The sequence below is a fragment of the Balaenoptera physalus genome (genome assembly GCF_965194825.1).
Source record: "Balaenoptera physalus genome assembly, chromosome: 2".
In the NCBI taxonomy this organism is placed as follows: Eukaryota; Metazoa; Chordata; class Mammalia; order Artiodactyla; family Balaenopteridae; genus Balaenoptera; species Balaenoptera physalus.
In genome coordinates, this window is record NC_138883.1 from 116,568,824 (window position 1) to 116,675,836 (window position 107,013).

Consider the following 107,013-nt stretch of genomic DNA (forward strand, 5'->3'; position numbering starts at 1 on the left):
CCTGCTCGCCATGGCAACCGGACCCTCGGTTACCCTGTGTGTGTCGAGTGTGTGCAGGCGTGGCCGTGGATCGCGCGTGTGCGCCTTGGACTGCGTGAGGGGAAGTAGCTTCGTCATGCGTGGTGATGTCTGCAGGAGTCAGAGCTAACCCCTTCCTCACACACCGGCACACACAAGCACACACAGCTCCAATCACTGGAGCGTTTCCTGCGGGGGCGGATGGGGATTCCTCTTCTCCATTCCCACTACCAAAGCCAGTTCCTCGGAGCCGATCCCACCCCGCCCTATCACACAACTCTCCCTTCGGTGTTTTCAACCACTTCCTTACCCACGAGACTCCCGTGCATAAACACATTCGTCTCCCGTGCATACTCCAAAAAATAAAAATAAAATTTTAAAGAAAGAAAAACAAAAACTCCAAAACACTCCTAGAACATGAATCCCTCCTCAGGAGAGTGAGGGAACTTATATTAGCCACATATGCTCAGATGCCTAGTTCATCCGAATTCGTGAGCTCAGGAGTGTTATCCTCCTTTTCCGGAAAAGGAAGCTGAGGGTCTGAGGGTCAAGGAGGTTAGGACCAGGCCCACCCCTAACATCTGCTGGGCCCAGGGCAAGAGAAGAAATGAAAAACAGACATACTGTGTGTCTAAATATTTAAAAGATATAAATCAAGTTACAGTTTGTTAAATAAAATATGTTCACTTCTTATTTCCACAAATACACCTTCATAATAAAAATGAAAAATATGTGTAAAGCTGTTTTTATATGACTGAAAGTTGGCAAAATATCAGAGCTGATAGAATTTTATTACTCTTGCTCATGTCTGAGTATTCTCTTGATGGGTCAGTGATGTTCGGGCAGAGAAGTAATACAATAAATTATATGTTTATTTCATTAATTTTTTCTTGCCTTCTTTCAGTAAAATTGCTAACCTGTCAATTCCATTGACTATTCCAAGAAACTGCTCAAGAGCAGCAGTAGCAACTGGAATCAATAAAATGTTCTTACAACAATATTCAAATTCAGAAATAAACTGTGATTTTTAAAAATTCTTTTTTGACTTTTAATAAAAGTTACTCCTTGTAATTACCTGATTATGGAATGGGTTGCCAGAACATCTCATTTTCACTGAGCTTGATGTAGTTTTAAAAATTTCTTTGAAACGTCCTCTTTTTATTTATAAGTGTATTGTTTAGTTTCCAAGTGTTTGGAGATTTTCCCGTTATCTTTCTGTTACTGATTTCTAGTTTGAGTCCATTGTGGTCAGAGAACATACTCTGTATGATTTCAATTTTTTTTACATTTGTTGAGGTTTTGTGATCCTCAGAATATGATCTATCTTGGTAAATGTGGTTTTTCTGGTGATTGAAAAGAATGTATATTCTGCTGTTGCTGGGTGGATTGTTCTATAAATGCTGATTAGATCCTGTTGGTTGATGGTGTTGTTGAGTTCTGTATCTTTGCTGACTTTATGGCTACTTGTTTTATCACCTGTTGAGAGATGGGTATTGAAGTCTACAACTGTAATTATTAATTTATCTATTTCTCCTTTCAGTTCTATTAGTTTTTGCTTCACATATTTTGCAACTCTGTTGGTTGGTGCATACACATTTAGGATTGACTCTTTTATCATTATGTAATATCATTCTCTGTTCTTGACAAATTTCTTGCTCTGAGATCTACTTTATCTGATATTAATATAGCCACTCCTGATTTCTTTTGGTTAATGTTTGCATAGTATATCTTTTTCCATCCTTTTATTTCAACCTAACTATATTGTTATATTTGAAGTGACAAGATATAGTTGGGTCACTTTTTAAATTCAAGCCATCAATCTTTGTCTTTTAATTGTTGTATTTAGACCATTTACATTTAATGTAATTATCAATAATGTTAGGGCTTAAATCTGCCACTTAATTTTCTGTCTTCTTTTTGTTCCCTCTGTCCTTCATTTCTCTGTTTTTTTTTTTTTTCTATCTTCCTAAGTATTACTTGTTCCTTATTCTAGGTACATTATACATACACATCAAAGTTTACTGGTGTTGACATTTTACCAGTTCACGTGAAGTAAAGAAAATGTACCTACCTTAAGTCCCTTTATCTTCCCTCATTTATAATTGTCTTAACTATGTCTTCTACATACTTTGAGAACCACATCAATATTATTCAAAAACAACTTGGAAAACACAAGAAGAGCCATAAAACCTATTATATTTACCCATATTTTCATCTTTTTTTAAAATCTTATTTTATTTAAAAAAAATTTTTTGGCTGCGCTGTGCAGCATGCAGGATCTTAGTTCCCTGATCAGGGATTGAACCCGTGCCCCCTGCATTGGGAGCATGGAATCTTAACCACTGGACCACCAAGGAAGTCCCCCCATATTTTCATCTTTCCATTGTTTTTTCCTCCTTCCAGATAGTCTAAAATTCCTTCTTTTATCATTTCCTTTAGATTTTAATAACTTCTTTAGCCATCCTTTTAACGTAGTTGTTCTGGCGACAAATTCCCTAAGTTTTCCTTCATCTGAAAATATTGATATCTTGATATCCCCTTCATTCCTGAAGGTTATTTTTGCTGAATATAGGATTCCAGCTTTTTTAAAAAAATATTTACTTATTTGGCTGTGCTGGGTCTTAGTTGCGACACACAGAACCTTCATTGCAGCATGCAGGATCTTTAGATGCAGCATGCGGGCTCTTTTAGTTGTGGTATGCGAGTTCTTTTTTTAAAAAATTATTTATTTATTTATTTATGGCTGCGTTGGGTCTTTGCTGTTGAACGTGGGCTTTCTCTAGTTGTGGAGAGCAGGGGCTACTCTTCATTGTGGTGCATGGGCTTCTCATTGTGGTGGCTTCTCTTGTTGCAGACCATGGGCTCTAGGCGTGTGGGCTTCAGTAGTTGTGGCACACGGGCACAGTAGTTGTGGCTCGCGGGCTCTAGAGCACAGGCTCAGTAGTTGTGGTGCATGGGCTTAGTTGCTCCATGGCATGTGGAATCTTCCTTGACCAGGGCTCGAACCCGTGCCCCCTGCATTGGCACGCAGATTCTTAACCACTGCACCGCCAGGGAAGTCCCGCAGGCTCTTTTAATTGCTCATGTGGGCTCTTTTAGTTGCAGCATGTGAACTTTTAGTTGCGGCATGTGGGATCTAGTTCCCTGACCAGGGATCAAAACCGGCCCCCCTGCATTGGGAGAGTGGCACCTTAGCCACTGGACCACCAGGGAAGTCCCAGGATTCTGGCTTGACAGTTATTTTCTTTCAGCACATAAAAAAATGTGCCACTTCTTTATGGCTTCCACAGTTTCTGATGAGAAATCTATTATCATTCGAATTGTTTTTCTCTGATAGGTAAGGTGTCATTTCTTTCTCACTGCTTTTGCAATTCTACTCTTTGTCTTTAGTTTTCAGAAGTTTGATTATGAGGTGTCTTGAAGTGGATTTCTTTGGCTTTATCCTGTTCGGGGTTTGCTAAATTTGGGTAGTGTTCAGCCATTCAAGTACTTTTTCATCTCTTTTACCTTTTTCTCCAGGACTATGATGACAAGAATGTTAGATCTTTTGTTATAATCCCATAGGTCCCTGGGGCTCTGTTAAAATTTTTTTTTTAGATTTTTATTCATTTATTTATTTTTTGGATGAATTGGGTCTTCGTTGCTGTGTGCAGGCTTTCTCTAGTTGCGGAGAGTGGGGGCTACTCTTCGTTGCGGTGCACAGGCTTCTCATTGCAGTGGCTTCTCTTGTTGCGGAGCATGGGCTCTAGGAACGTGGCCTTCAGTAGTCATGGCGTGGGCTCAGTAGTTGTGGCTCATGGGCTGTAGAGCGCAGGTTCAGTAGTTGTGGCACAAGGGCTTAGTTGTTCCACAGCATGTGGGATCTTCCTGGACCAGGGATCAAACCCATGTCCCCTGCATTGACAGGTGGATACCTAACCACTGTACCACAATGGAAGCCCCCATTCTAGTTTACTTTTCATTCAGAAATAACTTTTAGTTTATTCTTTTTCCTGAGTTTTGTAAGCTTACTTTTTAAAACCTTAATTTTTTCCAATTATCACATTTCTGAATTTTTCTAATTCTTACTTATACTGATTTTTTAAATATTTATTTATTTATTTATGGCTGTGTTGGGTCTTTGTTTCTGTGTGAGGGCTTTCTCTAGTTGTGGCAAGCGGGGGCCACTCTTCATCGCGGTGCGCAGGCCTCTCACTGTCGCGGCCTCTCTTGTTGCAGAGCACAGGCTCCAGACACGCAGGCTCAGTAATTGTGGCTCACGGGCCCAGTTGCTCCGTGGCATGTGGGATCTTCCCAGACCAGGGCTCGAACCCATGTCCCCTGCATTGGCAGGCAGACTCTCAACCACTGCGCCACCAGGGAAGCCCCTATACTGATTTTTTAATAGCTTCTTTTATTTTCTTAATGGTTTTCTTCGTTTTTTTTATTTTATATAATTTTTAAAAAATTTTTGTCTGTGCTGGGTCTTCATTGCTGTGCCCAGGTTTTCTCTAGTTGTGGAGAGCAGGGGCTACTCTTTGTTGTGGTGCACGGGCTTCTCATTGTTGTGGCTTCTCTTGTTGCGGAGGACGGGCTCTAGGTTCGTGGGCTTCAGAAGTTGTGGCACACAGGCTCAGTAGTTGTGGCTTGCGGGCTCTAGAGCACAGGCTCAGTAATTGTGGCTCACGGGCCCAGTTGCTCCGCGGCATGTGGGATCTTCCCAGACCAGGGCTCAAACCCGTGTCCCCTGCATCGGCAGGCAGATTCTCAACCACTGCACCACCAGGGAAGCCCGACCATATGGTTTTTATTCTTCAATTTGTTAATATGGTGTATCACATTGATTGATTTGCGTATATTGACGAATCCTTGCATCCCTGGGTAAATCGCACTTGATCATGGTGTATGATCCTTTTAATGTGTTGTTGGATTCTCTTTGCTAGTATTTTGTTGAGGATTTCTGCATCTATATTCATCAGTGATATTGGTCTGTAATTTTCTTTTTTTGTAGTATCTTTGTCTGGTTTTGCTATCAGGGTGATAGTGGCCTCAAAGAATGAGTTTGGGAGTGTTCCTTCCTCTGCAATTTTTTGGAAGAGTTTGAGAAGGATGGGTGTTAGCTCTTCTCTAAATGTTTGTTAGAATTCATCTGTGAAGTCATCTTGTCCTGGACTTTTCTTTGTTGAAAGATTTTTAATCACAGTTTCAATTTCATTATTTGTGATTGGTCTGTTCATATTTTCTATTTCTTCCTGGTTCAGTCTTGGAAGGTTATACCTTTCTAAGAATTTGTCCATTTCTTTCAGGTTGCCCATTTTATTGGCATAGAGTTGCTTGTAGTAGTCTCTTAGGATGCTTTGTATTTCTGCGGTGTCCATTGTAACTTCTCCTTTTTCATTTCTAATTCTATTGATTTGAGTCTTCTCCCTCGTTTTCTTGATGAGTCTGGCTAAAGGTTTATCAATTTCGTTTATCTTGTCAAAGAACCAGCTTTTAGATTCATTGATCTTTGCTATTGTTTTCTTTGCTTCTATTTCATTTATTTCTGCTCTGATATTTATGACTTCTTTCCTTCTACTAACTTTGGGTTTTGTTGGTTCTTCTTTCTCTAGTTCCTTTAGGTGTAAGCTTGGATTGTTTATTTGAGATTTTTCTTGTTTCTTGAGGTAGGCTTGTATTGCTATAAAATACTCTCTTAGAAGTGCTTTTGCTGTATCCCATAGGTTTTAGATCGTCATGTTTTCATTGTAATTTGTCTCTAGGTATTTTCAATTTCCTCTTTGATTCCTTCAATGATCTCTTCGTTGTTTAGTAATGTATTGTTTAGCCTCCATGTGTTTATGTTTTTTACGTGTTTTTCTCTGTAGTCGATTTCTAATCTCATAGCGTTGTGGTCAGAAAAGATGCTTGATATGATTTCAATTTTCTTAAATTTACTGAGGATTGATTTGTTACCCAAGATGTGATCTATCCCAGAGAATGTTCTGTGTGCACTTGAGAAGTAAGTGTAATCTGCTGTTTTTGGATGGAATGTCCTATAAATATCAATTAAATCTATCTGGTCTAGTGTGTCATTTAAAGCTTGTGTGTCCTTATTAATTTTCTGTCTGGATGATCTGTCCATTGGTGTAAGTGAGGTGTTAAAGTCCCCCACTATTATTTTGTTACTGTCGATTTCCTCTTTTATAGCTGTTAGCATTTGCCTTATGTATTGAGGTGCTCCTGTGTTGGGTGCATATATATTTATGATTGTTATATCTTCTTCTCGGATTGATCCCTTGATCATTACGTAGTGTCCTTCCTTGTCTCTTGTAACATTCTTTATTTAAAAGTCTATTTTATCTGATATGAGTATTGCTACTCCAGCTTTCTTTTGATTTCCATTTGCATGGAATATCTTTTTCCATCCCCTCACTTTCAGTCTGTATGTATCCCTAGGTCTGAAGTGGGTCTCTTGTAGACAGCATATATATGGGTCTTGTTTTTGTATCCATTCAGCAAGCTTGTGTCTTTTGGTTGGAGCATTTAATCCATTCACGTTTAAGGTAATTATTGATATGTATGTTCCTATTACCATTTTCTTAATTGTTATGGGTTTGTTTTTGTAGGTCCTTTTCTTCTCTTGTGTTTCCCACTTAGAGAAGTCCCTTTAGCATTTGTTGTAGAGCTGGTTTGGTGGTGCTGAATTCTCTTAGCTTTTGCTTGTCTGTAAGGCTTTTGATTTCTCCATCGAATGTGAATGGGATCCTTGCCGGGTAGAGTAATCTTGGTTGTAGGTTCTTCTCTTTCATCACTTTAAATATATCATGCCACTCCCTTCTGGCTTGTAGAGTTTCTGCTGAGAAATCACCTGTTAACCTTATGGTAGTTCCTTTGTATGTTATTTGTTGTTTTTCCCTTGCTGCTTTCAATAATTTTTCTTTGCCTTTAATGTTTGTCAATTTGATTACTATGTGTCTCGGCGTGTTTCTCCTTGGGTTTTTCCTGCCTGGGACTCTGCACTTCCTGGACTTGGGTGGTTATTTCCTTTCCCATGTTAGGGAAATTTTTGACTATAATCTCTTCAAATATTTTCTCAGGTCCTTTCTCTCTCTCTTCTCCTTCTGGGACCCCTATAATGTGAATGTTGTTGCGTTTAATGTTGTCCCAGACGTCTCTTAGGCTGTCTTCATTTCTTTTCATTCTTTTTTCTTTATTCTGTTCCATGGTAGTGAATTCCACCATTCTGTCTTCCAGGTTACTTATCCGTTCTTGTGCCTCACTTATCCTGCTACTGATTCCTTCTAGTGATTTTTCATTTCAGTTATTGTATGGTTCATCTCTGTTTATTCTTTAATTCTTCTAGGTGTTTTTTTTTAAATTCCTCTAGGTCTTTGTTAAACATTTCTTGCATCTTCTCAATCTTTGCCTCCATTCTTTTCCCGAGGTCCTGGATCATCTTCACTATCATTATTCTGAATTCTTTTTCTGGAAGGTTGCCTATCTCCACTTCATTTAGTTGTTTTTCTGGGGTTTTATCTTGTTCTTTCATCTGGTACAAAGTCCTCTGACTTTTCATTTTGTCTGTCTTTCTGTGAATGTGGTTTTGCTTCCACAGGCTGCAGAATTGTAGTTCTTCTAGTTTCTGCTGTCTGCCCTCTGTTGGATGAGGCTATCCCATTTCTTTATTTTTATGCCAATATCACACTGCCTTGGTTACTATAGCTTTACCATAATTCTTGAAATCAGTTAGTGTTGGACCTCCAAGTTTTGTTCTTTTTCAGTGTTGTTTTGGCTATCCTAGGACCTCTGCATTTCCATATAAATTTTAGAATCAATTTGTCAATTTCTTAAAAAAAAAAAAAAGCCTGCTGAGATTTTTCCTGGGATTGTATTGAGTCTGTAGATCAATTTGGAAGAGAACTGACATCTTAACAAAACTGAGATTTCTGCCCCTTGAACAAAGTATATGTTTACATTTATTTAGACTTTTACTTTCTCTCAAAATATTTTTTGTTTATGTCTTTCACATCTTTTGTCAAGGTTCAAAATTTTGATATTATTATAAATTGTATCCTTTTTTTTTTTTGCTGCACAATGCGGCTTGTGGGTTCTTAGTTCCCTGACCAAGGATTGAGCCTGGGCCCTTGGCAGTGAGAATGCAGAGTCCTAACCATTGGACTGCCAGGGAATTCCCACATATGCTGTATTATTAATTTATGCAAATGTCTAAAGTACACAACCTCAGTAAGCAGTACCAAAGTTAAATTCATAAAACTCAGAAAACTAGGACATGTGATTCTCCTCCAGTACAATCTGAATATGAGGTGAAAATGGAAATCCTTGCTTTGTTCCCACTATGGCAACTCTATTTTCAGTTTTTTAAGGGACTTCTGTACTGTTTTCTGTAGTGACTGTACCAATTTACATTCCCACCAACAGTGTAGGAGGGTTCCCTTTTCTCTACACCCTCTCCAGCATTTGTTATTTGTAGACATTTTAATGATGGCCATTGTGACTGGTGTGAGGTGATACCTGATTTTAGTTTTGATTTGCATTTCTCTAATAATTAGTGATGTTGAGCAGCTTTTCATGTGCCTACTGGCCATCTGTATGTCTTCTTTAGAGAAATGTCTATTTAGGTCTTTTGCCCATTTTTTGATTGGGTTGTCTTTTTAAATTTTATTTATTTATTTTTGGCTGTGTTGAGTCTTCGTTGCTGTGCGCAGGCTTTCTCTAGTTGTGGAGAGCAGGGGCTACTCTTCGTTGCAGTGCACGGGCTTCTCATTGTCGTGGCTTCTCTTGTCGCGGAGCACGGGCTCTAGGCGCGCAGGCTTCAGTAGTTGTGGCATGTGGGCTCAGTAGTTGTGGCTTGCAGGCTCTAGAGCTCAGGTTCAGTAGTTGTGGCGCATGGGCTTAGTTGCTCCAAAGCAAGTAGGATCTTCCCGGGCCAGGGCTCGAACCCGTGTCCCTTGCATTGGCAGGCAGATTCTTAATGACTGCGCCACCAGGGAAGCCCGGGTTGTTTGTCTTTTTTGTTATTGAGTTGTATGAGCTGTTTGTACAATATATTTTGGAAATAAGCCTTTGCTGGTCACATCATTTGCAAATATTTTCTCCCATTTCGTAGGTTGTGTTTTCATTTTGTTTATGGTTTTCTTTGCTGTGCAAAAGCTTCTAAGTTTGATTAGGTCCCATTTGTTTATTTTTGCTTTTATATCTATTGCTTTAGGAGACTGACCTAAGGAAACATTGCTACGATTTATGTCAGAGAATGTTTTGCCTATTTTCTCTTCTAGTTTTATGGTGTCATGTCTTTTATTTACATCTTTAAGCCATTTTGAGTTTATTTTTGTGTATGGTGTGAGGGAGTGTTCTAACTTCATTTATTTACATGTGGCTTTCCAGCTTTCCCAACACCACTTGCTAAAGAGACTGTCTTTTCTGCATTGTATATTCTTGCCTACTCTGTCAAAGATTAATTGACCATAGGTGTGTGGGTTTATTTCTGGGCTCTCTATTCAGTTCCATTGATCTATATGTCTGTTTTTGTGCCAATACCACGTTGTTTTGATTGGTATTGTCTTTGTAGTATTGTCTGAAGTCTGGGAGGGTTATGCCTCCAGCTTTGTCCTTTTTCCTCAGGATTGCTTTGGCAATTCTGGATCTTTTATGGGCCATATCAATTTTAGGATTATTTGTTCTAGTCATGCATAATTTGATGGGGATTACGTTAAATCTGTAGATTGCTTTGGGTAGTATGTGTAATGTCCCTTTTTTTCCCCTTGACAATTTTCCTTGAAGTTGGCTCTATCTGAAATATAGCTATGCCAGCTTTCTTTTGATTAGTGTAACATGAAACATCTTTCTCCATCCCTTTACTTGTAATCCCTCTGTGTCTTTATGTTTAAAGTGAGTTTCTTGTAGACATGTAGTTGGGTCTTGCTTTTTTATCCACTCTGACAATCTCTGTCTTTCAGTTGTTTTATTGAGACCATTCATGTTTAAAGTGATTATTGATAAAGTTGGATTATTATCTAACATATTTGTTACTCTTTTCCACTTGTTGCCCTTGTTTGTTGTTTCCATTTTTGTCTTCTACTCTTTCTCTGCCTTTTATGGTTTTAATTGAGCATTTTTAATGATTCCATCTTCTTTCCTTTCTTACCATATCAGTTATACTTCTTTTTTCACTTTAGTGGTTGCCCTAAGGTTTGTAAAATACATTTACAACTTATCCAAGTCCACTTTCAAATAACACTGTACTGCTTCATGAGTAGTACAAGAGCCTTATAATAGAGTATTCCCAATTTCCCCCTCCCATCCTTCACAACATTGTTGTCATTTATTTCACTTATCCATAAGGTATCATAATCAATAACATTGTTGTTACTATTTTGAACAAACTGTTATTCATTAGATTAAGAATAAAAATAAAATTTGGTTTTAATTGGAATCCCAATGAATCTACAGATCATTTTAAAATCTTTACAATATTGGGTGATCTCATTTTTGAACATGTTACATATCTATATTTGGGTCTTCTTTCCAAAGACATCTGGGTGTTTTTGAAAATTTTAATAATTTACTCTATAAAGTTCTTATATGTCTTTCATTAGATTTATTCCTAGGATCATATAATTGTTGACTCTTGTTACATGAGGCATGAAGTTACATGAGGCAATGTTATTTTTTATTTGTTCATTTATTTTTGCTTAAGCCAATTTGAGTTGTTTCCCTGCAACTAAAGGAGTCTTGACTAATACAGGTAGCGTCAGGAAATGATGATGGAGAGCTCAAGAGACACATCATCTTGAAGTTGGAGACTAACATACCCTGCTAAGTGAATTAGACAAGGGGGCAATGTGGAAAAATTAAAAGCAGGAAATTGACATAACCTGACTTGCAGCTTAAAAAGATGACTTGAGGCAGGTGCATCAGGATCCTCTTCCAAGTTCAGGGTAGATGTTATGTGCCTATAAAAAGATGGTGGCAGTGCAGATGGAGGGGAGTAAATGGCTCTAAGATTTACTGATACAGAGTGGGCGTGACTTGGTGACAGATTAGAAGGCAATTGTGACAGATAGGGAGCAATTAAAGATGATTCCCAGATTTTGGCTCAAATGAGTGGCAGAATAGTGGTAAAGGAGTAGAGTAGGGAGCTATGAAGAAAGGTGATGAATTCTGTCTGGCACATGAGCTTCGGGTGAAATGAAGTGGATGAGTTTGGGGCTCAGAGGATATAGATATAGATATAGATATATACATATAGTTAAAGATTTGGTTGTATGTAAACGAGATCACTGAGAAGAAAGTATAGAAGAGGAAAGAGGGTTTTAAGAGACCCTTAAAAACATGATTGGTCATGGGATGGGAGTTTGCTGGAAGAGTCAGTGATGCAGGTTGAGAAACAATCATGAAAGATGTAGGAGAAAACTCAGGGAAGGATGGTGTCAAAGAAGTCTGGGAAGAAAGAATATCAAAGGAGTGATCAAAATCTCAAAACACAAGGAAAGGTCAAGTAATGTTTTCATTATTATTGAGAAATGTCCCTTGACTCGGCAACATGTACGTTATTGTTGGCCTCAGTGAGAGCAACCTTCATGAGGACTGAATGAGAAGTGGAGAAATGGAGCCAAACTTGCAGTTGGTTCAGGAAACCTGACAGAGAAAAAGCAGGCTGGACAGTTTTTGTTTAAAGACAAGGGAGATGGGGCTTCCCTGGTGGCGCAGTGGTTAAGAACCTGCCTGCCAATACAGGGGGACACGGGTTCGATCCCTGGTCCGGGAAGATCCCACATGCCGCGGAGCAACTAAGCCCGTGCGCCACAACTACTGAGCCTGTGCTCTAGAGCCTGCAAGCCACAACTACTGAGCCTGTGTGCCGCAACTACTGACGCCCACGTGCCTAGAGCCTGTGCTCTGCAACAAGAGAAGCCACCACAATGAGAAGCCTGCGCACCGCAACCAAGAGTAGCCCCCTCTTGCCACAACTAGAGAAAGCCTGTGCGCAGCAACGAAGACCCAACGCAGCCAAAAAAAATTAAAATTAAAATTAAAAAAATAAAATAAAATAAAAATAAAGACAAGGGAGATTGTGCACGTGTGTGTGCTGAAAGGAACCATTTGTAAGGAAGAGTTTGAAAAGTGGGAGGAAATTGAGTCCAGACATAGTTGAGTACCCAGCTTTATCTGTGTGTCTGTCTGTCTGAACGTGGAGCTCAAGAGCAGGAAGATGTCTGGTTCAGTTTGGGGCTGTGGCTGATGGCGGGGCGCAGGACAGGCTAGAATTAACTAGGTGAGCTCGGATCCATAGTCCCTGAGCACAAATCCCGACTCTGCCTAGCTATCTAACCATGAACAAATCATTTAAACTGTCCATGTCTGTTTCCTTATCTGTCAGGTGAGGATAATATTGATACCTACCTCACTGGTTGGGATGAGGATTAAATAAACTAACATCCAATCGAGTGCTTATAACAGCACCTGACACAGCAAGCACATAAAAATGACAAAGCAGGGACCTCCCTGGTGGTCCAGTGGGTAAGACTCCCAATGCGCTCCCAATGCAGGGGGCCCGGGTTCGATCCCTGGTCCGGGAACTAGATCCCGCATGCATGCCACAACTAAGAGTCGGCATGCCACAACTAAAAGATCCCGCGTGCCACAACGAAGACCGGGCATAGCCTAAATAAATAAATAAATAAATAAATATATATATATATATATATATTTTTAAATGACAAAGCATTTTTGTTCCCCTGGATGGATTTCCCCAAATATCTTCACTCAAATTTCTGATTTATGTGAGTATAGACAAACATTTGCATAGTTTTCTCTGAATATTTTCTTCTTAATATCTTCTTTCATAATAAATAATTATCCAGATGCCCCCAACATCCTCTCTTAAGTCCAGCAGCACATCAGCACAGCACAGATGTCCCTCTTCCCATGTCTGCCTGCCAGCTGCTCTGTCTATACACACACACACACACACCCCTTTTCTGAGTGGCTTCCCAAAACATCCCTTCCTAATTTGCTATGAAGTGAGCCATAAAGAACTTATTAACAATGAAGAAAAATCATAGCTAAGTATCAGATATTCCAGAGGAAGTAAGATTTGAAATAAAAGCTAGAAAGTGGTTATTTTGAGAAGCAAGAGAATGGAACTGGGAAGGGGGACATATATAATGTTTCATCTCTTAAAAAGAAAACAAATCTGAAGCAAATACAACTACTGAGATGTGATAAAGCTGAGTGGTGGTTACACTGTGTGTATTATTTTATTCTCTACAGTCTTCTGTTTGAAACATTTGAAATCATTAAATCAAAGTTTTTACTTTGGCAGGGAAGACCTAACATGGATGTGGTTAGAATATGGTTATGACTGTGAAGATAAGCAAGGTTCATGGACATTTCCATTTTTTAAAACCTCACTGAAAAATGCAGGAAAATACACACACACACACACACACACACACACACACACACACACAAACACAGGGCTACTTCAAAAAGGATTTTAAAAAACAACTGTGAAGATTTATATATAGTTAGAGTGAACAGTATCAAAAAAAAATCAACAAGTAAATGTTTCACTGAAGGTAGTTAATATGTATTTATATTATTTATATATTTATTAACGGTATAAAGGGACACTGATTTTCAAACTTTCAGTGTTTATTTATAAAGGAAAAAATACAGAATGATTTTAAGACAAAGACAATTCCTACTTATTTTCTTTCTTAGTGGAAAAAAAAAGCACATGATACACAATTGTCACAGCCTGCACTGATTAATCTTATAAATGATATTGACAAAAACTATAAAAATCTAAGCTTTAGAGTGCTAGCAATGTTGCCACTAGGCATGTACATCTACATTGATATCAGTTAAATTCAATCTATATCATAGAATCCTTTTTTCACCTTTCCCTTGGAGAGCCAAGTATCATTTGGCTTTCCTCACCCCTTGCTGTGTCCCCCATCACTAGTGCTATGGAGCACCTGTGCTCCCAAGTCCTCTGCTATCCTATCCCTATGCTAATCCACGGAGGTGCACCTCAAAACATCAGGTTTCCAAGAAGGGAGGGGTACCTGGCTCACTGCCTCAACTCCTACCAAGGAGGTGAATGTCCTCCCGGCCTCCATTCACTCCTTTACTTATATTCCCATTAGGGCTGCTTTGCATCCTTAGGAGATTCAGAGGAGAGCAGGGGCAAACCCTTTGTGCCCAAAGATAACTAGAGCCAGGAAATCAGTCCAGGCACTTCCCCGCCCCCTGGTGGTGAACAGAGAACACAAGCAGGCCAGAGGAGCCCGGCCCAGCGCAGGGTGGGACAGGTTAAGGGAGATGAGGTGGGGAAGCAGTGATTCTGTGCATTGGAACCGGCTGGGCGGTTGCTACGGGCACTGTCTCTGACCTGTCAGCAGTTCAAGGTCTGATGATGACCTTCAGGTAAATGCTGTCATGATCAGTGGGCCCAGAGATGCAGTGGTGGAGGCTGGGGATCAGCATATCCCACCACTTGATCAGGCCACACTGATTTTTTTAATTGTAAAAATAACAACATTAAAGAAAATGTTTACGAGACGAGTAAGAAATCATAGACCTTTACTGCTTTAATACAAGTGTTTTCATGGTCTCTTCCTTCATTGACTTGAGACTTACAATTTAGTGTCTGATCTTTTTATTTAACATTATCCCAAACAATAGCATTATTCCAGTTATGATCAGGAAGGAAGCAGGGGCACTTGAAGTATAGCAGCATTTCTGCAGGGTCCTTGCCTGGGACTACCCCAAAGGCTTCTCCGGGTAATAGAGAGTAAGGGTGCTGCTTTGGTGGGGACAGATAGTAGAGCCTTAACTCGTGTCTCTCCAGGCCAGAGCCCTGGGCTCGGCTTATCTGGGCTGTGTGAATACCCTTTCCCTAGAGGATTCTGCAGGTAGAAGGTGCCCAACCTGCCCCTATGGTAACAGTGCAAGAAGGCCAGGCTGGTGTACGTCCAACCAAGTCCCCAAAGGGGACTTGATCAAGGGACTGAAGGATGCTATTTAAGGACCAAATTTTACTGAGATCCCTTCTCAGGCCTACCTTCCCCAAGTTTCTGTATCCACTAGATTGGAAACTTTCTGAAAGAAATGCCTGGGACCTCTCCTTTGTCCTTCCAGACTAGGACCAGGTAAAAGAAAAAAAATGGTCAAAGAAATCCTCATCTAAAACAGCTGCTGTCCACTACTGCCCAGCCTCTGGGCTGCACTGTCACTTGTGAACATGAAACCACTAGGGGGCAGTATGGATCCACGATGAGCCATTTCCTCCTAAGGAAAACTGGTCAACTTACGCAGACACTCTTCCAGAGCCACATGCCCACCTCTTGGTCCTCCAGAGGCTTCCCTCTCATGGTCTCAGCTGTGCCATCAATTCTCTGAGAAGATGCTATTGGACTGAAAATGGGTGGGAGGAGGGGTGGAAGTTGCTGCCATTTTGGGGAGTTGAGCAGGGCCTCTGGGGACTAAGTTCTTCAAATTCTTGGCACCTACCACAGTGCCAAGACCATAGTATGTGTTCAATATTTAATAATGTTTGCATGCAATTGAAGTAACAAGAAACCCAAAGCAGAAGAAAAGCTCTAGGGGAGGGAAGTTTGTGAGTATGCATGGGGGAGGGGCTATTCTGTGACCAGGTTGGGGCTGGAGCCCCTGCGGCTTCCCAGAACTTCTTTGGTCCCCTATGGTGTCTTCTGTATACAGAAGCCTTGGAGGGCTAAGTGATGAGTCTAAGGATGGGGTATGTGTCTGGACTATGTGTGGGGTTGGAGAGGCATCATAACTCAGGCAGAGCAGGACAGCACAAAGGCTACGGGTTTCATTCCCAGCCCTCAACTTATAAGATCCCTCCAGGGGCAGATACTGAGCCCAACCTGGCTGGGCCCTGCTGAGCCCTATCACCCTCAGGGGCAGAAGGCCAGTTCTGGCAGCTCCCTTACCCTAGGGCCACTCACATTTTTTTTCACACAGGTAATCCACATTCATTATAGAAAAACGCCACATCACTCTTTATTGGACACCAGTACCAACACCAGCCCCCTTGTCTCCAGGCACACAGGAACGTGGGCAAGGGGCCCCGTCCCCCGGGTGGGGTACAGTGGAAGCCTGGCCCCGCTACCGCTCTCCTAGGGCCAGCACCCTCTTCGGTGCCTGGGGTACTTGCTCAGGTTTGTTCAAACTCCACGTCACAGTAGCCTACGCTGAGGGGCTGGGCCTGGACACCCCGCCTGCGAGAGGATGTAAAGAAACAGGGCGAGATGAGCCCCTCGGAAGTGGGTCGGTCTTGGGCCCCAGCAACATCTTCTTCACCACAACCAATGGTGTCCCCTTCCCCCAGTTCAGTGGATTTCAAACTGCCACTAGACACCAAAATTCCTTGGGGGGGGGGTCTCACTTCCAGAGATTCTTGCTTGTGGTGGGGAAGTGTGTTGGCAAGAATCTGCAATCTGAACAGGTGCCCAGGTGATTTTGATACAGGGACATCCCAGAACCTTGAGTAATACCTCCGTATTTCTAACTTGCCTGTTTCTGTGCCCCAGCCCCAAATAACTCAGTCCCTTTAGAAAACAGGTGGATGCCTAAGGGGTGCCCAGTGCTCCTGGCCCACTGAGCCCCCATTAATGGCCCTAAAACTCTGTAAATGTGGCGGGTGGGTGGGGGGAACCGAGGCACTGTCCAGCCCATGCACAGGGTGTGGACATGAAATCCCATCCTTAGGTCTCAGCCTCACAAGTTCCAGGACCGGACCAATCTCCTTAGGGTACCTCTAGGCATGCCTCCTTTATTACCCAAATAAGTTATGTGCTCAGAGATGGTAATGAACTAGCTCAAAGTCGCCCGGTAGATTACAGACAGTTGAGGCTTAGTCCCCACCGTGCTTGGCTCTCAGCCTGGGACTCCCCTCTCTACTAGGCTGTTTCCCCTAGGGCCTCAAGACCTAGTAAGTGAATGAATCAGGGAAATGACCATCTTACGCAGGCCCATCCTAACAGGGGCACGGGTGTCATGAGAATCCATAAAAGCATGGCCATGGCTACGAGCGCAGACTCTGAAGTCAGCCTGGTTCATATCCTGGTTCTGGGCAACTTTGGGCAAGTTACTTAACTGCTCTGTGCCTCAGCTGCCTACCTCTGAAATGGGGATAAAACTACATCCCCCTTACAGGGTTATGGTAAAGATTCAATGAAGCAATGCTGGCAGAGGGCCGAGCGCAGGGCTTGCCACACACAGTACGCCCCTGCAAGTGTTAGCTATTATCAGTATTCCTCTCCTGTCAGTCGGGGTCCTCAGCCCCCAACCTGCCCATGGCCTGCGTACCTCAGCAGCTCGCAGCGGAAGTGTGCCAAACGTTTATAGGCAAAGTCCAGGTCGGTCACCGTCTTGTTGCTCCACAGCCTCTCGGCAACAGCCCCTGCTCTAGGCCTGCAGGAAAGGGGACACGCACCAGGCTGGGCCCTGGATTCCTGCCAAGGGTGCTGGACACCCACAGCCTCTTGTTTAGGCACCCTGGACTAGCTCGGGGCCAAGGGACGTGATCGACACCTTAATCAGAGTGACAGCCGGCTGGAGGGCTCACAGGGACTTCTAGGGCCCAGCTTCATCTTCAGTAAAACGGGGATCGTGATCCCGTCTCCTCCTCCCCCAAACACATGGGAACCAGAGTACGTCTCAAAGGCATCGTGAACAGTCACTGACAGTGGCCGCAGCAGCTGTTCTCAAAATGTAAACTCTACACACCCAACCAGACCTGGTGAGGGGCTGCAGCCTCTGAGGAGACAGCATAGAGGAGGAGTCTTATCACAGGGCCATGCACTTCAGGGTTGGATCCTGAGCAGGCCATCCCGAAAGCAACATTCTTTCAACGTGCTCTCCAGGACTCCTTATCTCTAGCTGTGACATGGGGACAACAGTCTCCATCCGACACACCTAATGGGCTGGAGGAGCAAATATGCAAGTCAGGCGGGAGGTGACTTACATACAAACAGGGGCAACACTGCGATGCCCCTTCTCTCCCAGGCCTGAAAGGAGGGTGCTTGGCTCGGGGAGGCTGGACGGGATTGAGCCTGTGAGGGAGAACCCACGCCCACAGGCCCAACCCTCCACGTCCCCAGGAAGCCCTTACCAGAGCCTGGGGACCAGGTTGGTGCTGTCCACATACTCTCCCCACATACAGGCCTCTCCGCCGATCACCAGAGCCTTCTGTTCAGGGCTACCTGAGGGAAAACAAGCAACCACAGGCCTCTACCACCTTCCCAACGTGGCCCTCTCCTCAGATAGGTCGTTTCGTCTCTTGACCTGCAATGTCCAGCCCAGACTCTCCTGCCTCCCGCCCTGTACCCCACTCAGCCGCCTTTGGCAGCAAGGAGAGCGCCCTGTTTACCTTCAAATGCCAGTGGCTCCACCATGTAGATCTTCTTCCAGTCAGGGCCATAAGTTATGTGGTTCAGGTACCAGGGGGCAGAGAGCAGGGCCCGGAAGCCGGCACTGGTGACCAGTTCCATCTCCTTCATGTACCTTACAGGCATCTCTTCTCGCCATACCTGGATGACTGTGTCTGGCTGAACCTGTCACGAAAGGTCAAAGGGCAGTAGGAGATTCCCGGGCCACATTGTTATGCAAGCAACCCAGGCCAAGGGGTGTGTTCTCCCTCTGCTCCCCAGCAGCAAAGCATTTCTCTGTGACTGCTAACCACTGAGCTTCTAGCCCAGTGCAGAGGCCGATGGCCCCACAGGCCCTAGGAGAGCTCCCTGCTGCCTCTCCCCCAGTCCTTCTGCAGCTTCCTGTCTACACTGAGATAGTAACACCAGCTGTGAGCTAAGGGAGACAAGCAGTGGGGACCAGGAGACTCATCAGGAGCTACCATGTCCAAGCATCTCCAGATGCTTCTGAGGACGGGACGAGGTTCCTGCAGAGCCCCTGACGTGGCAGGAAGCTGGGATCTTACTGCTCAACAATGAAGGAGGAGGTAGCCCTGCTCGCAGACCTGGAAGATCCTAGTCTATGACACAGGCAGGAAAACCCAACCCATCATGCCAGTCTCAGGAAGCCCAAGTGACCTAGCAGCAGAAATAACTCATCAGTTCATAGGGAGGGAAGACAGATGGAGGCTCTGACACCCACACCCAGGGCTCAGACCTCTGTACCCACCCAGGAGCAGGGAAGGGATGGGAGACCAGGGGGAGGCACCGAGGGTGGCCCCTTCTCTCTGCCCCTGGCTCACCTTTACTTTATTATCAAACACCTCCTGCCACACCACGTAGCCCTTGCCGTAGGCAGAGACGATGTCCAGCAGCCTAGAGAGTAAAGAGAATGTCTGCTCGGTTCAGACAGGCTCTGTGCTACAGGTGCCAATGCCCTGCGGACTGAGCCTGGTTAGGGGCCCATTCCTGACTGACCAGTTGGGAATCGACCACTCCAACGAAAGGACATGACAAAGGACCCCTTCAGGGGCCCAGAGAGTGGTCCAGCAGGTCCTGGTCCTGCTATGGAAAGAGAGGCCTCCACAGGAGTTGACCCCCAGGGACCCTGCCCACCCTCCTTCTTTCCTCACGTCTGGATGTAGAAGGACTCCAGCTTCTTGAAGTCCTCACCAAAGCCTTTCTTCTTCATAAAGGCCTGGATATCTGGGTTGGACTTCCTGAATCCCAAAAGAAAATGAAGATTAATTCTTTTGACATCCTCAAAGCCCAGAGCTTGGGGATGTGTCACCTGGCCTCCCACAACTCCTTCTTTTCACCTGAAAAAACAATCGACTGAGGATCTCAAGAGGCCGCAAATTTGGGAGGTGCGGCTAAACAAAGCTAAATGAAGAGGGCCACTGACATAGGCTGAGAAAGGCCGAGTCTGGATCTGAAGAGCTTCAAGTTCACCCTCAAAGAGAACACATATCAATCTCTCCGGGCTATGACACGTGGCTCTGAGGTCTTGGCTTGGGGCTCTGGCACACTGGATTCTGGCTTCTGTCTCTTACCTCCCACACCCTGGGCATAGTCTGCTTTTCCCTTAATATTTATTCTTTATTCCAGTTGGATACAAGCATTGCTGTCTGTCACCCACTGCAGCTCCCTTACCCAACAAGGTCTACATTTTGTTTTTTCCCTCCTCCACTCTTTCCTCAGATCCAGCGCTAGTGCCCACTTCGCCAAGAAGCCCCTGAGCCTCTTTTGAGCTAAGCAGATCTGAGGGTTGGAAGCTTACAATATAATACTAACTAGACACTGTCATATATTAGCCTCGAATTCATATGTGTCCTGCCTCTTCAACCAGACTATTTTAAGCTGTCAAAAGCAGGGATTGTTTTTCTCTATCCTGATTTTCCCAAGACAATTCTGTGCCCAGAGCTGGTTTTTCTGTAAATATCTCAAGGCTATGACAAGAGGAAAGGAGAGTGTCACATTCACAGCCTTGCCAAAATCAGGCAGGGCCTCTCTGTAGGTGGAGAGAGAAAAGGCCGAAGACCTGAGCCATCAGGATGGAGACAGATGAGGAACACCTGAGACAGGTAGCTTCTCACGGGCTAACCTCTACTCTGAGTAGGCAGTTCATCAGGCCAGGATGGGAAGGTCACAGGGCTCATACCAGCAGGTGAAATCAACCTCATCTCCTCCAAGGTGAAGATAAAAATCTGGGAAGACAGAGCTGATCTCCAAGAAGAAGGTGCTCATGAACTCATAGGTATTGTTGAGAGCGGGATTCACTGGCCCAAAGGTGCCAGAAGGGTGAGACCCAGAGTAGCAAGGAGTTAATAATCCAGGGACACCTAAGGCAATAGAGAACCTCACACTAGTGTCACAAATACACAGACCCCACATACAGTCATATACATGGTGATAATCATGTTCACAGACATTACATGCACCCAGATAGGAACACTCAGGCATTCACAGATACTGGTAATTGTGAGCATTTAGTGACAATCAAAGAAATACAAATATGTCCACAATCATACACAGACAACTGTCACACACACACTCCTGCCTTGACACACTCTTCCAGCAGCGGTCACCCTTGCTCCCAAAGTCTGCCCTCACGTAGCCTATGGGCAGAAAAGCAGAGAGCTTGATCCAGCAAAACTGGCAAAATCTTTCTTCCACTCTAGGGCACAACAGCCTACAAGGGCATCATGAGGCAAGGACGCCTGAGAAGAATTTGCCCTTTTTTTTTTTGGCTGCATTGGGTCTTTGTTGCTGTGCACAGGCTTTCCTTAGTTGCAGAGAGCAGGGGCTACTCTTCGTTGCGGTGCATGGGCCTCTCATTACGGTGGCTTCTCTTGCTGCAGAGCACAGGCTCTAGGTGCACGGGCTTCAGTAGTTGTGGCTCACAGGCTCAGTAGTTGTGGCTCACGGGCTCTAGGGCACAGGCTCAGTAGTTGTGGCGCACAGGCTTAGTTGCTCCGCGGCATGTGGGATCTTCCTGGACCAGGGCTCGAACCCGTGTCCCCTGCATTGGCAGGTGGATTCTTAACCACTGCGCCACCAGGGAAGTCCCTGCCCATATTTTAACAGTAAGAAGCGGCCTCCTTCGCCCAAAGTAAATTCTGCCTATCTAAATTCCCAGTGGAAAAAGTTGATGGAAAACATTCTTCCAGAGACCAAGGCTGAGGCATGCTACATCCAAGAGCCAATATCCTAAAGTCCCACTGAGGGGAATCAGTAGACTCCCTCCAACTCCAGACATTATTCTTACCTGGTCCCCATGACAGAGTGTGGCCAGGAGTGTCGAACTCTGCCAACACACGGATACCCCGAAGCCGCGCATATTCAATCACCTCTTTCACATCCTGTGCTGTGTAAATGTGGGTGGCAGGGTTGTAGGACCCCTGAAAGGCACAAAACACCATTCAGGATCTCATTTCCTGAAGGCTAGCAGAGGAAAGGATACTCAAAATGCCTTCTGGACCCCCTGGATATCAGAAAATCTACCAACAGCCCTTTGGTATCAGGGGTTGTCTTCAAGGAACTTTATCATAATTTTCCACAAGCTATCACATCTACTGTCTTTTCTCAGTGACGTGATGCCAGTGAGATGAATAAGGTAGTTATTATGCCCAGCTAACCAAATACAGATAAATAAAAAGAAGATGGGACCAGGAGAGATTCTCTCCTGAAGGTCACAGAGCAAATTAATGGTGTAGCTTGGACTTGAACTCAGGTCTCCTGACTCCAAATCCAGTGCCCGCCCCCTATATGTCAGTGTGTCCCTAAAACTGGCTGGTTAGGAGGAGAGCTGGTGTCCTTGCCAGCAGGGCGCCACAGCCAGGTTCAGACTTCAAGCCATCAACTTGGTCTGGGCGAAATCAAGGCATACCTTTTTGGTGAGGTCTGGAAAAGTGAAGCTCTCATATGGGAAGGAAGAGTCATCGACCAGATGCCAGTGGAACACGTTGAATTTATTGTACGCCATGACATCCTGTAGGTCAGAGCACGCACTGTTAACTCAGCACAACTTCTCCAGCTTCAGCCCCAAGCTGGCAGGCTGCTCCACACACTTTAACAGGCTCGACCTGCCCAGCTTCCTGCTAAGTGTTCACAGGTTCTCCCTATCAAACCTTCCCATCGGGTTGTGCCTGGCGTGGAGGGAAGAGGGAAGACCCTGCACACCCAAAGAGGGCTGACAGAAGTCGTATCTCCTCTTTGGGGGATGAGTTACGGTCACATCGAGAGGAGGGCTGCAGCTCTGTGGTACCCTGGGGTCTTCAGAAAGCCCCACAATACCCTGAAAACTAATATTTCCTCCTGCCATTTGTTTTGGGTTGTCTGACTAGTGTTTATCCAAACTGTGAGGTCTGTTGTGAATTTAGTAGCTCCATAATCCATAAATCTCAGATGCCAAAACTGGTGCATGTGTCCACTTCTTTGGTTCCATCAGGAGAGCAAAGGAAAAGTTAGACACGTGAGCTAGATCGGCAACTGTCAGGTAAGACTGCCCATCAAATTCGAGACAGTTAGGAACATCCCCAGCTAAGGATTTTGAACATCTCTTTCCTATGACTTTGTACTAACTAAAGTTAGCTCTGCTCAGTCAAAGAAGTCAATTCCCCAAACCACTTCCTGCATCGCTGGAGATAGCCTGGACATTGGTCCTCAGTAGTGGGGTAGGTTTAAATCACTCTTGTTATTTTTTTGAATCTTGGAGCAGGTCATCTTTTACATTTTTCCTGGGAGCTCATAAAGTTATGCACATTCTCTCTGTAACTCTTTAAGAATATGGCACCTGATCTCTCTGTTGTCCCATTACCCCAGAACCCTGAGGGAAAAGAAGGTCTTAAGGCCAGGGTACCAGAGTGTCCAGGATGCTAGCCAGTGGCAGGTAATGGCGAGACGTATCCAACAACAAGCCCCGGTGAGGGAAGCGGGGGAAGTCCTCAATCTCCGTCTTGTTGATATAGAACTGTGTGGACCAAACACTGAACATGTTAAGATTCAAAGGAAATTCACCAGTGGGGTGGAGGGGGATGAGAAAAGTCTTCCAAGATCCCTGAAAAGCCAACCTGTGACTGTTCTGCAGGGTAACTGTCTCCACAAACACCGCACACCTCTACCTCAATGACCATAAGCAGGTACTTGTCCAGAGAGCAACTGTCCCGTGCCCGCCAAATACAGCTGTCCCACGTACCACTCAGCCCACACATTCCAGAATTTCACTGACTGTTAATATTTTCTTCAAAGCAGTGTGGTCTCAAGGTCATTACTAAACAATGACCCAGGGGAACTAAATTATACCCCAACTGGCAAAATCTACCAAACCAGTTTCCACCCATATCTCCTTGAATACTCTTTTTTGGGGACATCTCAAGCCACCAGGACTCTGTTTAAGGCAAAATAAGATATTTCCAGGACTCTCAACATTGGGAGCAAACCCCAGAGATTTAAAAGGAGCCCTTTTTGAGGGCCCACACTCACCGTGCCCTCAGGAGATCTCTGAACAAGCTGGCTAAAAGTCTCCAGACCTGCAGGGAAGTAGAGAGGCAGATGTAAAGACTTAGGGAGGTGGGTAAAGAGTTGGAACCATTTGGAAGGTTCCCATGTGGCACAGCACAGTGCTTGGGCACACAGTGAGAGGGGATCTAGTGTAGGCTTGATGGTTCTCAACAGTTACAAAAAGGGGATAGTAGGAAGCCAGTATCTATTTTTACTCTGTATTTTATTTTGGGAGATGGCAGCGTAAGGGGTTTTTGTGCCCCTCCTAGCAATACACTGACCCACATGCCTCTTATCTATACTTCCTAAACCTTGAATTTACAAAGATATTAAGAGAGGCCAAGATGTGTGCCCATGAGGACAGACGCAGGGACAAGCCAGCTCACAAGGAGTTAAAGCTTTCCATGGATAATACCCATCATGAGCTAAGGGAGCTGAGAAAAAGGGGCCCCCAATCTGCTGCCCCTTCACTTCTTCCAGACTGAATTGTGAGAATGTGATCATTGACTTGAGTTTCATAAACTCAACGAGATCATAAACTTGTGGGTCCACAGCTGGACTTAGAAGACAAAGAAGCCTCTACTTTTCCTCTTCAGAGCCTGAGAAGAGAACCAGCTATAGGGAGCTGAGGTGTGGCAGGCAGCAACTGCCCCAGAAGACTGGACACAGACTCCTAGATTCCAGCAAAGCCCAAGGGCAGGCATGCTCAGTCCAGAGCACTAGATGTTCTCAACAGCTGGGGCCTCACTTCTGAAAATCCAGCAGAAGCCCTGTGAAGGATTCCCAGAATCCTAAATTTTCAGAATTTAAGAATCTGTGAGACTTTCATGGTCACTCAGTAGCTCATTTGAGGCAGACTTCCAGTGTACCATCTGGGCTTCTCTCCAGTCTGACTCTGACGCCTAGCACTCGGGGTCCCAGATCTCCTCTACCTTAACCTGCATAGTTGTTAACACCCACACAACAGCTACAAGAGGTAGAAAGGGGAGTTGGCATGCTGTTTCTCCAAAACACAGGGGAGGGGAGGAGGAGCTAGAGAACAAAGACAAACCAAAACAAGGTTTGGAGTTCAGTGAGAATTTCTCCCTTCATTCACCAGCAGACCTTTTACCAAAAGTGGTAGAGTTGTTTGGCTAAGTCTGTATCCAGGGACCGAGTACCTTTTCAGTAAGCCAAGAAGAAGGGCAGGGGGGCCTATCACCCGTTAGCTAGCAAAGTCCTCATTTTCTCCCCAAATAATAGAGTTCTACATATTTTACCACTCTTTACCTCTTTTTTGACATTTATCTATTCCTTTTGATCTAGTTTTAAAAGAATCTTTCCAATCATGTGTCTGAAACGAGAGCTGAACAAGCAGTGCTTGTGGCAGAGTGGGCCCCTCTCCCCAGCTGCCTGCCCCCTGCTTCCCCAGAGCACCTGCCCAGGGTAGTGGCTGCCCCTGCACAGGCTGGCACCTGTCAACTTCTGGAGACAGCTGTAAGGAGAATACTCCCTTCAGGGAGCTGGGGAAATACTCCAACTGGTCCATAACGCAAGCTTCCTAAGGTGGGGGTGTTCGCTGGGCCCCCAGTCCTGCCCCCTACCCCACCAGTGCCGACCTTCCCACATCATCCTTCTCCCTCTCCCAGCGTCAGCCCCATCTTGTTACCTCGGAGGGCGCCCCAGACAGTCTCTGAAAGGAGGAAACACTGCTCATCATTTACGGTCAGGGTGTCTGAAATAACAGAAATGACCCCATTTGGTTAAGGATTTCTACCCTCAGATTACAATCACATGTTCTGTGCAAATCCTTGGATTAGAAAATAACAACAACAGTATGGAGGTTCCTTAAAAAACTAAAAATAGGGCTTCCCTGGTGGCGCAGTGGTTGAGAGTCTGCCTGCCAATGCAGGGGACACGGGTTCGAGCCCTGGTCTGGGAAGATCCCACATGCCACGTAGCAACTGGGCCCGTGAGCCACAATTACTGAGCCTGCGTGTCTGGAGCCTGTGCTCCGCAATAAGAGAGGCCACGATAGTGAGAGGCCCGCGCACTGCGATGAAGAGTGGCCCCCGCTTGCCGCAACTAGAGAAAGCCCTTGCACAGAAACGAAGACCCAACACAGCCATAAATAAATAGCATTCCCTTTAAAAAAAAAAAAAAAACAACCAAAAAAAACCCAATATAAATTTATTAAAAAAAAAAAAAAAAACTAAAAATAGAATTACCATATGACCCAGCAATCCCACTACTGGCCATATACCTAGAGAAAACCATAATTCAAAAAGACCCATGCACCCCAATGTTCATTGCAGCACTATTTACAATGGCCAGGACATGGAAGCAACATAAATGTCCACTGACAGACGAATGGATAAAGAAGATGTGGTATATATATACTATGGAATATTACTCAGCCATAAAAAGAACGAAATTGGGTCATTTGTAGAGACATGAATGGACCTAGAGACTGTCATACAGAGTGAAGTAAGTCAGAAAGAGAAGAACAGATATCGTATATTAACGCATATATGTGGAACTAGAAAAATGGTACAGATGAACCGGTTTGCAAGGCAGAAACAGAGACACAGATGTAGAGAACAAACGTATGGACACCAAGGGGGAAAGCAGGGAGGGGGGGTGGTGGTGGTGGGATGAATTGGGAGATTGGGATTGACATATATACACTAATATGTATAAAATAGATGAATAAGAACCTGCTGTATAAAAAAATAAAATAAAATTCAAAAAAAGAAAAAAAGAGGGCTTCCCTGGTGGCGCACTGGTTGGGAGTCTGCCTGCCAGTGCAGGGGACACGGGTTTGAGCCCTGGTCTGGGAGGATCCCACATGCCGCGGAGCAGCTAGGCCCGTGAGCCACAATTACTGAGCCTGCGTGTCTGGAGCTGGTGCTCCGCAACAAGAGAGGCCGCGATAGTGTGAGGCCTGTGCACCGCAATGAAGAGTGGCCCCCGCTTGCTGCAACTGGAGAAAGCCCTTGCACAGAAACGAAGACCCAACACAGCCATAAATAAATAAATAAATAAATAAATAAATAAACAAAAAAAAGAAAAAAGAAAAAAAGATAAGCTGTCACCCATGTGGATTTTTCCCTGTTATATATGGATAGTTCTCTTTCATTTAGGAATAAAAATGCAATATATTATAAAACAAAAAATAACAACAAGGGACTTCCCTGGTGGTCCAGTGGTTAAGATTCCACACTTCCACTGCAGGGGGTGCAGGTCTGATCCCTGGTTGGGGAACTAAGATCCCATATGCCGCATGGCGTGGCCAAAAAAAAAAAGACAACAAAAGATAACATTTTTTTTTTCTTTCAAAGAGGAGGCGTTCCCTGAGCAAGCAAGGCTGCACTCAGGCCTGGGGCCAGAGCGGGAGGGTGGTCACCCAGTGGCTCCGAGCCCCTGGAAGACAGTGTGTGAGGAGAGGCAGACTGGTACAGATTCCTCTACAAAGCACCACCCACCCTGTGGGTCAGTTTCCCCACCGGAAACATAATTCCTGCCAGGCTTTAGCTCCAAGTATGAAGGGGAGAGGGATGCTTGGAGGGGTAAGTCCAGGTTACGACGTTCCCAGAGCCTTTGAAATCACCCTCCTGTCCCTTTGTCACCAAGCTTCAGCTACTCCATCAGGAATGTAAGGAAGGAGCCAAGACCTGAATGTTCACTTTGCAGACTGAGACGTCCCCAAATGCCGCTGCTCAGGGAAGACGGGTGGCAGCCACAGAACCAACGCCTTGACTTCATCTCGGTTCAAATGGCCAAAAACTCCTTGTCTTCCCAGGGTAGGGTCTCTTAGAGAAAATCAGCAAAGTGTACAAGTTCCTAAAATGCCAGTGGGATTATATGCAGTCCAGAAGACACGTGTCCTGTGGGACTCAGTGAATAGCCAGTGTGATGTTCACAGCCAACTGTCAGATGCTGGTTAGACTGCACAGGAAAAATTCACCTTTGACGGCTCTGGGCACTTGGTGAGCCCTGGTGCCCACACTCATGAAGGGCTCCAGGCGTAGCAGCCGCAACTTAGGCCAGGCCTTCCGGAGTTACAGCTCCAGACAAGTGCTTTCTCTTCTCGAACAGGGAACAAGGTGGTACTTACAATTCTCCACAGACTCCAAAGAAGGAAACTGGTCACATCCAGGAGTGACGACAAGGATAACCAACGAATTCTTCTCTGACGTATGCTGTTTTCCTGCAACGACAGGATGAACTCAGTGAGGCTGACCTGCCACAAGAAACAACAGGCAAAACTAAGGCCCTACAGAAGGGTTGCTGGCTCTGGTCCCTTCGGCTTGTGTGCTTGTGGTAAGGGAGAGGGGATGGATCTGCCCTTGGCATTGCCTAGTCATCTGTTCAACTTGGTCACTTCGGTCGTGCTCCACTCTCCCCAGTAACCCGCCTGGTTTGTGTATGACTGACCTGGCAGCAGCTCTCGGTAACCGGGCTCTCTGTTTCTGACTTGTAGAGGCCAAGCACATGACTCCAAGACCTCAACAACTGCTTCTGAACTAAAGGTGGCTCTAGAGTACTGCTAGTCAAAGCGTGGTCTACAGATTAGCTGCTGATGTGCAAACGGTGTTACTGGCGGGTCACCAGATAGGAAGCTTATATGACTCCAGAATGTGAGGCAACTATGTCAGAGCAAACACACTGTTTAGGTCTAACAATTTTTCATAACAAGGTTTTCTTGTTGAAGGGAACAGTTTTATGTTCTGGTGCGTATGCTTCTCATCTCATTGCAGACTGGCACTTGAAGTAGCACTGCTCTGGAAGGCTCTAGATGAAAGCTTCCAACTTTGTAAAAGCTCAGGAGCTAAAGTGACCAGATGAAGCAGATGATAGGAGGATCGTCTATGCAAAGGAGGCCTGAGATGACCTAGTGGGCGCTCCAGCAAAGGTACGTGGCCACCAGCCCATCCCGCTTCCTTCCTTCCTCTTCCCAAACAGGTTCTCTGTCCAAGGCAGACTTCTTCCCAACAGTGGAAAGCCACCCAGTAGGAGACAACATACTATCTAATATAGTTCAACAGATCCCAGTCTACGCAGAAAACAAAAAAAAAAGCCAAAATCAAAACACTAATGTACTGTCTCTTCCCACCCTCCCACTGGTTCTTCTCCATGACCTTCAGGGTGGTTCTGATTGTACCGCTCCAAGCCTGAACCTCAGTGAACTCCCACTCTCTATTCTTTTTCTGAAGCCACATTCATCCCCACTGGCACCACAACATCCATAACTTCCTATGGAACTATAAAGTCAGGGGTAGGATGGTCAGGCAAAAAGCAGGGAGAGAGGATTCAGAACCAAATTGGAATCCCAAATGTTATCTAACTCTAGGCAGAAGGAACCCAGGAGCCTTGAACCATCTCAAGGAAGCCTGCTCAGATCTCCTGATCACTACACCACATGGCCGCATCTTGGCTTTCAGGCCGGCCAAGAAGCAAGCCAATCAGGGGCCCTTTCCCACCATAATGAGCAAACATATTCTTTCCCCTGCCTGTAAATACCCTGTTGCCCCACACTAGTACCTGCTTAAACCCTGGAGGCAGAAGAGAATTTGAGGCTATTCTGGAACAGGCCAACTCACAACTCCATTCTAAACCCTGAAGACTCATCCCCACAACACAGAAGGACAACCAGACTTTCAGGGCAGAGAGCATGCTCAAAGCAGAATGTGTAGGGCCATCCCAAGCTCTCTAAGCAGACAGGCCATCTCTACAGATCCCAAAGACCAAGGAGGACTTCACTGAGAGGCAGGCGTGAAGAAAACTATAAAAGAATATCCCTCCTTAAACCACGGCCTCATCCCTTGTCTCCTTATCCCCACCTGACCCCACACATCGTGGAGCCCCAATATCATCGTGTGGAGAGCTCATGTGCACATCTACCCAGGCGGGCATGCAAAAGAGGACAAAAGTCCTGAGCTGTAGTCTTAATCCTCTGGACCTCAGTCTACCAAACTGAGGAGAAATCACAGCTATTCATATGCAGCTGCCACGGTCACTGTCCTGATGACGAGAGAGGTTGCACAAACACCAGGTTTATCTGAACTTACTTAGAAGACAAGAAAACATCTAACTGCTGTTGTTATTATGTTTTTGTTTTTCTAAAACACACCTATACTCCATTCTCTATATCCATGGTCTTTTAGTGGGGAAGGTCCCAGACTCCTTTGAAGATCTGACAAAAATGAAAGGATTTTTCCCCTAGAACAATGCCCTTAATTTAAGGGCTCATCCCTCCACCCCTGACCACCAACCTCATGGTGAAGAAGCCCCGTCCTAAGTGCTCTCAGTGACTCATGTGGGTTTGGGCTGATAAAGAAGACCCAGAGTCATGGCTGCTGCTTAAACAAGCTCTGAGGAGGAAGGACCAGGGGAGGCAGTGATGTGAGAGCTGGCAAAACAGGAGGGACACTGGGTCATTTAAAAGGATGTAAATAGAGACCATCATTGTGGTTTTCCGCCTCCAAGTTGCCACTCTGAAGAGAACAGGAAATAGGCAGGGGACAAGCCAGCCGCCTCTACAAACACCCACACACCCCGCGCTGGGAAGAACTGAGGTGTGGGAAGCAGGGTCTGGCAAAGAGCCTGCTCACCAGCAATCGCACGGGAACACTCGCAATGAGCTCGGGCGGGACAGCAGGAAATTCTGAAGCCTCAAGTGCTCAGGAAGCAGCATGGAAAACAGAGCACTGAGCTGGGAGATCAGGAAGGGTTAGTTCTGGTTCTGGTCCTGCTGCTGCCAAGCAGAGAGAGCCTCGGGGCTCCCACTTCCTCCCCAGTGAACAATGGCAGGGTGGGACCAGGTCCCAGCTGCTCCTCCTCAGAGCCAGAAATTCGTGATGCCACAGACAGATCACATACTCCGGGGGCCCATTCTAGACCACTGCTCCCATCTCCGCAGCTCCCTCATCCCCCTGCTTTCATGGAAGCCTGCTCTTTTCTTTGGGTTCACTGAAAAGTTTGTATTTTTTTAAATTTAAGAAGTTAAAAAAATTCAAACAGCCCAGAAGTGTGGACAGCAAAAAGAAAAAAACAGGTTATCTTTGGCACCCCTCTTCTTCTCTGAAGAGATAACCACGGTTAGTCTTCTACCCTTGTGCCCCCTTTTTAGCACAATTTAGCCTTATTCATCACAGGTCAGCTCTGGATGTGGAACTCGAGAACAAGGGAACCCTGGACCCTTTTACTACCAAAATCCCGCTGTTGAACTTTGTCCAGATGCCAGTACTATGATCCTTCCACTTCCTTTCTGTTCTCAATCCTCTCCCATCCTCACTTCCTTCACTGCTGCCCTAGATGTGGTGACCCATCACCTCAAACACAATCTAGCCAATACTCTCAACAGCCTGTCCCTGTCTTCGGTTGCACACAGTGGGCAAAACCCTCAACCTGGATCAATCTAACATCTGCCTTCCATGCACCTAATCCTGGTCTCTCATCTTGGCTTGGCCCTTGATGCCAATCGTGAAAATCTGCTTCTCCACCACTGCTTTTTATCTATTCTCCGCAACAGCTATTTCAGACTGGTACCACTTTCTTCAAGTCCATAACTGGATCACAACCTCCTTTACTCTCAGCTGACAATCAGCAGACAATCATCCACCTCTACCTTCCCTGCTCCTCCCTGACAAAAATACCTGCAACACACACCTGGTCTTTACCTTCTCCTTTTCCTACCTTGGTGGAAGGGGCTTCCCTTCACCTGTGCTCTGCAACTGTCCTCAGGCTCCTCTTGTATAAGTTATCTCCCTTTCCCCCCGAATCTTCAAATTATTTCTTTTCGCTGATTCTCTCCCATCAGCATTAAAATATTTGCAAGACTTCCTAGTCTTGACTCTGGGTCATCTCAAACAGTCACTCTTTATCTCTCCTTCCAGTTACAAAAGAAACTCTAGAGGAAATGTAGCCTGAGCAGTTCAGTGCTGAATTTCAAAGTCAGACAGATCTGGGTTCAAATCTGGGCTCTAACACTTCCTAGCTGTGGGACCCTGAGCAAGTTATTTTCCCTCTGAGCTGGAGGTTCCTCATCTGGTGATCATGACAGTACCTACCCCACTGGGCTGTTGAGAAGATTAAATGAGTTAAAGCGTGTCAAGTGCTTAGCTCAGTGCCCAGCACACGAGAGGTGCTCATGGAGTTGGCCATCCTTAGTCCTCTCTTTGTAGCCACTTCCTGACCTCCTTTCTACTCCTCAGTCCACTATAATCTGGCTTCCTTCACCATCACTCCTTTGAAAATGCCTTCACCAAGGGCCTGTGGTTCTGCAACTAAATTCAAGGGATCCTTTTCAACAAATTCATTCATTCATTCAACAGTTATTTATTGAGCGCTTACTATGAGCCAGGCTATTCTGTGCTGGGGATACAGCAGTGATCAAAACAGACAAAAATCCCTGCCGTATAGAGGCAGCATGCTACTAACACTTCCAGGACCTCTTGGCAGCATCAGACAGCAGAGAGCCCTGACCTTCTTGAAACTAAACTCCCTCAGCTTAAGGGACACTGCTCTGTCTTGGTTTTCCTTCTAACTCCTTGAACATGCTTCCTCATTCTCCTTTTCCTTCACCCACCCCTACGTGCTGGTATCCCCAGGGTTCCGGACTTCTCTTTTTCTCCTCACTTTATACTCTCTCCGGACAATGTGACCCACTCCCACGGTAGACTCATGATTCTCAGATCTACCTTTCCGTGCCAACTCTTCTGGAGCTCTAGAGTCATACAGTACCTCCACTCAAATGTCTCAAAAGCACTTCAAATCTTAAATACGAAATTGAACTAACTCTTCATTCCGCTTCCTGGCTGACCTTCTCTCTCAGTTTGATAACAGCACCATCTACTGATAACAGAACCATCTACTGATTTACCCAGACCAGAAACCTTCTCCTTCTCCCATCCTTCTGAGCAGAGCGCAAGTTTATTCACTCATACTTGTTGACTGCCTATGTGCCAAACCCTGTGCTAGGCACTGAGATTACAGCAGTTAAAAAGAAAGACCCAACTAAGTGTTTATAACTACAAAATCCTTCCTGGCTCTTGACATCACCACCATCTTCCCACCCCCATTGGGTCAATGCCTTAATTTAGCCTCTTGCGAGTTTTCACCTGGACTGTAAAAAAATCTCCCAGTTGCTCTCCCTGCCTCCACATAGATCCCATTTCAATCTCTTATCCTTTGTGATCTTTTAATATGAAAATCAGATTATGAAAATCTCTGCTCAAAATCCTATAATGGGGCTTCCCTGGTGGCGCAGTGGTTAAGAATCTGCCTGCGAATGCAGGGGACACAGGTTTGAGCCCTGGTCTGGGAAGATCCTACATGCCACGGAGCAACTAAGCCCATGAGGCACAACTACTGAGCCTGCGTGTCTAGAGCCTGTGCTCCGCAACAAGAGAAGCCACGACAATGAGAAGCCCGCGCACCGCAATGAAGAGTAGCCCCCACTCGCCACACCTAGAGAAAGCCCGTGCACAGAAACGAAAACCCAACACAGCCAAAAATAAATAAATAAATTTATTTATTTAAAAAAAAAAAAGTCTACAATGGTTCCCCACAGCTCTCAGGATAAAGTGCAGAATCCGCTGGATGACTATACGAACTCGAGCCTCATCTTTCTCTGCTCCTGTGGGGGAACTCTCACAGGAGCACGATGAACTCTTTACAGAACCCTGAAAATGCCACATTTTCTGCCTCTTTTTCTCTGCATATATTGCTTCCTCCAGTTGAAACGAACTTTTCATTGCCTCCACATCTCACCTGATTAAGAAACAGCCCTGGTTTTCCTTTTCCAAAACTTTCTATCAGTCCCCCACCCTTTCCTAAGAGACCTTCCTATGTGATCATGAAGCAACATATACATGCATTTTTCATAACAGGGATCTTAATATAGGCTGCTTATTTGTCTGTCTCCTCACCAAGGCTGCGAGTTCCTCAACAGCAGGGACCAATCTCAGTGTCTTTGTATTCCCAGTGCCTGACACACGGTAGTCATTCAATAAATGTTTGCTGGAAAAAAAAAATGAATGACGCTAGAATTTTTTAAATGCATATTTAACGCTACATATGCATAATGACTGTGCTACACAATAATCAGGTAAAAATGGCAAACAGTTAATGTAGAGATTACTTTTAAACACCCAAACCTCGTATTTCTGAAGTTCTGGGACTGGGGTGGGGAAGAGTAAAAAGACATCCAGACATCCAGAAAGAGCCTTTTCAGACACTGCTCTGAAGACTCCTAGGTCCACAAATTCGAAGATTCAGGTCTTTCTACTTCTCTGGAAGGGAGAACTCATTCCTGCAACAGGGTATCCAGAAGCCACGTCTTTACCTCAGTGCATAATAGCCTGTCCCTCGACCCACCCTGCTCCTCTGTGAATCAAAACATTTCCACCATATCAATGTGTTTAATTCATAGAATCTCAGCAGCATGAAGAAAACACCACTCGCTTTGGTTATAAAGTGGCATGTGGTTTGGCTTCTGGAGTGGAAACTAGGGAAGTCAACCCAGCCTTTGGCACATCCCACTCTTTCAGGTCTATCCTGCCCCGCAGTCCTGGCACTCTCCTCACTGGGGCCAACGCTGGTTCTCCACGCCCACTTTGCCCCCACCCCCGGCCCCCCCTCCCCGCCCCCCCTCCCCGCCGCTCCCAGCTTCATATGCATGGCCTCCAGGCTTCCTCTCCCTGTACTTGGCCTAATGAGAGCCCTTGGAATCATTCATTTCCCACTCATTCCAACCACGATACATGGAGCACTTACTGTGCATCAGGACCTGTGCTAGGTGCTGGGGCAGTTAAAAGGAAAAACAAGCCGTGGTCCCTGCCCTTGAGGAGCTCACAGTCTAGTGGGAGAGACGAATATAAACAACAATTACAAAACAGTGTGATAAAGGCTACAGTAGATATTATAGCTGCCTCTTTCCAGAGGCAGAGAGGGAGGCTTAACCTTGGAAGGGGACCTACGAGCAGGATCTTGAACCTCGAGTTGGTGTTTGCCAGCTACCAAGAGGGGAAAAGGTATGCCAAGCCTGGGAAGCAGCTGATACACAAGAGCATTGGTGTGTCTAGGGGAAGAGGCAAGACCACCCCTGCCAGACTTCTTCTCCCGGTAGAGTGGGAATCTGAGAATCCAACTGCCCTGAGCCTGGAGCCCCTCCATAGTGCTGCTGGATTCAGTCTGGACCATGGTGCCTCCTTCCACAACTCCTAAGATACTTCACCCTCCAGAGACTACTAATACCTACTCAGAAACATTGATACAATCCATCTAGCCCACAGGTGAATCCTGAATATTCTTCCTTCTGTCTTCTTTTGTAAAAGTTGTAGTTAAAAATTTTCTTTTCTCCTCTACTTTTAAAACTTAATCTGGGGGACTTCACTGGTGGCACAGCGGTTAAGAATCTGCCTGCCAATGCAGGGAACACGGGTTCGAGCCCTGGTCTGGGAAGATCCCACAAGCTGAGGAGCAACTAAGCCCGTGCGCCACAACTACTGAGCCTGCGCTCTAGAGCCCACATGCCACAACTACTGAAGCCCGCATGCCTAGAGCCCATGCTCCGCAACAAGAGAAGCTGCGACAATGAGGAGCCCGTGCACCGCAACGAAGAGTAGCCCCAGCTCGCCGCAACTAGAGAAAGCCCGCGCGTAGCAATGAAGACCCAAGGCAGCCAAAAAATAAATAAATAAATAAATTAACTAATTAAAAAACAATAACCTTAATCTGTCCTCCTCCACCCCCTCCCCCACTCGAAGGAGAACATCCCCCTATAATTCTAGGTCCTAAGAGATAACTTTGGTTAACACTTCACCCACTTTCAAGTGTTTGTAACTATGCAGATTTATTTATTTTTAAAACAAAAATGAGATCCTAATAAATATTAGTTTGTAACTTTTGTCCACTTACCAAAATGATCTGCAGATCTTTTAATGTCAGTATATACAGATCTACATCATTATTTGTAAGTGTTGAATAGAATTCCATTTTGGAGATATACTTTCACTTTTTTTTTTCCTTTGCCCGCACCGTGCAGCTTGTGGGATCTCAGTTCCCCGACCAGGGGCCACGGCAGTGAAAGCCCAGAATCCTAACCGCTAGGCCACCAGGGTACTCCCAGATATACTTTAATTTTAAAAAGTTGGTACTTCCCTGGTGGTGCAGTGGTTAAAAATCTGCTTGCCAATGCAGGGGACCCGGGTTCGATCCTTGGTCTGGGAAGATCCCACATGCCACGAAGCAACAAAGCCCATGTGCCACAACTACTGAGCCTGCGCTCTAGAGCCCGGGAGCCACAACTACTGAGCCTGCGCTCTAGAGCCCGGGAGCCACAACTACTGAAGCCCACATGCCCTAGAGCCCGCGTGCCACAACTACTGAGACCACGCGCTGCTACTGCTGAAGCCCACGTGCCTAGAGCCTGTGCTCCGCAACAAGAGAAGCCACCACAATGAAAGCCCGCGAACTGCAAGGAAGAGTAGCCCCCCCTCGCCGCAACTAGAGAAATCCCGTGTGCAGCAACGAAGACCCAATGCAGCCAAAAATAAAAATAAATAAATAAATTTATTTTTTAAAAAAAGGTGAAACTCCTAACTTCTCTCCTCTTTGTGGACATTTGGGAATGCTTCTAAATTTTCAATATTATAAACAATGCTCTAGTAAATATTCATATATATATTCTTTGTTAAAGCAGTTGTGAGAGATTTTGGTAGGAAAATTACTAGAGGTGGAAATGCTAGGCCAAAAATATTAAAGTTTTTAGTTTTGATGCTGCCAATTACTCTTCCAATTTACTGTACTGGTTTATCTGAGCCAAAATATATGGGCCCATCTTTTCGTCCTTCCAAAACTAGACTACGTCACTTCTTTTTCATCTGTGCCAACCTGATTGATAAAGAAATACAGCATTGTTTTAATTTGTATTTCTTTAATAATGATTGAATTTGAGCATTGCTTTGTATTTACTGGTCATATTCTTTGCACTTTTTTTTCCAACAAAAACATTTTTTTAATTGAAGTACAGTTGATTTACGATGTGCTAATTTCTGCTGTACATCAAAATGACTCAGTTATACACATATATATACTTTCTTTTTTTTACATTCTTTCCCATTATGGTTTATCCCAAGAGATTGGATATAGTTCCCTGTGCTATACAGTAGGACCTTGTTTATCCATTCCATATGTAATATCCAAACATATGTAATAGTTTGCATCTACCAATCCCAAACTCCCAGTCCATCCCTCTCTCCAACCACCCCACTCGGCAACCACAAGTCTGTTCTCTATGTCTATGAGTCTGTTTCTGTTTTGTAGATAAGTTCATTTGTCTTTGCACTTTTTTTAAAGGTAATTTTCTTTTATTGATTTGCAGAGCTCTTTCTAGATTTTAACCTTGTCTTTTAAGGTTGCAAATATTTGCCTCATTTTGTCCTTTAACCTATGGGTTCTTTTGCTTTAATTTGTATGTAGTCAAATCTGTTAGTCTTCTCCTTTATGGTTTCCTTTATTGGCTTGCTTAGAAAGACCTCCTCTACCCTGGGACTACGTGAATCATTCCTTTGATTCCTTCTAATAGTTTTACGGCATATCCTTAGATCTTTAATACACCTGGAATTTACTTTTGTGCTTGACATGAGGTAAAGATTTAAAATTTTTCCAAATGGATAACCAGTCATCCCTACATATTTATTGACTAATACATCTTTTCACTTTTGATTGGAAATGCTTCGTCATATAGTAAATTTTCACGTATATATATACACATACATACACATACATACGTGAACTTTTGCTTGCCTCTGGAACTTGTTTCCTTGGCGTGGTCTTATAGTCATGGAAGTCTACTGTGTCATACTGCTATCATCCTTTGTCACTCTGCCCAATACATAAACACCTCTGCTCATTTCTGGGCCCACACTCCCATCTCTCTAAGGGTTGTTTCCTCTTCCCCACCAAGCCACCTGTACTACACATCACCCATCCCTGCCAACCCTCTGGAGCCTTACTCCATGGTTATTCAATTACCAACACCCACAGCCTTTCCTACTTCCTCCTTCACTGAAGCCTGGCTCTCCCCAGGGTACTGCTGCCCCTACCACTTGCTCTGAGAGGCAGCTCCTCCTCACATTCTGGGGCTGAGCTATGGGGCTGCTTCCAGGCCATCCACCCTCCACCATCGAGTGCAGCAACAACAACAACAACCTCTCTTCTGTGGCTCATGACATTCAGCTGTAAAATCTTGAGCCTCTCCTTGTCACGACACTCTGCAACTTCCTGTCACTTCTTTATTTACCCAAGACTTTGGATTCCGGTCTCTAGTCTTTCTCTCCATCCGGAGGCTAGCTATCATCCTAGGTGACTTTAGGACTCGGAAATGTCCCAACTCATTCTCTCAAGCTTCAGTACCATATAGCTAACTGTCTGCTAGAAAACAGACACCTCACACTCAACAGGTCCAAAATCAAACTGACTTTTAATCATTCCTATCCGCCTCTAAAGCTCTTAATCAATCTGTCTCTCTCTCTTTTCACTCCTTCCCTCCTTCCTTTGCTCTCCTACTGTTTTCCCTATCCTTGTGAATGGCAGCTGAACACATTCAAATTACTAAATCACAAATCTAGAGCCATGCTCACACGCCCCTCTCCATCATAACCCCCACCTTCAAGCATTCCACTTCCTAAAATTTTTTCTTTTTAAAAATTTTTAAATTTTATATTGGAGTATAGTTGATTTACAATGTTGTGTTAGTTTCAGGTGTACAACAAAGCGATTCAGTTATACATATACATGTATCTATTCTTTTTCAGATTCTTTTCCTTTATAGGTTATTACAGAGTATCAAATAGAGTTCCCTGTGCTATATAGCAGGTCCATGTTGATTATCAATTTTATATATAGTAGTGTGTATATGTTAATCCCAACCTCCTAATTTATCCCTCCCCCCACCTTTCCCCTTTAGTAACCATAAGTTTGTTTTCTATGTCTGTGAGTCTGTTTCTGTTTTATAAATAAGTTCATTTGTATCATTTCTTAAGATTCCACATATAAGTGATATCATATATGATATTTGTCTTTCTCTGTCTGATTTACTTCACTTAGGATGATAATCTCTAGGTCTATCCATGTTGCTGCAAATGGCATTATTTCATTCTTTTTTGTGCCTGAGTAATATTCCATTGTGTATATATACCACATCTTCTTTATCCATTTATCTGTCAATGGACATCCACTTGCTAAGTTTTTCTTCAATCTTTCCAGTTTTCTTTGTCCGTACAGCCGTCAACCCCCTTCAGCCACTCTTACCTCTTATCTAGACCACTGTAAGAGCCTTTTAACTGGGTTTCCTGCCTCTAGTCCCATTCCCCACCAATCCCCAATGCAGCCAGAGTTTTGTCACATCACTTATGCTGTTTAATGGCTTTTATTGGGCTTCCTTGACCTTAGGATAAAGTTCATGTTCTTTATCAGGGCTCACCAGGCCATTTCATGACCTTGCATCTACCACCGCCACTAGCTTCAGAACTTGCTGATCCACCATACAGCTGCGTGCTTCACACTGACCACACTGACCTTGAGTTTCTTGAATATCTCATGGAAGCTTCTTTCCTAAAGGCCTTTCCTACATGCATTTCTTTCTGTGTGGATTACTAACTCCACCTCCACTAACTCCTTTCAGATCTCACTGTACAGCTCTTACTGGAAGTCTTCTCAAAATGTACCCCCTGCACGCACACACGTCAGGTGTTCCCAAAGCACCTGTACCTAAGTTATCAGCAAAAATCACACTTTAACATATGTCTGTATTTCCACTTCCAGAAATTGTAAATTCTTTTAAGTCTTTTAAAAAATTAATTTAAAAAATTTTATACAACTTTTAAAGGTTACTTTCCATCTAAGGTTATTACAAAATAATAATGTAACTTGGCTACATTCCCTGTGTTGTACAATATACCCTTGAGCCTATCTTACACCCAACAGTTTGTACCTCCCACTCTCCAACCCCTATACTGCCCCTCACCCTTCCCCACTGCTAATCACTAGTTTGTTCTCTATATCTGTGAGTCTGCTTCTTTTTTGTTGTATTCACTAGTTCGGTGTATTTTTAGATTCTGCATATAAGTGATATCATACAGTACTTGTCTTTCTCTGTCTGACTTACTTCACTTAGCATAATGCCCTCCAAGTCCATCTATGTTGCTACAAATCACAAAATTTCATTCTTTTGTATGGCTGAGTAGTATTCCACTGTGTGAGTGTGTGTGTGTGTGTGCACACACACACACACCCCGTCTTCTTTAGCCATTCATCTGTTGATGGACACTTAGGTTGCCTTCATATCTTGACAATTGCAAATGATGCCGCTATGAACACTGGGTTGCATGTATCTTTTCTAATTAGTGTTTTTGTTTTTTTCAGATGTATACCCAGGAGTGGAACCGCTGGGTCATACGGTAGCTCTATTTTTAGTTTTTTGAGAAACCTCCACACTGTTTTCCACAGTGGCTGCACCAATTTACATTCCAACCAACAGTGTAGAAGGGTTCCCTTTTCTCCACATCCTCGCCAACATTTGTTATTTGTGTTCTTTTTGATAATAGCCATCCTGACAGGTGTGAGGTAATACTTCATTATGGTTTTGATTTGCATTTCCCTGATGACTAGCAATATTGAGCATCTTTTCACGTGTCTGTTGGCTATCTGCATTTCCTCTTTGGAAAAATGTCTATTCATTTCTTCTGCCCATTTTTTAATTGGGTTGTTTTTTGATGTTGAGTTGTATGAGCTGTTTACATATGTTGGATATTAATCCCTTATCAGTCATTATCATTTGCAAATATTTTCTCCCATTCAATAGTATCCAGTGTTACATTTAGGTCTTTAATTCCTTTCTGAGTTTATTTTTGTGTATGGTGTTAGAGAATGTTGTTAATTTCATTCTTTTACATGGAGCTGTCCAGTTTTCCCAGCACCACTTATTGAAAAGACTATCTTTTCTCCGCTGTATATTCTTGCCTCCTCTGTCATAGATTAATTGACCATAAGTGCGCCTGTTTATTTCTGGGCTCTCTATCCTGTTCCATTGAAATATGTTTTTTTTTTGTACCAGTACCATACTGTTTTGATTACTGTAGCTTTCTGGTATGAGACTGTAAATTCTTTAAGGACAGGGGCAGCTCATTAATATTCCTTGGACCAGTGTTACCGACAAATTATTGTTGCTTAATAAAAACTGCTTGTACTAAGGATAAATGCAAGGGAGGAAGCCAGCTAGAAATACTACTGGAATCTGAAAACAATGGGCCAGGGATCAAAATATTTACAATTTGAGTGCTAATGATTAAAGCAATTAGATGTCAGAAGTTACTGATCAGGGCTTAATCCTACCAGAGGCCAGTAGTTTTCCAAATCGCTAATTGGTATAACGCTTGGTAAAGGTATTTATGAGTAGACTACCCTAAAATTGCACAGCGAAAAGAGCAAAATCTTGGTAGACAAAGAGACCAGACTGGAATTTCTGCTCTGCCACTACTAGCTGTGTAACCCTGGACATGTTACTTAACCTCTGAGTCTCAGTTCTGAAAGATGAGTATAACACCAATCTCACAGAGCTGTTATGAAGATTAGATGGCATAACATACAGCAAGTGCCAGATACTCAATAAATGCTAGTTTCCTTCCGTTTTCTACTTCCCTTTTCTTTTTCTTTTTTAAAAATAAATTTATTTATTTATTTATTTTTTGGCTGTGTTGGGTCTTCATTGCTGCGTGCGGGCTTTCTCTAGTTGTGGCAAGTGGGGGCTACTCTTTGTTGCAGTGCGCGGGCTTCTCATTGCGGTGGCTTCTCTTGTTGCGGAGCACGGGCTCTAGGCACGCGGGTTTCAGTAGATGTGACTTGTGGACTAGAGCACAGGCTCAGTAGTTGTGGCACGTGGACTTAGTTGCTCCGTGGCATGTGGGATCTTCCCGGACCAGGGCTCGAACCTGTGTCCCCTGCATTGGCAGGCGGATTCTTAACCACCGCGCCACCAGGGAAGTCCTACTTCCCTTTTCTTAAAAAGTCACTTTTGCCACTTGGCTGGAGGAGCCCAGGGGCAGGGTGCCTTGTGGGATAACCACACCATAAAAGCAGCTTCCCTGAGGGCTTTTCATGAGCTTCTTACAGAAGCCTGAGGGCTCCACTACTGTGTGGTGCCACCCTGTATGGCAAACAGGCTGACACGCCAACATATAAAAGGGACATGGGCTTGGAACTCTGAATCTTCCTCAAACTAGGATTGTGGCCCTAGTCAAAAGACCAAAGCCACAAATATGGGTTCCTAGTTACTACTTACTACCAGGACAAGGTTGAATAGGACAGCAGTTAAGCTTTTCATCCAGGACACAGTGTACCTGGTGAGCCATCTCCCTTACTCCCAACCCAAAGCTTTACAAAGGAAAGGGAGGCTACTTACTGACACCTGAGCTGACAAGCACCCAAACTTCCTGCATCTGAGCATACACTTCCAGAGGAGAGAGTTCCACACCAGACCCAAGCCGCAGCCAACCTCAAGATGTGGACACAGCGATAGCACCCCACTGCTGGCTAGAGATCAGGGTTGAGTGCATGGCCAGAGAGCTTAAGCAATAACAGCAGCTTAAAACGGATGCAGGGGAAATAAAAGAGAAGTTCCTGACCCAGTAATAGGTCTTACTCACTACAACCAGGGATAGAGAAGAAAAGCAAACCCATTTCTCTATTACAACAGATAACAGAACCATAAGCCTTGAGGCAGATCATAGAAAATCCTTCACATATACACCTCTTACCTCTACAGACCCAACCTCCTCTTTTTCCCAGAGCACAGAATGCCTCATTCCACATCTATGCTCTGAACTCCTATCATGGTGTGTTGAGAAGGTCAGCGACTGCAGTGGCTAATCACCCAATCCTTGCAGAGCTGGATGGCAAGTGACATTCTTTAGGTAACAATTATACAGCTGACCTTGTGTCCAGTGGCCCCACAAAGGTGGGAGAAAGCTTCTCATCCAGTTGGTTAAACCTCTTGGTGATGCACATTGACTCTAATCTTGTCACTTGTTTCTAGGGCCAGCAGAAGAAATTTTGGAAAATGCAGAAACATAAGAGCAACCTCTGTCATTTCTGAAAGAAGTATTGGTTGGGCAGCAAAACTCTTTTCCTTCTGTATAACTGTTACCTGAAGAATGTCACTCACCATCCAGCTCTACAAGAACTGGGTGATTAGCCAATGCAGTTGCTGACCTTCAACACACCCTGACAGGAGTTCAGAGCAGAGATTCGGAATGAGGCACTCTGGGCTCTGGGAAAACTGGCAGAACAGGCCTTCAGATAGTTAGATATTTTCAGGAGAAAATTTTATTAATCTAATTTCTTGCATCTTTCCATACTTAGAAAAACACTAAAATCATTAAGATATCTGTTCCTCATGACCAACAGCAACCTTCTACCGAGATGTGTGCTTGATTGCATGTACCCCTTTCTCCAAAATCACATATATGCTTGCTGACCTACCCGGCTACCTCTTTGGAGGAGTTCCTCAGACCTATCAGAGAGGCTGCCTCCTGGGCTGCAGTCCTCAGTAAGTCCCCAAATAAAACTGTAACTCACAGCTCTCACGTTGTGCATTTTTATTTCAGTTGACAAATCATCAGGAAAAGGACTGAGGTTTATGCCTTCAACAGGCTAAGAAATCGACAACATGCCCCAGAAAGACTGAGTAGCTATAAGGAAAAACAAAAAACAAAATCCTACACCTGCTGTTAAAAACAAAAAAAAATCAAAAAAGAAGGTATCAACTGGAAAAAAACCTCCAATGCCCTGCTTCACTCTTCTGTGTGGAGATGAGGAAGTGGAGTGGAAGGAGATGGGAGGAAGGGCAGCTCTGTGGCTTAGACGTTTTATTTGTATTTTGTTTCATTTTTTAAATCACCAAGTTCTTCCTTTTGCTGTGTATCCTCCTCCAAAGTTTGTAAAAACACTCATCATTATCTCCCTGTTATCCTCAGAAATGCTTGGAATGTAGGCACATAAAAAAAAAAAAAAACAGGGCTTCCCTGGTGGCGCAGTGGTTGAGAATCTGCCTGCCAATGCAGGGGACGCGGGTTCGAGCCCTGGTCTGGGAAGATCCCACATGCCGCGGAGCAACTCGGCCCGTGAGCCACAATTACTGAGCCTGCGCGTCTGGAGCCTGTGTTCCGCAACAAGAGAGGCCATGATAGCGAGAGGCCCGCGCACCGCGATGCAGAGTGGCTCCCGCACCGTGATGAAGAGTGGCCCCCACTTGCCACAACTAGAGAAAGCCCTCGCACAGAAACGAAGACCCAACACAGCCATACATACATACATACATACATACATACATACATACATAAATAAAAAGAATGTAAGCAGACCAGAATAGCATTAAAAAAATAAAAAATAGAGAGAGGGAAAAAAAATAAAAAATAAAAAAAAAATAAAAAATTTAAAAAAAATTTAAAATAAGCAGCAGTAGGTGCTTGCAAGTTAGGCGATTTGCCAAGGGCACATAGTTAAAGAAGTGATTAATAAACATTCTCTGGCTGACTCCTGAATAAATCATGTTTCAGATCCTGAGTCCTCTACTGAGATAGGTCTTCAAGCAGGGTGAGGGGTAAGCAACGATAGCTCAAGGAAGTAAGACTGGAATTTTTCATAAACCAGGCCCAGACTACCCACACACATCTTGACCAAGCTGAGCTTCTTGGGTTCAGCAGTGAGAAGACAGGCTGGTTGAGGACCGCAGGCCAAGATAATCTAGGCCCAGGAATTCAAAATGGAACACAATTATTTTGCCCCTCACTAAAAACGATGCTTCTGCAACCTATTCTTCCCCAATCACTGTATTTTTCCTCCTTATGTATCCCTCCGTCCTCCGCATACCCCTTCACAAGAAAAATAATTCTACTACAAAACTCTCTTCCTGCATTGTATTCTTCCTCTTTGCTTTTAAGACAATATATGTAAGTCTTCTGCAGGACTATGCCTTGTCCTTGTCATGGGAAAGGTTAAAGTGTACACAGCCACTAGTCCAATCAGAGTGGAGAAAACTAATCAGCATTACTCTTCTCCCCAGCCAGGCTGCCCCTTATCAGTTTTCTTCCTACACTCTCTAGATGCATTTCCAATGCATCTCCAATTTTGTGATGGGTTAAGGGCAGCTTGAGTTAGGACCACAGCATAATGTGATCCTCCTTTCCGTGGAATCACATGCTAATATTCCAAATCTGAAACTTGAAAGGAAAGACAATCAATTCTAAATGAAACCTGCAAATCATCTCCTTTTTGATGATCTTAGAAATAAACAAAAACCATGCCGCATTTTTACAAACTTTTATACAAAGAAGCCCTTTCAAGTTAATTTTAAAATATCCAACAAATAATTAAGTATCTACTATGTTCCGGGCGTAAGTATAGAAGGAATGGCCAAAGGAGGCATTTTAGGAGATTCAGATTATAATGAATTATGCTACTTATTAACTTGGTCACTTAATATCTGAGGATGAGCAAATCAAATATTGATAATGGCTGCAGAAGGATGCAGATACTCATACAGTAATCTTCTTTCCATTCTAGAATAAAAGCGCTGGGGAAGGGTGGTGGGAATTATTTTGTTCAGGGACAATGGCATCCTAAGTAACTCATAGGGATGTGCGTGTGAACATCAGAACAGGATTGGAACTTTATAATAACCATTAAGGACTATGGATTCAATCAACTAGTTTCAGGAAAAGCAAAGAAGAATGCAGTCATATGACATAATCAGATTTAGTCACTTTACCTGGGCTTTATCAACTCCATCAAGCACCCCAAAAAGTATATGGAGCAACATTAGTTGGGTGCAATCCCAAATAAGCAGATCTTTGATTTGCAAACACGATGTGGCTTAATAATCAAAACAGAGAACTAGGCTTATTCAAATATCTAAAATAATTCCATTTAACAGGTTTAACAACATGCAACACACACACTCCAGTTGGCAGAAACACCTGTCAATTACAAAATAGGTAGCAAATACTAAACACTTCCACAAATCATTTACAATTAATGACTACAGCTAACCCTTGGAGGAAAATTCAGAATAGAGTTGAACCTCAACACTAGACTTGTTCTTTAGAAAATGTAAGTATGAACTTCACTGAATTCCAGGATCAGATCAAAACCAGAAGTTGTGCTGGATTAAGAAAGACACTGGCCCATGGGACTTCCCTGGTGGCGCACTGGTTAAGAATCAGCCTGCCAATGCAGAGGACACAGCTTTGAGCCTTGGTCCGGGAAGATCCCACATGTCGCGGAGCAACTAAGCCCATGCACCACAACTACAGTGCCTGCGCTCTAGAGCCTGTGAGCCACAACTACTGAGCCCATGTGCCACAACTACTGAACCCCACGTGCCTACAGCCCGTGCTCTGCAACAAGAGAAGCCACTGCAATGAGAAGCCCGCACACCACGATGAAGAGTAGCCCCCGCTCGCTGCAACTAGAGAAAGCCCGCATGCCACAATGAAGACCCAATGCAGCCAAAAATTTAAAAAAATTAAAAAAAAAAGAAAAGAAAGACACTGGCCCATGGGACTTCCCTGGTGGCACAGTGGTTAAGAATCCACCTGCCAATGCAGGGGACACGGGTTCGAGCCCTGGTCTGGGAAGATCCCACATGCTGCGGAGCAACTAGGCCCATGCACCACAACTACTGAGCCTGAGCTCTAGAGCCCGCGAGCCACAACTACTGAGCCCACGCGCCACAACTACTGAAGTCCACGCGCCTAGAGCCCATGCTCCGCAACAAGAGAAGCCACTGCAATGAGAAGCCCACGCACCACAACAAAGAGTAGCCCCTGCTCACAGCAACTACAGAAAGCCCATGTGCAGCAACGAAGACCCAACACAGCCAAAAAATAAATTAAATTAAAAAAAAAAAGACACTGGAGGAGAGATTGGTTCAACATGGCAGAGTAGAAGGACGTGCACTCACTCCCTCTTGTGAGAGCACCAGAATCACAACTAACTGCTGAACAATCATCAACAGGATGACACTGGAACTCACCAAAAAAGATACCCCACATCCAAAGACAAAGGAGAAGCCACAATGAGATGGTAGGAGGGGCACAATCACAATAAAATCAAATCCCGTAACTGCTGGGTAGATGACTCACAAACTGGAGAACACTTATACCACAGAAGTCCATCCACTGGAGTGAAGGTTCTGAGCCCGACGTCAGCCTGCCCAATCTGCGGGTCTGGCAACGGGAGGAGGAATTCCTAGAGAATCAGACTTTGAAGGCTAGCAGGACTTGACTGCAGGACTTCAACAGGTCTGGAGGAAATAGAGACTCCATTCTTGGAGGGCACACACAAAGTAGTGTGCACATCGGGATCCAGGGGAAGGAGCAGTGACCCCATAGGAGACTGAACCAGACCTACCTGCTAGTGTTGGAGGGTCTCCTGCAGAGGCAGGGGGTGGCTGTGGCTCACCATGGGGACAAGAACACTGGCAGCAGAAGTTCTGGGAAGTACTCCTTGGTGTGAGCCCTCCCAGAGTCCACCATTAGCCCCACCAAAGAGCTGGGCAGGCTCCAGTGTTGGGTTGCCTCAGGCCAAACAACCAACAGGGAGGGAACCCAGCCCCACCCATCAGCAGACAAGCAGATTAAAGTTTTACTGAGCTCTACCCACCACCAGTCCCTCCCATCAGGAAGCTTGCACAAGCCTCTTAGATAGCCTCATCCACCAGAGGGCAGACAGCAAAAGCAGGAAGAACTACAATTCTGAAGCCTGTGAAAGGAAAACCACATTCACAGAAAAATAGACAAAATGAAAAGGCAGAGGACTTTGTACCAGATGAAGGAACAAGATAAAACCCCAGAAAACAACTAAATGAAGTGCAGATAGGCAACCTTCCAGAAAAAGAATTCAGAATAATGATAGTGAAGATGATCCAGGACCTCAGAAAAAGAATGGAGGCAAAGATCGAGAAGATGAAAGAAATGTTTAACAAAGACCTAGAAGAATTAAAGAACAAACAAACAGAGATGAGCAATACAATAACTGAAATGGAAAATACACTAGAAGGAATCAGTAGCAGAATAAGTGAGGCACAAGAACGGATAAGTGACCTGGAAAACAGAATGGTGGAATTCACTGCCATGGAACAGAATAAAGAAAAAAGAATGAAAAGAAATGAAGACAGCCTAAGAGACCTCTGGGACAACATTAAACGCAACAACATTTGCATTATAGAGGTCCCAGAAGGAGAAGAGAGAGAGAAAGGACTGGAGAAAATATTTGAACAGATTATACTCAAAAACTTCCCTAACATGGGAAAGGAAATAGCCATCCAAGTCCAGGAAGTGCAGAGTCCCAGACAGGATAAACCCAAGGAGAAACACGCCGAGACACATAGTAATCAAATTGACAAACATTAAAGGCAAAGAAAAATTATCGAAAGCAACAAGGGAAAAACGACAAATAACATACAAAGGAACTACCATAAGGTTAACAGGTGATTTCTCAGCAGAAACTCTACAAGCCAGAAGGGAGTGGCATGATATATTTAAAGTGATGAAAGGGAAGAACCTACAACCAAGATTACTCTACCCGGCAAGGATCCCATTCACATTCGATGGAGAAATCAAAAGCCTTACAGACAAGCAAAAGCTAAGAGAATTCAGCACCACCAAACCAGCTCTACAACAAATGCTAAAGGAACTTCTCTAAGTGGGAAACACAAGAAAAGAAAAGGACCTACAAAAACAAACCCAAAACACTTAAGAAAATGGTAATAGGAACATACATATCGATAATTACCTTAAACGTGAATGGATTAAATGCTCCAACCAAAAGACACAAGCTTGCTGAATGGATACAAAAACAAGACCCATATATATGCTGTCTACAAGAGATCCACTTCAGACCTAGGGATACATACAGACTGAAAGTGAGGGGATGGAAAAAGATATTCCATGCAAATGGAAATCAAAAGAAAGCTGGAGTAGCACTACTCTTATCAGATAAAATAGACTTTAAAATAAAGAATGTTACAAGAGACAAGGAAGGACACTACGTAATGACCAAGGGATCAATCCAAGAAGAAGATATAACAATTATAAATATATATGCACCCAACATAGGAGCACCTCAATACATAAGGCAACTGCTAACAGCTATAAAAGAGGTAATCGACAGTAACACAATAATACTGGGGGACTTTAACACCTCACTTACACCAATGGACAGATCATCCAAACAAAATTATTAAGGAAACACAAGCTTTAAATGACAGAATAGACCAGACAGATTTAATTGATATTTATAGGACATTCCATCCAAAAACAGCAGATTACACTTTCTTCTCAAGTGCACACGGAACATTCTCCAGGATAGATCACATCTTGGTTCACAAATCAATCCTCAGTAAATTTAAGAAAATTTAAATCATATCAAGCATCTCTTCTGACCACAATGCTATGAGATAAGAAATCAATTACAGGGGAAAAAAAGTAAAAAACACAAACACATGGAGGCTAAAGAATACGTTACTAAACAACCAAGACATCACTGAAGAAATCAAAGAGGAAATCAAAAAATACCTCGAGACAAATGACAGTGAAAACACGACGATCCAAAACCTATGGGATGCAGCAAAAGCAGTTCTAAGAGGCAAGTTTATAGCTATACAAGCCTACCTCAAGAAACAAGAACAATCTCAAATAAACAATCTAACCTTACACCTAAAGGAACTAGAGAAAGAAAAACAAAGAAAACCCAAAGGTAGCAGAAGGAAAGAAATCATAAAGATCAGAGCAGAAATAAATGAAATAGAAACAAAGAAAACAATAGCGAAGATCAATAAAACTACAAGCTGGGTCTTTGAGAAGATAAACAAAATTGATAAACCATTAGCCAGACTCATCAAGAGGGAGAGGACTCAAATCAATAAAATGAAAAATGAAAAAGGAGAAATTACAACAGACACCGCAGAAATACAAAGCATCCTAAGGGACTACTACAAGCAACTCTATGCCAATAAAATGGACAACCTGTTAGAAATGGACAAATTCTTAGAAAGGTATAACCTTCCAAAACTGAACCAGGAAGAAATAGAAAATATGAACAGACCAATCACAAGTAATGAAATTGAAACTGGGATTTAAAATCTTCCAACAAAGAAAAGTCCAGGACAAGATGGCTTCACAGGTGAATTCTACCAAACATTTAGAGAAGAGCTAACACCCATCCTTCTCAAACTCTTCCAAAAAATTGCAGAGGAAGGAACACTCCCAAACTCATTCTATGAGGCCACCATCACCCTGATACCAAAACCAGACAAAGATACTACAAAAAAAGAAAATTACAGACCAATAACACTGATGAATACAGATGTAGAAATCCTCAACAAAGTACTAGCAAACAGAATCCAACAACACACTAAAAGGATCATACACCATGATCAAATGGTATTTATCCCAGGGATGCAAGGATTCTTCAGTATAGGCAAATCAATCAATGTGATACACCATATTAACAAATTGAAGAATAAAAACCATATGATCATCTCAATAGATGCAGAAAAAGCTTTTGACAAAATTCAACACCCATTTATGATAAAAACTTTTCAGAAAGTGGGCATAGAGGCAACCTACCTCAACACAATAAAGGCCATATACGACAAACCCACAGCAAACATCATTGTCAATGGTGAAAAACTGAAAGCATTTCCTCAAAGATCAGGAACAAGACAAGGATGTCCACGCTCGCCACTATTATTCAACATAGTTTTGGAAGCCCCAGCCATGGCAATCAGAGAAGAAATAGAAATAAAAGGAATACAAATTGGAAAAGAAGAAGTAAAACTGTCACTGTTTGCAGATGACATGATACTATACATAGAGAATCCTAAAGATGCCACCAGAAAACTACTAGAGCTAATCAATGAATTTGGTAAAGTTGCAGGATACCAAATAAATGCACAGAAATCTCTTGCAGTCCTATACACTAACAATAAAAGATCAGAAAGAGAAATTAAGGAAATAATCCCATTCACCACTGCAATAAAAAGAATAAAATACCTAGGAATAAACCTACCTAAGGAGGTAAAAGACCTGTACTCAGAAAACTATAAGACACTGATGAAAGAAGTCAAAGATGACAGAAACAGATGGAGAGATATACCATGTTCTTGGATTGGAAGAATCAACATTGTGAAAATGACTATTCTACGCAAAGCAATCTACAGATTCAACGCAATCCCTATTAAATTACCAATGGCATTTTTTACAGAACTAGAATAAAAAAATCTTAAAATCTGTATGGAGACACAGAAGACCCCAAATAGCCAAAGCAGTCTTGAGGGAAAAAAACAGAGCTGGAGGAATCAGACTCCCTGACTTCAGACTATACTACAAAGCTACAGTCATCAAAACAATATGGTACTGGCACAAAAACAGAAATATAGATCAATGGAACAGGATAGAAAGCCCAGAGATAAACCGACGCACCTATGGTCAACTAATCTATGACAAAGGAGGCAAGGATATATAATGGAGAAAAGACAGTCTCTTCAATAAGTGGTGCTGGGAAAACTGGACAGCTACATGTAAAAGAATGAAATTAGAACACTCCCTAACCCCATGCACAAAAATAAACTCAAAATGGATTAGAGACCTAAAAGAAAGACTGGACACTATAAAAGTCTTAGAGGAAAACACAGAAAGAACACTCTTTGACATAAATCACAGCAAGATCATATATAAACAGCTCATGCAGCTCAATATTAAAAAAACAAACAACCCAATCCAAAAATGGGCAGAAGACCTAAACAGACATTTCTCCAAAGAAGACATACAGATGGCCAAGAAGCACATGAAAAGCTGCTCAACATCACTAATTATTAGAGAAATGCAAATCAAAACTACAATAAGGAATCACATCACACCAGTCAGAACGGACATCATCAGAAAATCTACAAACAACAAATGCTGGAGAGGGTGTGGAGAAAAGGGAACCCTCTTGCACTGTTGGTGGGAATGTAAATTGATACAGCCACTATGGAGATCAGTATGGAGATCAGTATGGAGGTTCCTTAAAAAACTAAAAATAGAATTACCATATGACCCAGCAATCCCACTACTGAGCATATACCAGAGAAAACCATAATTCAAAAAGACACATGCACCCCAATGTTCACTGCAGCACTATTTACAATAGCCAGGTCATGGAAGCAACCGAAATGCCCATCGACAGATGAATGGATAAAGAAGATGTGATGTGCTACATATAGACTATGGAATATTACTCAGCCATAAAAAGGAACGAAATTGGGTCATTTGTAGAGATGTGGATGGATTTAGAGACTGTCATAGAGAGTGAAGTAAGTCAGAAAGAGAAAAACAAATATCGTATATTAACGCATATATGTGGAACCTAGAAAAATGGTACAGATGAACTGGTTTGCAGGGCAGAAAAAGAGACACAGATGTAGAGAACAAACATATGGACACCAAAGGGGGAAAGTGGGGGGTGGTGGTGGTGGGATGAATTGGGAGATTGGGATTGACATATATACACTAATATGTATAAAATAGATAACTAATAAGAACCTGCTGTATAAAAAAATAAATAAAATTCCAATATTAAAAAAAAAAAAGAAAGAAAGACACTGGCCCAAAGCCTACAAGGAAGGAAGTTATCTGGAGAAGCTTTAGCTAAGTTTTAACTTGCATATGTTGTTTTCTTTACTAAAATCAACCCCATAGGGAAATATACTACAGTTTGGGCTTTGTTGATGTTGTTTTCCTCCATAGATTCTTCCTTCTTTTTGCAGAAACAGGATTATGGCTCAAGTCATTTGAAAGCCTATCCAGGAACCTGTATTCCAAAGAGAAGACTCCATAGGAGGAACATCAGAGAAGGAAGTTACTTGTCTATCTTTGGCAATGTTCATCCAAAACACCTTTCATTATGTCAGTGGATAAGACCCCTCAACTAATAGAGCAAATTCATTTACAGGGAGGTAATAAATTGAAATAAACATTTTATTTAGTTTCTTATCTGTCTCTAAATCTGTTTCATTAGGGAATTTACAGCACACCATTGTCACATAACCTCCCTATTTCTCTTTTCTTGATTCAACTCTAGTCCTATAGCAATGCAGGTAAAGGCTTAATTTTTAGAATTACAGGAATTATCCTAATTTATATAATACTAGTAAACATTCTAAGTACCTTTTAAGCCTTTTATTTTATTAAAGTATAGTTGATTTATAATGTTGTTAGTTTCTGGTGTATAGCAAAGTGATTCAGTTATATATATATATCGATACATATATTCTTTTTCATATTCTTTTCCATTAGGGTTTATTACAGGATATTGAATGTAGTTCCCTGTGTCTGTTAAGCATTTTAAGCACACTGTATCCTTTTGCTTCATATTCCCCAGTTGGACTGCAAAGCTTGGGACTGGGTCATATATTTTTCCTGTAACCACCAAGTGCCCAGCCCTGGAATAGGCACATACCAAACCACCAATTAGGTGACAGATTTAAGTCAGTCTCTAACTTTTCTATACCAAAATAAACATATTCTGAGTGCCAGTTTTATGTGAAGCATTCTATTACTTGTCATGAAGGATTCAGAGAAGTATGTGATCGACCATGGACACAAAGAGCATACCTTTTATCCTCCTTGGCCTAATGCATCTTACCAGTGAAGAACTACCTTTAATGCTATTTCTTTCCCTAAATCATCTGTCACACTCTAAGTGCCATTTTTTTGATTAAATACTTTTAATGCTACATATCAAATGACAACACTTTTTAAACATCTTTTTAAAAATTAATTAATTAATTATATATATATATTTTTTGGCTGCATTGGGTCTTCATTGCTGCGTGCGGCCTTTCTCTAGTGGTGGTGAGCACGGGCTAATCTTTGTTGTGATGCGTGGGCTTCTCGTTGAGGTGGATTCTCTTGTTGCGGAGCACAGGCTCTAGGCACGCGGGCTTCAGCAGTCGTGGCATGCGGGCTCAGTAGTTGTGGCTCGCGGGCTCTGGAGCACAGGCTCAATAGTTGTGGCGCACGGGCTTAGTTGCTCCACGGCATGTGGGATCTTCCCGGACCAGGGCTCGAACCCATATTCCCTGCATTGGCAGGTGGACTCTTAACCACTGCACCACCAGGGAAGTCCCTCATATGAGAACTTCTGAAAGTAATTTAAGCATACTTGAAACGCTAGAAAAAATGACACTACCGTATGGCTCAACCATAAATATGGCTTCCCTCCATAAACACCTATACCTCATAACCAGAGAACTAGATTCCAGGAAAGTTTCGAGAAAATTCTAAATTTTGAGCCCATAAGGTAGAATTTTATTTCTTTGCATTGCTGACTCTATTCATGACTCTACTCTTCTATTTGCTGTGAAATAATCACCCTCAAACACAATTTTCAGCAGCTGCCTTAAAGAAAACTGCCAGCCCCTGCAATTTCAGATGAAACCCATATCCAAAGCACTCCCGACTCATCATTTCAATCCCACACTCTCCCCAACCTCACCCCTCCCCAGCCCCCCCCCCCACCCTCATTGCACACACCAGCCAAGCACTTTGAGCTCAATCATAACCCTTTGTGCTTCTGCCTAAGCCTGCCTTCCTTCCTCGAATACCGTCCTTTCCGTCCTGGCCAATTTCTGTCCATCCACCACCTCACTTTAAGTGGCTGCTCAAAACACATTTCCTTATGCAAGTGTTCTATGATTTTTCTCACAGTTTAAGCATTTACCTAATATGTTATGTGTCAGATACTTTTATGTAATTTTGCATCTCTCTCTTGTCTTACCAATTTTGAGTGTCAGCTCTGGTCTCCTCTCCCCAACCCTGGTCACAGCCTCACTAGGACCCTGGACACCTGAACACAGTAAGATATCTACTGGCACCGTATTTTCAGTAATTTGCTATCCTGAATGAACTGTAGTCCTAAAGCAGACATTTTTGGTGAAATACATAGCCCGAGGGCAGGATTCCGGATAAGCCCTGGCCGCAGAAGTCAGCTCGGTGAAGAAGTGAATGGAGGTGGGGGACTAATCCTTGGGGAGGCTGAGAGGACAGCTGGAGAAAAAGGGCAGGTGGAAGTGGAGGCTAGAGGACTGGGATAGACTAGAGGGTTGGTCAACAGCCAAAGGAAGGGCGTTTCAGGAGGTTTGGGGGAGCTGTCCCAAGGCAGGCCCTCTCGGAGCCCGGGAACGAGACGGGGCAGGTCCGACTCACCCATGGGTTGGGGAAAGTGGAAGGACACGGAACCGAAGAGCAGGTCACGGTAGCGTTGGAAGGCCTCGTCGAGGACGGAGCAGCCCACCTGCGCGGCCGAACTGACGTGGTACTGGAATTGGAAGCTGTGCGGGAAGATGGTGTAGCGCCGCTCGGAGGTTTGAATGTACTGGGGCCATGGCCACAGGGCCGTCGCCCGCCCGGCGAACGCTGCCGCCAGCAGCAGCGAAAACCAGAGCGTGGAGCCTACCATGGCCCGCCGGTCTCCTCTCTCCCAGCGGGCCGAGCCACGTGACACCCTGGTCAGGTGAGCCGCCCCCGCGTGACAACCGGCGCGTCACGTGACCGGAGGCAGCTCTTAAGCAGCGAGCCCGGAGGACCGATTCCCCGTCGCTCCAGTCCCGGCGTGAGCCCGGAGCTCCTGTGGCGCGCAGTGGATGGTGCGGGACATCGGCGATGGTTCAGGTGCAGGCGGTTCACGGGCCTGGTGGAGCAGTAGCTAAATGCACCACCGCAGGTGCCAGGCCTGCGATCACAGAACTATAAGCGCACCAGAGGGTAGAAGCCCCACGTGGGGAGGCCGAGTGGGCGAGCGAGAAAGGGAAGTTTCCCGAATCGTGAACACGGAATAAGAGATCGCGAGGCCTGCTGGGAGGTAAAGGACGTCCCAGGCCCAGGGAACTTAAGAAACAAAAAAATGGAGGCTTAAAAGCACAACTCCTTTTGATGCTGTGGGTCAGAAAGGGACTGGAATTAGGTGGTAAGAATGGCTCAGCTAGAGAGGGCATCATAAGATCACAAAAATGGGATATACCCACGACTGGGGAAAAAATGTGTACTTTCACAGCAAGCTTGAGGCGTCCCATTTCCAGCCTCTGGTGTAGGCTCTTCCTTTAATGGTTGATAATATCCTAGTAACCGCCCCCAAATCCTCTCCTCACAGACAAAACTCCGCGAACAGGGAGGTCCTGTACTTACTGCAAGCAGTAAGACATTGCTTGAACTTTGGGTGCAAGCTGGAGAATACCCAGAGATAAGACAGGTCTTACACCCAGAGAGAAGTTCCGCAGGGGTTTACATAGGAAGTCCCAGAGTCAGGACTTAATTTTGTGGGCAATTGAAAATCAGCCCAAAGATTTGCATTTTAGAAATCTCATGTTGAATAGTCGGATGATAAGAAACCAGTTAGGGAGGCCTTCTTTTTTTTTTTTTTTTTTTTAATTGGAGGTGGAAGATAATAAGATCTTGAACTATAGCAGTGGGAAAGGAAGAGAGCTGTAGATCCAGGAAATAGTGGATCTGCTCAGAAGCAGAGGGGTTAATACATGAGAGGCTTGAGGGCTGATCAGTGAGAACACAGTTATTTACTGAGTCAGGGACCCTGTCTTCCTTGCTCACCACTATATTATCAGAGCACAGTACCAGGAGACAGAAGTAATTTACATAGAAGAGTCACAAAATGAAGGAACTGGACCCAAATAAGGAGACTGTAAAAATTACTAATGAAAATACTTAGAGATTATTGTTGAGAGAATATTCCAAACATATTATTCCAGTTATCCTCTCTCTGACAGTATATCAGACAATCAGAAAAGTAATGCACAACCATTAAAAGTTAAAAAAAATCATCATAATACAAGTAAATGTTCAGAGCCTAGCATAGAAATAGTAGCAAAAATTAAAATTAACAGTTATTTAACATTTTAAACTCTTTAGATTTGTATATACACAACATTGCCATCAATTTTGACAGTAGATGAATAACAAAAATAATGACACAGATAATATATAGTATATAATATCTGGTTGTTTTCTCTATTTTTCTGTTTACTAAAGACAACTTGTTAAATGAATAAAACATGATTTAATTTCTATATCTATAGCATCTAATAAAATTACATATCAGAAAAAGAATTCACTGTCAGACAATGTGTCCAGATTTTTGGTTCATAAAGTAGAGTCATCAGTGTAGAAGGAGAGAGGAGGGAATGACTAATTTTGCCTGGGGAAGTCTTTCAAAGAGGAAGTGGCTTGAGCTGGCTTCCAGAACATGAGTTGGCAGGGAAGGGGAGCATGGAGGTGTGGAAGAAGATGGCATATTGAGCATAGGGTTTTTGGGGATAGCAAGGCGAAAATGTGCCGTGATTATCTCACTTCTACCATATTCCCTTCTCCTTGGAATGCCTTTCCCACCTCCCACTCCCACCACTTACTTGAAGGTCTAAAGTTATATTTTACCACCCTGTAAATCTCTGACTTCTCACACCTGAGTAAGATCCCATAGCCCTCTGAGCTTATCTCCATCAGAGCACTTACCTCAATATTGTAATTGCCTGTCCATTTGTGTGTATCCCTTAAGTAAAAGTTCCTTAAGGGCAGGTTCTGTGTTCACTGTTGTATTCCTAGCCCTGGGCACAGTGTCTGGCACATAGTAGATTCTTAATAAAGACTTGTTAAATAAGTGAAAGGCCCGGAATATCTCTTCTCCTATTTAGCATCTACTTATCCTTCAGGTCTTAGCCTAGACCAGACCAACAAGTATGTTGTGAATGGAGTACCAGTGTGCTGAGACAGTGACCACACCCTCCCCTCAATCCTTGGGGTGGCCAGGCAGAGCCTGGGGTAGCTAGGCATCCTGGTCAGTCATCTCCAGCCAAGAACAATCATCTGTATGTGCTCTGATGTGAGAAACTTTGGGAAGCACTTAGACATCTCCTCTAGGATGTTTCTTTATGGCACCCTCATTATAGCCTCTTTACTTGTCTATGTTCTCCACAGACCACATGCTGAATGAGTGGTATCTTTTCCACAGTTGTATCCTTACTGCCTGAGCCAGGAATCTGCACATAGTAAGTGTTCAGCAAGTATTTGTTGAATGAATGCATGAACGAGGAAGCATTTGTATTAAATTTTGAAAGACAGAATTTCATTGTGTAGAGGAAAGAGCAATCCATGGAGAAGGACTGCAGTCTAGAAGGAAAACTCCATGTAACTTGTTCACTTTAGGATCCCCAGGTTCTGGAACAGCACCTGGCACATCATAGTCATTTAATGGATATTTTTGAATGAATAGAATGAAATGGCAAATGAACCTAGGCAGAGATCTCTGAAGAATCTGGTGTGATACCAGGGATGTGAGCAATTCTGTTTTACTAGAACCAATAGTGCATAAAGAGAAATACGGATAAAAGTAATTTTAGAAAAAGTAAATTGAAGCTGGTTAATGAAGTAAGGAAAGGAGGAAATTATTGATCAAGGTCCTGTGTACTAGATACATGTTATCTTCTTTATCTCTCACAACAACTGTGTGAAATTGAGTATCATCTACATTTTACAGATGAGGAAGCAGGCTCTGACAATTAAAATAACTTGACCAAGGCCCCATGGATAGTTGTCAGAACCAGTATTTGGACCCAGGCCTTCCATGCCAAAATCTATTGCTTTTACATCTATTGTACTTCCTGGAAAGCTAGGCTGAAGATTGTATTGGGATTTTACTCTTGAGTCTATGGGAAGCTAGCGAAATTTCTTTAGCTGAAGAGTGACAAGACCAGAGCTGAAATTTGCTAAGATTAATCCGTTAACGTATATAGGAGTAATCAAATGGGGAAAGCCATGTGCAGGTAGATTGGGGCTGAGGCTGAGGTTGAGGCTGAGGCTGAGCCTGTTGGCTCAGAGCTCTCTAAAACAACCTGACCATTCTCACATGCTATGGGGCTCAGGAAATGCAGACCCCAATTCACCTGAGATCGATGGCTTCATTTTTCCTCTTCCACATTGGCTAGCCAGACCAGTGAGACTTAAGCTTTGTTTAATTTGTCAAAGTTTACAGAAGTGGAGAGGGCCCAAATTATCTATGCTCCCTGACTCTCTTTAGACCCATCCCAGTTCGCATGGAGCCCTCCCTGCCTCTGCTGTACCCTGTTACCTCCAGCTCCTCCCATGCTGTTTCCAGAATTACAGAATGCTATCCAATTTACCACTACTAAACATGTACAGCATTCCTTGGGGATACTAAAAATATTTCTGTGTCCAGTTTGTCTTTTTTTTGAGCCTTATCCCCTCTTCTCTCCTATTTAGTCATATAACTATTCTAGTTATCTTTTCAGGCTTACTCCCTAATTCTTTTTTTTGTTGTTGTTTGCGCCAGGTCTTAGTTGCAGCAGGCAGGCTCCTTAGTTGCAACTTGTGGACTCCTTAGTTGTGGCATGCAAACTCTTAGTTGCGGCATGCATGTGGGATCTAGTTACCTGACTAGGGATCGAATCCAGACCCCCTACTTTGAGAGTGTGGAGTCTTAACCACTGCGCCACCAGGGAAGTCCCTCCCTAACTAATTCTTAACAACTTTCCCTAACTCTAGACATACATTTCTTGCAATAACTGGCCTCATCCTATATCTATCCAATCCTAGCCTACACATAGACTTAAAAAAAAAAATTGCCTGGATATTTACACAGGTGGTTTTCTGTGGGCAGAAAATTAGAAAAACTAAAGCCCTGAGGGAACTTTCAATAGATCTGATGGGACTTCCCTGGTGGTCCAGTGGTTAAGACTCCGTGCTTCCAATGCAGGGGGCTCAGGTTCAATCCCTGGTCAGGGAACTAAGATCCTGCATGCCATGCAGCATGGCCAAAAGATTTTTAAAAACAAAACAGATCTGAGCAAAAGGAGTGACAGTGGGAAAGAGGGATATGGGTCAAATGCAGTAATGTTTCAGATACAAAATGACAGAACTCAGCAACTAACTGGGTGAAGTAGGGATGGGGACAAGGGAAAGAGGAGAGAAAAAGGTGTACCAGTCTGGTTTCCTGAGGGAATCATGGTGCCATTAACTGAATACAAAAGGAAGAGCCAGTTTTGGAAAAAAGATAATGAGCTCTGAGACATGCTGCTTTGGAGGAGACGGAAGGACAGCAGAGTTGGAATGTCCAGCAGGGCCAAGGAAATACAGGCTGGGAGCTCAAAAGAGAGCTCTGGGCATCATCTGCTCAAAGATGACAGTTGAGATCATATGAAATAGTCAAGGGAAAAAGGAAGGAAGGCTAAAAATTAGGGAGAAAGAGGACTTTGGTGAGAGAGAAGTTTGTGAGGGACAAAAGGAGCACAGAGGAGGGATGGCAGCTAGTAGAGTAGGCTGAGCTCAGAGATGTAGATGAGGATAAAGGGCTTACCAGATAATTTGACTTGCCTCTTATCTTTAAATACAGGTCTGTCATGAGAAGCCCTCACACTGTCACAATATGCTGATTTTATCTCCATGACATGGCTTTTGCTTGCAAGGAATAGGGACTCATGTTATTTCAGGGAAAAGAAGGTCTACTGAAGTGATATACGTAACAACCCAAAAAAGCAGAAAACCAAACTTCAGAAAGAGCAGAAATCAAGGGCCTGACTACTCTCATGACTTTTCTGTTCCTCTCTGAATATCTGCTCCTCTGGTCAGTTTTCCTCTTTGCTTGTCAGTTACTTGAACTTCCTTATAATATCTATTCCCTCATGACTTGACATTCATTGCACAAGACTCAAAATTTTCCATGACTTTCTAGCCCCAGGGTCTTCTTATTCTCCTATCTATGCCTCTGGAGACCCCACTATCTTCCAAAGCTCTGTGCAAATCAAGATTCTATTATTTTTGGCCGCGCCGTGAGGCATACGGGTTCTTAGTTCCCCGACCAGTGATCAAACCCGGGAACCTGGGGCCCTGGCAGTGAGAGAGCTGAATCCTAACCAATGGACCACCAGGGAATTCCCAAATCAAGATTCTCTTGATCTCCCCATAAGAACAGAAGAATAGTGCGCATGTTCCATAATTTAACCAATTCCCTATGATGCACATTTAGGTTTCTTCCAAGTTTTCTCAGTTGTAAACCATGCTACAGTGACCATTGTAGAGGGTACTGGTTGCCATGCCAACATCTGTTTTCATCCTTTCTCACCAAGAATACTTGGCTTTTCATTTGGAAATTTCATCCGTCAGTTTGGTAGCTTGGATGAGACTGAGATAGCCCCAGGCCCTCCCTGGTTTAAGCCACGTAATCAGGGCTACTTTCCCCACCCCCTCACTATAAACACCTGGAAACATGGGATAAGATTTTACATTCCCAACAATAATGTGTAAAAATGCCCATTTCATTACTCTCTTCCAACATTAGTATTTATCTTTTTATTGCTACTGTTGATGCCTTGAAATTAATTTTTTAGAAGATGTATCTAATACAATTGACAGATAAGCCTTAGCAAGATAGAAACAGGATACATGACTTCCACATCATTACAGAAAAAGAAGTTGGATCATTCTGGAAAAATAAGAGAGACAGGAGGAAGTAACAAGAATATATAATTAAACAAAAATACAAAGAATAAGAGGGTAGAAATAAGCCCAATCTATCTAAACTATCACCCTATGTGTAAATAGGTTAGATCCCCCCATTAAAAGACGAAGACTCTCAAATTGAGCAAAGAACAGTCTAAATATTGTTGATAAGAGACATTTTTTTAAACATCTTTATTGAAGTATAATTGCCTTACAATGGTGTTAGCTTCTGCTTTATAACAAAGTGAATCAGTTATACATATACAATATGTTCCCATATCTCTTCCCTCTTGCGAGACATTTTAAATGAAACCAAAATGATGACACTAAAAGAATGGTCAGAGATGTACCAGAAAAATGCAAACAAAAAAGAGAGCAAGGAAGGCATTTATTAACATGTGAAAAAACCCAAGACACACAGAAGTTAAATGGAACAAAGAAGAATATTTTTAATGATGAAAGGTACAATTCACAAAGAAGATAGACATCATAAACCATTAGACACCTAACAAATATATATAAAGCAAAAACCAGAAGAAATATAAGGGAAAAGAAAAAATTATAATCATAGACATTTAACATTTCTCTGAGAATATTTTATCAAGTGCAGAGAGAATAAGAATAGGAATATTTTGAATGATATCATTAATAACTTAATTATAATAGGTTTAGAATCTTATATCCCTCACAAATACATTTAAAATTTTGTGTCTCATACGTTGTTATTACATGTCCACAGGATATTTAGAAAAACTGGCAAAAAGGTAAACATTACTTTTTTGAATTCTTATAGGACATGTTCTTTGACCATAATATATCAAAATTAAGGGGGAGAAAAAAATCTAAACATGTAGATATACTTTTAAAATTCTAAATAATTCTTGGGCCAACTATAAAAACAAGTACTCCTAGAAGTATATCAGAAGGATAATATATCCTATCCAAACATATTTTATTACAGGAATGCAAAACTAGTTAAACAATATGAAATGTATTAAGGCAATGTTTATGTTAAATAGATTAAAAAAGAAAGACCATATTCTAGAGGTTCAGAAGGAATTTGATACAGCTATTCTAAATTAGAAATCTTGATGAAATAGAAATAGAATGAAACTTTTTTAACATGAAAATGAATGTACATATGAAACGAAAAGCAATAGAGTTCATTCCACTAAAGTCAATAGTAAGATAAGGATGCCCACTATCCTTAATAAAACTGTCCAATCAGTGCAATAAGACACATTTTGTAGAGGAAAAGACAGAATTATCATTATTTGCAGATGATATGATGTTGACTTAGAAAATTCAAGAGAATTATCCAAAGAAACTATTAGAACGAAAATAATTCAGTCAAGTGTCTTGATAAAAGATAAATACATAGAAAAAGATAGCTTATTTTTATGTTAGCAATAACAAATTAGGAAATAAAATGGAGATATTTGATTCACAAAAGCAAGTGGGTTGGGCTTCCCTGGTGGCGCAGTGGTTAAGAATCCGCCTGCCAATGCAGGGGACATGGTTTTGAGCCCTGGTCCGGGAAGATCCCACATGCTGCGGAGCAACTAAGCCCGTGCGCCACAACTACTGAGCCTACACTCTAGAGCCTGCAAGCCACGACTACGACTAGAGACCATGCTCCGCAGCAAGAGAAGCCACCGCAATGGGAAGCCCATGAACCGCAACGAAGAGTGGCCCCCGCTCACCGCAACTAGAGAGAGCCTGTGTGCAGCAACGAAGACCCAACGCAGCCAAAAAATAAATAAATAAATTTATTTAAAAAAAAAAACAAGTGAGTTAATGTATGTAAAGCACATAACACAGTTCCTAGTAGATAAGGTTATATAAATAAGCTATAACAATAAAATATTGATTTTATAGATTCCTAGAGGTGAAATTACCAAGACAAAAGATACATTTTTAAGATTCTTGATTTAAAAAAAGATTCTTGATATATGTATCTAATTTTTTTAACTCTTTATTAAAGTATAGCATAAATATGGAACTCTGGTAATCAGTGCCCAGATCAAGAAATAGAACATCTCCAGCACCCCAAAAGTCCCTTGCATGTCCCCTCCTAGTCCTTAGTCATTTTCCTCCCAAGGGTATTTCTGACTTCTGATAACACTGATTTGCCAGTTTTACCTTTCATTTGAGTGGAATCATACATATGTACTCTTTTTTTTTTTTTAAAAGACACCAATTGTACTTGAACATTTGTTACTTGTTTTTTTTTTAATATATTTATTTATTTTTGGCTCTCTTGGGTCTTCGTTTCTGTGCGAGGGTTCTCTCTAGTTGTGTGGCAAGTGGGGGCCACTCTTCATCGCGGTGCGCGGGCCTCTCACTATCGCGGCCTCTCTTGTTGCGGAGCACAGGCTCCAGACGCGCAGGCTCAGTAGTTGTGGCTCACAGGCCTAGTTGCTCCGCGGCATGTGGGATCTTCCCAGACCAGGGCTCGAACCCGTGTCCCCTGCATTAGCAGGCGGATTCTCAACCACTGCGCCACCAGGGAAGCCCCCATACGTATGTACTGTTTTGTGTCTGGTTTCTTTTGCTCAGCATTACATTTATGAGATTTATCCATATTTCATGTGCTTGTAGATTACTCACATTGCTGTATAGTATTTCCTTGTATGAATGTACCACAATTTTCCATTCTTCTGCTGCTGGGCAATTGGGTAGTTCCCAGTTTGGGGCTATTATAAAAAGTGTTGCTGGGAGCACTATACATGTCTTTTGGTGGACGTAAGGACACTTTCCTTTTGCATACCTACGTACATTGAAAAGGGCATGTGTTTATTCAGCTCCAGCAGATACTGCCAAGTAGTTTTTCAATGTGATTCTACCAATTTACACTACCAAAAGAAGCGTATGAGTGTTCCAGTTGCTCCACATACTTGCCAATACTTTTTCATTAGAGCCATTCTGATGGAAGTGTAGTGATATTGCATTGTGGTTTTAATTTGCATTTCCCTGATGACTAATGAAATCGAGCACTTTTTATATGTTTATTGCCCATTTTGATGTCTCGCAAAGCATTAATTAAGGACTTTGCTCATTTTCCTAGTAGGTTGTTTTCTTTCCTATTGATTTGTAAGAGTTCTTAATATATTCTTGCTACAAGCCCTTTGTTAGATATAAACGTTGCAATATCTTACCCCACTCTGTGGATTGTCTTTTTACTCTCTCAATGGTATCTTCCGGTGAACAGAAGTTCTTAATTTCAGCAATTCAATTTATCAAAATTTTCCTTTGTGGTTAATGCTTTTTCATGTCCTGTTTAAATAAGGCTTTGATAGCTAGCCTTCCTTCCTTCCTTCCTTTCTTGGCTGTGTTGGGTCTTAGTTGCGGCACGTGGACTCTTCGTTGCAGCGCATGGGCTTCTCTCTAGTTGTGGCATGCGGGTTTTCTCTCTCTGGTTGTGGTGCACAGGCTCCAGAGCACGTGGGCTCTGTAGTTTGCGGCACGTGGGCTCACTTGTTGAGGCATCGGGGCTCAGTAGTCGTGGCGTGTAGGCTTAGTTGCCCCGCAGCATGGGGGATCTTAGTTCCCCGACCAGGGATCTAACTCGCGTCCCCTGCATTGGAAGGTGGATTCTTTACCACTGGACCGCCAAGGAAGTCCCTTGTGTCCTGTTTAAAAAAAGAAAAAATCTTGGTCTACTTCAAGGTCACAAAGATGTTACATTATGTTTTTTCTAACCAAAATTGCTTTTTTTTTTTCAGTACCATAAAATTATTTTAATATCTTTTTCTCTATGACTGAGTATACAAAGATAATGGAAGTAATGTATTTTTCTGCTATCAAGATGGGTAGAATATATCAAAATCCACCTATTGAATTTTCTTTAAATAGTCCTCCAAAGCATCCTGAAGAAAGGCAGGAAGTTTTCACTTTCACTTTGTGGAAGGACCTAGCATGCTTTAAGCACAAATATGCCTGACTAGTAATGACGTATATTATGTCTCTCACATTTTTATCATTGGTTCTTCTGTAGAAAATCCTCTTGTGAAACACCATGTGTTGTATTTGTCAAACACACAGATATCTGAGGGAAGGAACACCGTTCTTCGGCCACTATGATAGGACATTGCTGTTACGTATATATATGACAATTCCTTGTGCTTTTCCAGTGTGACTTGTGGCATGATCTGCACCAAGATCCTTTATACCCAGTACTTCTAGTCTTAAATAAGGAAGAGAGCTCTGTGTGTTTTCTGCATAACTGTACAGTTTCTGTGTATTATGATATGCTGTGTCATCCAAACGTTTTTCTCCTTCATCAACAATTTTTAGAAGCCATTTTTTGGTCAGATCATGTCTTTTGACAGCAGCTTCCCATCCACTTTTTCTTCTCAGTCCCTCATGTGGGGGCCTGGCTTTCCATCTTACCGGGGCTCTGTGAAGTCAATCTGGGGCCCAGAAACAGGGCCTGCTCTGCTGGTGTGCAGACCTGCCGTAGTTCAATAGCCACAGGCTGATGGGGCGGATTATCACAGTATATATAGTCCACAGTTTTTTTTTCGAAACTGCATTCACATCAGTCCAATTGTTTTCTCAGAGGCCGAGTCTTTAATCAGCCTGAACCAGTTCCACATCGAAGGCCCTCAATGCAAGAGCAGAGCTTTGGGATTCTGCAGGGAGCAGCAGGGAACATAAATAGCCATCATGATATTGTTTCTGCAGCAGCTCCACATAGTATCATTCTGTGCTCAAAGCACTCGGTCCACTGTCCGTGGCCATGCTTCCCCTGGGGCACCACCGGCCTGGAAGCGGAGGTGGTGGCACAGACTGGCGACCCCAAATTGCTTTTTAAAGTAGGTGAATCACAATATACACAGCCATAAGATGTGAATAAATGCTTGTTTTGTCATATGCATCCCAGGCCCTAGCAAGTTCCAAGCTGGCCTGAACATCTGCCTTTTTGGTAGTGCTGAAATAGGCCTTGAAATAGGCCTGGGAGTTGAATGGTGCCTGACCTATTCCTTTAATAGCTAGAGGGTTGCATCATTTGCCAAATCAGACACTGTTCGCAAAATGACCTCCTTACATCAGTGTCATCTCTTTGGTAATGTGCTTGTTTAGTGCTGCTACTAGAGGGGTGAGGGGTGACGCATCCTTTCCATTAACACAAGTATTTCATCTGTCTCACGGTGGCCTGTGCCAAGGCCATGCTCGAGCAATCTTGGAAAGACAGTTAAAACATAATAATAATAGATAGTATTTAGCAAGCACGTATTAATTGCTCACCATTGATAGTATATTTATCAATAATATCAATATCCATCAATAATAATATTTATTGCGCAGTTATGAAGGCACTGTGCTAAGAGCGTTATGTGTGTTATTTCATCTTCACATTAATTCTATGAGACAGGAATGATTATTATCCCAGTTTTAGAAATGAGGGAACTGAAGTTCAGTGAGGTTAAGGAAATTTCCCAAAGGAACTTGGCCAGTAAGTGTCAGAACTAAGTAAGTGCTCAACCAGGATGGAAACACAGGCCTGTCTATTCACAGCCTATGCTAGCTCTCTAGCCATACACGTGTATCTAACAGACATGCTGTACAAGTCAGTTTGATGCAGCTGCAGAAGTCTTTCTTATGATCATGCCAGTAGGGCTAGAGTATCCCAGCAATGAAAACTTCACAATATAATTGCATAGCATGGCATAAAAGACTCTTTGTGATCTAGCCCTTACCCCTATACGCAACCCTCAACCCTCATCTTTGATTTTGCAACAAGTAGAACCACCCTGCTTCTAGTGCCCTGAGAACTTCATGGTGTTCATGGCTTTCTGCCTTGAGACATACTATTCTCTTTGTTTCACATTCCCTTCCACTTGTTTATTTGTCAAATTCCTTTAAAATCCAGCTAAGACATTGTCTTTTCCAGTAAACCTTCCCTAATTTCCCTCTGACAGTGCTAAACGTTCTGTTCTCTGTATCAACCTCTGTATTTAATATAAAAATGTGTTGCTCACTCAGTCATTCAACATTAAATACTATTCTTTTCAGGCAGTAGGCTAAGTACTAGGAGACAGAGAGTCAAGTAACACTCTTGCAGAAGGAAGACTATGTTGCTAAAGCATGGACGTAACCTAGCTAGTCATTCCCACCAGCTGAAATAAAGAATAGGTTTCAACAAGTTGGGGTGGGTGGGGAGAGCGTATACTAGGAGGAAAGTGTGATGGGACATTCTGATTCAGCCCAAACTTAGGAAAACAAGAGTTGGTAATCCAGCCGGGCATTTGTTTGAATCAACGTTCATGCTGTGGAACAGGATGACATCTGTTCAGCATCTTGGATTGATTTTGAGCCCTTGTGGGGAAAGGAGTTAGGACCAACGCCGAGAGAGTTGTTTAAGAAGGAGATTTTGAGATACTCTGGGTGTATGTTTTGCTGCTGTGGAGCCAGGGAAAGGCCAGTCTCTTCACTTCCACACAGAACCCAACTCTGCTGCATTATCTTGAGGGGTAGCTTTCCGCACGTTGGCTGGTAGCCCCCTGGGGTAGGGATACTGGCATCTTTACAGGCCCTGTGTCAGCAGTGGCCTTGGCAGAGGCTGTACCCTTGGATGGCCTCATGGGTAGAGGGCATTGAAGAGGGGGAGCCAGAGCAAAAAAGGAAAACAAAGGTGGATGCCGAATGAAGGCCTATGGTTCTTCCACCTATGAGACACACCTGGGGTCTTCCACTTAAAATTGGGGCAAGAACATGAATTCTGGGCTGCTGAGATGTATCTATATACATAAACATATTTATATTTATATATCTTGGTAGATTAAGATCATATAATCTTAAATTATAACCACAAACTATTGAGTCCTGGAGACATCGGAGTTATTTTTTTTTATTTTTTATTTTTTTTAAATTGTCGGTCACTTTGGGTGTTCACAAATTGCTCAGGGGTGACCTGTTGAGTGATGGACAACGAACCAAAGTGAGAATAGCAACTCTCTCTTTTTTTTTTTATTTTATTTATTTATTTTATTTATTTATGGCTGTGTTGGGTCTTCGTTTCTGTGCGAGGGCTTTCTCTAGTTGCGGCAAGTGGGGGCCACTCTTCATCGCGGTGCGCGGGCCTCTCACTATCGCGGCCTCTCTTGTTGTGGAGCACAGGCTCCAGACACGCAGGCTCAGTAATTGTGGCTCACGGGCCCAGTTACTCCGCGGCATGTGGGATCTTCCCAGACCAGGGCTCGAACCCGTGTCCCCTGCATTGGCAGGCAGATTCTCAACCACTGCGCCACCAGGGAAGCCCATGAGTTATCATTTTTTATTTGCTTTTAGGGAACTGTGTCTTATTTGTCTTTATGTCCCAGGACCTATCACAAAGCCTGACTGACACACAGCAACTGGTGACAAACTATTTGTGGATTTATTTAGTAAAGGAGTTAGGAGGAGTCAGAGAAGGAGGGTGGAGAGCATCACACATACATGCACATGCTTAGAACGTGATGATTTCTTCCTGGTCTGACCAGACCCAGAGTATGAAGCAGAAATGGGATCTATGCCACGGTTTCCAACCCCTTTGGATTCTGTCCATGTGTATGAGGACATGCTGAGACAAGTTCCGTGGCAGTTAGAACGTGAACTGGCTGCCAAGATGGAGGGGAAGGAACAATTAATCTTTACCTTCTACTGTCCCAAGGTTCCCAAAGTCAAGGGGTACCGGAAATACCAAAGGGTGAGGAGGTACCGAATTGTAGTTCAGATGGGAAGAAGAGAACTTGTTTAAAGGCGGGTCTAGACAGAGTGTCCTAAAGATGGGGAAAGGATGACCCAGAAATGTTTGTCTTTTATAGAAGGGGTAGGGAAAGCTATCCACCAATCGAACCCACATGGGGGTACTTGAGGCAGAGAAGAACAGGAGACCCTGGGGGTCAAGGGTTATCTTTCTGGGTAGGCAATATCTCCCTCATCCCTCATCCTTGTAGCCTACCCTCCCCACCAACCAACATCCGAGTGCCTCGATGCCACCCCAGAGGCTGCAGCAGCATGTGGATCAGACACACACCTACATCCGAATGTTCTGTGGCAGCCTCTGTGGTTTTAGCCTCCTAATGCTGATCTGCGTGTCCCCACTGAACTGGGTGCAGTTCCTGGTGATCAACAATGGCCTTGAGCTCTACGCAGGACTCTGGATCTCATGCAACCATGAGCTGTGCTGGAGCCACACACCCAAGCCACCCTGTGAGTGCCACTAAATTGAATGCCACAGGCCCCACAGTTCCAGAGTTTTCTGCCACAATGGCCCTCCATCTTTCTTCCTCCAAGATCTTTTGCCCCTCACCTCTCTACGTCTAGGAGGGATCTCAGCCAGATTGTGAACATGGCCTTTCTTCTCTATGGTGTCCTTGGTGTACCCTTTCTCCCTCCTACCCCAGGTTGTTTTCTCTCCCAAATTATGAGTTGATAGTCTCTTTACCCTCTGGGAAGAACTCGTTTGTCATTTATGAGCCTGTTCCTGTGATGCAAAGAGATTGTTATTCTAATGTGGTTCGCAGAACCAGAAATGATTGATCATAGCTGGGAGATAGAGCAAAGTGTCTCAACCTCCATCAGATTTAACTTTCAAGGTCAGTTTGTTCTTATGCTAGCAATAGAAGAGAAGTTAAATGCATGTCAGATATGTAGTATAATAAATGCCAGCTATTTAGAGAATAAATTGTCAAATTTTATGTGAATTTAAGTAAATCTGAAGATGCAACACATAATATTTAAAAATAAATGTTTAGGGCTAGAAGATACCATATGCATGAGGTTTTTCAACCAGAACTAAGACTTAGAGGAAAGCTAAAACTACACTAAAGAGTTTCCCCAACATCTGCAAGAGAAACATTTACACAAAGAACAGGTATTGTGAAAGAAAACATACATGAGTAAAGTGTTTATTTCACTGCTTAGATAAACAGGAGTCCCAGATTTGGGGGGAGGGGGGACCTAGGCCCAACCCTGAAGTGAAGCATCACTTATTTGGCATGGGCTTATGCTCTGTATTTGAAACTAAGGAGCAGGATCGTCAAGCGAGATCTTCGGAAGAAACTAAAATCAAAGACAGGCAGAGAATTCAACTGCATCTTCAACTGAAAATAAAAACTAGAGAAAATAATTGCAACAAATATGAAAGATAAAAGGTTAATGGCCTTAATATATATATATAAGATATACAAATTATTATTACAAAAAAGACAAATTCCCCAATAAATAAATTTTTTGTAAACAATTCACAAAACAGAAACTACAGATGTCTAATAAACATGGGAAAAATGACTTTAACCTCAATCAGCCATTAAAGAATGGCAAATCAAATGAACGATGAGATAGGATTTTTCAGCCATGACATTAAAAGAGATTTGTAAATGGTAATACACAATGCTGCACACTCCCATACACACTGAGGACACATAAATAGGAACAACCAAAGCAATATGATTATGTCCATCCAGAGATTTACACTCACTAATTCCATTTCTAGAGAAATGGAGTGAGAGATATAGGCATAAAAATAAAGCTGCAATTATATTTATGTAATCCAGGCTAAACCTCAGGCCTTGAGATTATTATTTAAATCTTTAATGAGTCAGAATCTTGAAATGTTGTCACTTACAGCAGTTTATTTCTTGGAGCCTTGAATTCACCTATGAGGCCAACTGTTAATCGTTTGGAGAATGTCAACTAAGTGAGTCCTTAAGTACACAACTGTAAGTCAAGTATCCACCCTATTTCCAGTGTTAACTAGTCCTAATTCTAGGGTCAGTAATCAGTCTGCAATACAGATCTCATAAGGAATTCCCCAAATATAATCAGTATGTCTAGGCCTCATCAGCCTGTAACAATAATATGTTATTATTGCCCAAATAGATTATTGCCCAAGTTCAAGAACTTCAAACTTTTACCTACTGGATTGCAAGAATTTAGCCCCCTCTCCCATGGTGTCCCCAGTCATTTCTTTTCTTTTCTTTTCTTTTCTTTTATAAATTTATTTATTGGCTGCATTGGGTCTTCATTCCTGCGTGGGGGCTTTCTCTATTTTCAGAGCGTGGGGGCTACTGTTTGTTGTGGTGTGCGGGCTTCTCATTGTGGTGGCTTCTCTTGTTGCGGAGCATGGGCTCTAGGCACACAGGCTTCAGTAGTTGTGGCACTCGGGCTCAGTAGTTGTGGCTCGCGGGCTCTAGAGCGCCGGCTCAGTAATTGTGGCACAAGGGCTTAGTTGCTCCGTGGCATGTGGGATCTTCCCGGACCAGGGCTTGAACCCGTGTCCCCTGCATTGGCAGGTGGATCCTTAACCACTGCACCGCCAGGGAAGCCCCCCAGTCATTTCTGAGACTTTCACTGGGGCTATCTCAAGTGAGCTCAAGTACATGTGTGCGCATGTTCCTCTGTCCTGGACTTACTTCAGGCCATTGTTCCTCTGCCTCTATCTTTCCCTGGTTCTAGATAACTGATAGCCTCTGTGCCATAGCTATTGGTAATGGGATGAAGAAAGGATGGGAGTAAAGGACACCATCCTTCACTTTTACTACTAGGTCTCAGCGTGGAATAGACCTTTCTGCTAATTTCCCCCATAGCATAGGTGAAATCAGACCATAATGTAAAAGAATGTGTTGCCACAGAGAGTAACTTGAACTGTCTTTTTTGCAGAGGGTGGGGAAGAAAGCATAGGTCTTTGGTCCAGAGCCAGGACCCCAGGAACCATCACACAATAAACACCCACAAGCTGTGTAGGGATGATTTATTCTGGTATACCAACTGGTTACAAGGGAATCTAAATACTAAGAAGATTTCAAAGCTTGCTCTCCAGGGTTCTGGGTATCCATCCAGGATCTTTTCTATTCTTACTGAGACATACAAGTAGGGACTTTTATTGATGGGTAAGCTGCTATAAAAACTGCTGTTTAAAAGCTGAAATACGTTTTGCTCTTATAGGAGGTAGAGGCTTGAATTCACCTTTCAGACCTTTGTTTTGTTTTGTTACATGAATTTTAAAAGACTATGAAGTTAGCCAAATGCAGCTGTTTTAGACTCTGAAGGTAAGTGTTTAGTTAGTTTGGTTACATAAGTTTTTGTGTATGCTGCAGATATTTAGTTGTTCCTGTGGACTTGTGAGTGATCTTGTTTATGGAGTTTTCAGGAGGTGAGCAGCTAAGACTGAGAAGATTGTAAGAAGAACGTGAAGGTACATTCTTCCCCTCATGGTAGAAAAAAGACTGGACTGTAACATATCTTAGGCAGGAGTTGGACTGGATATCTTAGTAGTCTTTTGTTTTTTAAATATCAGAACCCATTTGAAATAGCATAAGCTAAAGAGTGAACTTCTTTATAATGATTCAGAAGCATCTCATAGACTCCCAACGGCAGGAAGTTCTCTGGACCTCAGGGAATCCCAGAAGAGGCTGTGATCTCAGGCAAAGAAAATCAAGCCAGCCAGTCACTCAGTCTCTCCAGAGCTCCTTTGTCACTCAAATTTGTTTATGCTTTATTTTATCTCTACAGCTCAGCTTTTCCTGTTTATTAGTATGTAAGTGCCTGAAAAAGGGGATATACCAGGCTAGCTTTGTATCTTCTTGGTTCAAGCAAGCAAAAGAGGAAATTAGCATCAATCAGTCCCAAATCCAGATATCCAAGGATCAGAGTTAAATTGGTACCCTTCCTTGGTCCTACTACTTATAGTCAAGGGAGCTATAGGCAAGGATCCAGGGCTCTAGACAGGGACTGCTAAGGCCCATGGGGGACTGGGGGCTCAATACTGCAAAAGATGCCTATCACACTGGGCTTCATGCAGCTCAGTCTAGGCTGATGGTTCGGACTGGCTAATTCTGAATGACCCAGTTTTCAGAAAACGTGCTGCCCTTGGGTTATCATGTTTTAATGTGGCTAAATTGTTGGGGCCACATAGCACCTGACCTCTGTGGGTAGGAGTGTGGTTTCTCTTAATGGAAATTACTGTTATTGATTGTGTTAGCCAGTGATGTGTCCTAGAGAACAAAATAAAACTTGAGAGGCAGTTTGTCAACTTGGATAAGCTTGGTACTCTTCTCTCTGGGTTACTTGGAAGATGGACTTGGATTCTTAGACATAGAAGTGCTTAGAGAACTTTCAGTGGTAGGGATGACCTGGCCCTCGTTACATTGAGACAGAAAATAAGCTAGACCAGGAGGCACCCTATAAAGCAGCGGTCCACAACCTTTTTGACACCAGGGACCAGTTTCGTGGAAGACAATTTTTCGAGGCGGGGGATGGTTCAGGCAGTAATGTGAGCGATGGGGAACAGCAGATGAAGCTTCGCTTGCTCCCCTGCTGCTCACCTCCTGCTGGGCGGCCCGGTTCCTAACAGGTGCTGGGGGTTGGGGACCCCTGCTATAAAGGATATTGAAGATATTGGCGGATCCGTGGTATCTCAGAAAGATCCACCTACGTGTAATTGTAAGTTACTCTGTTTCTTAAATCTTCTGTGAAACATTGCTGGGGAAGTCAAGGGAAGGATCTATTCCATGTTAGGGATGTCTCTTACCAACGTCCAATCTGAAGGGGCAGAGCCAAAGAGAGCAGAGCTCTGGAGCCAAGAGATAAGAGAGAGAAGGAGTGTTGTGGCACTAGGGTGAGGGCATTGGAGCAAAAGAACTTTAGCAGACCTGTCCTCAAACGCGTGTGAGATGGGACCTTGAGAGACTCTCAGGAAAAAAAAGGAGATATTTGTGGGGTGTTAAATTCCTGCAGTCCAGTAAATTGGGGCTTGAAATCATTACAGTATGGGAGTTCAGGTAAACGTGACTTCATTTTATGGTCACAGGCTGACAGGGACTGTACATGCCACATACATTTGAAAGAGAAAAAACAAATAGAAACAAACTCCAACAACGGTAAAATCATTAAGTGAAGTACCTTGATATGATAGACTATCTTGTAGCCATTAAATATGATGTTTACAGCAGGTGATCTGGGAAAAATCTTACCATATAATCCTCTTAAAAATCACGAAATTCAGTGTCATATCCACTGTGTACAGAGGATAGAAAAATATCAGAAAGAAACCAAATAAAATGCTAACAATGGTTGTCTCCGGGTAGTGGGATTGTGGCTGATATTCTTGCTGCTTCTTGGTACTTTTCTAGTCTCCCCAGTGCTTATATTGAACATGTATTACTTTTAGAATTAGAATTAGGAACAAGAAAAAGTTTAGGGGCTTCCTGGTGGTGCAGTGGTTGAGAATCTACCTGCCAATGCAGGGGACACGGGTTCGAGCCCCGGTCTGGGAAGATCCCACATGCCGCGGAGCAACTCGGCCCGTGAGCCACAATTACGGAGCCTGCGCGTCTGGAGCCTGTGCTCCGCAACAAGAGAGGCCGCGATAGTGAGAGGCCCACGCACCGCGATGAAGAGTGGCCACCGCTTGCCGCAACTAGAGAAAGCCCTCGCACAGAAACGAAGACCCAACACAGCCAAAAATAAATAAAATTTTTTTAAAAAGAAAAAGTTTAAATTTGTGTTGTGATATTAGTCACACCTCTTATAAGCTAGTTTACATCTAAGTTAATGTGTTAATGTACCCAGAACTATTTGTATATTGCCTTTAGTTCTACAGTGAAGGTTTTGCCTTCATAGTGAAAAATTCCAAGTATCAATGAAGAGCTGGGAAAGAAGATCCTTATTTGTGCCCTGGATGCCACATAGCAAGCTCAGCTTCATCCTCTTTAGTCTTCACTCCCTTCTCTAAGACTCTGTCTGGTTTTCTTAAGGAGAGATCCCCCATTGGACTAACCAGGCCTTTCCTTTCTCCATCTCCTTGGCAGATTACCTCCAATATTCCAGGGCCTTCTTCCTCATCTCTGTCCTCACCATACTTGTTGCTCTTGGCTGGCTCTTCAGATCTTGCCTCCCTAGAAGAGGAAGAATGACTCCTAACTTGGATCTGAAGGTATCCACGCTCAGCTTCATCTCAGGTAAAGACCTAGATGGCAGGGTAATACTATGGTAAAATTGTTGAGGGAACATAGTTCCTCTGTGCGGGCTTTCATCCTCTTTTTCTTGTCCCTTTTCTCTTCTTCATTATTACATCAAGTTGCCAGCTACCTGCCTTGTCTTATTGTATAGAACATCCATTAGTTAACTTATGCCAAGGGAGAGGTAGAGGCCCCTTCTCTCTCCCACCTTGGTCAGTCCTTGGATTCTTATCTTCTTGATCCTTTCTATACAATATGGTGTCTGGAAGTAGAAGAAGAGTTGGGGGTGGCTGTCAAGGCAGATTGAAGACACTGAGGGATATGACGTATTTTCTTCTGGTCCTAGCCTCCTGCTTGCTCCTCTGCCTCATCCTATTTCTGGCACAGGTTCACTGGCATTCTAGGGATGCCATGGAGTCAGCTCTCCTATGGACCTACCATATTAATTGGGGGAGTGACTTCTTATACATGTTTGCTGGTGAGTCAGTCCCCTCCCTGCTTTATGCTAGAAGGATGGACGGGGAAATCACTTCTTGGAAGGGAGGTGGAATCTAAGAGAAATAGAAACACTAACTGTTCCTATTAAGAACACTTATACATCTAGAAGCAGAGTGGTATGGTAAAGAAAGCATGGATTGGGAATTCCCTGGCGGTCCAGTGGTTAAGACTCTGTGCTTCCACTGCAGGGGGCGCAGGTTGGATCACAGGTTGGGGAGCTAAGATCCCACATGCCACGTGGCGTGGCCAAAAAGCAAAGAAAAAAAAAAAAGCACAGATTTTGGAGTCTGAAAAGCTAGAATTAGTAGACTGTTCTACCACTAACTGAGGCACAGACAGGTTGAGTAACTTGCTCAAGACAACACAGAAAGTAGTGAAACTATGATTTGCATCCAGGAGGTTCTAGCTTTGTTCTAACCATGTAAGAAGTACAATAATGAAATGGAAGCACAGAAGGATAAAGGAAGCCTGCTGGGGGAGGGAGGGTTGGCTTCACTGAAAAGAGGCATCTTGAGCTGAGTATTTAAAGAATGAGTTAGAATTTTAAAAGCCAAAAGACCATCTGTCTCTTGAAACTCACCTCGAATTCTTCTCTTCCCCTAGGGATTATCTCCTTCCTCAACCACATAACTTCCAGATCTCCTCCCCTTGATCAAAATGTCACTGCAGTTCCCATAGACAAGTCAAGGCTGGGGATTGGTCCAGTGACTACAGTATCACCTGCTGAAGACGCTGGGTCAGGGTCTCAGACAGAATCTACAAGTGAGAAAGAGAAAAAACTATCAAGTACAGAACTGTGATGGTGATAGGATAACCCAACTACTTCCTGTCTTAAAACAGGGGAGAAGCTAACTGAGTAGGGAATGATTGTGCAGATTCGAGGAAACTCTCCTAATATCATGGCCATATTACTGAAGGAGAGAGCATTAAAGCTGATGAAATGTCCTTTGTGTATGTTGCATCCAAAATATGTATGATAGTCATAAAGAAAATAATGAAAACTCACCCGAGAAAAAGTTTCTAAAAGAAAATATCAGTGTTTAGGGTCATGAATGAAAGAAACTAGCAATAGATGCAGTGCGTGAATCAGAGCTCTCTTTGGGCATCAGGGATTTCATAGACCAGAATGGTCAATGTAGAAAAATGTCACCAAATTTTGTTTGAAATTTTCTTTATCGTGTGTGGCTTTGGGAATACCCAGGATGGAAGGCATTTGAACAATATTGTTGAATCTAATTGGAGATCATTACCAGAAATGGAATGAACAACAATGGAGATAATACCTACCACCCAAAGGAGGTGAGAGGTGCTGGGTAGATTCTCGGGAATCCATGACATCCCACTTCTTATGAAGATTGGTAATTTGAAAACCTTACAGTCTATTAGGTAAACCAACTGCTTCTCCCTAAGCTAGAGGTTATGTTAACCAGGCATCCATAAACTCTCTGAAATTCTATACAAAACTTGTGTATGGTCTTTTCTGTGAAGAGGGCCATACATTCAATCAGATTCTTGATAGGCCTATGACTCTTTTGATTCCTTAGATTATGTTTTACTGAGCCAAATGAGGCTAAAGGACTTTCTTCAGCCTAAGTATATACATGGACAAAGTTAAAATTTTTTCCATGTTTTATATACTGTTTAAGACTGAGTAAGGGTGGGGGAATTCAGGCAATCACATGGATCTTTTGATGGCTAAAGATCCCTTTTAAACTTAGACCAGATTCCATGCAGAAGGTCCCTGACCTTCATCTTATCCTTTATTCCTTTAGTAGCTGCCACTACTCTTTTGTTTGTTGAGGGCCATTCTTCTTCTTCTCAAGCCTGGCAATGGAATGGACTATAGTGTCCAGTTTCACCCCTTGCTGCTCTTAAAGATAAGCCCAGGACTTCCCTGGTGGCGCAGTGGTTAAGAATCCACCTGCCAATGCAGGGGACACGGGTTCAATCCCTGGTCCGGGAAGATCCCACATGCCGCAGAGCAACTAAGTCCGTGCGCCACAACTACTGAGCCTGCGCTCTAGAGCCCGCGAGCCACAGCTGCTGAGCCCGTGAGCCACAACTACTGAAGCCCGTGCGCCTAGAGCCCATGCTCTGCAACGAGAAGCCACTGCAATGAGAAGCCCGTGCACTGCGACGAAGAGTAGCCCCAGCTCACCATAACTAAAGTCCGCGTGCAGCAACAAAGATCCAACGCAGCCAAATATTTTTAAAATAAATAAATTAATTAAAAAAAGAAAGATAAGCCCTGGGATCCTTTTGTTTTAATTTAGAGAGTCACTGGTAACCTTTGTAGAAAACAAACTTAACAGTTCTTATAATCCTGGTCCCCGATCAGTCATTCCCAAACATTTCCAGATGATGACCAGAAGACTGTTAAGTTAATACTTCTGCTTTTATTCCTAAAGGTAGGAGTTTAGCAGCACGTGCATGTGTGCACCCACCCATAGAGACACACACAAACGCACGTATATACACACACCCCATTTTGACCCTGCCTTAGAAAACCCTTTTCTCCATGTTGGCGATCTTAGTTATTGCAGAGTGACTGGTGTCTCCTTACTTCAAGGGGCCTCATTTCAGAGGCTCTTCAGGCTGTTCCTGGGCCTTTGTCTGGTTGTAAGAATAGACATGTAGTCAAGTCCAACTCCCCCTCCTCCCATCACCACTCACCTGCTAAGTATACCCCACATATTGACTAATTAAGAACTTACTGAGTTCACAAGCATTATTTATAATTCAGTTTGAATACTATAATTATATGACTAAATTGACAGGGAGCTGAGTACTGATGACTCTTCAGGGAATGGAAGTTTTAAGTGGGGTGAGAAGAAGGAAGCAGGTGTGATTGAGAAGGGAGGATGCTAGGTATTCAGAGAGTAACGATCAAGACCCTGGCTATTACAGGAGAATAGGCAATAACTATAACTAAGTTTTCTACTTTACTATCAGAGAATGACCTTTAAGCATAGAGAGTCTTTTGCTGCTCCTTTAGAAACTGAATGCTCTATTTTATTCTCTCTTTCTTTGCTTGTAGAGAATTCCTTAAAAAAACTTAAGTAGACTTCCAATAAGATAGCTCATTAAATGACCCTTTGATACATCCCTTCTGCTCCAGATACATTACATGATAGATGAAGTGGAGAGGGATACGGGGGTGAGGGGGGATATATATGTATAGCCAGGTCAAAACAAGACAAGCATTTTCACAGACTGGAAAAATAACAAAACCCACAAAACTATGAGTTAAGCCACTGACTTAATGGGCTCTAAGTCCAAAAGTAAGCAGAGGTGAACAGGAAGACAGGAAGACAGGTCCTGTGGAGTGAAAAGGACCAGAAGTGCTTCTCAAGATATGGACTAGAGCTAGAGCCAGATTCACAGCTCTAGCTCAAACTAGGGACTTAAGAAAAGAAGCTGAGGGCTTCCCTGGTGGCACAGTGGTTAAGAATCTGCCTGCCAGTGCAGGGGACATGGTTTTGAGCCCTGGTCCAGGAAGATCCCACATGCCGCGGAGCAACTAAGCCCGTGTGCTACAACTACTGAGCCTGTGCTCTAGAGCCCACGAGCTACAACTACCGAGCCCACGCACCACAACTACTGAAGTCCACCTGCCTAGAGCCCGTGCTCCACAACAAGAGAAGCCACCGCAATGAGAAGGACGTGCACTGCAACGAAGAGTAGCCCCCATTCACCGCAACTAGAGAAAGCCTGCGTGCAGCAACTAAGACCCAACACAGCCAAAAAATAAATAAAATTTAAAAAAAAAGAAAAGAAAAGAAGCTGAACAAAAGCTACTGCCAAGCACTGACTGGGGCTGTAGCTTATTTGGAACCACAGACCGAAAGAGGTAGAAGGACACAAGTACAACCTTGCTCAACCAAGCAGTGCATTGGTTCATTAACTGGGTCAGAACAGAACAGGAAATCTGAAATACCATCTTATGAGACCTGACCCTGGATTGGGTCCTTTGGCCAAAGTAAGGAAACCCCAAAACTACCAGATGGAATGAGCATAGAAGGAGCGAAAGGAACAAAAAAGCCAGCAAAATTATTTTGGTACCTGCGAATAGGAATTCCAAACATGTAAAGAAATGTTCATTTCATTTCACTGATTATCTGCTCTAATTTTTATTAATTTTTTTCATTGATATCTACTCTAATTTTAATTAATTTTTTCCTTCGGCTTCCTTTGCATTTAATTTGCCCTTCTTTTTCTAGTTTCCTAAGTTGGAAGTATAGGTTATTGATTTTAGATCTTTTTTCTTTACTAATACATGCATTCAATACTATAAATTTCCCTCTAAGCACTGCTTTCACTGCACCCCACAAATTTTAGCCAGTTGTATTTTCATTTAGTTCAAACTATTTTAAAATTTCTCTTGAAGTTCCTTCTTTGGTCCATGTATTATTTAGAAGTGTGTTATTTAATCTCCAAGTGTTTGGGGATTTTCCAGCTATCTTTCTAATGTTGAATTTTAGTTTAATTCCATCATGATCTGAGAGCATACATAATATAATTAAAAAAAAATTTTAAGGTGTGTTTTATGGCCCAGAGTGTGGTCCATCTTAGTGAATGTTCCACATGAGCTTAAGAAAAATTCTCCTGCTGTTGGATGAAGTAGTCTAGGGTTGGCAGTTATATCCAGTTGATTGATGGTGTCCTCACTCATGTTCTGCCTGCTAGATCTGTCCATTTCTGAAGAGTGTTGTAGTCTCCAACTATGATAATGGATTAATCTATTTCTTCTTGCAGTTTTATCAGTATCTGCCTCATGTTCTTTTGTTAGGCACATACACATTAAGATTGGTGTCTTAAAATATTGACTCTTTTATCATTATGTAACGCCCTTCTTTATCCCTTATAACTTTACTTTCTCTAAAGCCTGCTCTTTCTGAGCTTAATAAAACTACTCCTGCTTTCATTTGATTACTGTTAGCATGGTATATTTCTTCATCCCTTTACCTTTTATCTATGTGTATCTTTTTATTTAAAGTGGGCTTCTTTTAGATAACATTGAGTTGGGTGCTGCTTTTTTATTCACTCTGAAAATCTCTGTTTTCTAATTGGTATATTTAGACCATTGATGTTTAAATTGATTTTTGATATGATTGGATTAATATCTACAATGTTTGTTATTATTTTCTACTTGTCACCCTTGTTTATTTTTCCTATCTTTGTCTTCCACTCTATTTTTGTCTTTTTTGGTTCTAATTGAGCATATTATATGATTCCATTTTCTGTCTTTTCATAGCATATTAGTTATACTTCTTGTTTTTATTGCTTTTTTTAGTGGCTATCCTTGAGTTTGCAAAATCCATTTACAACTAATCCAACTTCCACTTTCAAGTAACACTCTACTGCTCACAGGTAGTGCAGGTACCTAATAATAACAAAATAATCCTAACTCCTCTCTACTGTTACTTATATCATTGCTGTCATTAATTTCACTCAAACATAAGCATATGTGTGTATATACACATAAGCATATATAAGTGATACATCATTGATGTTATTTTGAACAAACTGTTATCTGCTAGATCAATCAAGAATAAGAAAAATGAAAGTGTTTATTTTACCTTCACTTATTCCTTTTCTTATGCTCTTCCTTTCTTTATATAGATTAAAGTTTCTGACCTGTATCATTTTCCTTCTCTCTGAAGAACTTCATTTAAAATTTCTTGCAAGGCAGGTTTATTGGCAACAAATTCTGTCAATTTGGGAAAGCCCTTATTTCTCCTTCACTTTTTCTTTTTTTAATTTATTTTTGGCTGCGTTGGGTCTTCATTGCTGCGCGAGGGCTTCCTCTAGTTGTGACGAGAGGGGGCTATTCTTTGTTGCGGTGCGTGGGCTTCTCATTGCAGTGGCTTGTCTTTGTTGTGGAGCACGGGCTCTAGGCACGTTGGCTTCAGTAGTTGCAGCACGTGGGCTCAGTAGTTGTGGCTTGTGGGCTCTAGAGCACAGGCTCAGTAGTTGTGGCGCACGGGCTTATTTGCTCCATGGCATGTGGGATCTTCCCGGACCAGGGCTTGAACCCGTGTCCCCCGCATTGGCAGGCAGATTCTTAACCACTGCGCCACCAGGGAAGTCCCTCTCCTTCACTTTTGAAGGTAATTTCATAGGCTACAGAATTCTAGGTTAGGGTCTTTTCTCTCTCAACACTTTAAATATTTCACTCCACTCTCTTCTTGCTTGTATGGTTTCTGAGGAGAAGTCAGATGTAATTCTTTTCTTTGCCCTTTATTGGTAAGGTGTCCCCCCCATCCCAGCTTCTTTCAGGATTCTTCATCTTTTTAAAAAAATATATTTAATTTATTTTATTTTTTGGCCATGCTGCGCTGCATGTGGGATCTTAGTTCCCTGACCAGGGATCAAACCCATGCCCCTTGCATTGGAAGCGTGGAGTCTTAACCACTTGACCAGCAGGGAAGTCCAAGATTCTTTATCTTTGATTTTTTTCAGTTTAAATATCATATGCCTGTAGAGATGTGGATGGACCTAGAGTCTGTCATACAGAGTGAAGTAAGCCAGAAAGAGAAAAACAAATATCGTATATGAACGCATATATGTGGAATCTAGAAAAATGGTACAGATGAACCTATTTGCAGGGCAGGAATAGAGATGTAAACATAGAGAACAGACATGTGGATGGAGGGCGGGGAGGGGAGGGAGGGACAAACTGAGAGATTAGGATTGACATATATACACTACCATGCGTAAAATAGATAGCTAGCAGGAACATGCTATAAAGCACAGGAAGCTCAGCTCGGTGCTCTATGACAACCTAGATGGGTGTGATGGGGGGTGGGGGGAGGTGGGAGGGAGGTCCAAGAGGGAGCGGATATAGGTATACATATAGCTGATTCACTTCATTGTACAGAAGAAACTAACACAACATTGTAAAGAAACTATACTCCAATAAAAAGTAAATTTAAAAAAGAAAGAAAAAAAACCCCAAAAATGTCATATGCCTAGGGACTTCCCTGGTGGTCCAGTGGTTAAGAATCTGCCTTCCAATGCAGGGAACGCGGGTTTGATCCCTGGTCGGGGAACTAAAATCCCACATGCCGCAGGGCAAATAAGCCTGCACGCCACAAGGAAAAGATCCCGAGAGCTGCAGTTAAGACCCGAGGAAGCCAAAAATAAATAAATAAATAAACAAATATGATATGCCTAGGTGTAGTGTTTTTTGTTTGTTTTTTGCTTGTTTGTTTTGTTTTTTTGGCATTTATCCTGCTTTTGATATTCTCTGAGATTCCTGGATCTGTGGTTTGGTGTCTGACATCAATTTGGGGGAAATTCTCAGTCTTATTACTTCAAATATTTCTTCTGTTCCTTTCTCTTTCTTCTCCTTCTGGCATCCTGACTTCATGTATGGTACAGCTTTGTAGGTGTCCCATAGTTCTTGGATATTCTGTTCCATATTTTCAGTCTTTTTTCTCTTTGCATTTCTTTTTGGAGGTGTCTATTGATATATTCTCATGTTCAGAGATTATTTCCTCAGCCATGTCCTGTCTACTAATAAGCCCATCAAAGATATTCTCTATTTCTATTACTGTATTTTTAGTCTCTAGCATTTCTTTTTAAATTTTTTCTTAGAATTTCCATCTCTCTGCTTATATTGCCCATCTATTCTTGCGTGCTGTCTACTTTACTCATTAGAGCCCTTAGCATATTAATCATCATTGTTTTAATATCATTGTGTGATAATTCTAACATCCCTGTCATATCTGAGTCTCGTTCTGGTGCTTGCTCTGTCTCTTCAAACTGTGTTTTGTGCCTTTTAGTACAACTTGTGATATCTTCTTGATATCTGGTCAGGATGTACTGGGTAAAAGGAACTGTGGTAAATAGCCTTTAGAAATGTAGTGATAACATGTTGGGGGAGGGGAAGCATTCTATAGTCCTGTGATTAGGTCTTAGTCCTTTTTTTGGCGGGGGCAGAAATAGTTCCCCAAACAGGGATTGAACCCATACCTTCGGCAGTGAAAGCACAACGTCCTGACTGCTGAGCCGCCAGGGAAGTCCCAGGTCTCAGGCTTTGAGTGAACCTCTGCCTCTGGACTCTGAGCTTCACAAGTGCTTCTCAGTTCCCCCTTAGGTGCTGTAGGACGGCTTGAATGGGCTGGAGTTGGGAATTTCCCTTCCCTCACAGGTTAGAGCAGGCTGGAGTTTGACATTTCCTTTCCTCCAGGTTGGTTAAGCTCTGATAAAACCCCAACAGTTTAGGCTCTGGTCAGATGGTTTCTCCTCAGAGAAGCCCTTGTTAAGAAGAACAGAATGCTCTGGTATATTTTTAAATGGTTCCTTTTCCCCTCCCCCGGGCCAGAAGTATGGGATTTTTCTCTAATATTCACCGCAAGAACCTGGTCAAGCTGCTGGAGGTAAAAGTCACTAAAGTGTGGGTACCTCTTTATGACTGGGTCCCACTGTCCTTTTTTTCTTTCTTTCTTTCTTTCTTTACTCACTGTTAACAATTTATTACAAAGGATATTAAAGGGTAGGAATGAACAGCTAGATGGAAAGATACCCTAAGACGAGGTCGTGAGCACAGGAGTTTCTGTCCCTGGGGAATTCAGGGTGCACCACCCTCCCACTGTGTGGATATGTTCTTTTTTTTAAATTGACATATAGCTGACGTAAAATATTATATAAATTTCAGATGTACAACATGGTGATTCACAACTTTTAAAGTTTGTAGTTATTGTAAAATATTGACTGTATTCCTTGTGCTGTACAATATATCCTTGTAGCTTATTTCTTTTATATCAATACATAATAGTTTGTAAGGGACCTATAGTTTTTAATCTCTCAGTCTTGTTCACACTGAACCTTATGGTGCAGATTTTCCTACTCTGGTACTAATTCCTGCGGAGGTTTCTGCTCTAGTAAGTGTTTTTTTTTTTTTTTTTGGCTGCGTTGGGTCTTCGTTGCTGCGCTTGGGCTTTCTCTAGTTGCGGTGAGCGGGGTCTACTCTTCGTTGCGGTGCTCGGTCTTCTCATTGCGTGGCTTCTCTTTTTGCGGACCACGGGCTCTAGGCGCACAGGCTTCTGTAGTTGTGGCTCGTGGGCTCTAGAGCGCAGGCTCAGTAGTTGTGGTGCACGGGCTTAGTTGCTCCCCGGCATGTGGGATCTTCCTGGACCAGGGCTTGAACCCGTGTCCCCTGAAATGGCAGGTGGATTCTTAACCACTGCGCCACCAGGGAAGTCCTCTAGAGAGTTTTGATTCTCTGTATTCGCCTTTCTGCCTCTCCAGTTCTATGGGGTCACAGTTTGCCTTGTGATCTAGAAGAGTTGTTGATTTTCAGTTTGTTTAGCTTTTTACTTGTTGTTACAATGGAGTGACAACTTCCAAGCTCCTTGCATGCCAGACTGGAAACCAGAAGTCCAGTCTTCCTCTTTTTATATTTTTAATTTTCAATCAATCAAGAAACATCACCTAGGGACTTCCCTGGTGGTCCAGTGGTTAAGACTCCATGCTTCCACTGCAGGGGCCACGGGTTCAGTCCCTGGTAGGGGAACGAAGACCCTGCATGCCCTGCAATGTGGCCAAAAAATAATTAAATTTTAGAAAAAGAAAAAAAGAAACATCACCTAATCGTTATGATGTTCCAAGCACTGTGGTAGATGTTGAGGCTGTGTCCTTGCTGCTGAATGAATTTGCAGACCAGAAGGAGATACAGACAGACAAATTGCAAAACTATGTGATAAAGGTCATGAAAGGGCAAGTACTGTAGTGCTGTAGGAGCACAAATTCTGGGATCGAGGGTTGGTTTCAGAGAAAGCTCCTCCCAAAAGGTAAGACTAGAATGACTCTTGACTAAAGTTAACAAAGATGGGGTGGGAGGTGTGATAGGTACCATATGCAAGGTAGATAACATTTGTGCTATGTGCAAAAAAGGACCATGTTGGGTTAGGAAACTGTATGAAGAATAAAATTGTTTGGAGCACAAGGTGAGAAGGAGGGAGAGAATGAACCTAGATGTCACTAGGCTTTTTGCTTCATGACATTAAGGACCATGTCCAGCAGGAAACAGATGGCTTGGCTCAAATTGGTGAGTGTGGAAGACTTAAGGGACTATTTACAAGGTCCCCTTAGAATTGAAAAAGATTTGGGGAAACCATCAGTGGGAAGAGTCATTATCACTCCTAAGCCTGATCACTTAAATGAAAGGAACAGTGACCAGAATAGAAAAGGGTGGCTCTATGGAGAGGGCTGCCTATCAGGAGCTCTATCTTAGGTAAAGGGACATGGATGAGGGTAAAGTACTTACCCTCAGTACTCTGGTAAGGAGAGAACCAGTGAATAACCACACTGATCTCTACACCTCTGATCTTCTGCCCATGCCTGCCATTGGTCAAACCTAACCAGAGTTTGGATAGCAAGAAAACCCATTGAATCGTCCAAATCTGTCAGCCTTTTCCAAGGATGGAAAGTGGATCTGGAGGAGCACGTGGAAGATCTCCAACAAGTCACTGCACCCTCAGTACCTAACACAATACCTGGCACAGAGGAGGGATTGAATGACTGAATGAGGTTGGGTAGGGAGCGGACACCCCATCTTGCTGGTTTTTACTGACTCATGCTAACATGATTTTACTTCATAGTAGTGGGGAACAATCAGAGTATTTTAAGCAAAGGAGAGACAATCAGATTTTCATTTTAGAGACATCAATCTTGGTAACTGTGGAGAATAAACTGAAGGAGAGCAAACCTGGTAGCAGAGAGACCAGGTACAAGGCTGTTGCGTCAATCCAGGACAGAGATGACAGATGTTCTAAATAACTGGAAACAAAAATACAAGGTGAGCTTAAGAACATTAAAGAGGTGGAATTGGCAAGAACACATTGTGATAGACTGGTAGGAGATAAGAAAATAGTATGGGTTGGGTGTGCAGGATGGAGAGAGGATGACTACATTTCTTTTTTCTTTTTTTCTTTTTCCAATCTAACACAGTTTTAATTTTATTCAGTGTATATACTTTTAAAATCTTTATTGGAGTATAATTGCTTTACAGTGTTGTATTAGTTTCTGCTGTGTAACAAAGTGAATCAGCTATATGTATACATATATCCCCACATCCCCTCCCTCTTGAGCCTCCCTCCCAACCTCCCTATCCCACCCCTCTAGGTGGTCACAAAGCACCGAGATGATCTCCCTGTGCTATGCAGCTGCTTCCCACTAGCTATCTATTTTACATTTGGTAGTGTGTATACGTCAGTGCTACTCTCTCACTTCATCCCAGCTTACCCTTCCCCCTCCCCATGTCCTCAAGTCCATTCTCTATGTCTGCGTCTTTATTCCTGTCCTGCCCCTAAGTTCTTCAGAACCTTTTTTTTTTTGGATTCCATATATATGCGTTAGCATACGGTATTTGTTTTTCTCTTTCTGACTTACTTCACTCTGTATGACAGACTCTAGGTCCATCCACCTCACTACAAATAACTCAATTTCATTTCTTTTTATGGCTGAGTAATATTCCATTGTATATATGTGCCACATCTTCTTTATCCATTCATCTGTCGATGGGCATTTAGGTTGCTTCCATGTCCTGGCTCTTGTAAATAGTACTGCAATGAACATTGTGGTACATGTCTCTTTTTGAATTATGGTTTTCTCAGGGTATATGCCCAGTAGTGCGATATCTGGGTCATATGGTAGTTCTATTTTTAGTTTTTTAAGGAACCTCCATACTGTTCTCCATAGTGACTGTATCAGTTTACATTCCCACCAACAGGGCAAGAAGGTTCCCTTTTCTCCACACCCTCTCCAACATTTATTGTTTGTAAATTTTTTGATGCTGGCCATTCTGACTGGTGTGAGGTGATACCTCATTGTAGTTTTGATTTGCATTTCTCTAATGATTAGTGATATTGAGCATCCTTTCATGTGTTTGTTGGCAATCTGTATATTTTCTTTGGAGAAATGTCTATTTTGGTGTTCCGACCATTTTTGGATTGGGTTGTTTGTTTTTTTTGATATTGAGCTGCATGAGCTGCTTGACTATATTTTTTAAAGACCTCTTGGGTGTTGGTGTGTCTGTGAGAAATCTGAGCTCAGTAGGCGAGTTGCTGGAGGAGTCTGAAGTTTGACAGAGACCTGGGCAGGAGAAAGGAATTGGATCAGATCTGGCAGAGACGTTGTACCCATGCTTTGTGCTCTGACTCCTGTTGTTTGTGTCCCCTGGGGTGGGGGAGGAGTACCAACGGGTGTTAGGGCGGAGGGGGTTAGTTCTATGGCAGTTGAGAAGCAGTGAGCCAGAAGCTAGGATGGAGAGAAGAGAAGGAAATGAAAGGACCTTCCCAAATGTTTACAATACCAGCAGAATGAGCTACCCAACCTACAGGGTGAGGAAGCCTTTTGTAGGCCAGGTTGTAGTAGGGGTCCTTTTGGAGACAGCAGCTTGTCTGTGTCATGGGGAAAGTGTCGAGGTGGCAGAGGCATAGATCACTCCATTTATTTTTTAACTGGGGACAGGTCAAATGGAATGTTTTTTATTTCGTGGGAGGCTCTGGAGTCAGAGGAGAAAAAGACCCTGAAGTGTGGAGGGAGGAGGAGTTCCCCCCGAGCACAGGATTCAGGGCTTGACTTTTCTGTGAATGGAGATGGAGACGTGACCCTACCAGCGCCGGCTCCTGCAGAAAAGCTGCAGCTACATTCACCTTCTCTGTGCTTGCTTCTCGGGCTTCAGCTGTGTCCTGCTGCTCTCCTTGTCCCCTTTACACTGGGTGCGGTTCATGGTGCTGAAGGACAGGCACAGGCTCTTGGCGGGGCACTGGACCGTGTGCCACCACGATCTCTGCTGGAACCACACGCCGAAGGCACCCTGTGAGTGCTTTCCAGATCCCAGCCCCATCTTTGGTGGATCCACTCAGATCCTCCACAGCTCCCCGCTCTCCTTTCTCCTCCCCACAACCCTGCCCCTTCCTTCCCCCACTGATTCACAAGCGTGTAAGGACCGCTCCTCCAAACAGGGTACATGTGCCCAAGTTTGTCTCATCTAGGCTCCCCCAGTGACTTGAAAGCCAAAGCCCCTTTGTTATTGGAAGCTAATGCCTAGTGACCTTCACACTCACAACTTCCCTCAGAAAAAGAAATATTAGTCATTTTACACCGTTATATGAAAGTTACTTCATAACGTACCTCTAAAGGTCATGGTTACAATTTCAACTTTTCCCTCGTTGTGGAATAAATTATTTCTTTCCTTGTTAAAGGAATTCCCCACGTCAATGAGGAGATGGAAAGAGGGTCCTTACTGGTGCCTGTGAAGACACCCACTTGGCGGCTCCTTGCTCTGACTGCATTGCATGTAATACAAGCCCTGATTCCATCTTCTTTTGTCCTTCATCCCTTCCCAAGAGCCTGTCCAGCCTTCTTTAAGGGCAGGTCACCTCTGCTGCAGCCAAGCTTCTCTTTTCGCCTTCCCCTGGCAGACTACCTCCAATACTCCAGGGCCTTCTTCCTCATGTCTGCCTTCAGCATCCTCATTATTATTCCATGGCTCAGCATCTCTCTCACCAAAGGGCCAGGAGACAAAACCTACATAGATCTGGGTATATCCATCTTCTGTTTCATCTCAGGTACAACATAATGAGGTTGGAAGTGTTTGTCCCTGGAGTCCTTGTATTTCTTCCCCTGCTGGTGCCATTTCCCCTTCTTTTTTTTTTTTTTTTTAAATTTTTATTTATTTATTTATTTATTTTTGGCTGTGTTGGGTCTTCGTTTCTGTGCGAGGGCTTTCTCTAGTTGCGGCAAGTGGGGGCCACTCTTCATCGCGGTGCGCGGGCCTCTCACTATCGCAGCCTCTCCTGTTGCAGAGCACAGGCTCCAGACACGCAGGCTCAGCAGTTGTGGCTCACGGGCCCAGTTGCTCCGCGGCATGTGGGATCTTCCCAGACCAGGGCTCGAACCCATGTGCCCTGCATTGGCAGGCAGATTCTCAACCACTGCGCCACCAGGGAAGCCCCATTTCCCCTTCTTTTATCAAGTCATTCCCAGCCTCACATGAATACTGCTGTCACAGGACCCTTGTCTCTTCCCAAAGGGAGGAAAGCTTTCAATAAACTTTCACTCCTGACAGGGCTATTGCCTCTTAAAGAGGGGACCTTGAAGAGATTATGCTTAATCCAATGGAAACATGTCTAAGAGTTGTTATCTGAAGGACTAATGGGGAGATATTATAGGCTGGAGGCCCTTCTGGCACCCAGAAAATTACCATGTAGCTACTAGCTACCTCTTCTGTCCATCGTATCCATAGGCTCCACCTTGACAACTTCATTCCAGTCAAAGCAGAAGGCCTCTGCCAAATGGTCTTCCCACGACCACTGCCATGTAATAGGCCTCCATGGCATGAGATAGCTGAGGGTGACAGGAAGTGCAAAGACTGGGAAGAGGGTGGAGGCAGAACGAGGGCTCTCATGGGTAGTAATTGCTTTCATTCTGATCCCAGGCACCTGCCTATGCTTCTGCCTCATCTTATTCCTGATGCAACTGAAACTGTACAGTAGGAAAGTCTCAGAGCCCCATTTCCTACTAGTCTACCGCATCAATTGGTGGGGCAGTATCTTCTACATGATAGTGGTGAGTTAAAGCTCCTGTTAGGTAGTGAAGGCACAGAAAAAGCAATTCTAGATGATTGGCCCTTCTCTCTATCTCTTTTTCCCTTTCTTTTGGTTGTTTGTTTAGTATATTAGAATCTCATAATTTGGAAGTGTCCTGCAAGTGTCATTGTCATGTCAATGAGCATTCTAAAGCAAGTGCTTCCAATTTATCTAAAACGTTTTTTCTATAATGATACCTGACCCTGAACAAACAGGAGAAAGATTCAGGAAATAGAAGAAGAAGGCAAAGGTATAACTGAGCTATTCATAGTTCTTCTGTTCTTCCAGAAGGCAGTTCCTTAATTCTCCTCTCCTTTTATCACATCAAATAAGCTTTCCACCTTTATGGATCTCCAGAATAAAGCAATAACATTGGAATTTTGCCTGTGTAACACTTCTCCGATAATCTTTCTAAACCACATACTTATTTTTATTAACTACAACAGTGGTCTCTAAACCATTGCATCACACACTCTATTAGTAAGACACTTTATAAAATTTATTTATAAAATATGTACATGTATTACACTACTAATATAGTCATTACATTGTAAAATACACTCAAAAATAGAATTTAAAACATTATTTGCTAAAAATATAAAAAGAAATTATTATTTTCTCCCTGTGCCTCAATAAATTGGCTTGCATACCCCCTGGAAAACACTGTACTACAGAAAAGCTGGGACCAGTGTTTTGAATTTCAAGCTCCTAAAGATAATGAACAGGATATTCAGAAATGTATTATTAATCAAATTACATTATAATTAAGCCAGTGTTACTCTTCAGGGGTGTTTGATGACTTAAGATTTTATCTATTACTCATCCACAGTGCTGACCTTGACTTTTTCTTTTTCTCTAGGGGTCCTCTCTGGACTCAGTCACTTAAGTTCTCAGGTTTCTCTTCCAGATCAAAATCTCCCTGTGATCCCTATAACAAGGACAAGGTTAGGAAACATAGCCACAGTAGAATTGAGTCTATCTGAGGCAAATGTAGGTGTTTCTCCATGGGTGAGAAACACTTAACAGAAAAACAGTTAAGTTCAGCGGCACAATCAAGGACCCAGACAGAGGCAGGGATGAGACAGAGGCAGAGACAGCGACAGGGCCAGAGATAGGAAGTGAGTCAGTAATATGGGATGAGTTAATAACTCAGGCAAGGTCAGCTACTGAGGTAGAACCAGTAGACACAGCAGAGCCAAGGCCTGAAGCAGAGAAAACAATAGGTATTGTGAATATGTCAAGCAATAGACCTGACGTTAATGAAAGGAAAATGACTGAAGGCAGGGGTGATGAATACAGATTCAGCTGAGAAAAATGCCGATAACAAGACAAAAAGGTTAGTCTTAGATACAAGATAGTAGAGGGCAGGTAAAAAAAAAAAGCCTACGAGAGATTTCCCTTCAGGGCTGAAGACATTTGTTGAGTCTGTATGAAGAGGAGTAGGAGTATCAGAGGTAATTCTGAGATGACAGTATAATGACTGTTGAACCCTCCCCTAAATTATGCCTCATTCACTGAATACGTTGATATTACGGATGAAAGAGAGTCATTTGTATGGTTTAGGTCAAAGACACCAATAACCTACGAATCACAGATAAAGTGATGAAAAGCTAATTAAAAGAAGTTTCCGTGTAGTGTTGTGTGCTGTGACTGGGAAAGGCTGCAAAAGATGGGGTGCCCAATCCACTAAGCCTTTCCAGATTCCCATGACCACACAATGGAACATTTCAGCAGAATGGAAAGAGCACTGGGTTTGGAAATTCAGACTCTCATTTTGGGGCCTTACTCCCCTAATGAGCTAGGCTGACTTTTGGCAAACATTTAACTTTCTTGGGCCTAAGCTCCTTCATTGACCAGCAAGGCTCTGAAATTTCTAGTGCTGACTGTTTTGGCCATATATGGTGAAAAATAGAGAAATTATTCCTGTTGGCCCATACAACCCCAGGTTATCTTAGTAGGTAACTTAGTCTAGTCAGAGTAATTAAATTCAGTTCTCTACCTCCAAGGCTACTTTTGGCAAGTCACTTCTTATTTTTTATTCAGATAGCTCATTTAAAAAATGTAGGTGATTCCCATGGTTTTTGACTATTTGCAGGAACTAGAAAGGAAAGAAAAAGGTAAAGGCAAAAGGAACAGACTCTCTGAAAGAGAGTATACCATCTAGACTCAGAGAATTTCAGTGAGGGTTTAAACGGCTTTGCACAAGGGGTTGTGGCCTTTAAAACTGGAAGCTAGTTGTTTGGTTGGCAATATCGGTAGTTCACCATGAAAACCCACTCTTAACTCCTTAAACGGTCAATATTTTACTATTTCTGCCTGCCTATATCTCTTACTAGCTAAATTCTATGGCCCTTAATTTTATCATCTTTAAAAGTGGCCTCAACAAATAATTCCACATATTTTACTTTCTGGAACATTAGATAAGGGACCAGGATTGGGAATAAAGGATAGACAACGCAAGGCACATTAAAAGATATTCCTCCCAGTAAATATGAATTGACAGATGTCCATATTAAAGTACAGATTCTGTATGGGGATAGTTAAAATTTTAGTCGTACCTTAATTTAGGTTACTTAAATTGATTTGATAATTACACAGCCAAATACTACTAAGCAGATGATTTGATAGTTGAGGAACAAGGGAAGAAAAAGGAAACCTGCAAAGGAAGGTCTAGATGGGAGGGAGAATTTTGAGAGCTTCCAGGCAAGATGAAAAGGCTGATTACCTGGAGAGCAGGGACACTGAAATAGTAGAAACAAATGTGGGGGACTTCCCTGGTGGTCCAGTGGTTAAGAATCCACCTTCCAATGCAGGAGATGCAGGTTCGATTCCTGGTTGGGGAACTGAGATCCCACATACCACAGGGCAACTAAGCCCGCGTGCCACAACTACTGAGCCTGTGCGCTCTGGAACCCACGAACCACACTAGAGAGAAGCCCACATGCCACAACGAAGATCCTGCATGCCACAACTAAGACCTGACTCAGCCAAATAAATAAATAAATAAAGTAATTAATTAATTTTTTAAAAAAGGAAACAAATGTGGGAGATTGATAAACACAAACTTTATCTCCCTTACAATTTTGCCTAAAATCATGGCAGCATTAGATATTTGACTGGTTTGGAAACCTGTAACCTCCATTTTCTCTTATTCATAACCATCTTCCCATGCATCATCCAACCAGCAAAAATTTAACAAAGATTTATTAAACATTAACAGGTAGTTCGCTATGCAGTGGGGGGAAAAGGTAATAAGAGTAAAGGGTAAAATACAAGTTTCTGGAGCTCTAATAGCACACAAGAGGCACTGCACACCCAGTTCAGTCCGGGGGCTTAAGGGAAAGGTGCTCAGAGTTGCTAAAACATGAATGAGCTCATTCCTGAAAAAGACAAAAATGATGACATAGACTTCATCTGGGAGAAAAAAAAACCACTCAACAAGTCATTAGTGTGAACCTGACTGTTCTAAAGGTTTTGGGAAATGGAATAATACTTTAGCAACACAGCAGCTTTAAATTGTATTTAAATAAACTTGTTCTTAAAAAGTAAAAAGCAAAATAAAAACAAAACTTCCTCAGCCATTTTTCTCCTTGGACTCTAGCTTCTTGTCATAAATGGATATTGTTCCAAAAAAGAATGTCTTTCCATTTGTTTTATAGTTTTCATTCATCAATGTCTTAGAGATTTCCAAGTACAGGTCTTTTACTTCCTTGGTTAGATTTACTCCTAGGAATTTTAGTCTTTTTGATGCAATTGTAAATGGGATTGTTTTCTTAATTTCTCTTTCTGATAGTTTGTTGTTGGTGTTTAGAAACTCAACAAAATTTCCGTATATTAGTTTTGTATCTTGAAACTTTACTGAATTCATTTATGAGTTCTAATAGGTTTTTGGTAGTTTCATGTCATCTGCAAACAATGACAGTTTTACTTCTTCCTTTCCAATTTGAATTCCTTTTATTTCTTTTTCTTATCTTATTGCTAGGACTAGGACTTCCTATGTTGAATAAAAGTGGTGAGAATGGGCATCCTTGCCTTGTTCCTGATCTTAGAGGAAATGCTTTCAGCTTTTGACCATTGAGTATGATGTTAGCAGCTTTATTCATAATAACCCCAACCTGGAAACAATCTAAATGTCTTTCAGTGGGTGAATGGTTAAGCTGTGCTATATAAATACCATGGTATATTACTCAGCAATAAAAAGGAACAAACTATTGATACACACAACAATTTGGATGGGTCTCAAGGGAAGTATGAAAAAAAAACCCAAAGAAAATTTACTCAGTGATTCCGTTTATATAACATCCTTGAGGTGCCAAATTTTAGAGATGGAGGAAAAATGAATGGTTGCCAAGGATTAGGGATGGAGGAAAGGAGCAAGATGAAATGGGATTGTGGTTATTAAATGACAACAAAAGGGATCCTTGTGTGGATTAAACTGTTCTGTATATTGACCGTGGTAGAGGATACATGAACCTAACTAAACATGTGGTAAAACCGAATAGAAGTAAATGCAATAAAGCTTCTAGAAGAAATTATAAGAGAATAACTCCATGAGATCAGGATAAGCAAAGATTTCTTAAACAGAATACACATGTACATAAAAATAACACTAATCACAAAAGAAAAATTTATACATTGTATTTCATTAAAATTAAGAACGGGGCTTCCCTGGTGGTGCAGTGATTAAGAATCCGCCTGCCAATGCAGGGGACATGGGTTCAAGCCCTCGTCCAGGAAGATCCCACATGCCGTGGAGCAACTAAGCCCGTGCGCCACAACTACTGAGCCTGCGCTCTAGAACCTGCGAGCCACAACTACTGAGCCCACGTGTCACAAGTACTGAAGCCTATGTTCCTAGAGCCCATGCTCTGCAACAAGAGAAGCCACCACAATAAGAAGCATGTGCACCGCAATGAAGAGTAGCCCCTGCTCATCACAACGAGAGAAAGCCCACGCACAGCAACGAAGACCCAACGCAGCCAAAAATAAAATAAATAAAATAAATTTATTAAAAAAATAAAATAAAATTAAGAACGTCTGTTCATCAAAAGATACCATTAGGAAGGTGAAAAGCCAAGTCATGACTAGAAGAAGATACCTGAGAAAGAACTTGAACTATAATGAAGGAGATTGGTTTGTAATTTTTTCAGTATGTGCTGTACTCTGACTGAGTAATCCTATTCCTAGGATTTATTCTCAACAGAAATGCCTGTGTCTGTTCACTAAAATTCATGTACAAGAATGTTTATAGCAGTTCTGCTCATAATAGCCGAAAACCAGACACAACTCAAGTGTCCAACAAGAGAAGAGTGGATAAATATATTGTAGCATATTCATACAGATGGAACATTATAAAGCAATTAAAAAGTAAGAACCACTGATGCATGCAACAAAATGGATAAATCTCACAGACACTATGTTGACCAATAGAAGACAGACACAAAAGATTACTTAGGTATGATTACATTATATGAAGTTGAAAAACAATCAAATGAGTCAGTGGTGATAGAAGTAAGATGGCTGGTTACATTTTGCAAAGGTACAGTAATAATGGGGCTACTGGAAATGTACTATATTGTTATCTTGCTGGTGATTATATGTATGCATTCATATGTATAATTCATCAGACTAATAAGTGAGTTCATCAAGGTTACAGAATGCAAGATCAATATACAAAAATCAAGTGTATTTCTATACACTAGCAATGAACATTATGAAAATGAAATTAAAAAAAAATTCCATTTACAAAAGCATCAAAAAGAAAATAAATATTTAGATATAAATTTAACAAAAGAAGTGCAATACTTGTATACTGAAAACTACAAAACATCATTAAAGAAATTAGAGAACATCTAAATAAATGCAAGGACATCCCATGTTTGTGGATCGAAAGACTTAATATTGTTTAGATGGCAATCTTTGCCAAATTGATCTACAGATTTGTAATCCCTATCAAAAGACTGGCTTGCTTTTCTGCAGAAATGTAAAGTTGATTCTAAAATTCATATGGAAATATAAGGTACCTAGAACAGCCAAAATCAACTTGAAAAAGACGAATAAGATTGGAGGACTCACTGTTTCTAATTTCAAATCTTGCTAAAAAGTTACAGTAATCGAGACAGTACTGGCAGAAGAAAAGACATATAGATCAATAGAATAGGACCCAGAGTCCAGAAATAAACCCGTATATATTATATCTTGAAAAAAAAACCCTCAAAGTGTATCTTAGACCTAAATATAAGAAGTAAAACTGTAAAACTCTCAGAACACATAGGGATAAATCTTTGTGACCTTGAGTTAGGCAATGGTTTCTTAGATATGACACCAAAAGCACAGTGACATAAGAAAAAATAAATTGGACTACATCTAAATTAACAACTTTTATGTTGCAAACAGTACCGTCAAGAAAGTAAAAAGAGGGACTTCCCTGGTGGTCCAGTGGGTAAGACTCCGTGCTCCCACTGCAGGAGGCCCGGGTTTGATCCCTGGTCGGGGAACTAGATCCCACATGCATGCCACAACTAAGAAGTCCTCATGCTGCCACTAAAGATCCCGCATGCTGCAACTAAGACCCGGGGCAGCCTAAATAAATAAATAAATGTTTAAAAAAAAATTATTTGAAGAAAAGAAAGTAAAAAGACAATCCACATAATTACCAATGGGTCACTGAAAATGAAACCCAAATAGCTCCTGAACATATTAAAAGATGTTCAACCTCATTAACACTGCACTACCATTTTTCATCCATCAGGCAAATGCTAAAAATTTTGATAGCACATTCTTATACTGGAGAATGTAAACTGGTACTACCTCTGTGGAGGGCAATTTTGCAATAAGAATCAAAATGTTTAAAATAAACTTCTTTTTCTTTTTTTCTTTTGACCCAGCAATTCAATTTCTAGGAATTTAATTCTGCAGATATACTCACACATAAAGAAAGTGATTTCATATGCAGTCAGTCATTCACTATATTTTTATTGGTAAAAATAAATCAGTAAACAAATATCTATCAGAGAGACTAAATAAATAATTGAGCTGTTAAAGAGAATGAGGAAGCTCTTTATGAATTAAGAGGGAATATTGTCCAAGATAAAAATTTTTTTAAGGTGGAGAAAAATTGTATGGTAAATTATTATATATGTAGAATTATATGAGTATATATATAACATCTATATACACACATGTATAAAGCAATTAGATATAAATATATAAATGAGTTTTTAAGGTAAAAATTTATACATATATAATAAATTATATATATACATTTTTAAAGATGAAGAATAAATTGTATATATAAAACAAATTATATATACAGCAAAATCTTCAATTAAAAAATAGAAGTGGTAAAAAAAACAAGCCTATCCACTTATCTCAGACTCTGTTCTCTCCAATTCATACTGCATACCACTAGGTTAAATTCCTAAAATTCCAGGCTTCATCAGTTTATTAAAACATAAAACTCTGATTCAGTAGATCCTGGGTGATCTGAGGTTCTGCAATTCTAACAGCTGCTAGGTGATGCTTTTGTTACTGGTTCATGGACCACCATTTGAGAAGCAAGGCGCTAGGACCCACAGACTTCGACTTCACACGACATTTGCCATTTGAAACTTTGTTTTATAGTGTGTGAATATCTTGCCTACTCAAATGCATTTTATATTCCAAGAGAGCTTTCAGCAACACTTGCACAGCTGATTATTTTTTCCTTTTCAAAACATTTTTCCCTCCTGCTTGTTGTCATTACAGTTCTCAAGTTTCGCTTGTATCTCAATGGCCTCACCTTTCAGTCTTTGCATAGTATGTGCTTAATAAATAAATAAATCTTCTATGCAGATCCATTACCTACTCTTGCGTATTAATGTAAACACCATGCCCTAGCTCCTGAATGGGGTTAGAGAACCTTTCTCAGACTGGCTCAACAAGAGTTGAGCACAAGAGTTTACAGATTGTGTAGTTAGGACAACAGCCATACGAGTGAAGCCTTGGTGATAAAGCCAGGGACCCAGAGACTCCAGATCATATACTCATTGATTAGATTATCAAATATAATTTTGCTTTAGTTTGAGGGTTTAGAGCTGGTCACATTTTATTTATTTTTTAATTTTTAATTTATTTATTTTTTGAATTTTATTTATTTTTTTATACAGCAGGTTCTTATTAGTTACCCATTTTATACATATTAGTGTATACATGTCCATCCCAATCTCCCAATTCATCCCACCACCACCACCACCCACCCCGCCACTTTCCCCCCTTGGGAGCTGGTCACATTTTAAAACAAAGTATTTGTTAGGCTGAACCTCACAATGTTTTTTACGCATGGATAGTTAGGGTATTTTCAGCCGCATGTAATAAGGCCTAACTCACTCAGGCTCAAACAATATGGAATTTTATGATCTCACAAAACAGAAAATCCAGTGGTTAGAATGTCTCCAGGTAGGGTGCAACCACCTGCCGGCCCGATGTCTATGCTACCCTTTCAGCTCTGCCCTCCTCGGTCTGTTGGGTGGCTCAAATCGCTTCCCTCCAGTGGCTTCCCTCTTGGTCACATGATGGCTGCCAGCAGCGGTAGTGGTAATATGAATCCTTACTCACTTACACATGGAGAGAGAAAGGACCTACTCACTTACTATGGAACCTAAGTCTTTCCCTTCAGTTTGTGGGGATCAGTTTTGGTTCACCCCCAGACCAATAAGAGTCACCATGAGAATACTGTGTGCTCACTGCCTTAAGCCTGGCTCTGGAGCAAATAGCTAACACAGACGTGGGGGTGGGATTACTAAATTTGCCCTAGTCAAAATAAAGCTCCTAAGACTAGGGATTAGGTCAGCTCCAAAGATACATATAGAATTCATGGGGGAGAAGGGGATAGTTGAATAAAAATCAAGGTTACTTAGGAAGGAGAAGGGGGAATTCTGAAATTATAAATTATGTTTATATAATATAATTATATTTTTATATTGTAATAGTATAATAGCTTTTATAATAAAATTTTTACTTGTTCTTTACACAGCTAGCCTCAGAATAATGTATACACTCATTTATTTGATAGTAAAACCTTAATTATGAGTGCCAAGAGGTAAGAGCTCAACTGACTCTGGACGTGGAGTTAATTTAGGGAAAAGTATCATTAAGCCCAGGATCCTGGGTTCTACTGTTGAGCTCAGCAGATCTTCTGCCTCTTTCCTGTTTCTGTTAATATAGCCCCAAATTATGTGAACTGATATCTGTGCCCAATTGATTGTTCATATATGGAGATCCTGTTTCTCTGCATAAACCTGAGTTGAGTTTTCTGAAGTTTAAAACAGAAGTTAAAACCCATCTTCATTCTCCTCTGCTTAGGTATCATGCTATCAAGGACTTGTTTATACAATAGACTTTATACTGGAGGTATTCAAGCAGAAGCTGTGTGAATGTTATTGATAGGATTGGTGCATCTGATCAAAGGCTGGACCAGAGAATACTTGTTAGGCATGGATGATCAGGAGAATTAACTGGGTAGTTTTTAACCAATACAAATTCCATAACCTGACCATACTGAATCAGAATCTCTGGAAATGGAGCCCAAGATATGCATCTCTAAGAAGCACTACTTATAATTTTTTATAGCCAATCTATCACGAGTTCCCGGGCAAGTATTTAGGAACCCCTGAGTCAGATTTTTTTTTAAAGACTGACTTAAATTTACAAGTTAATAATCTATCACAGTGGAAAGGCCATTGCACTAGAAATTAGGCAATTGCAGTTCTAGTGCCAGCTCTGCTATTGGTCGTTTTGGTAACGGGCAAGTCAGTTTACTCTGTTGAACCTCTGTTTCTCTTTCTGAAGAATGAAGGACTTCTAAAGTCCCTATCAGCTCTACACCCAGTGAATGCTACTTGTCTGGACATTCTGAGGGACCAAGAGCATATTTAAATATCCTAATTCCCAATACTCTCTGCTGTTTAAGAGAAATTATGCATATGAAGATTATGCATAACCCCATCATAGAAGAAAGGTTCTATCTAGATGAGGTCCATAGAACTCTTAGGAGTGCTATTATTGTTATGGTAACTTTGAACAAATCTCTCTGGAAAAAGTGGTGACAAAATGCCATAAATACTCGGAGAAAAGCCTCTTTGTTTACCACTGGTAAACAAGGATGCCTGCAACTACCACCTGAAATTGTTGTGGCTCTGACTCCAGGACCAAACTTTCTGGCCTTTAACTGTTTGGTAGGATGTTACAGATCACACCATACTTAGGCCAGCTTTTTAAGAGTATAAATTGAGGTTTGTAAAATAACTAATCGTTATAGGAAGATTTGTCTTAGAGTGTTTCGCAGTTCCATACACTTACTGCCCAATGTCCTGGCTCCATTCCTTCCCAGCACCTGTCAGTCTCTCTTTTGCCTAGTTTTCCCCAAAGAAGCCTGATACATCTTCTTAATCCCTTGCTATTTCTATGCACACTTCTGATTTCAGCTCTTTTCTTCAGTTGCCCTGGACAGATAAGTATGTAAAGGTGGCTCTCTTGCCTTGGCTCAGGGAACATGGTCTTTGAAGCCTATTCCTCCTAAGACTGTAAGGCTCACAATTCCACCGTAGCCCAGATCTCTACAGAGATTTGGGTCCATCATTTATTTAAAATTCTCCTATGATCCCATTTCCTTCTGGTTATCTTGCTGTAACTCACTCATACCTAGTTTGTTTCCCTCTCCAGCCCCTGCCCTCTTCTCTCTTCCCAGCCGCCACATATAAATTCAACTTCTTTGACCCCTCCTTCTACAATTCTTCAGTCACACTCCTGACTAGCATGTTTTCATGTAAAAACTCTATTTACAGTGAATAATAAATAGCTAATGTTTATTAAATACTTACTATGTGTCAGGCAATGTAATAAGCAGTTTACATGTAATATCTCAATCTTTCCACACTTCAAGAAATAAATTCTACCAGTGCCTCCATTTTACAGATGAGACCCAGAAAGATTAATTGACTTACGTAAAATCACATAGCTATGGGGACTTCCCTGGTGGTCCAGTAGGTAAGACTCCGTGCTCCCAATGCAGGGGGCCCGGGATCGATCCCTGGTCGGGAAGCTAGATCTCGCACGCATACCTCAGCAAAGAAGCCCGCATGCCGCAACTAGAGATCCCACCTACCGCAACTAAGACCAGTGCAGCCTAAATAAATAAATATTAAAAAAAAAAAAAAAAGCAGAGCTAGTTAGGTGACGACCCAGAATTTGAAACAAACACTTTGACTCCAGAGCTTCTACTATATTGCCTCCCATAAGAGCAAAGATTAAAGGTAAAAAGCAGTAGATTAAGAAGAAAGAGGTGAGAGTCTTAAGTTTTTCTTTTTTTTGTCACTAACTAGTTAGTAATATCACCATGGGCAAATCACAGTCTTTCTAATTTTCTTATTCATAAAGTAAAGAGATTGAAGTAGAGATAACTAGTACCTCATTTCATAATATTCTGTGGTCCTATGGTGTGAAAAACGTATTTTCAGATTTTTTTTTCTGACATGATGGGCTTTGGAATTTCACCCTCCTCTCCCATATTTTCATATTTATTCCAGTACTGGCTTACATAATAACAATGAAATACAGGTATATGTTCTATTTCTGTAAAGCAAAATGAATAAAACTTTAGAAAATTTCACATCTCATCCCTATTTATCTGGCATTTTTAGATCTGATTTCTCAGTGATGGCATAAGGTATTTTAACGCGGAAAATGATTGCAGTTTTGCCCAGGAAATCAGTGTTTATTTGGTATACACCATATAGTTTCCACGGCTGTAACAATTGTTTGTTACATGTTGATCTCTGAAAGAGCAATCTATTCCATTATCATTTTTTTCTGATTCCATGTTCCTTTTTATTTCTTGAATTCATTTTTCCTCATATTTATCACCCTAATTCCATTTACTTTTAAGAATTAAGGTTGAATTAGGAATTTTAACGACTCCAAAACTAAAACTTCTTATTCCTTTAAGCTGAAATATGTTAAGAGGATCACCAAGGTCGGGGAGAGAGAGAGAGAGCAGGCAGGGATAAAAGAGTAAAGCCCTTTTGCAAATAGGCATACTTAACACATACTGAGCGCAGGTCCTTCAATCTCTGTGAGTCTTCAATCCTATAAGAATTAAAGTGTATTTGCTTGCTACTTTTTTCATTCTTTGGAAAACCTTTTAACTACCATTATAGTTATTTTGGCATTTTGCATCTTCTTTTTTTGGAGAAGTCAGTGGTAAAGGGGAAATTAAACTTAAAAATTACCAGTTAAGCATACCTATTGTAGAAGTATAAGAAAATATAGGTAAATATGAAAAGAAAAATCTCTTTAACTGAAATGAGATGGTTGCACAACTCTGTAAATGTATTTAAAATCCTTTGATTGTACATTTAAAATAGGTGGATCTTATGATTAGTAAATGAAAACTTAATAAAGTTTTAGAAATTCCCTTAACTCACTCGCACAAATGCACATACACAACCTAGGACCATCCTTTAACACTGCTTTGCAGCTGCTTTTTCTTCCCTGTTTAACCACACAGTATGACCATCTTTCCAGATCAATTCATAGTTTTCTATCATATAGTATTTTTGTTTTGTTTTTGTTTTATTTAAATAAATTTATTTATTTATTTGGCTGCGTTGGGTCTTCGTTGCTGCGCGCAGGCTTTTCTCTAGTTGTGGCAAGTGTCGTTTTGGTGCACGGGCTTAGTTGCAGTAGCTCCTCTTGTTGTGGAGCATGGGCTGTAGGCACATGGGTTTCAGTAGTTGTGGCATGCAGTCTCAGCAGTTGTGGCTCGTGGGCTCTAGAGCGCAGGCTCAGTAGTTGTGGTGCACGGGATTAGTTGCTCCCCGGCATGTGGGATCTTCCTGGACCAGGGCTCGAACCCGTGTCCCCTGCATTGGCAGGCAGATTCTTAACCACTGTGCCACCAGGGAAGTCCCTATCATATAATTTTAAATGGTAGCATAGTTTTCAATTTTTGTATTATATTATATTATAATTTGTTTAGCCAATCATTCCTTGAACATTTTGCAGCCAGATGCGGGTACAAATTTCCTTAGGTTAAGTTGCTAGAAGAATTATATGCTCATTTTAAGATTTTTCATACTTAAAAATTGCCCTCTAGAAAAGCTGTACTCCTACAAAGTGTCATTCTATCCCTGTTTCTCTCCCATCAAATCAGTATTAGCATTTTATAAAATCTCTACCATTCTGACAGGTGAAAATGAAATATTGGTATTAATTTCCATTTCAGTTACTAATAAAGTTAACCTTTTGGGGTCATTTATTGGACATTTGTATTTCAGCTTATGTCTTAGTACATCCCTCAAACACACGAGTATGTGTATATATGAATGTTTCTTATTAATTCATGTGAGACTTGTATACATCAAACATAAGTAACACTGGGACTTCCCTGGTGGTGCAGTGCAGGGGTCCCCAACCCCCGGGGCCGTGGACCTACCAGTCTGTGGCCTGTTAGGAACCAGGCTGCACAGCAGGAGGTGAGCAGCAGGAGAGTGAGCAAAGCTTCATCTGCCGCTCCCCATCACTCCCCATAGCTTGCATTACCACCTGGACCATCCCCCTCACCCCCCGCCCCCATTCGTGGAAAAATTGTCTTCCACAGAACCAGTCCCTGGTGCCAAAAAGGTTGTGGACCTCTGGTCCAGTGGGTAAGACTCTGTGCTCCCAATGCAGGGGGCCTGGGTTCAATCCCTGGTTGGGAAACTAGATCCCGCATACATGCCGCAACTAAGAGTCCACATGCTGCAACTAAAGATCCCGCGTGCCGCAACTAAGACCTGGTGCAGCCTAAAAAATAATAATAAATAAATAAATAAATAAATTTTTAAAAAGATAAATAACTCTCTGTCATGTATGTCAAATATTTTTCCCAGTTTGTCTTTGTTTTTTATTTATGATGCTGCTTTTACAGAAGGAAGCTTCAAATTATGTAGTCAAAACTATTAATCTTTTGCTTTATAGATATTGTTGTTGGTACTACCCTTGTAAGGCTTTTCTCACTCTCAGATGATTAAATATTCACCAATATTTCTTCTACTAATAATGTTTTCTTTCCTTATACTTAAATATTTATTTGGATTTTATTTTGATATATGACACAGGGTAAAGATCTAATTTGAAAGATTAGAAAGAATGAATGAGGAAACAAGTTAGATCTTTACCTTATTTGTTGTATGCCTTCTAAGTATTGAAAACTTTGTTATATATGTAGTTTATAGTAATAAACATGACAAGAATAGTCTCTGACCAACTATGTAATTTACAAACTCAGAGAGAAGAAAGATATTATACAAGTTTGATGAATGCTATGAAAAAGTGCTAAGTTCTAAGGTAGTGTATAGTAGGTAGGCTAACCAATTATTCTGGCATCTATTGAACAGCTGATCATGGAAAAGGAGATATTTTCGTTGGAATGAAGGGAAGTTCAATTTAAAACAACAAACATTTATTATCTCAGAGTATCTGTGGGTAAAAATCTGGGTGTGGCTTAGCTGGGTCCTTGGTCTCAGGATCTCTTACAAGGATTAAACAAGGTGTTGGCCTTGAAACAGGGCTGCAGTCTCACCTGAATGCTTCACTGCAGAAAGATTCACTTCCAAGCTGCGCTCAGGTGACTGTTGGCAGGATTTAACTCCTCCTCAGCTTTTGAACCAAAGCTTTCAGTTCTTAATTAAGGATTCAATTCCCTACAGGCTGTGGGTTGGAGACTTCCCTCAGTTCGTTGGCATATAAGCCAGGAGAATTCAGTCTTACCCTGGAATGGGTACTTTAGCTTTGATACACTGATGTGTAAAGAATGTCTATATGAAGTAAAAATTAGCATAGCATTCGTGTTCTTAGTTCTAGATTGAGGACTAAAATGAATGTGTATACACTATGAATTTTCTGGTTGGTATACATTTCTGGCCTGTATATAAATTAATATGAGTGATTTAAGCATTCTCAGAGAATTAATTACATTTTGCATATAACAAACTTAGTTCTGTACAGGATAGGAATGTCAGGAAACATTGACGATGATTAGAGTGGGCTGAAGTTGAAATAATTTATAAACTTGAGTTTCTCTTTCAACCACATCATGGTTATAGTTTCAAGTTGTTTTCCATTTTCTCCTTCCCTTCCCATCACACAGACTATTGTGAATACACTCCCCTGGAGTTACGTAACGTGGCAGCCCTGAGCTGAGCCACACAAGAATATACACAATTATTTTATTTTTTAATCTAATTCTGTGGGTTTTATTTTTAACTCAGGAAATTTAATTTGTATATTATATTGATTCTTTGGTAGATATTTATCAAAATTCTGAAACTGGAATTTGCCTGTCAATCTTAGACTTTGAAAGCAATAGGCTTAGCTAAGTGCATATGTTCTCAACATGGGCAATATTGCCTCCAAGGGGGCAAAAACTGGTTCTTGGGGGTGTGTGTGTGAAAAAAAAAAAAAGTACTCTTTATGGGACTTCCCTGGTGGCACGGTGGTTAAGAATCTGCCTGCCAATGCAGGGCACACGGGTTCAATCCCCGGTCCAGGAAGATCCCACTGCCGCGGAGCAACTAAGCCTGTGTGCCACAACTACTGAGCCTGCACTCTAGAGCCCGTGAGCCACAACTACTGAGCCTGTGTGCCACAACTACTGAACCCGCGTGCCTAGAGCCTATGCTCCACAGCAAGAGAAGCCACTGCAATGAGAAGCCTGTGCACCACAACAAAGAGTAGCCCCCGCTCACCACAACTAGAGAAAGCCTATGGGCAGCAATGAAGACCCAATGCAGCCAAAAATAAATAAAATTTTTTTAAAAATTAAAAAACAATACAGGCATATAAGAAGAGCACAGCAACATTTTTCAACAATTTGACAAATGAATAATGGTCTGTACTCTTCAAAGGGCAACTGTTTTAAAATTGACTGAGTAATTATCTGTGTATATTCTCAGGTCTAAAACAAAACATTGTACATTTCCTGTGTCCAATAATGATAATGTAATGAGTCTGTTCCATTAAGTCAGGTAATCATTACAATCCACTGAGGAAAATCCTATTTTTCTTCTTTTTTTTTTTTTTAAGATGGGAAGACAGACTCTTAAGAGGTTAAGTAACTTGCCTAAGGTCATATACTTAATTAGTGGGGCTTCTAGTTCTGGAGCCTATGGGCTGACTGCCACACAATAGTGCCTCTCAAAGTTAGCAGAGTAATATTCACTTTTTCAAAACATCCCTCTGACCCTCTGCACCTGCAACCTCCCACATACAATCACCTAGAAGAAAAAAAAGACTCATAGCTCATATATGCAGTTTGTTATCATTCACAGAAAATGTGTCTGCATATAATTGCTTTGCTTTATGTAAAAATATACTAATCAATAACTTATAACTATACCAT

At 42.3% G+C, this 107,013-nt stretch overlaps 2 protein-coding genes, 1 long non-coding RNA gene and 1 pseudogene across 4 annotated transcripts; 1 reads left to right on the forward strand and 3 right to left on the reverse strand.

Moving 5' to 3' along the window:
- Positions 1-16,010: 16,010 nt before the first annotated feature.
- HEXA (hexosaminidase subunit alpha) lies at positions 16,011-55,536 on the reverse strand. The gene is made up of 14 exons (XM_082444053.1): positions 55,238-55,536; positions 28,042-28,134; positions 25,594-25,659; positions 23,928-23,974; positions 23,305-23,415; positions 22,333-22,434; positions 21,712-21,844; positions 20,605-20,785; positions 19,577-19,663; positions 19,247-19,319; positions 18,407-18,590; positions 18,149-18,239; positions 17,344-17,448; positions 16,011-16,253 (listed from the first exon to the last, which is right to left on the reverse strand). The coding sequence occupies exons 1-14, from the start codon at positions 55,488-55,490 to the stop codon at positions 16,190-16,192; spliced, it is 1,590 nt and encodes a 529-aa protein (XP_082300179.1). The 5' UTR covers positions 55,491-55,536; the 3' UTR covers positions 16,011-16,189.
- On the reverse strand, positions 33,856-36,236 carry LOC309651622. Its single transcript, XR_014258261.1, has 2 exons — positions 34,704-36,236; positions 33,856-34,239 (listed from the first exon to the last, which is right to left on the reverse strand). It is a non-coding gene; the product is annotated as an uncharacterized lncRNA (long non-coding RNA).
- Positions 55,537-64,076: 8,540 nt separating the features above from the next.
- Positions 64,077-66,156, reverse strand: LOC309651556 (NADH dehydrogenase (ubiquinone) complex I, assembly factor 6-like; annotated as a pseudogene). Its single transcript has 2 exons — positions 66,010-66,156; positions 64,077-65,903 (listed from the first exon to the last, which is right to left on the reverse strand). The product of its transcript is annotated as an NADH dehydrogenase (ubiquinone) complex I, assembly factor 6-like (transcript).
- Positions 65,994-82,608, forward strand: TMEM202 (transmembrane protein 202). The gene is made up of 5 exons (XM_082444419.1): positions 65,994-69,242; positions 69,493-69,748; positions 75,349-75,498; positions 75,845-75,976; positions 76,600-82,608. Exons 1-5 carry the CDS (start codon positions 69,057-69,059, stop codon positions 76,794-76,796), a joined length of 921 nt encoding a protein of 306 aa, XP_082300545.1. The 5' UTR covers positions 65,994-69,056; the 3' UTR covers positions 76,797-82,608.
- The last annotated feature ends 24,405 nt before the right edge of the window (positions 82,609-107,013 follow it).

What these genes read in the sequence shown, in the direction of transcription:
- HEXA (XM_082444053.1), bottom strand. Translation starts at nt 55,490, where the DNA reads ATGGTAGGCTCCACGCTCTGGTTTTCGCTGCTGCTGGCGGCAGCGTTC. An exon ending in CTAGCATCCTGGACACTCTG is followed by an intron (nt 22,435 to 23,304) that starts GTACCCTGGCCT and finishes TCTGACCTACAG; the next exon opens with GATGTCATGGCGTACAATAA. An exon ending in AACCTGGTCCCCAGGCTCTG is followed by an intron (nt 17,449 to 18,148) that starts GTAAGGGCTTCC and finishes CCTTTCCTGCAG; the next exon opens with GCCTAGAGCAGGGGCTGTTG.
- TMEM202 (XM_082444419.1), top strand. Translation starts at nt 69,057, where the DNA reads ATGGGATCTATGCCACGGTTTCCAACCCCTTTGGATTCTGTCCATGTG. An exon ending in CCACACACCCAAGCCACCCT is followed by an intron (nt 69,749 to 75,348) that starts GTGAGTGCCACT and finishes TCTCCTTGGCAG; the next exon opens with ATTACCTCCAATATTCCAGG. An exon ending in CACGCTCAGCTTCATCTCAG is followed by an intron (nt 75,499 to 75,844) that starts GTAAAGACCTAG and finishes TTCTGGTCCTAG; the next exon opens with CCTCCTGCTTGCTCCTCTGC.